At 41.5% G+C, this 117,360-nt stretch overlaps 1 protein-coding gene across 5 annotated transcripts; it reads left to right on the plus strand.

Annotated features, from left to right (window-relative positions):
* The first annotated feature begins 21,457 nt into the window (after nucleotides 1-21,457).
* Nucleotides 21,458-106,350, plus strand: esrrga (estrogen-related receptor gamma a). 5 transcript variants are annotated; one of them, XM_058088715.2, is made up of 9 exons: nucleotides 21,458-21,825; nucleotides 30,147-30,305; nucleotides 47,926-48,350; nucleotides 56,528-56,656; nucleotides 67,710-67,820; nucleotides 72,064-72,246; nucleotides 98,081-98,187; nucleotides 98,274-98,436; nucleotides 101,862-106,350. In XM_058088715.2, the coding sequence occupies exons 2-9, from the start codon at nucleotides 30,148-30,150 to the stop codon at nucleotides 102,104-102,106; spliced, it is 1,521 nt and encodes a 506-aa protein (XP_057944698.1). In that variant the 5' UTR covers nucleotides 21,458-21,825; nucleotide 30,147; the 3' UTR covers nucleotides 102,107-106,350. The 5 variants fall into 5 exon arrangements, with proteins under 5 accessions (XP_057944698.1, XP_057944694.1, XP_057944696.1 ...); XM_058088711.2 differs by having other exon boundaries at nucleotides 21,458-21,821; XM_058088713.2 differs by having other exon boundaries at nucleotides 21,458-21,821; nucleotides 72,085-72,246.
* Nucleotides 106,351-117,360: the final 11,010 nt, after the last annotated feature.

The raw sequence follows: 117,360 nt of genomic DNA on the forward strand, positions 1-117,360 counted from the left end.
AGCGTTTGATCTGGTGATACCACCATTAGACCACAGCTTTTTCATCTGATGGCTTCTGCTTTAACCCCATTTAGAAGCTGCCAATCAGCATCAGCAGCAAGTGGTGGCAAAGCAAGTGTTCACCATCTACACTCCACAGTCTGACAACACTAAGTGGTGATGCACTGTGCTCCCACTCCATCCCTCGCAGGGTTGTGCTGGCACCAGTATGATAAGTAAAACCAGCAGTGACGTTAATCTGCCTGACTCCCACTAGGAAAGATAGATAAACAGTGGGTGATTTGACATGCATTGGGTGGGTGAGACCATGGAGAGAGTCAAACCGAGAAGTTGTTGTTGCCATTTGGATTTGATGGATGCAGGCTGACTTGGTGTAAGAACACACGTTAGAGGAGCTATTTACATTTGCTTCATTCATTATGCCTGACATGGAAAATAAGCTTTCACTGCTGTTTGATTGCATTGGTTTCAACTAGTTCATGTCCTTATGCAACACACCATGCATACGCACACAATTGGAGCCATTCATTTCAAAGACATGCATGGTATTTTTAGATAATTTTTAGAGGGAAAATACATTTTTAGAGGAAAAAAACAGGTCTGAAAGTAGCGGTTTGTGAATCCATGGCGGGACACTGGGCTATTTCTGCATGTAAAAGCTCAAGATAATGATGTTTTTAATGATTCTCTAATGCAGTGTTTTTCAACCTTTTTTGAGTCCATTCTTGAAATTTAGTTTGAATCAAAATCAAACTTTGGTTAGTCCAGTGCCGATTGCTGGCCTCCATTTTTAAAACTGAAGAACGTCTGGATCTGCGTGTTATGTCATATCTGAGCATGCGCTGAAAGAACGCACCCGAGATAAATTTAAACAGGAAAAGATCAAATTCAATCTTGCTAATATTTTATAATTAAACCCAGGACATGTTTTATAGAGATATGTATTTTCTTTTTTAATAAAACTGCACTTGTGAATAAAGTATAGAAGGGTTTAGATTCTGTTCCACAGATGGTGGTAATGCATACGAAAGCTGCTTGCCAACCGCCAATAAACAACAGAAGAAGAAAAACACCACGAAGAAGAACGCACCCTGACAACTTTCTGTTTGAGCGGATACAAGATACCTCAATCGGATTGGTTAAAAGAATATTCCATCCCTGTTCAATTCTTTCCGTTTGAGCAAATAAACCAAATGCAATTGGAATATTTGGGTCCATGTATACTATTGACATAATATTTGCAAATGATGATTAATATAAATGTTAATTATAAAAAGTGATATTGGATAATTCCTCACGGCACACCTGACGGTTTCTCAAGGTACACTAGTGTGCCGCGGCACAGTGGTTGAAAATCACTGCTCTAATGACGACAGTAGGACAAAAAAAAATTGTCCTTTAATGTAATATGCATAATATTGTTATCATTCAACAGGCCTCATAGGCATTGTATGCGCTTTGTATTCTGATTCCTTGCCCTACCAATATCTCGATGACGGTGTTCATACTGGCATAGATGCATAAGCTGCATGCTGCTTTGCCATTTTTCTGTCACGTTTCTTGGAAAATGTAAATTTTTTAAAAAAATTAAAATTAGCTTTGACTGTGTTAAAGTATGAGAAACAAGAAGCCCTTCTTGCTAGCAAGGCTAGTTTTGTGCCAAGTATGTGTGTTTGCGTGTTCACATGTGCATGTATACACATGTGTTTCCCTATAAATAGCACTAATGGTAACATAAGCAGGGGCTGAGGCTTAGTGGTTTTTCCCCATTGATTGGCTAATGCACACTTATTTCCACTTCTTATGCATACATATAACTTCTGTACTGCTGATTCACAAGATGATGGACAACAACATATTATGACAGATGCCAAGAAGTTGATTTTTAGTATGAAGTGTGGTAGGAGTGTGTACATTAAATGGTGGTGCTCCTGTTGCATACATGCCATTATATATGTGTGTGTAGTGTGTTCTACAATTACCCAGAATGCTTTAGTCATTGACTGCTTGGCTAATGGTGGGCTCTGTTTTCCTCTGATGGACATTGACTATAGGTCTTCTTGTCAATAATTGTTTTTTACAGCTATTCTAGAGTTGCATGTGTGTGTGTTGACGCAAATTGACCCCCCCCCCCCCCCCCATGATATTTACATCCCACCCAAGCCTTATTCAGTTCATTTTTTAGGTGTCTCTCTTCACTCTTCTCTTATCGCTGTCATTTTGGTCTCCCATACCCCCAGCAAGACTATCACCACTCCACCCAGGAGACCACTCATCTCTTCCTTCAACCCCCCCATTCTATCCATATCCATCCAATCGATTGCAACTATTCCTGGACTCCTGTTATCCCACTCTGGTCCTGCTCAGGTTTCCCTTCCCTTTCCTTCTCACCACAGTCAGTCTGCGTGGGCTGGGGCTGTTTGGAATACATCCATGCATCTCTTGCATGGTAATTCATTGAGATAATAACACATTTACACTCAATGTGACTGGACTTGTTAGTAGTATTAATGATCAATAAGAAACTGTCAATCCTATGAGATACTGTAGATCATACTGTTTATAATTTATATAATCTGCAATAGCCATACTCTAGTCACTTCATTGCAATACTGTACATATTACTGTTATTATATATTGTCACATCTATACTGTGCATACTGTTTATAATCTGTATAATCTGCAATTGCCATATTATAGTCATTTATATCCCTGTATATATCCTCACTGTATTATAGTCATAGCCTGTTATAGTTTGTACATAGATCTGTCCATTTTTCTACATTTACTTACTACTAAGGTACTTATAAAATTGCACTTCTGGTTGGATGCTAACTGCACTTTGTTGCCCTGTACCAGTGACATGAGCAATAACAATAAAGTTGAATCTAATCTAATCTAAAAGATGAGGCCTGACTTCTAGAATGGAGCTCTTGACCGGTTATTCTTTGCTTCTCACTAAATTATGACTAACAAGAACCGAGTAGAATTCCGAAACATAATATGGTGTTTCAATTAGTTGTAAGAATTTCCCAAATTCTTCAATGATGCTTTGGTTGTGGAAAGTAGAAAATCCGAATTGTATTGTCAACTGTGGTGACCATACAGTACATTATCACATACTACAGTATTAATTGGCCCTGTACCCTAGAAACCGCCCATGAATGATACGGGAAAAGGCCGAAATGATACTGTGTCAAAGCCCAGGGCAGTGATACTGATAAAATATAGAGTTTAACCATGTCCAGTATCAGCCCCCGTAGCTGTCCACTCAGAGCGCGCTGCTCTGGTATCGTGCCCGTGAAACAACCAATCAGAGAACAGCGCACAAGCGTGAACACACAGTTTACACTGTTTAGATATAATACATGTAATAAACTGAAAATTTTCTGGAAACAAAATGGTCTTTTGATTAAATAGTACGTGATAATAAGCTCATGATTAAATAGTATGTGATAATAAGACCATCACATGGTTTGTCTGGTATCAGGCCCAGTATCATACCATGTGATAACCTATAAGTATCAGACTGACCAGACTGGACCTTCGTGTAATTTGAAGCAAAGTACCAACACATCGGTCGTTTCCCATTGCAGTAGGCCGTGTTTCATTTCCCGAGTTGTGTGTTCATCCTAGCTCGCAGCAGAATGTAGGACAAAGTAGATCATTGAGACCTCGAGATGCCTTTCTGGGGCCAGCAAGGGCGTTAATGTTGTGAATATTCTGTGTCATTGGACTAAGTCCTCTGTGCCTGTATTAGTGTCCATGTCTTTACCCGAGCACTAGATTGAATGCACTTCCACACACCTCTATGATAATGAAGTGACACACACACACACACATATATACACACACACACACACACACGGTGGGACAATCAGGTCATTCCAAGGTAAAAGGACTTAGATATAGTGAAATATTCATACTTTAGAGGTGCTGCCAGTGGGTGTGTGTCTTTAATTGAGGTCCTGATGCCTCAAGCAAAATGCTTCAGCGAAAGCCAGTCACCACACACACACACACACACACACACACACACAAGTACGGCAAGCTGGCTGTACTATATAACTACATGGATAAAAGTTGTCTCTATTTACAGTAGTGAGCTATAGTAGAATTAATGTAATTATCAGACGACTGTTTTGTGTTGTGTTATCATTGAGCAGCTCTTTTCGGTCTTTGCTACCTTATCTACTTCTCTGACCCGGTAAAGAGTCAGCAAATATGTTTTCTCTTAATTGCCCGATCGTTTCCCATCGCTTCTCTTCTTTCCATTTCAATCTGCGGCTAATTTCCAGCCTCCCCCTTCCCCGTTCTCCATTCTCCTCCCACTCGTATTTGGAAGTCCGACAATAATTTGAGGAGCCAAGGATGGGAGGGAGAGAGGTGCGCTCTACCCTCCATGCCTCCTCCCTGCCCCTCTTTTCCTCCACCTTCTAATCCCTTAAAAGCACTTATGAGATTGGCGCTGCCCGCATGCCTCTGCCTGCTTGTCTGCCCGTTGGTTGCCACGGCAGCTGATTGGAGGGAGGGAAGCTCCTAATTGGATCATGAGGGTGTGATGCAGGCGACAGCAGCCACATTATGGGGAGCTGACTTTGTGCAGAGTAACCCTGCCAGGATGACCCTATCCTTATGTGTGTGTGTGTGTGTGTGTGTGTGTGTGTGGGTAGACTGACCTCAATGTGACTAAGAGCCTCCACTTACTAAGGCCTGCTGGCTGAGGCTGTAGTGAGTGAGAGGATAGGTTGATGAAGAGATGATAAGAAAGTGGAAGCAAAAGAAAATATAAAAGACATTTAATTGCTTACATATACTTTCTACATGCTTATTTTTTTTCTGACAGTCAATGACGAGGTAGTTGTAAGGACATAATGCGGTGTACCACTCCCCCTGAACTTACTGTGTGTATATTGGTGTCTTTCACTTTGGTGCAAAGTGACTGTGATGACCGTTAATTGACTTGCCACGTTATAGTCAGCACCGGGCTGCGCCTTCATTTTTCCCACAGGATTTCATATCTGCTCTTAAATGAATCCTTTACAAACAAACACACATTGACAATATGTTACTAATATTTGCTATGTAGTTATGAATAAAGAATAAATAAAATAATACATAATATAAAATAATCAAAAAGTAGGTGCTATAATATGCATAATAAAATAATATTTTGTATAGTTTAATAATATATTTTTGTATTGTTAAAATTTATTTTGTTTCAATAATTTGTATACTACATTATTTTATGAATAATTTAAACTTTCATTAAATTAAAAATAGAACTATATATGCCATATCAAGCATGGCAAATTTTTTCGTATGGCTTATATGACCAACCATCCACCCCAACACACACACACACACACACACAATTATTATGTACTTAAATCTAAAACCATAATTTATTTCATTTTATTTATTCCACAATTTATACGTTTATTTTTAAGTTGATGGTTGTCTGTCATCCTGCCATTACTATGACTTCAGTGCTCAGTAGACGTCTGTGTAAATGTGTGTGTGTGTGTGTGTGTTTGACCATGAAATAAAAGTGTGAATTTGTGACTGGCTCAAAACCATGTTCACAGTAAGTGTGCACAAGTGCAATTTGCCTTTGTGAGTTGGTTTGTCTAAGTGTGTCAGTGTGCGCACGTGAATGTGTGTGTGTGCGTGTGTGTGTGTGTGTGTGTGTCGGTGAAATGCAGTGGTACAACCGGGGCGTCTGATCCCTCCACCTTTTAAGAACATCAGAGGGTGTGAAAAGCACTGATTGCCCTAACCACTCTCATTGGGACTCAAACCCCTGGCTTAGTTGTGCTTGAGCGACTTTGGAGAGACAAGGCAAGGGAAGATGGAGAGGCGTGTGTGTGTGTGAGTGTGTGACACAGTGAGAGAGAAGAGAGAGGAAGGATGAAGAAGCAACAAGGGGAGCGCGCAATGGTTGCAGGAAGAGAGTTAGAGGAGATGAAGGTTAGCGAGGGGTAGGGTGAGTAAACGTTGGTTACCAGAGGGCTGTGATACGGGAATGATGGAGGCAAGAAGACAGACAAACAAACATACTGAGTGTGGACCAGTTACAGAAAAGAAAGGGAGAGAGGGAAAGTCGAGTGGGGAATTCACTTGTTTGGTTCTGTGGTGCGATTGCTCTGCTTGCGTTGTTCCTTTGAGCAAGTGCAAATGCACATCATCTGAACCCAGGTGCACTTCAATCAGTTGAACTCGTTCTATATGTTATTTTAAACCACTACAGTAATCCATTTAATTGGTTCCAGACCCAACCGTAACATGGGAATTTCCGCGAGGTCGGATTCAATATTAATAAACGGAATACTTTCCTACTTAGAGCATGGAAAACTTGTTTACGACTTTCTAAATATATATTATTAGACATAAAATAACCATATAGTCACCTTTACAGTCCAACTATTTTTTAAAGATGGCTTCATAGCAAGCTACTGAGCTAACACGTTCATTCATTCATTCATTTTCTACCGCTTTTCCTCACGAGGGTCGCGGGGGTGCTGGAGACTATCCCAGCTGTCTTCGGGCGAGAGGCGGGGTACACCCTGGACTGGGTGTACAGGGCACATATAGACAAACAACCATTCACACTCACATTCATACCTATGGACAATTTGGAGTCGCCAATTAACGCCAATTAACCTAGCATGTTTTTTGGGAGGAAACCGGAGTACCCAAAGAAAACTCACTCATGCACGGGGAGAACATGCAAACTCCACTGAGGTCTGCACGCTAACCACTCGACCGCCGTGCCGCCCGAGCTAACACGTTGACTTCTCCAATTTAATTAATCTAAACTTAAGAAAGTGTTTCAAACAGAGTGGTGAAGAAGGACAAACAAGTCAAAAAAGTTACCACTTCCACAAAGAATGAGAGGAGAGCCTTTTTTCACTCAATCTCAGCCATGGCATGCGCGGCTCTCTTGGCAAAATGTGATAAATGCAGACCAATCAGGTTGTTTCTGGTTTTATTTTGTTGTCTTGATTCGGCCAACTTATGGGCCGATCCTAAAAAAAAAAAAAAGACAATGCGAGCACTAAACAAACTGTATCAAATTTGAACACCATGAATGATCTTTTAATACGAATTAGATTACTGAATTGCAAGTGTGAACACAGCCTAACCCCACAATGTAGATCAGGTGCAGGCATTTCCTTTATCAACAAATGCGTGTTTTGACCAAAAAAACTTTGTGGTCATGGTCTTGCTCAATTACACATACTCAGAGAGAGAGCAAGAGAACAGTGAGATGGACTCATGTTGCTAGGACACACACCCACACACATACGTACCCACAACCACACACAGCATGGCCCAATAAATTTATAAGAGCCAACAGGGTCATAAGGTCAGACATCACGGGTAACCCGAGTCCTGACCCCCCTGGTTTGAGTATTGGGGCTCCAAGAAACACATGTAAACACACACACAATGAATGGAAGAGTCTAAGTAAAAGTGGATGATTCATGAATTCATGTTGTAATAGATGTAACAAGTTCATATAGTTGTTCATTGATTAAATGTATATAAAATACTTCCATGACATTAGATCACCCAGTACAAAAATCACATACACACACAGGCCCATCAAGGTGGAGGTCAGGTGTGGGGGTATAACTGCGAGGGTCTCTAATAGGTTCCCTTGACACATGATGTGTCAACACTGGGGACAGAGATGTCATCTAACACACACACACACACAGGTACACACAAAACAGACATAATCCAATCCTAGGGAACAAACCAAGTTAATTTATACAGCCCCTAATCACAAAGGGCTTTTAGCAAACACATTTTAGCAAAGTATACAATGATATAAATACCATAAACATATAAACTGCAATGAATGAGTATCTTATATGCACAGAGTTACTTTCATGTTTCATCGTCACTTTTCTAAGTTGCTGACAGAAGTTTGTTTTAACTCTGTTTAGTATACCGTATGAGCAAGGCTATGGAAGATAATATGCATCCACTTGTGTGTGTGTGTGTGTGTGTAAATGTGTGTGGTGTGTCGTTATGGATTGCCACGTTGTGGACTTGACAGGATCATAATTACGAGCAGTGATGAAATCTACCAAGTGGTCTGTCCCTGCATGGCTGCTTTGTGCGTACGTGTGTGTGAGTGTGTGTGTGTGTGTGTGTGTGTGTGGATGCGCCCGCCATATTTGTCATCCATGGCAGCACGCTCCCTGTTAGCACACAGGAACCATGATCACACCTCCATCTTCCACTAATAGGATCACGGCAGACAAGCAGAGAGAAAACGATGAAGAAAGATGAGATAAATGGAGAGATAGATAGATAGAAGGATGGATAGAAAGAAGTGTTGTTGGAGTGAACATGTTGGAAAGATGAGAAGTCAACAGAGAGGCCTCAGTGAGAGAGAGAGAGAGAGAGACCAGAGAGGCGCTCAATTTGCCATCACGGGTGCAACGGGGCAGAAAGTATCCAAGAAAGAGTGCGTCCAGTGTGTGTGAGAGACATGGCAAGTGAGTGTTGATGTGTGTGTGTGTGTGTGTGTGTGTCTAAAGAGGGAGAAAAGACAACTAATTTGAATGTCAGATAGAGGGAATCGTGGCATGAAGGGAGGGGAGGGATGAGAAGAATGAATATGGATTACTGGGATGAAGATTCTATTATTTTCTGCCCGTTTCTCTGATCCCTTTGTCGCATTGCTATAGGCCTTTGTATATGTGTGTGTCAAAGTGTGATACAAGTCCAGAAATGTGACGGAAAGAACACATTTGTTTTCTTAAGATTCGATGAAAGTAAAGGGGCAAATTAAAGTGTTATTATATTAAATAGCTCTAAGTCACTACACACCGGCAGCAGGAAAACAAATATTGATTTTCCAATTCTTGGGATGTCATAATGCTGATGCGTTAGTGTTTGTTTTTTTTTTACCCCCCTCCTTGAGCTTTTAGCATTGGAAGCACAATATACAGTACATCATGATACAACACTGTGCTTCCTTCAACATAGTGAAATAAGATCGGCTGAGAATTTCCTCTTCATTCTATTTCCCCCTCAAGCCCCTTCCTTCCTTCCTTCCTTCCTTCCTTAACATCCTGGTGTCTCCTCTGATGCGTATTGTTCCTCCTTCCCCCCACTGTACACACATTATCAATCTTTTTTCCCCTCCTTTGACTCTCTCGCTCTCTGCGCTTGAGTGGCGAGCAGACAGAGGGAGCGAGACAGATGTGAGTCTCAGCTAATTTGTCCTGACACATTGAGATGCTCAGGTGGGAGAGAGGTGTCAAACAACTTCAGGAGAGAGAGAGAGTCTTTTGTAGGCAGGGAGCGGGCTAAAAAGAGAGAGGGGGGGGGGGGGGGGGTGACAGTACAGACAACCTTATTACATTATTAGAATAGTAAATAAAATATATATGTAGACTTCTATTATTTTCAGTATGGAGAAAAACATTTAGTTTGTGTGAGGTGAGCAAGAGGGAGGCCAGGATCGGGGGGGTGGTGGACCCCCATGATTGCACCCTATTCCCCCTGTGTGGCGACAGAGAGCGAGAGAGGGAGAGTGGCATGGACAGAGAGAGATGTCTAATCTTAGAGGGTAAGGGAGCGTGGACTCCCGAGGGCTTGTCGTGCTCAGCACCTTGTTAACCAGACGTCTCTTCTTCCATCTCTATTTCCATCTCTCTTTTTCAGCTTTCTTGCTCTCTTCCTCTGTCACTGTCTTGCTCGTTCACTCGTTCCCTACATCTCTTTTTTTTTTTTTTTTTACCTCGCTGTCCCTTTTGTTTCTTATACACTCATCTTCCCCTTTGTTCCTATACCACTGTTTTCAATTGTTCTTATTAAACTACCGTATTCCCTCATCTAGTAGTGGCCTCTGTTCCAAAAGACACCATGACCCAATTCATCACCATCCAATTGAAGATATAAACATCTCATTTCCATAGGCATTCATTTCCCCCCTTTGGGAAAAACAACAATGGCATTAAGTGACTATTAATTACCTACTGTAACTGACCTCACGGTAGACATAATTACCACAACACGCATTGCCTACACAGCAGGCATGCCATCTGTAAAGCTGAAGTTTACAAGTTTATGCAAGGAAAGCTTTTTGAGTGGATGTACAGTTATCCCTCACTCTATAAAACTGAATGAATGAAGAAATATGGCTGTTTTGATTTTGACTACGGCCTATTATTAGTCCAAACTATTGAAAGTTGCATGGAATCTGCAGTGACATGTATGACATGACATGAAAAAAATCATCTCCTCCCATTCTGTGTGGAAGTGGTACGTTTTTGGCTTAATACTTTGTACTTCTTCCCTACTCCATTTGAAAAACTTTATTTATAACTAATGAATTGGAGGCGGCTGCACGGCGGTCGTGTGGTTAGCGCACAGACCTCACAGCTAGGAGACCCGGGTTCAATTCCACCCTCGGCCATCTCTGTGTGGAGTTTGCATGTTCTCCCCGTGCATGCGTGGGTTTTCTCCTGGTACTCCGGTTTCCTCCCACATTCCAAAAACATGCTAGGTTAATTGGCGACTCCAAAATGTCCATAGGTATGAATGTGAGTGTGAATGGTTGTTTGTCTATATGTGCCCTGTGATTGGCTGGCGACCAGTCCAGGGTGTACCCCGCCTCTCGCCCGAAGACAGCTGGCATAGGCTCCAGCACCCCCTGCGACCCTTGTGAGGATAAGCGGTAGAGAATGAATGAATGAATGAACGAATTGTAGGCTTAGTAAGCTCAGTAGCTTGCTATATGCTAGCAGCGTCCGTCTCTTACAATAAGCACCTGCACTAATCTCGTACCCTGTGCATTTGTGGGTGTAAACAACCAATAATAAGAGTGTAAAAGTGGATATAGGGGTGTTATTTCATACCTGCAGGGCTCTAATAATGATAAACAGGTTTTCTATGCCTTTACCATGGTTGGGTCCGGAACCAATTATAACGGCGATAAACGAGGAATGGCCAACGTGCTAACCACGTAGCCACTGTGTGGCATTGTGCCTATCTAATCAGTCTTAAAGCATGTCTTTGCTGCGTGTTTACCTTGCTACCCTATATGCACAGTAAGTGGTACTAATTAAGAGCATTTTCCTGAATGACACTGGGTTGTGTTTTAGCTCATGAACACCCGGGCCTCTGATTGGGCCTGCTGGGCATTAGACCGTTTGGTGCTGAGCTTTGAGCTTCCAGGATGCTGTAAAACAATGTGAGAAGCACTTTCCTCACATTCAGACACTGGCGTAATGAGAAAATACTCTTAATCTGCCTCACAGAGACACACGCACACACCGACCCAGGCACAGAGAGGCACATTTCTGCTGGCCAAAGGTTTCTGGGTGAAAGCATATTGCGGAAGAAGCAGTTTAAGGAGTGGCAATTATAGTTTTGGACAACGTCATTGATTTGAACTCCTGATTAGAGGCAAGGTGACAGAGGTATATACACGTATGTGTGTGTAGGGGGAGATACCGCAGTACAAACACACAGACACACATCGTCTATAGTCTCCATCAGTCATGGGAAGGGAATGCCTTAGAATGGCTTGAAGTCTTCTCTTCTCTTCTTCTCTTTCCTTCTTTCTCTCGACACACATGAGTGAAATATTGATGTCTGCCAAACACTGTGGTTAGAGTCTGTGGTGGTTGTTTATGTTTCTAGGAGCGAGTTGTTCTCTAACAGACAGTCAGTTGAAATGGGCATTTACACTGTATACATTTTTACATTATATTGTTTATTACTTGTAATGTAATATAAGTTGATAATATTATGGTAGCTGCAACAGAGAGGGAGTGGTTAGCGTGCAGGCCTCACAGCTAGGAGACCCGAGTTCAATTCCACACTCTGCCATCTCTGTGTGGAGTTTGCATGTTCTCCCCGTGCATGCGTGGGTTTTCTCCGGGTACTCCGGTTTCCTCCCACATGAGGAGTTACCGGAGTTATGAATGACTTTTTCATTCATTCATTCATTTTCCGCTTTTCCTCACAATTTGGAGTCGCCAATTAACCTAGCATGTTTTTGGAATGTGGGAGGAAACCGGAGTACCCGGAGAAAACCCACACATGCAAACTCCACACAGAGATGGCTGACGGTGGAATTGAACCCTGGTCTCCTAGCTGTGAGGTCTGTGCGTTAACCACGCAACCGCCGTGCAGCCCTTATGGATGACTTGTTACCAGCAATGCGGTCCAAGCTCACAAGGAGTCATTAAAGGTCACATAATGGGTAAATATGAACACGGTACAGTATCTACAGTATGTAATACCGTATTTTTGTATTGTGATGTAGCAGTAATGGGCTGGTGAGTGGTTAGCACACAGGCCTAGGAGACACGGGTTCAATTCCACCCTCGGCTATCCTTGTGTGGAGTTTGCATGTTCTCCCAGGTTTCCTCCCACATTCCAAAAACATGCTAGGTTAATTGGCGACTCCAAATTGTCCATAGGTATGAATGTGAGTGTGAATGGTTGTTTGTCTATATGTGCCCTGTGATTGGCTGGCGACCAGTGCAGGGTGTACCCCGCCTGTTGCCCGAAGACAGCTGGGATAGGCTCCAGCACCCTCGCGACCCTCATGAGGATTAGCCGTAGAATATGAATGAATGAATTTTATAGTAGTAGCAAATTGTCATATCAGCATGCCTGTGCATTTGTCAGGCTCCAATATAACATGCACACATATTGTTCAAGAATATTAAACAGCGGACTTCGATGTTTTGAATTAATGCTGGTCCCCATGGAATTCATTTCCAGCTACAGAAATCTAATACATGCACACGTGTACACATTCATAAGCACTTCCACAGTGTTAGCCTTTTGCATTTCATATTAATATTAAATGAGCATTGTTTGTATTTACTGTACATACTCACCTGCAATAGATTTTCTAAGAGAGGTCCTACAATCAAGACACTAACACCAATAAAAGAAGTCAGACACTAAAAGAAACACAATTATTAATAATTGATCGTGCCTCCAAAAAGTTAAGGATGACATTCACCTTGAAAAATATGAATAAAGACGATAACCCAAATAATACAAAAAGGGAAGTGTTCTGCTGTGTTATTAAGTGATGACAAGTAAACACACACAGTCCATCTGCGGTTCATTCATCTGAGATGACATTTATTTGAGAGTCGTCAACAGACTGCACAGTCCAGACCAAATTGTCTCCATTCAAACGGACTCAAGAACTCCTTTTCTTTTATGTTGGCCAAAAGGTTGTTTTCCAATCAATTTGCAGCCACACTTTCCTGCTGGCCACACTCGATAAAAATGTCAGCTAAATGCTTCTTAGTAAATAGAATTACCAGGGAACACTCAAACACTTTGTCTCCGATACCTCTTTCATTGAGAGCCTGATGAAGTCTGCGATATCTGCCGTGTTACACCATTCATTTAGGGATGTGTGTGTGTGTGTGTGTGTGTGTAGTCAGGCAAAGCTGGGCTCTACAAGCTTGTTGTCAGATTGTAATTGAGTAAGCCCAGTTCGAATGCATCTCCATCAGTGCTTTCTATCAGCCTGAGCATGCACAGTGGATAGCAGCCTCTAATCCACCAGCCGTTACTAACGCGCCAGGGGGGACGCCAAAGTTGACTTCCAGGTATATCTTTCCCAAGGATTCACTTCTGTTTGTCATTTTCATATGGGGCTTATTAAATGGTGACAATACAGTACTACAGTTTTTATTTGACTTATTTCCTTAAATAGTGGAAGTGTACATTTGGACTAATGCTTTGTTAAGACTTGTGCTTCAAGGCTCAGGCAACAGTATATGCAGCTCACTCTGCCCCCTTCCAAACCCTGGTGTGTAGATGGTAAATGGGATAGCGCTTTTCCACCTCCATGGCACACAAAGTGCTTTGAAACTGTTCGTTTTGGGGGTTTGGTACCCCCAAAAGAGGGAAATATATTGTAAAATGGCTACTTTCTTGCACATTGCACATGACTTTTCTTTTTGGTAAACTCTAGTTGAACTTAAGAGGGCTACGTGACTTGGGGAGGCCAACGTGACCTGAGTGTTACACAAGATGTTTTCGAATGTGTTTGGAGTCCAAGATGGTCTGCCAAAATACTTATGTCCAGTCAGGAGGAATGACCAGATGAGGACTGGATTCTGGAAATCCACGTCATTGCTATTGTTCATGAGGTCTATATACGTATGTAAGTGCTGTGTTAAATAAACACGGGGACCCTTTTCCTACAACTGCAGAGGTGGTTCATGTTGCATTATTTGCCAACATTAGCACATTTACCGACTGATGATGCAGCATCAGGACCAACTAGGGGTTCAGTATCTTGCCCAACAATACTTTAGCAGGACGGAGGATCGAATCCATAACCTTCAGGTTGGGAGACAACCACCTGAGCCACACCGCCCCCCAAGCATGACGCACACCTAACAAAAAAGCAACTCAGACCATAAAACCTGTGATTGATTCGCTCGATCAGGCCACTAATTATTATCAGCTGATTTTTACATGGCGGCACAGCGGTCTCGTGGTTAGCGTGCGGACCTCACAGCTAGGAGGACCGGGGTTCGATTCCACCCTCTGCCATCTCTGTGTGGAGTTTGCATGTTCTCCCCGTGCATGCGTGGGTTTTCTCCAGGTACTCCAGTTTCCTCCCACATTCCAAAAACATGCTAGGTTAATTGGCGACTCCAAAATGTCCATAGGTATGAATGTGAGTGTGAATGGTTGTTTGTCTATATGTGCCCTGGGTGTGCCCCGGCTCTCGCCCGAAGACGGCTGAGATGGGCTCCGGCACCCCCCACGACCCTCGTGAGGAAAAAGCGGTAGAAAATGAATGAATGATTTTTACATGGTCTACACATGTGCAGAAGGTGTTGGCAGGCTTTAATTAACTACCTCTTTTTAGCTGTTTTTATATCTATAGAATGCCAGTGGCAGAGTCAGAAACGTTTCATTGAGGTAGCCAAGGTGAGACCAATTGCAGTAAGTTAATACCTGAAATGGTGCCCGCAGACATCTGGCACTAAAAACAAAGCTTTTCAAAACCTCCAGTCAAAATGTGGATTTGGAGAAAATCCGGTTTGTAATTGTTAGTAGTTACATCAGGAAGGGATTGTGTAACTATCTTGCATTAGAAATTGGTATTCCTGCGTCCTTTCGTTCTTGGGTCCTATCAATAATGGAATACATTTGGAAGAAAGACAACTTATTCCTTGATTATTTCTTCGCCAAAAGAACTTCCTGATCATCGCCACTTAAACTGTGCGGCCAAAGTAATTAATGATTGTGTAAAATTTCTGAGCGACTGTGTGTGTGTGTGTGTGTGTTGCAAACATGTCCTCAATGTCCCTGTGTTTTTCCCCACACTTTGTTTTTCCTCTCAAAAAGTCACAGCTTGATAAGGTGCTGTGCACTGTAAAAATTACGCCTTGTTTATACTTATTTATTTCCTCTTGACAGTTTAATTATTTCTGGGCCCCATTGGAGGAAACCATATAAAAACTTGCCTTGTTCTTACAGATTCTAATTAGGAATGCAGCGAAATTAAAACATAGTTGTTTCAAAATGCTGTCATTTTTTTTTCCATGGCCTCATCTTGGAATTATGTCTCAATCAGCACAAGCGGAAATAATTACTTGTATACCTTCTAACTGCCAGCATTTACCAAATGGCAAAGCAATTTACAGCCATCATGGCCCAAGAAGCAATCATTGGGCCAACGATAAATTCACAGGCTGACGGTCTGGAGCGCAACATTGAAAGGAGAGGTTATTGTGGAGAATTAGAGATGGGGATAAAGGAGAAAGGTCTGCCTTTCTGCTTCTTTTCCTCTCCTTTTCTCCTTGATAATCTCAATGGGTTTTATTTTGCCCCCCCCCCCCCCTTCATCCCCACTTCTAACAAGTAAAATCATCGCACCAAGAAACACACACACACATTAAATAGAAGCAGTGTGACGATTAAGTGATTATTTCCACACACACCATTAAACCCAGTCATTGGCGGCAAAAAAAACACATAGACCAAAGCCCACACAGAGACATGAGCATTTGCACCGCATGCACTTAAAACACCCACATTCATACTGGCTCATAAGTAATTAATCACACACGTCATTAGACACTAAAACAGATGAAGTGGAGTGTGTTTATGTTCTGTCTGTCTCGCAAACTGCTCTTTACGCTCACACATCTAGAATAACAAATTAACTGCATTTGACCATTTGTGGGATTAATGTTGGATAAAACATTGGACCGTACTTTAGTGTATCTTAACTGGCCGTAAGTCCACTTTGCCACAGTTTGGACACTTTGAATGTTATTTTCTGAGTCAATAATGCAATTTTGAACTGACTTTAGAAGAGTTTTCATGTTCTAAAGCAGGGGTCTCAAACTCAATTTACCTGAGGGCCACCGGAGCTAGGTTGTGGGTGAAGCCGGGCCGCATCAGGTTTTCCAAAAACGCATTTATTAAAAACTGGGAAAAAAATAAATTAAAAAAAAATATCTTCAATGCTTTTGCTTCTGCTATACCCTACACTTTTTCAGTACTTTGGTTCCGGTTTTCCACACCAAAATATCTGATAAAACATTCCACTGTTCTCAAATATCTTAATTTTTATTTTTCTATACACAAAATAAGATAAAAAAAATAAACAAATTAAGAATAAAGACAATAAATCAATCAATCAGTAATAAATAAGTAAAATAATAATAAAACAGCAAATAAGAAAAACGTAAGAAACCACATACAGTTGGTAGAGAAATTATTTTTTTCAGATTCAAATGTACAGTATTAACAGTTATTTAACCTTTAACATGAACATTAATGAAACTTAATAATTTTACCCAATTAGCAAGTTAGCATCGTACTCAGTTCCACCTGGGAGCAGCGTCGTAACTTTAACATGTTTGATGAGATGCTTTATCTTGACGTGTATTTTACGTTTTATTCCTAATCATTTCCTGCATTTATTTGTACCCAGCGTCATAAGCCTTTAGCTTCATTGCTAATCCAAAGCAAAACAGGGCGGGGTAACAGGGTAGGGTAACAGTATGGGCGGGGCAAAATCATGTTAATTGTGTCCGGTGTGCACACAGCTTTAAGCTGTCATTTCAACATTAAACTTTGGTATCAAGGTGGGGGCCTCAAACTAGCGTCTTGCGGGCCAAATGCGGCCCACGGGCCACGAGTTTGAGACCCCTGTTCTAAAGTCATTAGAGGTGGTCCTCGGTTTATGGCATTCCAAGTTTCACCTTAGTGTGGTTCTGTATGTACTGTTATTAATTATTCATTTTACATTTAGTTAGTGCGATACATACCCCGCCTCTCGCCCGAAGACAGCTGGGATAGGCTCCAGCACCCCCCGCGACCCTCGTGAGGAAAAAGCGGTAGAAAAATGAATGAATGAATAGTGTGATACATAGTAATCGTAGGCGGTTGAAGACACTAGCAGACTGGTGGAGCAATGTTGCAAACCTGGCAACTTTCTCACTAAATCTGGCAACGTATTTCTCAAAAGCGACTAGCGACAAATATTGTGACTTTTTCTGTTTTTCTGGGTTGCTGCTGAGGGCCGCCCCGCCCTGCCCTTCACAGAGCGGGAACTAAAATGTGAATGTTTCTTAAACATCATTAAATATATTCCTTAATACTACACTTAAGCCTCATTTGGACTCAGTCTCGTATCTGTCAGTGTGTCAGAAGCTGGGATGGAAGAACTTTGGCAGGCCTAACTGTAAGGTGGTAGGCACTGGCTGCGATAAAAAGTTAAAACTGTGATGATCAATTTGGAATTAATCAACCAACAATCAAGTTTATTTGTAGTTCTAAATGTAATTAAGGTGTTTTTATTCACATTTTTTCCTACAGCATCTCTTACAACATCATATGCAAGGTAGCCGATGACATCATCCAGCAACTTTTAGAACAGCCAATGGCTACTTTTCTTACTGAGGAGTTGTAAACAGTGAACATCATTTTTTTTCTTTTTAGTTACCTATTTAACTTGAATCTCCATTATGTGTTCCATGGTAGTGAACGTAGAGGCAGATTCATCTGGTGGAAGCGTGCAAAAGTTCAAGTCCAATTAGACATTTGTGAGATGCTGAATGGAGAAATCAACATTGGCTACATGCCCAGTCCAAGCTGCCGAAATGCGGCGACCATTGCGAAGGATGAAGATGCTAATCTTGAACATGTGAAAGGAATTGCTAATGTGAAATTGACAGTGATAACTTCCTTAAACCTCCCAATAAGCCTGTCTCTTCCTCCTTTTTAGCCCCCCTTGAGGTGTTCTTTTAGGTATAATCATCTAATTTCTGCATCAAAGCTCACTCCCATCAATATCATCTAGACACGCAAATGCTACTACTACCTGTAGTAATCACTTTTGCAGATTAATTTAGCAAATTTCAACCTTCTCATTCAACAGCATAATAATATATATTTGTTGTTCTCACACACACAAGTTTTTCTAAATCTCTTTCGCATGTCTGACTTTGCAATTGCAATTGGGCAGCATTGAGATTTAAAAGAAGTGGTGTTTTTCATCTATCACAGGATGGTGATAAAGTCAACTCCATTTCTAACCAGGCTAGAGAGCTTAAAGATTGTTTTGAAACTGAAAATATATCAGTCATGTCATTCAAATGATGTGATTTTTATTAGCAATTCTTTCTGCAGTCACCATGCACATACATATAGTAGTACATACAGCTGGTATGTTGCAGATGCTGGGCTCTTAAGTGGCCATAATCCATAGCGCCCTCTGTTGGCTATTAGTGAATTACAGCCTCACTGGTCTCCTTCCCCCTCTTTTTTCGCTTTCCTTTAATTTTGTGTTGTGTTCTACAGCAAGGCCACAGGACAGGACTTGTCGATGTAATGTTGTTTATATGACGGCCAGACATTTATCAGTGTGTGTCACTGTGGTCAGGTGCTTAAGTGACCGGCTCTTTGAATTTGTAGAATACTGTTTTGACCCAATGGCACCCCTGCGTGAACTTTCTGTGGCCTATTGAGTGGTGTGATTGATGACACTATGAGTTGCAATGGATAATTCTCCTGCAGTTCACACACACACACACACACACACACACACACACACACACACACGCACTCACACATGCAATAACAGAAGAAAAGTGAGAGGTCTGTTTCAACAGTAGACGTCATATTTCATTCACTGCTGCCTATTATTACATATAATACAGAATTTTATCATGTGGGCTTTTTCATGTTGATGTCTTATGCGATATAGCGACTGAACACATGTATACGCGCACACGCGCCATCACGCTTTTATAGTGATAGGCTTGTGTTTTATGAGCTTTACCAGTGAAAGAGCAAGAGAAGTGGCCTAAAGGGGTCACTGTCAACATGCACACTGATTGAGACAATCAATAGTCAGGGGAACGGGTGGGGGGAGGTGAGGATGAGGGTCACAGAGGGGATAGAGAAACCATAGAATGGGTTTCGGTTGTGACCATTCCAGGGTGTACCCCGCGTCTTGCCCAAAGTCAGCTGGGATAGTCTCCAGCATAAACCCCCATGGATGGATGGATGAATGGATGGATGGGTCTGAAACAAACCATTTAATTGGTGGATGCAGTGAAAAGAATGAAACGGAATGTATTACATTCTGCTTCTCATTTGTTTACATATGCAGTGATGCATAAAAAAAAAAACGATAAAAAAAATGATGCCTACTTTGAGCAGTTTGCATTCATTCTTAATGTCTTTTTCTTGCAGCCTGTCGTTAGTTTTGCATCGTTCAAATTGCATCACTTATTATTTTCCAACTAATGTCATATCCATATACTATATTTTCCCTTTTGGAAAAGGATGAAATCATATGATTTCAACACATATTGTCTTTGCGTGTTTATCTGAGTGAGTATGTGTGTTTGGGAGGTTTTGGTAAAGCATTTGTTTGCTCGGTAGTGACGGCAGCATTGATTCACACTCATCTTTGTCGATGCTTATAAGTCCCTGGATACATCATAACTCTGTGTGTGTGAGTGCGCTTGCTTGTGTGCATGAACCTCACAGCACTTTGGTTTGACTCAACACGTTTGATTATTTGTATGCAAAGGGGAGATTATCCTAATATTCCTTATCATGTGTTCAATGTTGACAGGATAGGTTTTTCTTATGTAAAAAGATGACCATGATAGTTAACATAACACAAAATAACTAATTAATTCCACTCAAGTTATAGCGAAACCTGGACATTCAGCTTTCAACATGACAAGAATCCAAATCACCACAAGAAAATCTAAGATGATGGTATTGTACAACCAGAACCCAGACCTAAATCCAATTAAACACTCAATTGGCGTCCTAAAGGCGCCTCTGCATGAGAGACGTCCTCACAATCTAACAGATATAGTTATGTATTGTTATTTGTTGCGTTACATCATTTCCCTTTTACAACAAACATGCTAATTTAGTTGCATCATTTGCACCGCATGCAATATGCATGAATGCATCGACTATACGTCACTGGAAGAACTTTGACCAGTAAAGACCTTCTCTGTTCCCCCTTAAAGATTCTTCATTTCATCTCAGTATCAACACATGCAACGCCACATTCAGATGTGATCCTGGTTTCGTTTTTAAAACAATGCTAATATGCTAAATGTGTGACTCCGTATGTCAGTTTTCCAGGCTAAACACGCATACACACACACACGCACGTGCACGCATTTACATCAAAGCGACTGGTTTGAGGAAATGTTTTATTATCTGCTCTCCTCCAAAGCTGCTAATCACAACCACTTTCTTTCATCTTTGCACCCCCCCCCCCTGTTCCTTCCCGGTTCTTTCTTGGAATCTTGAGTTAAAGATCCAGTCAATTTTTGCCCTCATATGTAGTAATTTTCATACGTTCTCCTCAGATGCTCTTTTTCTCTCATCCCAATTCTGTCGGAAAGTCCCCATTTGCAAAAAAAAAAAAATTTATGGAATTATGGAATACCGCCACTCACAATGTAGGCTGCAAGGGCAAGGTGGCAAGCTAGGAGATAAAACTCAAAAAGCATACACATGCATATCATTCTGTAACAACGGGCCTCGGAATTGCCTTAATCCTGTTTTTTACAGCCTACTCCTTTTTGATTGTGTCCTTCCTTCACTTCAGTTCATCTCTAAATAAGATGTTTGTTCCAAATACTTCACACCTCTTCCTGAAATCTTTCCCTCACCTGTCTCTTCCTCCTCTCTCTTCCCTTGCATCTCTCTTTGTCTGGTCCCTCCCTCTCCACCTGCTCTCCTTCCTCGCTCCGCTCGCCGCCCTCCCCTCCTGTCCCCGCCCCTGTCCCCACCCCTCCCCGCAACCATTGGCCGAGGGTCCACCAATGGCGGCCGCTCCGGCAGCCATGAGGGACTACATATGCAAAAAAAAAAAAACCTCTCCTGCTTAATATTCATGAGTTGCATTTGAGTCTTTAAGTCGTTGATTAGGACAGCGGCACAGCTTTCTGTCCCAACTGCCTGCCTGACTGGCTGACTTTGTGTGTGTCTGTCGCACCCCCCTCTCTCTCACTGGCCATACACACACACACACACTTTCTCACATCCACGCTGAGCAGATCAGTGCAGGCAGGCAGTGCTCAAGCCCGCTAAATTGTATTGCTCCCTCCAAGTGGAAGCAAGGACCAAGAGACCGGAGAAAGAAGAGGACACATATTGAAACTTTTCAAGATTTTTTTTTTCCACAAAACTGTCTGTTTTTTTTTCTCTGGAGGAGGTTGACATGACAATGAGCCGTTATCGCCGATGGATTTGGTAGGACACCCGCTCTCCGAGTGTTTTTTAATGCACTCTGAACAAGAGTAGGTAAATTTTACCTTTTATTCTAATTGCTCATTGTGTTCCATCGGGTGTGGGAGTGTGCATGGTGTGCAGGTCAAGGTTGTTTCCGCTGTCATGTAGCGTATGTGTGTCTGTGTTTGTGTTGGGAGCAGCAGTGTCAGGACAATGTGGACATCACACCTGAGACATTTCCACGCATACAAGTTTTTTCACTCGGTCTGCTCGTTCATCCAAGCAGAGCATCAACAAGGTAGAAGGGGCGCCGAGGTTACACGCCTCACACTTACACACAAGTGGGGGGGGTACGAGGGCCCGTAAGTGAGGGGGGACAAGGGCCCATAAGTGAGAGGATGAAAAGAGGGGAAGTGCGCTCTTAAATGCCAGAGGAGGTAGAATTTCAGACGGCCGACTCAGCGTGTGGCCCTGCACAGGAATTAGACACACACACACACACTTTGACACCAACAAGCTAAATGACTTACTGCTCATTTTAAGTCAATGTAATGGAGACCGAGAAGTTAAAGAAACATAGATTTTCATGCAGATGCGGTCTAAGGTTGTTACTGGCAGATTTGGAGTGATGGGTGTGATGCATGAGGTGTGTCTGCATGCAATCACTATGACCATCGGAAAGAAAATATCTCCCAATGCTGTGCACACAACAAGTGTTTTTTTTTTGTTTTTTTTAGTATAAAGCTAAAATCCAGAATCACACCCTCTATTTAAATGTCTTTACAACAGGAAGTTCACTGCTTAGAAGTGCTGAGAAGAAAAAAAAAAAAAAAACGGAGGCCAATGTTGCATTTACTGACCTGCATCTGAGGATGTGTTTAAATGAAAACAGAAAGACTGAGAAAGTTGATGAACATACACTTTATTGATCATTCCCTTTTTATAACCCTTTTTCTGGATTGTTAGAAAATATTCTTTATAGATTGAATGTCATTAATTGATTTGTGTGTGTGTGTGTGTAAAGATTTGAAGAATAATTTCAATGTCATAAATTAACGCAAGAACATTTATATTAAAAAAAAACTAAACAAAAAAAAGGCAGTGTGAGTCCGTGTGCTGATGTTTTAGATGCAAACCAGTGTGACTAGTTTGGAAAGCGGCCACAGTAAAATTGAACTTTCAGCACTTTCCTTCAGCTTTCACTCAATAGATGGGTGAAGAATGGTGCAAATAAGTTGCATTTTGTTGTTGTACATTTTACAACAGATGCATTGTGTAAAACAGGACAACTTTGGAGCTTTTTAGTAATTTCAACACTGTTTGTCTTATCATCCATCCATCCATCCATCCATCCATCCATGCTCTTCCCCCGCTTCGGTGGATTCCCCTGCGATGCTCTCAGGCACTCCTTTCTAACACTAATTAAAGTTACCAATCATAATGATGATGATACTGATATTAATAAAAATAATAATAACATCAACAAGTCCCGCTTAAGCTATTAACATAATTACACTCCCCTTTTGCCATCGTATACATACTATTAGCATATCATTAAAGTATATTGTCCTAGGTGACTTTGAGGAATTTGTTGTTGTTTTACGTTGTCGGTATGCGTTTATACTCAAAGACTCACGGCGGCCGTGCATGCAAAACGTGAATTCCATGTTCACATAGTACAAGATAACAGGAAGACTAAATTATTTTCTCTTAGGATTTGCAATGGATGCTTCACTCAACGAAGATTTCTTTAGTGAATTCATCCCACCGATTAAGGATCACGCCATCAAACGGTGAGACGCTACAGATAGCACTGTAGTTGTCATCTTTTAGCACTATTTCTGAATTATTATGAATGAACATGACGGAAATAATGAGAATTTTTGTCACCAAGAGTTCCATTTAAAATCATATCAGTGTAGAATCTTTGAAATATAAAATATTTGCTTGTGATAAAAAAGTGTGATGTATTGATTTTTTAACTTAAATACACAGACATACATTCTATTTCTATGGCTTGTTTTACCTTTTTTTCTTTTTTATTTCCGATCAATTCCTAATTCCACAAGGAAAAGCCAGTACTAGGGAGAGAGACAGAGAGATGAAGCTGAGTGGTAGGAGGGGAAGGAGGGGAGAAGAGGAGGTGGGGGTCGACCAAAGAGAGATTGCGTAAATTAAAATCCTTTTAATCTCCTTATAAAATCATTTACTTAATTCATCTGTCAGGGCATGTCAATATGTGCCATGCTGATTTGTAGCTTGTGTGCTTCTGTTTGTGTACGTGCATGTGTGTTTGTGTGTGTGTGTGTTTCTGTGTGTGACCTGCACGGCTGGCCTCTGAGGTGTCCCTCTTTTTGTGTGTCCGTTTGCCTGTCCCTGTGTCCCGATGGCATTTGTTATCTGTCAGGTTTGTCCTCGCCTAAACTCACTCACACACACACAAACACACATATACAGACACACACATACATACAAGCGACGGGCCTGGCTCCTGTGTGAAGGGTCCGAGCATTCCGGCAGTAATTTAGTCCTGTAAAAAGGGAGGGAGGGCGGGAGGGAGGGCGGGTGAGAGGGATGCAAAAGAGTGAGACAGAGAGGAATAGGTGGGAAGGAGGAAGACAAGGGTGGGGGTGGCTGCTTTTGTCTGACACCCCTGCTCTTAGTGGTCTGCGGGACGCATGAGCGCACACACACACATACACACATACACACACTCGAACATGCTCTGCAGCTTTTTTCATCTTATAAAAGTCACACATTGTCTTCAGTGACATGTTATGTGAATTTGACTGATTTCCAGTCAATCAATCAGTCTGCGTGTGTGTGTGTGTGTGTGTGTGTGTGTCATGGGTCAATGGCGGCCTTGATGTGTTGAAAGAGCAGTACGAGGGGACCATACCAGCTGTGACACATACTCACCGCATTTGGCCGCCACACCGCAGCCAAGCCAAATGTGTGTGTGTGTGTGTGTGTGTGTGTGATTGAATGCCAAAGAGATGATTGAAAGAACACAGAGAGAGAGAGAGAGAGATAGTAAAGAGAGGGGCAATCCTGCTCATCCCACCCCCTTCTTGTATCCCACTCCCCTTCTTTTCTGTTTCACATCTGCCCCATTCTGCAGCCACCACTCATGTAGGGGATCCATACATCAGAGTGCATTCATTATTATCACATGCTATCAAATCATTTATGGTTCCGCTGCTTACCAACACGTATTGACCCCATTTCAGATGTGGCGCATTCAAGTCATGTGGGAGAAAAGAGGTTTTTCGCCGTGAGAGTGGTCAATTTCAAAATGGAATCCTATGTATTTATAGTTATATATATTGTATTTATAGTTATATATATTTCCAGCAGATAGGACGACGCTAAAACTAAAACAACGTTAGCCAGGATTGCGTCACTATTCTGCAAGAAACAGCGCTGAGATTTCTGAGGCATGACAAGTACTGTACATGTCACAGCAGACATAGGCGCTGACATCCTAATTCATTGGAAATAGTTACGGGAATATCCCGCTTTAGCGGAGAGTCCATGGAAGAGGAGTAAATGCTTGTTACGGATTTCGACGAGAAACTTTCCCTTTTCGATTTTGTTGATATAACACAAATATATTCCTTTTTTCTTTGGCAGCTACGCACAAAAATTTGTCGGAAGGACATGCAAGACCGAGGCCCGCTGCCCCGAAACCCCACACTCAGCAATGTGTCGTTGGTGTTTTAGCGCCCCATCATTGGTTCATTCTTAGTAGACACTTCTTCACTTTATAGTTCAAATTTGACGCCGTATTTAAAAAAAAATCAAGCCATCAGTGTGTGTGTGTGTGTGTGTGTGTGTATCATGTAGTGCTCAAGGCTTCTAACAGTGGCCCTAATGGGAGGAGACAGCATAGACTGGCCCACAATAGAACAAATTTAGATGGAGAAGTGGCGTGCATGTGTGTGTGTGTGTGATTGTGTGTGTGACAGCAGAAAAGAAAAGGAAGGTCCCGCTTTTTTGGCCCCACCTCATATGATTCAGTTGTTAGGCTTTGTGCGTAAAAAGAAAGGTGTAGTGCAAAGGGGCGGAGAGCCAAAGAAATGGATGACCATGCCACCTGCAGACTGACAGTGAAATATTCCTCCACTCATCCTCCCATCATGCTTCATGTGGCAGACCACGCCACATATGCAGGTCTCTTTCTTCTCTCGCTCACGTTGCATCTTATATTAGACCTTTCCTCACTTCTATGGAAAACGCATGGGACGTGACGCGCTGGGCAGCAGCACACATTTTTTTTAACAAAATATATATTTTTTTCAATTTAGGCTGCATTTTCATGTGCTGGATTAAAAGGTTTTGGGCACATTATTTTACACAAATTTGCTTGAAATAAGTTGAAAAGTGCATTTTAGGTGTGATTATAAATGATGCAGATTAAACATCACAGATTAATTAAGTGTAATTTTGCCGCTTGCCACAAAGTCATCTTTTTTTTGCATCAGATGTCCGAGGCATGCTTGCGAAAATATATTGCAGTATATTTAAAAGAAGTGCGGCCTTCATAGACGATGAACTGGGTTTTAAATATTACTATATAATGAGAAACTGAAATATCAGAACGACGGAACAAGGTTTTTCTAGCAACAGAAAATAAAAAGAAAATGTCACTTCTTTTTGCATATCCTATGGATGAATTATCAGCTCCCTTTTAGGTCTATTTGCTTAAATCTCTGTCAAAATAATAATGATAAGACGATAGTTAACACTTTGTGCCCTCAGGAGGTCTGCGCCTCAGCGTAGGCAATCCTCACTTTTGTTTTTCTTCTTCACAGAGGACAATTTATCTCCGCTTTATCCCGTTCTTCCCCCACCATTTACCTCCCAACACGCTCTCCCCTTATCCCTACCTCCCTCCGTCCTCACGCTGCAGGCCCCTCCCGTGCGGAGCTGTCACCTTTCTGCACCCGCTCAGTCCCTATTAAGAACGACAGCCCATCTGCCGCCTGCCCCGCTAACAGCTCCCGTTGCTAACGCTAACGTGTACACACACCCGCTCACACACACACACACACATACACACACATACACACATGCCTACAGCATACTGCATCTAGACCCATCTGCCCTGATGCAGACATGAGACCAACACACACATCTGTATAGGAATATGTTCTTTATCACCACATTTCAGCATCGTACATAAGGATTTGTTTAGAGCTGGCGCGATAACAGCGGATGGATTATTTTGCAGGTTGGAGCGTATACGTAAAACACTGCAGTGACGCACTTTCAGAAAACACCGCCTCAACACACACCGCTCAAAGTCAGGGCATTAGGGTTAGCGCTTGTTTAATTACAGGCCTCAGCGGGAAAAGAAACTCAGAAAAGTTATTAGCGATGTGATTTTTGGGGGGGGGCGGGGGGATTGAACTCCCTAAAATACACATTCCCCCGAACATGCAACATTTTAGTTTTGCACTAATTACAGTTTTGTATCAACTCCCTACACTCCTGTAACATGCAAGACGATTGTTATCCTCCAACATTTTTATGAACCCCCCCCAAAAATCAATTTTCTTGTCATTACAGTGTATTCTGTATGAATGCATCAAACCCTCCCTCTTTTTATGGCACATTACATTTAAAAAAGTCAACATTTAGAAGAGACACCCCCACAACCTCCCCACGTATTACAATGCATTGCTTTGTGCATTAGCTCACTAAACTACTCTAGCGATGTAGAACTTTTGCTATTATATACAATATACCGTTATTATTTCCCATATAACATGTCAGTTTTGATGGAAGTGTATTGTTTCTTTTCTTGTATGAACTTCCTAAACTCCGCCAACATGCACAGGTAGCGTATTAGACTCTTTTATCTTACGTTCATATTATTTTCAGCTAAAAACACCCAACTTTTAACTTTTTAACCCCCACTAATTGCAGTTAATTATTTTTTTTAGTATGTACTCCCTAAATCCTCCCTACAAGCACATGCAGAGCTAAGGCTATTAGGCTCCTTTATCTTTTTATGGCACATTATTTTCCCATAAATTATGTAAACATCCAAATTTTAAAGTAATTAAAATTAAAATATATTCTATGCCTTTTTTTATTGGGTACATTGGTAGGAAATATTGATACAGGATGGACATTTTCCTGAATGAAATGTTTAAACCTTAAATAAGTTTGACTGGTTTCCAATAAATAGCATTTAGGGATTGACATTGAAAGATTTACTATGTTCAATATCAGGGTTTAATGTTGTAATGGGGTTTTTTTTTGGATTGTCTTGATGACATCACGCTGTCTAGCATGTGTGTGTGTGTGTGTGTGTGTGTGTGTCCATGTGCTGTGCATGGTGGCATTTGTTTCCTTCAGGGGTAGGTGCCTTTTGCATTAGTAAGAATGGCAACTGTCTCATCAATCACTACATCCCCATGTCTCTCTCTCTCGCACACACACACACACACACACTGCCATGGTCACTCTAGTCACAGATGGGCCAGCAACACATGAGCAAGTCACCACGCAACACACACACACACACACACACACACACATGCATACAGTCTAGGCTGGAATAGCTGTGTACAATTACTGTTCACGTTCACAATGTGGGAGATGATCATCTTTATATTAATAATTTATTAGACTACATCTGAAATTAAATACATTTGATATTAATAAGCCACAGTTTACAACAAAAAGTACAAATGATTGGTCAACCATCCGCATAATGCCGGATGTCCCTTCATCAGCGATGACGCCATGACGGGAAAAATGTACTATGAAGTGTTCTCTGTCTATATCGTATCGTGACACGGCAAGCAAAGCCAATAAGAGTGTGTGCGGCTAGCTAGATATCGATTGGTCCGATTCAACAGAGTGGAACTAAAACCAACAAATTACACAGCCCGACCCCTCCACCTCCCCTCACATGGAAAGAGAAAGAGGAGGGTAGTGTTAGCAGTCACAACATACTGGAATGCTATTATAATATTTATTTATTTGCGTGTACAAACCACTGTATGAGTTGCTGGCACTAGCATTATGCAATCATCTGATTCTCAAAAAAAAAAAAAAAACAGCTCCTCATTCCCTACCGTATGCATGGCAATCTTCACCATATTTCCTGCTCTGTTTGTTTGTTTTCCTTTTCTTTTCTGTCAGAAACTTTGGTAATGCTAATCCGCCGGCGTCCCTGTGTACTTCTTCTCCTTGGTTGTCCATGCATGAATAACATGCATGCAGGCCATGCACGAAGACACTGATACAGAAAGCCCCTCTACCCCACTATTTGACATGCACAGAGCTAATTAGACACATTAGAATGTAAAATAAATATGTTTACTACTGTGATGCATCATATTGACAGCTGTCGGCAGTTTGACATCACTGCAAACCAAAATAATACACATCAGTATTACACAACTACTGTACTCTTTGTATTGTATTAAATTGTGCATGTGTGTGTAAAAAACGTTTTCCACCAAGGGCCGCATACTGAAAATCAAACGATGTGGGGGACCACTTTTTATATTTTTAATGTATTTTTTTTATTTTCTTTGTTGTATTATTGGTAATTTTGTATTTCTTTTTTTTCTTTCAACAATGTGCTATATGTCTAAAAAAAAAAAAACAAGTTGTGGACACCCCTGGTATAAACTGTTGTACATAAGTTGGTGACACCTCCTGCTGCTTACTTCACACCGTCTTCACACTAAATGTACAATTAATATTAGCATATACAATATTTATACATGCATTTATTCATTCCATTTCTACGCCACCTCATCCTCATTAGTGTCCTCATTTGTGTGCAATTGAACACATTATTAGTGAAGTAACAAGTTTCACTTTGAAGTTTGTATTTTCACTATTGTCAACCATAACCATTTTCATAACCTGTCACTTTTGATCAATTAATGTTGTTGTTTTTTTTTTTTTTTTGCAATAGAGAATTTAGGTTGCATTGACTGCAGTGACCTTATCAATCCAGTGACAACCTCTCTCTCCCGACACCATGGTGCCTTTGATTTGACACACAGTGTGCCCTCCAGGGCTTTCTGCTTTTTGTCCCCCCCATCCGATGGCCTTATTCACTGGAATGGGTGTGTGCATGCACATCTTAAAATGTTATAGGACCTAAGCGTCCTGTTAATGTTGATTCCTGTTAGTGCCGACAAATAAAACAACAGTCACATACATGACTTTTAAGTTATATGGTGTATGTGTGTGTGTGAATATGGATCAGGGTCTATCATTAATAACATTTGTTCATGTATTGTTTACTCAGTTTTGCCATGCTCTTTTTCTTCTATCTTTTGAGTCATAATTACCAAGTTAAATGTTTTTATCTTCTTCCCCTTGTTGGACTTGCTAATCAGTATTTTCACTCCTTCCAGAATGAACTTATCGAAGGGTCCACTGGTGAACAGCAGCACTGACGACAGCTCCAAGTCAACGTACGGTAAATGCGGCGCTGGCGCCTGGAGGATGCACCAGAGCTACGAGCCGCTGGAGGCCAACCACATGAGAGACCCCCATGCCCTCTACAACCCAAGGTAAAAACACCAAAATACTTTAGGTTTCATTTAGATTTCAGCAAAAGTCTTTTTCAATTGAATGGGCTTTTTTTTGATGGCAGTCATTTTCAATACATTTCAATAAAAAGGTGATGCATGAGCCATAGAGGAGCCCATTTGTTTTTGTTAAGGATCTGCATATACAGTCAGGAAAAAAAAGCTTCTGCAGCCAAACGTGTGACATTTACTAGCTTTCTCACACAGCTCAACTATAAAAATTGCAGGGGATTGACAAGCACATGTCTATACAATTTGAGCAAGATCGGTTGAAAAACATGGCTGCCATCAAGCAAAACATTACAGGTACACAGTAGAAACACAGGCTATGTCCCTACAACTAATTGTCCGTAAGTGATTGAGCATTTCTCTATTGATTATAAAGCTTTGATATTCTGTATTACTAGTTATTTTTGGGAGATCCACACATGCTATTTAAATAGTTATAATAATGAGTACAGTAATCCCTCATTTATCATAGTTAATAGTTCCAGACCCGACCGTAATAAATGAATTTCCACCAAGTAGGATCCCTTATTTATCAATCGAGTATTTTTGTAGTTAGACCATTTACTCAGGTGTTACCTGATTACCTGAAAATTAGGCATTGTGCTGGTGTGTGTTACTGTAAATGTGTTCTCGTGATGAGATCAGGGAGTCCAGGAATGGCCGTCAGGGGTTCAGAGTTGAGTGTTAATTTGGTGTGGATTTCAGCCACAACAGTAGCCGCTGTCAGGGATTATTGTGCCTGTTGTGAGATCATTCAAAGCTGCAATAAGAAGCCTGTTCCGGCCAGCAAATGTGGTGACGTTTTCACCCAGCAGTACAGTAACGTTACTGACACCTAGTGACCTGTGTAGGGTACTACATGTCTTCACAATGTCTTTGAATGCCACTTATGATTGCCTTATATTATTTATACTTGTAAATGTTTAATTAAGGCAAAATTTTGCTTCAACATAATAATGATTTATTAATTCATATATTTTTGAAAAAACATGAAAATTTGAAGTGGCGAGAGATTATTGTAGAGAGCAGTGGTCAGCAACCCGCCGCTCCTCAGCCTCTTTGTTGCAGCTCCCATCGCTGAGCAAAGTGATTTTTTTAACACCACGTAGAAAAAATGTGCAGTTTCAAAAAGAATATAAAATATCCAACTCACCGCAAGTCTGTGAATGCATCTGGACTGTTCTGACTGCTGATTGGATGAGCGAGATAAGATGAGATAAGATGTGTCTTTATTAGTCCCACTAATTCCAGGTTTACGGAAGCAAAAGTACAAGAGCACACACCATAGCAGAGTATAAAGGTAAACAAGAGCATAGAAAGTACAAAATAAAGGTCACAGCAAGGGGAGGGGGGGGGGGGGGGTAGGCTGGTGTGTGGAGTGAATCTCACTGGAGAGAAAAAGTATAAAGTATGTTACTGTGCAGTAAAATAAAACTATGTCATTAACGAGAGCATAACAACAAGTTCTATAACTTGTTGTTATGTGTTTGGAGAACATGACCCGCTAATTGGCGAGGTGTTGACTGGCCATTGACTGCTTGTGAGGCAGGGCGGACCTCTCGGCAGCAACCGTAGAAATATACGTGCTTCCACTATACGTCCACAGTCCCTACATTTGTAGCTAGTTGCTTTTGGGAAAATAAGTCACCAAGTACCATATTTTCCGCAATTGCCTCAAAAATTGACAAGGTGCCTGATAATCTGGTGCACCATATGCGTGTGCACATTGTGTGTGCTACTTTGGTACGCACTCCGCCTGAGTGTTGGAACATCTCCCACTGACACAGGGACGTGAAAACGTACGCTGGGAGCAATAAACCAATCAGAGAACACGATGCAATACGTACAGTATGTAGCCTAACGTCCGCTACGTCTCCATGGCTGCAAAACAACATTGCGCCTATCTTTCAATAGGACTATCCATCTTTTTTCTATGCCACTTATCTTCGGGCAAGAGGCGGGGTACACTTTGGGGTACACCCTGGGGTACACCTTGGACTGGTTGCCAGCCAATTGCAGCAATAGAACTGTCAGGCGTAACGCTACTGAGCAAACAACACTGATATGGAGAAATGTGAAATCTGATTAGCTTTTTTATGGAAAAGTTGGCTACGTTTTCTTTTCATTTTGGGTTATTTTTTTTATTTTTTTTACTGGAAGAGAAGGCAAAATGTCTGGTTACCAACCCTTGGTATATAGACGAAGAGGTAGCTAAATCAACATCAACCACGTGAAAAATGTCCCCCGTCTGAGTGTAGTTCCAAACATGTCAAACTGGGGGCTTCCATATTTAGAATGACAACTGTAAATACGCTGTGTGTTTCATGTCTAAACAAACAGCCAGCACATTCCTCTTCCGCCCTGGCGTCTTTTAATCATTTTCAGTTTGTCTGGAGAAGGCACACAGTTGTCATTGTGAGTATGCCATTTGTTCCTAATTAGCAGTATATGGTGTTGTATGCAAACGCAGGAGGCAAGACAAGGCAAGTTTATTTATAGAGCACAATTTGTAGACAAGGTCATTGGAAGAGGTTTTTGCAGTGTTTTGGGTAAAATCACATAATAAAATGTAAAAAATTTTTTACATCATTATAGAAAATTCCATAAATCATTGCATAAAACATTTAAATTGCCAAGTACAGATCCAGGCGTTTTCAACCTGGGTTTGAACATTTCCAAATTTGAGGTTTGTCACACACCTTTTGGAAAACTGAAACAGCACCATGTATTTATGCTTACATTTCTTGTGTTTGATTTCATCTTGTTGTTGCATTCTAAAAAAAAGTATCAGTGGCTACCATAATAGCTAACCTGTTAGTTATTATGTTACAACCCGTCGCCACGCTATCGATGGGTGTGTTGTTGTTGTTGGGCTTTCTGCAAAGCCTTTTTTTATTTTGTGTGATTGTGTGTGTGTGTATGTGTGTTTGTGTGTAGACTAGGAAGTCTTAGTCATAGGATTGTCGGGTTAGTCTGGGTCAAGCCAATTAGAAGTCTGGCAAACCTTTCTCACGCAGACCCTCAGCCAATCACTAAAGGGTGCGTTACCAGCACTGTGTGTGTGTGTGTGTGTGTGTGTGTGTGATGGCAGACAGTGAAGTCTAGTGATGAGAGGAGTAACGTTTGTCACCCTGTTCAATTCATTAGGTACACAATAAGGTAGACAATAATGCTCATGTTTGATTGACACCCTCAGAAAGGTACAGTATTCACACAATAATATTTTTGTTGGCTGCACGGCGGTTGAGTGGTTAGCACGCACGGCTCACAGCTAAGAGACCCGAGTTCAATTCCACATTCGGTTTGCATGTTCTCCCCATGCATGCATGGGTTTTCTCCCGGTACTCCGGTTTCTTCCCACATTCCAAAAACATGCTAGGTTAATTGGCGACTCCAAATTGTCCATAGGTATGAATGTGAGTGTGAATGGTTGTTTGTCTATATGTGTCCTGTGATTGGCTGGCGCCTATTCCAGAGTGTACCCCGCCTCTCGCCCGAAGACAGCTAGGATAGGCTCCAGCACCGCCGTGACCCTTGTGACGATAAGCGGTAGAAAATGAATGAATATTTTTGTTATTGCGGTTGTAGTTTGCAGCGGTGTAGAACTGCACTGTACAGTAAAGTGCAGTTCTAAACTTCAAGTATAAATATGAAATTGATGAGAAAAAAACAACATTTCTATGTCCAAGCATCCTAACATGAACGTCACAATTAATGTGACCGTTTTCCACATTCACACCCCAGCAGCAGAAGGCGAGCATCGCATCACATGAGCGCTCCTGCCAGTGTGAGCGACCTCCGACTGTGTTGATGAGATTTGTTTACAGTTTACTTCACACACTCACATGCATATACTTGTACTTGCGGCGTCTCGGGGTCCATGCAAAATAATAATACATCATAACATTAAGCATTTCTAAATCCTTAATTATTATTATTATTAAAGCTACATTAAGCTATATTATCCAGCTATATTAACATGTTTCCACTGTGTGCTATAAAGTTTGAAGGTAATTCCAGGGATATGTTTAATTTGTGTTTGGAGTTGTGTGGGTTTTCATTGGACGGCAACAATATTATTCCCCATTTTATTTAGGCCATCAAACCATGGGAATGTGATTAATGTCAGCCAGCCACGCACCCCTGGCACACACACACACACACACACACACACTTTGCTGTAAACTGAGCCCAATGTAATCATAATGATAAAGCAGATTGCCTTAACACACAGATGGGCCTCACAACAGCTCTGTGTGTGTGTGTGTGTGTGTGTGTGTGTGGACAACGCTGATTGGATTGCAGATTTATAGAAGAGGATTACTGGCGGAGCAGAGAGAGAGCGAGAGGGAGAAAGAGAGAGACAGACTTTCAGACACTCACCTCTCATTAACTTCCACCCCCCGCCCCCCGTCACCGCTGCCCGCCTTACACACACCTACACACAAACATGGCCACACATAAACATACACAACGGAGGTCACATGTCAATGCATACCACCCCCCCCCCCCCCTCCACATAAAAATTGTAGACCACAGACAACAGACATGGCGGCAGCGCTATAGTGGACACTCCAAAGCAATGTGATTATGACCGGATGTGAATTAGATTCCTTAACAGATGGTACAGACACCAAGCTCTAAGGTGCATCAGATGAGGGAGGGGGGTCGGGGGGGTGGGTGAAAGCGGCAAGATGAGGAGGAATGTCAGCAGCATATGACCATCATCATAGAATATGCAGCAGCCTAATTCATTCATTCATTCATTCATTTTCTACCGCTTTTTCTCACAAGGGTCCTCACAGGGGGTGCTGGAGCCTATCCCAGCTGTCTTTGGGCGAGAGGCGGGGGTACACCCTGGACTGGTCGCCAGCCAATCACTGGGCACATATAGACAAACAACCATTCACACTCACATTCATACCTATGGACAATTTGGAGTCCACACAGAGATGGCCGATTGTGGAAGCAGCCTAATTATTTATCTTAATTTTTTCTTCATACAAATGTGACCCTAATCCCATGCTCTTAATCTCCATTCACAATTATTACGTCTTTACTCATCGGGTGGACCCCACCTCTCACCCAAAGTTATCTGGGATAGGCTTAAGCTCAACCTTAACCCTGAACAGAATAAGTGGTAGAAAATAGAGTAATGATTTCCGTGCAGGACAGTTTGTTGAATGTAAAATGTAAACAGGCTAAAAAAAGGGAGGCTATTTAGGTCAGATTGTGAAGTTTAGTGATGTGTGCATTGTTGTGCATCCTCCTCCGGCCGTCGCTCACAGTGATGGATAGGTGTAAATCATGGCAATCCTGACATGACAGCCCAATTTCCTCAAATCTGATCTGCTTAAAGAATTCACCTCACTTGTGTCTCCTCACTTCCATTTCTACTTATCCTCTTTTTGCACTCTTCCCCCCTCGTCATTCCTTCAATGTACTCCCATTTTACTGCACACACTCCTTTTTTTTTTTTTTTTTTTTTACAGCTTCTCTCTCACACATTCCCTCCTTGTCGCTTCTTCACATCCTTCCCTTCTCACATTTGAACGCCCTGTCATATTTACTCGAGTGGAAATCCTCTTTCACCATCTGCTTAATAAAAAAAAAGTGTTTTTAATCCGATTCGGGATAGTTTTTTTTTATGTACTTATTTTTATTATACCCGTGCGTAATAGCATCTGTTTGCAGCAACTTAACCGGGTTTCTAGTGTGAGGTAGCGGGGAGGATGCCACCACAAATACTTGATGATAATATATATATATATATATATATATATATATATATATATATATATATATACATATTAGGGGTATATTGTGTCTCCACAACACAAAATAGTTTGCTGAGTGAGTGATTGAAACCGCTGCACCCATTTCATCGTTGTTTGTGCGAATCAAACATTTGTTTTTAAACAATTCTATCGTCCGATTGTGCAGCCTGGCGTTCAAGAGCATATCAAGCTAACTGCTGATTTAGCAGAGCGACAAACACGGTCGGCGTGACCCGTTTAATGGCTGTATTTTTAAAATGGTTCTATCATAGAAGTTTATATTACAGCCAAACATGTTGCGGAAAGACATAGAGTTAAGAGAACCTTTTTTTGTTTCTTTTTTCCTCTTTTATGGTGCTTTTATGTTACTTTTTTGATATCCACCCAAGTGGAAATGCAGTTTTGAATTGGGTTTGTAATCCCATTGAGTTGAATTGAAACATTGATAATTATGCCTCAATGTTTATTGGATTCTATTGATACTTCAAGTACTCTTATGAACTGGAACTTTGGATATTCCTCCTCCTCTTCTTGAGGTTGTCAGCACTGTTCTGTTACAGTCGAGAATCACTACTGTGAAAACAGCTGATAAAGAAGACAGAAGGAAAAGGGTTTCGAACGTGTGTGTGTGTTGTAGTGACGAAGATAGCAGCAGACGGCAACACATTTATCAGCAAGTGCTCACCAGAAAAATGACCAAATCATTAAGATTCTCATCTGACAGTGTTTGCCGTGCACTCGCCTTACCGCTTGAACCCCGGACATGCTCGTGTCTTGTCCACGTAGTACTGTCACTTCTATCACCTTTTACTACACCCTGATATCTGAATCTGGCTTCACAGTAGGGGGGGGAGGAGTTTTGACATCTGCACCGTGTGACGACAAATACGACAAAAACACTCGACATTCTGCAGTCGCCGAGCTGCTGTTTGGAAAAGCTCATAATTCCTAATCAATAACGTTTGGCTGAGCTTGCCCTGCATGTGTACGCACAACAACCCACCCACCCACCCACAGCAGCTCATCCATTCACTGGAGGAGAGAGAATGTTGGTGTGTAAACTTGACAAACCCCAGGATCCATCCTAATAGTCCCACTAGTGGGGCCTTGGAAGTCTTAGCTCTCATTACGTCACACTGTGGGCGACCTCGCATAGTGTATACCTATCGTGTTGTTTGTAACCATTGGGGTGTCTCTTTTGTCTCACCTATGGCCAAAAACTCATTTTATCCAAGTATTTTTTATCTCTTTTTTTGGATAATCTTTCCCTTTATCAGCGCCAGTGCTATGTTTTGTGTTTTTGATTGTGTTGTACCTAGCTTTATATTCACTATATGATATAAAAGATTAACCTCTCTTTGAGGGCAAAGAACGATATATAATTCATATTGGAGAATCACTGTCTAAATGTTCTGAACTCCTGCTTCGAAATAATGCCGAGCATGATGTATTCAATGTAGCTCATGTCATGTTGTACTTCTTGAGACTGAATAAACAGCGCCCCTGCTGTTTATAGCCCAGTAGTGCACTCCATTTTGAGTCAATGGATTCAAGACAACAATGAATCATCATCAATCCATTATTATGAAAGATTTTTAATTACATATTTTAATTGTGTTTTTGATCGGTTAAAACAGGAAACTTTCTTGCGTAGCAACACATGTAGGGATGCTGACAACTTTATGTTCATGTTTAACAGTGAAAAACAACTTGGGTTTTTGCTCTTTTTGTCAATTGTCTTCTGAAACAATGTCTGGAAATTTTCCTCTCATAATATTATGAGTGGATTCCCATAATATTAGAACTTTTCCAAACTGAAAATGTTATTTTGTTTCTCATATTATAACTTCAAAAAACTTTTTTATTTAATATTTCAATGCTATGCTACTTATAACGTTACAAGTTTAGTCTTGTAATATTGCAACATTTTTTGTTAGTAAATTACTTTTTTCCCTCCTAATATTTCTGCTGTCGTTTTTGTAATATTGATTTTTTATCTTAAATTTTCTTATTATAACTTTGACTTGATTGCCATAATATTTTGACTTTATTCTTGTTACATCATAATTATAATTTTTTCCCAACCTAACGTTCTAAAAATAAAAATTTTCTACATCGTTTTGTATGTTTTCTATAATATTGTTAATAATATAATATAATAATATAAAATAATATGCTCCTAAAATGACATTATTTTTCCACATAATGTTACTCGTGATTTTTTTTTTGATATTGCAACTTTTTTTGTTTTAATATTTTGACTTCATTCTCGTAAAAATGTCTGCTCTTTTAGTTCCTTTTTTATTTTTAGACTATGCTGCAGGCCAATTCAAAAGTGGCCCCCGGGCCACACTTTGGACACACCTAATATCGCTTATATCACCGTTCTCTTACTAGCCTGCAAAGGTTTGCTTTAAATTTGGAATAAAACTATCAATGCATTTTCGACTGCGAAGATTCTTATTTAGCACTGAGCCATTTCGGTGTCTGTACAAGTCAACAGCCCATTGGATAGAACATGTTGGCCATTATGACATCGATTGTATCTAATCAGGGGTTTACTCAGCAGCCAATGAAGAGAATTACAGGGTTCCTGCCCGTCTAACACTGTAACAATTGATCTGCTCCCTGGTGTGTGTGTGTTTTTTGTGTGAGATGTAGAAATGGTGACAAAAGAGCCAAAAGATGTTAGAAAGGGAGCTCAGTGGGAGGGAAAGTGCTTTGACTCAACTCTCGCTGTTGGATTTTGATTTTGCTCGGTTCACTTTTGTGTCAGGTAACAACTATAATCATCTACACACTGTGCGTTTCTCCATCTAAACAAAAGCTTCCACAGCACATTTTGTTTTTCTTTCAGACTAATGTCGCATTCAACACTGCTGACAAGTAAGAACTATCACACTTAAGCATTACCCCTGAAGATAAACAATCTTATTTGTCAGCATCAATCATTCATTCATTCATTTCCTAACGCTTACCTTCACTATTTAGCTTGACTGTGTCATTTAAAGGGACAGCTGTATTAGGAATGTTGCCTTAATAATGCTCCATTTGTTAATATCAATTTGTCCAATTTTTGGAATCTTGAAAATCAATGTGTTTTATAAAAAGTCATTTATTTATGGGATTTTGCAAAACATGTAATGTCTATTGTTCAAAATTATTTTTATTAAATGTTAGTTGGTAGCCCAAATTTGCTTTGTCTTTTTCATTCATTCATTAATTTTCTGCCGCTTTTCCTCACAAGGGTCGCGGGGGTGCTGGAGCCTATCCCAGCTGAGAGGCGGGGTACACCCTGGACTGGTCGCCAGCCAATCACAGGGCACATATAGACAAACAACCATTCACACTCACATTCATACCTATGGGCAATTTGGAGTCGCCAATTAACCTAGCATGTTTTTGGAATGTGGGAGGAAACCGGAGTACCCGGAGAAAACCCACGCATGCGCGGGAAGAACATGCAAACTCCACACAGAGATGGCCGAGGGTGAAGGGTGGAATTGAACCCTGGTCTCCTAGCTGTGAGGTCTGCGCGCTAACCACTCGACCGCTTTGTCTTTTTGATAATTAATAATTAAGCAGGATTTGTTTGTTCCAAAATCCCAACAAAAGGGTGTGTGTGGGGGGGGTTACGGTGATCTGTCAAAGGGGCATGAGAAGGAGGGAGTACATTCAATGCTAGTCCAGACCTGCCAACATGTACACATTTATTGTACTCAGCATACACAACTGGACTCAACTGTCACTCACTGCTCTCCATTTTGTTGTATTTGCCTGGTTTCTGTTTCGAGTTCCAATCAGTCTATCCCAGCTGTCTTCGGGCGAGAGGCGGGGTACACCCTGGACTGGTCGCCAGCCAATCACAGGGCACATATAGACAAACAACCATTCACACTCACATTCATACCTATGGACAATTTGGAGTCGCCAATTAACCTAGCATGTTTTTTAGAATGTGGGAGGAAGCCGGAGTACCGGGAGAAATAACCGAGGGTGGAATTGAGCTCAGGTTTCCTAGCTGAGAGGTCTGCGCGCTAGTCAGCATCAATCATTTTACCAAATACCTTCATGCTGAGAATATAGCAATTCAGCGGTTTCCATTCAGAACGTGACATTTGTAGTGGTTTATGTTGTCGTTCCATTGTGCCCAGGGAATGGGGTGACTCAATTTATCCAGGAATTTCGGATTTGAGTATCATTTTATTGTACTTGTCAGAAAATTGTCAGACAATTCCCAAATTATTGGGTGGCTGTGTGAGAAATTTCAAGTCAAATCCACTTATGAGGTCAAACATCATTTGCGGTGAATGTTTTGACACATTTTGAACCTTTTGTGTGAGGCGGGTCGGGAGTTAGAAGAGTTAGCTTACTGTCATTATTGTATTAACAATGTACGATCAAGACGGCTACCTCGCTAGCACAGAGAAAGGAGTGTGTTGTGTTGTGTTTATGCATGCAGCCCTGCAGACTTCAAGTATTGAACATGTCACAGCAACAACAAGGCCCAACAAAAAAGAAAGCAATTCAGTCTATTGATGACATGGTTGTATTCATTGGACTATGGAAATATAAAAGAACTTTCTCGGCTGCTCTCTCTTAGCCCGTTCTTTAATTCAATATATTTCCCATCCTTTTCCATTCCAAAGCATTGCCAGTATCATACAGATAGAATTGTGTAAGGTTTTTCTGCTTATTGGACTGTGTGTTCTTATCAGCATGGCGAGCACAATGCTGGGTGTGATGGAAAGGTATTAGCCAGCCACGCAGGCTACATTGTCAGCACTTCTAGCGTCTCTTCCTCTAATGCTTTCTTCAGCCTCTTTGGCTTTCTCCGCCTCCTCCTCCTTCTCCTCCTCCTCCTTCTCCTCTTCTTCGTATAGATTGGATTTTCTACTTATGTTTGTCAAATGCATTTGCTACAAGCGGCTTTCATCGACTTACCATTATGTTTAAACAAAAGGCTCACATGGAGAAATTTAAGAGGAAATTTATTGTTCTGACTTTGGTGTGAATGCTGAGTGACAAAGACCCCCCCCTCTCCCCCCCAATAGTATTGTATATCAACTTTTTGTTGTGATGTGATTATAACATCAGCATCTCACTCAAACAATTACAGGCTCCAAACTAAAAAAAAAAACATTCTCAGACATTTTTATTTCTAAGGTGTGAATGCCGAGTCCACCCTGGACTGGTTGCCAGTAATGAATGGTATCGGGGACATTTTTTTTCCGAGTATGTCCTCTTCATGGGCGGCACGGCGGTCGAGTGGTTAGCGCGCAGACCTCACAGCTAGGAGAACAGGGTTCAATTCCACCCTCGGCCATCTCTGTGTGGAGTTTGCATGTTCTCCCCGTGTATGCGTGGGTTTTCTCCGGGTACTCCGTTTTCCTCCCACATTCCAAAAACATGCTAGGTTAATTGGCGACTCGCCAGGTATGAATGTGAGTGTGAATGGTTGTTTGTCTACATGTGCCCTGTGATTGGCTGGCGACCAGTCCAGGGTGTACCCCGCCTCTCGCCCGAAGACAGCTGGGATAGGCTCCAGCACCCCCGCGACCCTCGTGAGCAAAAAGCGGTAGAAAATGAATGAATGAATGAATGAATGATTTCCTCTGTATGTTTCCATGCCTCAGAATTCAAGTTCAGTTGCTGAGGCAATTGCAAGTGTTGCTCTCAAGCCGGTTATTTAGTAACGTCTAAAACCTTTGATTTGGTCCAGGGACTTCCCTCCACTTCTGGGAGTGGATAAAAAACAGTTTGGAGTTGTTTTCGATCTCACTTTGTGTTTATGTCTCGCCATCTAGCAAAAAGCTGCAGTCCAAAGACTTCATATAATCAAAGAGTGCGCAGGGAAAAATAGAGCATGAGCGGCGCGGCGACAGAGTGAGCAGACTGAGCTCTAATACGATGATTGTACGTTTGTCCCTGCCAGTTGTCAGGCCGCTACATCAGGTTGGCCGCTCTAATGACAGCTTGTCACGGCACTGTGGACCACCTTCCCTAACAACACAAAGACCAAAACACGCCTCTCTGCTTGGATGCTTTCTTTTTTTTTCTGTCTCCAACATAATTCCACCTATTGCAGTCCCTTAAAGAAGCGAAGGATCCTGGCGAGACAAAAGAGGAAAACACAAAACGCAAAATACGATGGATTGCAAACAAGATAAGAAAGATGTCCGTGGGATCTTGGACACGGTCGCATACCGAAAAAATATACAAGCTGTCAGTCATCATTGAGAATCAGGTTACATTTGGTTGAAGAAGAAACACCAGGATAGACAAACGTCATTGTCACAGAGGTATTCATTTAGTGGTTGCAGTTTGTGGTTCACCATTCTCTCTTTTCTCTGCTTTAAAGAGTTTTTTTATGGTAACTGAAATAGAAAGTGGTTTGATGGCGCGCTCTGCAGGGGGAAAAAAATGTGCTGCGGCTTTGACTCCAACAGGGGGCACTGTCTCGGGAATTGATTCCCTCAACATTTTTCACCAGGAAGATTATTTGGGAAGACACGATGTTGTAAAACTGCACGTTTTCTTATGAGTGTGTCCATTATTTGCAGTATTTCACCGTTGGTCTTGAAATGTAGCCCCCACAAATAGCAGGGATCTGAAAGTGGGTTGTGGGGCCTTTTTTAGTGGGTTGCAGGTCTTTGCATTGGGGACAAAATATATATATATTATGAAAAGACATTATTCGCTTATTATTCACTTGTTACACTGCAGAGTGAGTGTATGCCATATTTGTGGGCGGTTATCAAACCTGAGTGGGAGAGGAAAGACATCAAGTGATGTTGTAGATATCTGCTGGAGAAGACACAGGGTCTCAGTGGTGCAGCTCACATTGTGTTGAAAACAGTTCCTCACGACATAAGACGTATGAGAAGTCTCAGTTGGAAACATTTCCGCAATTTGATTGGATGATGGTGGGTCTCGCATCAGATTTACAATAATAAATACAATAAGGCTGCCACACAACTAGGAGACCCGAGTTCGATTCCACCCTCGGACATCTCTGTGTGGAGTTTGCACCCGGTTTTCTCCGGGTACTCCGGTTTCCTCCCACATTCCAAAATTGTCCATAGGTATGAATGTGAGTGTGAATGGTTGTTTGTCTATATGTGCCCTGTGATTGGCTGGCGACCAGTCCAGGGTGTACCCCACCTCTCGTCCGAAGACAGCTGGGATAGGCTGATTGGAACTTGAAATAGAAACCAGGCAGATACAACAAAATGGAGAGCAGTGAGTACAGTTGAGTCCAGTTGTGTATGCTGAGTACAATAAATGTGTACATATTGGCAGGTCTAGACTAGCATTGAATGTACTCCCTCCTTCTCATGCCCACTTTGACAGATCACCGTAAACCCCCCCCCCCAACCCTTTTGTTGGGATTTTGGAGAACAAACAAATCTTACTTAATTATCATAAAGACAAAGCAAATTTGGGTTCCCAACTAACATTAAATAACAACAATTTTAAACAATAATACGTGTTTTGCAAAATCCCAGAAATAAATGACTTTTTATAAAACACATTGATTTTCAAGATTCCACAAATTGATATTAACAAATGGAGCATTATTAAGGCAACACTCCTAATACAGCCGTCCCTTTAAATGACACAGTCAAGCTAAATACTGAAATCATCCCGTAAAGCACGATTGCGTTCACTTCTCCTCTTTATATAAATCTTTTTCAACACTTAAAAACATAAAGGAGAGACGAGACACGAGCCTTTCCTGCTCTTTCAACACTCATCTGGGGAGCGCACGGGCACAATAAGATTGCTCTTTCAGCAGCAAGCCGCCGCTACATAGCGACATAATTATACTGATAACATACATACATAAATGCATTCAACCTCTCGGTCGGCACACTGCACTGACTGATTTCTTAATCTTCTTTCCTCCTCCTCGCATGTTCTCCCATTCTTTTTTTTTTTTATTCCTCCCCCTTCCAGGGCCATTATTTTTCATTTATAAGCAGAGAGAAAAGGTGTGAGCGAGGGAGAAAGGAGAAGAAGAAGGAAAAAATGGCACTTAAACTCTTTCACTTAATGGCACTTGGAGGGATTGACGTCAGAAAGGGAGGGACACAAAAGTGCATAAAGAGCGAAAAAAAGATTAAATCATGGCCATCACGTCATCTGCTTAAATGGCTCCGCTGAATTTTTTTTTTTTTTCCTGTCATCGCTGTGTTTTCTCTGCCTTCAGTGGGCAAATCTGAGTGATCTCCTTCTATGCCATCACTCATTCCTGCCACCTTCCTCTTAACACCCTGTGTGTGGATATGTCCTCCTTTTCACGTGTCTTGATTTGCATCCGGAAACTTTCTCCCTTCATCCTCAACTAAAGGCCTGCCTGAGCATCAGATAAATGGATTTATAGGCATTGCTGGATAGCACAAAGCTTCCGTTAATGGACTGGCTTGAATTAGAGTGACTTTGAGGCGGAATAGTGGAGGCTAAAAATCATCAAAGTCTTTCTTTTAAGGCAAGTCTCACCACTCTGTCGCTATCTTGGTAATCTGCTAGATTAGCTTCACGTCTATACCTTGAATTTATCACCTCTCGGTCTATGTCAGCCACTTCCATGCCGTCACATTTTGTTCCTTCAAAGCTAAAGCAAACAATTGACATCAAATATCAAGCACCGATAAAGCCCCCAGTATATAACGGAACACATTACAACTTCATAATATTACAAAAATCATCATTTGGCATCAAATGGTTCTATGGTTATCATCACAATTTTTTTTTATGTGATGATACAGCTAGGAGACCAGGGTTCAATTCCACCCTCGGCCATCTCTGTGTGGAGTTTGCATGTTCTCCCCGTGCATGCGTGAGTTTTCTCCGGGTACTCCGGTTTCCTCCCACATTCCAAAAACATGCTAGGTTAATTGGCGACTCCAAATTGTCCATAGGTATGAATGTGAGTGTGAATGGTTGTTTGTCTATATGTGCCCTGTGATTGGCTGGCGACCAGTCCAGGGTGTACCCCGCCTCTCGTCCCAACACAGCTGGGATAGGCTCCAGCAACCCTGAGGAATGTGAGGGAATAAGCGGTAGAAAATGAATGAATGAATAAATGTGATGATAACCATAGAAATTGAAATACAACTTTTTGCAATATAAGAAAGCTGCTCAGTACAATTTGAACAATAAAAAGTAGTAAATATCAATTATATCCGCTGTAACGTGAGTATTTTTTACTTTACTAGCACTTGTGTTTCGTTGTATGGTTCAATGCTGAACACAAATTCCCTATTCAGGAGGCCCTTTCAAAGCGAAGAAAGCATAATAAGAAAGGCAGCCATTCTTTCCTTACATTCCGTCTGCCTACCTGTTTCCCTGTCCATATCCATTCCCCGTCCCGCCCCCAACCCCCACCCTCAGCCTCCCTTCTCCCATTCTTCGTCAAGACGCTGCCTCTGTTTTATGGGTCCCAGTAGAACAGGGATCTTTTACAGCCCAACTGGACTTTAGAAGCCCCTCGTTTAGCAGCATCCTGCCTTAATTAAAAACCCCTTTTGTGCTTTCTGCCTTTAACAATGAAGAGAGGGAGAGGAAGGGTTTTAGTGGGAGAGGGAGAAAAAGAGAGTGGAAATGCAAAGAGCAGGAGAAAGAGATAGATGGCAGTGAATGGGAGGTGATAGGGAGACAGGCAGAAAGATAGTAAAGTGGACAAAGGATGGGAAGAGGAGATATAGACAGCAAGAAGATAGTTGTTAATTACCAGTGCCATTAACAGGACTCTCCTTACGGGGGAGCGGAATAAGGAAACGCACGGTTGTGGGCCAGGCAACATAGCAGAAACAATTTCATTACCAGAGGAAATTGTTGTGCAGGTTCATTTTTAAATTCCATAAGCCACCACTGTGTGTTTACGTGTGTGTGTCTGTGTGTGTGAGTAGCTGTCTTTGCGATGATGGAGCAGCAAAGAGGCTGCCTACTGATTACCTTCATGTTGAACAAGCGGCTATTGACTGGTGAGTGACGGATGAGCGCCCGGCCCCTGCAAGCATGCTCATGTTGTGTGAGTGTGTGTGATACTGCTCATGCCTCCCTGCTGCTCTCTCCTACATGACCTGCCCCTAGTGGAACATTTTTTTTTTTGTATTTTCCCAACAATTTTCCCGGTTTTCCGAAAATGTACAACGACTTAGGAAAAGACAAGATGATGGATGGATTTCTCAGAGCTTGGCTGCCTGTTAGAAAATGTAAAGTATAAAGACACACCCCTTCATCAATTCTTGAATCAATTAGTGGTTTGTCCCCTCTGAATGTTAAGTCTTTTTTAGAGAACCCGTGCCTCCAATTTAGTTTGAACATTTTGGGAAACACCCTTTTATCCCATGCATCAACAAGCTCCATGAAAGCATGCTTAGATAACTTTGATGTCAACGTGAAAGTCCGAACCTGACCTCATCCCAATCAAACACCTTTGACTTGAACCAGAATATCCACTTTATGTTTCACTTGCACGTCCTATTTGTATAAAGTTCAGGTATATATGCACTTTCCCTGCACAAAAACCAGGCTGCATCAAAAAGCAGTTAAACAGGGACACACTTACAAACAACAACAATGGAGGAGGTCATGTGTCTACTGTATTTGCATATTTTCTTCAAGAAGAGGTTGCAGACAGCAATAAAGTAGAGTATAGTGGAATCCTGAACTACAGGGACCAATGAGCAACCAGGAGTGGCTCAGGTCAGCCATATGGTATCACTATAGCAGTGTTTTTCAACCTTTTTTGAGCCACGGCACATTTTTTACATTGGAAAAATCTTGTGGCACACCACTAACCATAAATGTTACAAAATGTCACCACAACCTCACATGTGCATCAGTAAGTCTATCGGAGGAACAAGGTAGGTGTTGCCACACGGACCAATATCACATTGCTATGCCGGTCTTTACACCACAGACACTCGACAGTAGCCACGTTTTTACATGACCAGTTTTTCTCTTTCCGAATGACCTTTCGGGAAACAATGGTATCCATAGAAAGGAATATGGATACTGTCCAGTCTTGAAATTTTTGAATCAAAAACAAACTTTGGTTAGTCCAGTGTCAATTGCTGGCCTTCATTTTTAAAACTGAAGAACGTCTGGATCTGCGTCTTACGTCATATCTGAGCATGCGCTGAAAGAACACACCTAAATTTAAACAGGAAAACATCAAATTCAATCTTGCTAATATTTTATCATTAAACTCAGGACGTGTTTTATATAAATATATATTTTCTTTTTTAATAAAACTGCACTTGTCAATAATGTATGGAAGGGTTTAGATTCTGTTTCACAGATGGCGGTAATGCATACGAAAGCTGCTTGCCAACCGCCAATAAACAACAGAAGAAGAAAAACACCACGAAGAAGAACACACCCTGACAACTTTCCGTTTGAGCGGGTACAAGATACCTCAATCGGATTGGTTAAAATAATATTCCATCCCTGTTCAATTCTTTCCGTTTGAGCAAATAAACCAAATGCAATTGGAATATTTGGGTCCATGTATACTATTGACATAATGGCTATTGACATAATGGCTATTGACATAATATTTGCAAATGATGATTAATAAATGTTAATTATAATGATATTGGATAATTCATCACGGCACACCTGACGGTTTCTCAAGGTACACTAGTGTGCCGCGGCACAGTGGTTGAAAATCACTGCACTATAGTACCTGGTTTGGCCAATGGAAAAGCATTGGTGGAGAGCCCAATAGGTACCATATGCAGGAAAAATGCTGGCATTCATCGTGATTCATCAATATTAATATGCTCTTCCTCGTATTCCCTCAGGCTTCTCTGCAGAATGTCCAGTAAGGAGCGCCACCTTGAGTCCAACTGTCCGTCCTCGTATATAAAGACAGAGCCATCAAGTCCCGCCTCCCTGACCGACAGTCTAAACCACCACTCTCCCGGGGGCTCCAGCGACGCCTCAGGCTCCTATTCGTCCACCATGAACGGCCACCCCAACGGTTTAGACTCCCCGAGTCTCTACGGATCCAACGCCGGGCCCTTGGGTCCCGCCGGTGGCCCCGGATCCAAGCGCTACGAGGACTGTTCATCAACGATCGGGGAAGATTCACAGATAAAGTGCGAGTACATGTTAAATTCCATGCCCAAGAGGCTGTGTCTGGTGTGTGGGGACATTGCTTCCGGGTACCACTACGGTGTGGCGTCATGTGAGGCCTGCAAGGCCTTCTTCAAACGCACCATCCAAGGTTGGTTTTCACTTTTACTCTGTCTATTAGAATGCTGGATAGATAATGTGTTTCTATGTTTTTATTTCTGACAGTAGAACATATGTTAACAAATTCATGGAGGAGTCCATGCCATTGTACCTGCATACTTTTCGCTACAGTAACTACGGTTGTGCGCCGTGCATTGCAAGTTTGCACCTGCCTTTCCAACGTACTAAAAAAAGAGGCAAAAACACAGGCCACAAACAGGTTTCAGATTTTGTTCAATTGCATTGTGGGTATGTGTGTGAATGTCTACATACAGTAAGAGTCTCTCTTGTGAGTTTCTATCTACATGCATGGGTTCAATTCCTTCCTCCCAATATAACCCTGATCAAAATTGTGACAATTAAAAAGTTAGAGAAGTTAAGAAGGAGGTTGGTTCAAAGCAGAGCTTCAAAATGCAAAAAGAATAACTTTTGAGTAAGCAGTTCAGCAGCTGATGAAAAGTTTAACACCATACGTAACTCAAAATAGATGAATTCCCCGTAAAATAGAAACACAATTCTAAAAAAAGGACTTTGTAATGAGTAGGCCCGCCATTCTTCTTGTGTTGCCGTTTGACGCCCCTGCACAAGTAAAAAAGCACAATGGCACCCCCAAGTGGAAAACACCACAGGTGGGATCTCCTTGTCATACAGTAACATTGGAAGCCATCTGGACCGTCAAGGTTACTTTAAGGTGTCATTGGAGAATAAAACCTTCTTCCACCCTTCAATGTCCCACCTTTGGTGCTCTTGTGCAAATTCCCAATCTGCAATTTTGTGGCGTTGAAGGAGACGTGGCCTCTCAAGACATTTTTTTGCCGTCTGATGGTTGGACTCCATTCAATAACAACCTTCATTTAGACTGAGGATCGACTCGTGTCTTGACGGACAGCCAATCACACCCTCCGACTCAGCACCGGTGAAAGTGTGTTGGGTCAGCCGCTTGACCTTTTTGTTCCATAACCCTCAGGATCTTTTAAGAAGTTTAAAATGAGTGTCTTAATACGTCCGACCTCAGCAGCAGAGATCTTGCTTATGCAGCTGAACACACCGCATTCAAAGAGAGAAAGCTTTTTTTTCCTTTGCCGTCAAGAGATCATGACACTGTCAATACCCGACAGACACATTTTGGCCAGGATTTGGATTTTTAAAGGCCGGAATGTTCAACTTTTCATCGGGCTGATGGACAGCCTATTTCAGTTTAATGCTTATTTGCAATAAATTGCTTAGTCCAAACCTGGTTTCAAATCCCCAATTATAGAACCTTAGATATTCCACATTGTACTGTATATGCTGTTACTTTTGCTGTGGTCATTACAGTATAATAATATCAGGGTTTACATTTTTGTCTTGTTGTTTTGGACAAAAACAGATAAGTGTGATATTTTTTTAATTTAGTTCACTTGTAGCTCTAGTATTCTAATCTCTCTCCATCATGCATACACACTCTAATAAGTATCAGTTCATCTCCAAGCATGACCCTAGCTAGACATGACCCTATGCCACTAACTTTCAACCTTGACCTCTGGTGTTAAGAGCAAAAAGCAATTTGCAGTATTTGTATTTGCATTTCTACATCACGCCTCCTCTAACATTGTTGGTGACAATAAGGTCACAGGTCATGTCTGAGGGAGGGGGTCAGGGGTTCAGGTTAGGAGTAGAGAGGAGAGAGAGGATAGAGCAGTAATCCACATGATGAGAGGAGTAGCAGGAATTAGGCCGGCTAATCCTTCGCTCGACTCTTGTCATAGGGCTTCAGGTAGAGTTCACAGGTATTTGGAGCACGCGATTGTAATTTCATTTCATCCCAAACTCTTGGACATTATATCCTGGATGGGAAGGGCACAAAATGACATGATTAGACACCCGCTTGCTTCCTTCATTTAACATTTTATGACTTAGTGATCAAATGTGCATGATATATTATAGACAGATGTAAATGAAGCCGCAAGAGTAGTTATGATATAAACATGTAAAGCATATACTGTGTTATATAATATAATAAAACTGTTTTCTCGCCGCTGTAGAACAACCAGGTTTAGAGACAGCTACTTCCCCCTGGCCATCAGACTGCTCAATGCCAAATAAGCCTCTCTAGCTGCCCACACGCACAACCAAAACTTTAAATTATTGTTATTTATTCTAAATTATTTAAATTATTTGTACAATTACTGTTTACACTGTACATTGTTGTTCATATTTGATGTAATCAATTTATTCTCCACATTATTATTTATTATTTATTATTTAGTATTTATTTATTATTTATTATTTATTATTTATTATTTATTATTTATTATTTATTATTTATTATTTATTATTTATTATTTATTATTTATTATTTATTATTTATTATTTATTATTTATTATTTATTATTTCACGGGAGCCAGGCAACGACATTTCGTTTGACTGGTGGGCCGCATTGAGTTAACAAAATTGTCCGGGGGGGCCATAACATATATTTAACATACACACTATTTTATACTTATAATTTTTCTAGATTTTTTTGGTCTAATTTTATCTGTAAAACTTTTTCAGGAGCACTTTAAACATCAGTCATTTAATATATCCTACATTTATTTATATATATATATTGTTAATATATATATTTTTTCTTGTTATTTATTTTCATTTAATTTGTAATTTTTTTGTTTTTTTTTTACTAAATAAGACGTCCGACTTGCAAGTTATGTTTCCAGATTGTATGTTAAAATTTGAAATACTTAAAAAGCAACAGGCGGGCCGGATTCAATCGCTTAGTGGGCCGCATGTGGCCCCCGGGCCGTAGTTTGCCCACCCCTGATCTATACGAATGATATCCAATACAATATAATAATATTAATAAAAATATCGATGCATTTCTATTTTATGCATTGTATCTGTGCATAGTTCTGTTGAACTTTGCATGTTTGTTTTAATGCTTAGTGCAAGAATAGGTCAAATTTGTGAGGACTAATAGACCCATGAGTGAGTTGTCAGTCATCTCGCTCAAGGAAAACTCAGCTTCCAGCCAGCCAGCCAGCCAGTCAGTCATTGATCTATGGAGTCAGTCGGTCAATCATATCAGACAGGATTCATCTATCCACCTTTCCATCCAACCACCTATCTGTCGCTGCTTTCTTTTGCTTCTGATAAGCTGCTTTCCCAGCAAAACCCTAGAGAAAACAAAAGAGACAAGAGGGAGGGCGGTGGTGGTGGGGGTGGTGGTGGTGGTCTTATATCCACTAGATGCTCACCACTGCCCAGAGATGACCTGTATGTGTTTATGATGTGATGAGATCAGGCCACGGTACACGCCTGGCAAAGAGATTGGAGCCCACGCATGTAGAGATAAACTCACACGAGACACACTTAAATAGACTGTCACACACATACAGACGACCTTGTAATCACTCTGTGTGTTGCTTTGACCTCTAATTCATCCGCTATTGCGACACTGTCTAAAGTGGCCTGTTTCATTTAGAGAGGTTTGTTAAAAGTTCAATAGGTGAGGACTGGTGGAACAGATGAAAAACAAGAGAGCCGTGACTGTATAGATATGATGCACAGCTTATTTGAGTGTGACCTTCCACTGTTTGGCCACCCTGCTCTTCTTCTATCATTTTCACTCCGCTTGTAATCCTGGCTTTCCTTGGCTGGAGATGGACCGTATGTTGCAGGTCATGGAGGTCTGCATGTTGGGATTGCAGGGCCGCTGGCAGGAAATGGAGGGATTCTAACTTTTGGACAGTTAATTAGATACACCTGCACATATTAAACACTGAAAATTTAGCATGAGTATAAAAAAGGCAGAATTTTTCATACAGCTATTGTATTGAATGTGTTCCTAATATTGCGTTCAGTGAGTGTTTTTTTCTTTTTCTTGTCTTAAAATAACTTTTAATGCGTCCAGTCCCCATTTGATGATGATAATAATAATCTTTGATTTTATTGTTCCAACCTTTTTATTCACTATGCTGTTAAATAACTCCCCATATGATAATAATATGACACCTTTCCAAAAAAAACAAGGACACTTTACAAGCAATGGAAAAAAAATATATATATATTAACAAGTGCCACTGAAGGCAAAATAATAATGAAGAAACAAAGACTAAATAATACCAAGTCAATATTTATGTGAGTCTGATATTTCATTTGAGCATGAATATGAATCATTTTAATTCATACTTGATGATGATGGATCATTCCAGTTGGTATTCCTTACTTATGTGCTAGCTTCTATCTTCTGGAGCAAATGGGTCATAACATTATCTTTGGCCGCCATGCAAGCCAAACTCCTCCATGGAGTGTATGTGTGTGTGTGTGCGTGTGTTGGCCTACATGCGTGTGGGCTTGCATCCATGTCAATAACATGTGAATGTGTTTGTGTTGTTTACCTTGGCTAGAAAGCCATGCCAGCCTCAGATGGGCAATGGCAGCCATATTGGTATGTTTCAAGCCATTAGCCAATAAAACCGCAGGTAATCACCAAAAAAACCCTTCCAGCTGGACAGGGAGGAGGAGGAGGATAGAGTTTGGAGTGGAAAAAAGAAAGTGAGAAGAAGATAGGAACGTTGAGAGTCGGCATTTGAATGGACAATGTCTTTAGACGAGAAATGTTGGAAAGTTGGGGGGGGCGTGTGGATGGAGAGTGTGTGTGTGTTTGTGTGTGTGAGTGTCACAGCATGGAGGAAGTGGCTGTGGCAGCTGCTGTTTCTGTGGCGTCAGTCCAGCAACACCTGACAACGTGCATCTATCACCCCCTTATTGAGAGAGGGGGATACATAAAGGAGCGTATGGGGGAGTGGCATGGAATGAGATCAGAGACATGCAAAGACGCATAAAATTGTGGAGAAATTAAAAGAAGTCAACTATATTGTAATCATTTAAGGAACGTTTTCATGCCAGGAAATGTATTTCCATCACAAAAGACAACAAGGAAATGTTACTGCAGTTTATCAGGATAGGGACCAGTTTGAGTACTTGGATGAGTTTTTATCCCAAAAACTCTAAACTAAAAGAATAAAGACAGAGGCTCCACCTAATGATTATTTTCTTTAGTCAATTAATCTTGATTAATCAAGTAATCCATTAGTCTCTCAATGGACCAATATGAACCAAACACAAACAGTTAGTTGTTTGGTCTGCAACATATCAGAATAGAATCAAAAAACTATAATCTGTGTGTGAATATCTTTTTATTTTGCCTAAAACACAAAAATAATAAGTCTTCTTTTATGGATGGCGAAGGAAATGTAAAAATATTCACATCTGAGGCTGAAATCTGTGGATTTCATTTTAAAGTCATACCAGGATTAATCACCAAAATTAATTATCGTCAATTAATCATGGATTTATTGATGATTTCTTCCAGAGGTAGATGAATTTGTGATCAGATTTTTCTTAGCCATCTAAGGTTTTTCCCATCATGGTTTGGAATAAAGGAAATGGAAATAATCTGTTCCAGGGTCAAACTAATTATAAAACCATTATAAATAGTTTTTAAATGATTATTCTATGGCAATCTAATAATGTATCATAAAATATCAATACAGTTTTTATGATTATGTACGGTAAAAGGTTTACAATATGTCACCTTGTCGTCCAACAGTCTCCATCACAATGCTTTGTTTATGTAGCACAAAAAAGGAATGTTCCATTGTGTCCACAGTGGTGGTCAATTGACTTGCAGCAGGTGAACACACGCACACACCTCAAAGGAGATTGCAGGGGATTTGAGGCCCTCATATATCCCCCCCTCACAGCCACCAACAGTGCACATATTATACAAAGAAGCCTCCAAGAGGAATCATTGGGCTTTATAAGCCGGACCCGGTGTCCAAGAAGAGGCGTGAAGGCAGAAATAAAGATGGTCACATGAAGGAATGACATTCTGCTATTAACCCCTCTCTGTGCAGCTCTCTGTGTGTTTGTGTGGTAGCATACAAAGATTGCCAAGCACGGACTTGAGAGTCCTTCTACTAATGGAAGTCAATATAATATGTTTACTATGTAGCATCCTTCATGCAAACTATACTATACTCACATAGCCCGAGCTTTGAGGTGCCGCAAATCACCTGCTTATAAGTGTCTCTTCAGCACACTTATTCATTTAGCTACTCTAACGAGATCCATTACTACGGTTTGGTGTCATTAGCACATCTAGCCTTAGCGCTTATAAGTAATTGCTGAATTAATCTGCTGCACCACCAGTATCTTCTAGCATGTCCCATTAGAGGCGTCCATTAGGTTTTCCCCCAGCATTTAGCATGTTTAGCCAGTTACTTTAACTAACATGGTCCAATTAACGAGCATCTTGTTACCCATTAAGACGAGTTTGTGCGTTTAGTCTTTTTTTTTTTTTTCCAGGCTAACTAGCCCCCTTAATCAGCGGAGTAATGAGAAAACATCCTCTCCTCAGCAGCAGTCAATAGTAATCACTGTTTATTCTCTTTCACAGGGAGACACTTGAGCTTGCTGGGATGCTGGTTGTACTCTCGCTGTTTGCAGGAACTATAGGAATAAGAATGAAATTGTTATTTGGTGCTTTAAATGTACATCTCATTATTGCTTACGTTCCCTAAACAAGACAATCCTGTTAGGTGCATTTGGAGAAGGCGTAACTGTCTCTAAAATGAAGAAAAAAAAGCTTTCCAGGGAAGCTGTAAAGCAGGATACAAGATAAGACAGCAAGTGGAGACAGAAGAAAGCATAGAAATGCTTTACACAACAAATAACAGATAAATACAAATATACAAATATCAGAGGGGAGATGGATAAAGTATCTATCTATCCACCTAGCTGTCAGGTAAATATAAATATGCGTATGAATTATGTCAGCTACCTACAGTTCATCAACAAAGCAGTATGACACCACAGTCCTGCATTTTTTAAATCACTGTCCAATTAAAAACAATACAGTACTTCAGTACTACAGAATTTCCGCAAAGTCGGATTCCTTATTTAGAAATGAAATATTTATTTAGCTGGAGCATGTAAAACCTGATTATTATTATTATTGTAGCCTTCTAGACATGAACTGACACACCTTTATTGCTATATTATGCTATATAATAGACATAAATAAGACTAGTTGCCAAGGGGAACTGAGTGGTGGGTGCAGAGGAAGTGACATCAGGGGTTCAGAGTTGAGTTTCAGCTTGGTATGAGTTATGGCCGAGACAGGAGCCTATGTTTTTATTATTGTCTCAACCTGCAATAAAAGCTTGTTGTTCCAGCTATCAGGTCAGCAAAGTTGGATTCCTTATTTAGAAATGAAATATTTATTTGGCTGTAGCATGTAAAACCTGATTATTATTATTATTATTATTATTGTAGCCTTCTAGACATGAACTGACACACCTTTATTGCTATATTATGCTATATAATAGACATAAATAAGACTAGTTGCCAAGGGGAACTGAGTGGTGGGTGCAGAGGAAGTGACATCAGGGGTTCAGAGTTGAGTTTCAGCTTGGTATGAGTTACGGCCGAGACAGGAGCCTATGTTTTTATTATTGTCTCAACCTGCAATAAAAGCCTGTTGTTCCAGCTATCAGGTCAAATGCTGTATGTCTCATTGAACATTACACTACTGACATATGGTGACCCGTGTAGAATACTAAATATCATCCACGTCATCTACGTATGCGCCCTCTCAGTGTGTTTTAGTTTATTTACCCATTTTTTATTCTTAACACATTCAATGGCAGCCATTTTCCTTCCCGGTATCGGCCATTTTTGATGATTGTGACTGATTTTTCAATAATATTGAATATTGTGTCCTAGGGCTATATAAACATGGTATATACTAGGCCTGTCACAACATCAAATTTTGCAAGTCAATAATTGTGTTACAAAATATGGCAATGTTTTCATTTATTTTAGTCATAAGGGGTGTCATTCACATTTGAACCACTAGTGTACCTGCCGTCCGTCTGTTGACCGTCCGTACGACAATGCCACTTCCCAAGCACCTCTAGTAGTACTTTTTATTTAATTCCAGTTGGGAAAACTGTCCATGTTAGTCGCTTGTGTTAATGCTCTCATTGTGTTCATTCTATTTAAAACTGAAATATTTGTATGGTGATTTATATCAACGTATGCTGGCTCCGTGATCACGGATAATTGTCTTTTTTCCCCAATGTGTTTACCTATTGATCTCACGTTCTCCTCTATGGTGTCCACAGGCAACATAGAATACAGCTGTCCAGCCACCAATGAGTGTGAAATCACCAAGAGGAGACGCAAGTCCTGCCAGGCCTGCCGCTTCATGAAGTGTCTGACAGTGGGCATGCTGAGGGAGGGTAAGGGAAAAGGTCTCTTCCTAATCTTTCTCTGTTAGCTGTGTTGCATGTAGCATTAACATAGCAATGCATGTGTACTATCATATTCTATTAAGAAAATACACTGCAATGCATAAAAACAACAGATGCAGGACAGGGATCAATATTGTGCCACAATAATTTATCTGGAACCAGTATAAAATATATGTTATTAGTCATATTTTTGCTGCTCATATTACTCTTTTTCCTTGACATTTTAAACAATAAATACAATTTTTAATTGTTTTTAATAAAATTTTACACAACTAGCATCAGAACATAACAGGGGTTGACTCGGGCTCTCCTGAAAAACATAAACACAACAAAAAAAGCTGGATAGAAACAGTTTAAATGTGGAATATTACTATTGATATCTCACTAATGCCCAATGCCCAATTTTTGTCATTCACCTAATCCAAAGGGGCAGATGAAAACCAAAACATACTAAAAGGTAAAGCATACAAAATAATGTAAATTCAATGAATCCGTGCCGGACACCTAAAAGTTTTTGGCCCCATGGCAGGTTATTTGGCTGTCCCACTGTAATAGTATGCACGGACAGTGAGAGTCAGCAATGTGGAAGGTGATATACTCGTTTTTGCGCAATGATACATTATAGGGCAAGCAGACTAGTTAATGTTGTACAAAAACCGGGGCAACATTTTGGCAGAAATGTTGACCAAAACCGAATCATGCAAAAACTACGGCATACGAAAATCTGGGTTTGAATGTATGGGCTGTGACACAAAACTAAAACATACACATTTAGCATTATCAGCAGGTTTCTGTAGCTGTTTTTTAGCATCCTTTTTTTCCTGCTAATTCCTAACTCCAATGATTTACGTATAAAAATGCTACATGCAACACAATTTAATGTATTCTTGTTTCATTGGTTTGGTTCTATCGGGTCCGCTTTCCACAGCCACAGCCATTATCTATGTCTTAATGATGAACGTGTAAATTATTGGATCATTTCTTCTCCAACATGAACCAGCAATGCCTGAAAGGAAAAACTGTTATGACTGCCATGGCACCACTTTGATTAAACACACTCCATTTCTCATGTCCTCACCCCCCTGGTACCGCTACCTCCCTCTCTGCCTGCCTTTGGTCTTGTCACCTCTGACCTTTCCACTCCCACCGCACTTTCGGCCATGGAAAGAAAACGATGGAGAAAGAAACAGAAATAACGGTATCGAGGAGGCTTGGGAGAGGAGATTGATTTATAGGAGCGGAGCAGAGGGGCCGGGGGGAGGATGAGAAAGGCCAGGTGGGGGAGGAGGGCGGGGGCAGGGTGTCCGAATGAAGTAGAAAGTGTGTGTGAGAGAAAGCAGAGGAGGGAGAAGGAGGTTCAAGGTTGTAATTGATGAGAGACCTGGTCCACGCCCTCCCTTCGCACACACACTTTTACTCGCTGTGGTCAGGGAATGTGGCTCCTCACCATCCATTCTTGTCTTCTTCTTCTTCCCACTCACTGTTATTGGACCACTTCATCCATCCACTCACCTCCACATCCCACTGCTGGGCAGTGTCACACTCACTGGACACTTTATTAGGTACACCTGCACAATTTCTCACCTTCCAGTACACGGATGTAATGTCAGTGTAATGCATTAATAATGATATTACATTGGAAAAAGCTTGCTATTTCCAAAATGGTGTAATAATCTGTAGTGCATGAGAAAGTGCACATGAACACTTGATGACCCATGATACTTCAAATGCAGCAAACCTGACTGACTTTTTAAAAACTATATTAGGAGGTTGCCTACAGCCGCAGCTGGTAATGCCAATGCTTTCTGGCAGAGACCTTGGCGGTTATTTGCTTTTGTAGACCACACACCCAGCAGCTATAGTAGATGTAGTTCTTTCACTTTCACTTTTACACAAATGTAGCCATATGGTATATATTTAGAGGAAATGTTTAAACGTCGAGGCCACAACATAAACAACTCAACAACAGTTGCAGAGCAGGGATTTCAATTGGAGAGATGCATGCCGAGCTCTTATAAAATGCACTTTTTTTTAGCTTAAAACTGCACCAAACATGATGTCTTCCATTGTGGAGTTGCATCAACACCTCTTTGTGCCTCCTGTGCAAAAAAATGTAAAAGACATATATATATATATATATATATATATATATATATATAAAACACATGAATACATCTTTGGCAGGAAAATGAGTTAACATGAAGTTGAAGAAAAGTGCAATAAAAAAAATACAAATAATATATGATTATATTGGAATCTACTTATTTAATTAATAATACGAATTTCCCCACTGAGGGACGAATAAAGGCATATGTTATGTTACACTCTTTTGCACTCTGTGTGTATGCCAGCAGCCCCGCCTCCACCCAAAAAGCAAAGAGCTCACTCCATTCATGCTGTTGTTCTATGAAACAAACATGACAAGGTGCAGAAACTCTTTTCCTGCCTATTCCATATTCCATATCTCAAACGGGTTGCTTTGCAAAAAAAACAGCAGAATCATTTTCCTGAGTGTGTAACAAAATCTTTCTCCCCACTGCAATTGCGAAGTCATCCTTTCTGTAGTTCCTCCACACTTTTTTCAAGCTGCTGCTGTAGCGTTTGTTCTCCCGGTCCATCCCACTTCTGCAGAAGCTATGTCCCCCACGTCTGCTTGTATGCGCCATACACATGTAAGTGTGTGTATTACTGGCAGCCCCCACTTGTCTCACCATTGGCTTGATGTGTGTTATTACTATTATTTGTTCAATTCAACTACTAGAGGCTTTTGCAATAAGGAAGAATCACAGCTATTGTCTTGCAGTGGAAGGATGTGATCCCGAAGCGCAGAACAAATAGCTACCTTTAGTTGCCGCACATGCATCATAGGCCTACATACATATAGTATATATCAACCTGACAAACCGCAGCCGTGCCATTTGTATTGGAGGCTGTGAATTTAATACACATTATACATATGAATAAGGGTCATTTGGAGAGGCAGCTTTTTATATGTTTTAATTCAAATAAGAATGAGAAAAGATGAATGGCTCTTTCAAGAAGCTTAACGTATCCGTTTATCTTTTTATTTTTTGTACCCTGGAAGCTTAGTTCTTGCTATTAATCTGAAAGCATCAACAGCCAGCATTAGGTACAGCTGCAATATGTAATAAGAACTATATAATGCATGTAATAATGCAGCATATTGAGTATCATTTAAGTCCAAGCATCCAGCCCTTGAGTGTCTCCTGCTTCCAACGAGTGAGGAAAGGAAGGAAGGAAAGAGGAGTAAACAAGCAGGGGGGAGGGAGGAAGGCAAGGAGGGACGGAACATGGGGGCGCCCACCCACCAATATGTAGCAGCTAATTTCTGGAGCGAGGCAATTAAAAAGCCTGACTTTATTATGAGAACTTCCCCTCTGGCAATGACTGTCTGTCCATTTTTAATGAGGTCATAACGATGCGTCAGCTTGAGCCCAAAAGGTCACAGGGGCGGGGCTTTGACAGAAGTGTGTGTATGTGCAAGGGTGTGATAGGTAAAAGGCTGAAAATAATAAAGAAAAAAAGACCGTCATCACACATAAGAAGTAATAATTAGAATACAACCCGCACATCACAGAATTGAACATAACCATTTTGGCAGCAGACAGTGCATGTGTGCCGTGCATATGCTCCTACTGACAACAGTGCAGCCGCGTCTCACAAACGGGCGTCCTGCTTTAAAGCCACACAACATGTCCAAGCTTCCATCTCTATCAAGTCGTAAACGGCCAGCTGGATTCAGATGGTACACTAGCAGGGACACAAGACCACGCACCGCTAATATAAACCCTGGCATGCGGCTTCGCTTGCACACTCGCATATAGCCGCAGCTCGTGCCAACTTGGGCCATGCTCCCTAAGACCTAATGAGGTAGATTGGTTGGAATGCCACAGTCTGTGTCACTGGGTGTGTGTTGTCGTCCATATGCAGCTGCTGCTGTGTTGGTTCTGAATAGATTTAGGTTTCATTCATTCATTCATTCATTCATTCATTCATTTTCTACCGCTTTTCCTCACGAGGGTCACGTGGGGGTGCTGGAGCCTATCCCAGCTGTCTTCGGGCGAGAGAGGCGGGGTACACCCTGGACTGGTCGCCAGCCAATCACAGGGCACATATAGACAAACAACCATTCACACTCACATTCATACCTATGGACAATTTGGAGTCGCCAATTAACCTAGCATGTTTTTGGAATGAGAAAACTCACGCATGCACACATCCACACAGAGATGGCCGAGGGTGGAATTGAACCCTGGTCCCCTAGCTGTGAGGTCTGCGCGCTAACCACTCGACTACCATGCTGCCCTAGATTTAGGTTTAAAATGTAGAATTTGTCATTTAATGGGCTAAAATAAATATTCCTCACTTATTTTAGTGGACTATTTGGAATAATGTAATTTTCTGGAAAGGTAAGAATGGTGAAAATATAAGATAAGTCAAGGAAAGAGGAGTGCAGAGTGATGTGGAGAAATGAAAGAGGATGGTGATGGTGCCAGACAACCAGTGGCGTCTGGTCCTTCCTCATGGGAAGCATGCGGCTAAATCTGGCCCTGTAGTGTCTCTCCTCACTAAGTGTACGTGTGTGTATGTATGTATGTGTGTGTGTGTGTGTATGGGTGGCATCTGGTTGCAGCTCCATCCAGAAAGGAGCGATAGCACTGTGACTAGAGCTCAGTCTAAGTGGTCTGCTCTATCCCACCTATTTTATTTTAGCAGGGAGTCTACAGAGTGGAAACCACATACAGGCAGGGTCTAGTCCTGGGCTTTTCAAAGTGAGAGGTGGAAGAAGACTTCAGGGGAGAAAAATAAAGTAAAACATATGATTCAAAGTTAACATGAGATATATGGGATTTTTTTTTAGTTCCAAAGGTGACACTCTAGCATGTTGAACGTGTCTGATATAGGATAGGCTGCACAGCAACCGTTAGCACGCAGGAGTTCAATTCCAACCTCGTCCATCTCTGTGTGGAGTTTGCATGTTCTCCCTGTGAATGTGTGGGTTTTCTCCGGGTACTCCGGTTTCCTCCCACATTCCAAAAACATTCTAGGTTAATTGGCGACTCCAAATTGTCCATAGGTATGAATGTGAGTGTGAATGGTTGTTTGTCTATATGTGCCCTGTGATTGGCTGGCGACCAGTCCAGGGTGTACCCCGCCTCTCGCCCGAAGACAGCTGGGACGCAACCCTCGTGAGGATAAGCGGTAGAAAATGAATGAATGAATGAATACTCTAAGATAGCTAATTTGTCCCACTAATGTAGCCATAGTACAGTGGAACTGACATTTGAAATGACACCATCACGAACTTTCATCAGAACAACATTTTACTTTAAACAAGGAACAATGGAAATTTTCTCTGCAATAACTTTTTTAATTTTTTTTTAATAATTAAATATGTGATTATGCATTTTTTTAAACGGTATATACTGTATATACATTATATACAGCAATATTAGAAAACCCACTTTTTTACTATCAAGTGTTTTTTTTTTTTTACTTTGATAGACGATCCTCGAACGCACCACATACATATGTGTACCCCATCCATCCATTTTCTGCACATGGGCAAGAGGCGGGGTCCACCCTGGTGCACCACATATAGACAAACAACCATTCACACTCACATTCATACCTATGGACAATTGTGCCATCAGTGAACAATGGCAATTGAAGAGAGAAGGGGAGTGTTCTGGAGTTGATTGTAATGTAATAATAAAAAAAAAAAAGTCACCCTATTGATCTGAAATGGGAATAGAATGTCAACAAGAAGCTAGCAAGAAGGTTTAGAAGAGTGTACTTCATGAATGTGGTTCTTAGAAATACACATGGCCATCGTCTTCCACACACACATTCACACATGATCACACAAGCGTAACCACGGCCACCTGCCCACCGCCTCAGGCACTGCTGCTTAAGATTTGTTCCGTTTTTTAGGAGGGAAAAAACAATAAATAAATGAAAAAGTCCCTGCATGACACTACACACACACACACACACACACACACACACACCTCTTTCCTCTCCTTAGTATCAGCTCTTTATTTTTATCTTTCAATTCAAGCGGCCCTTTACCTAAGTCAGACTACAGCAGCAATAAAGGAAATGCAAATGGTGTCCTCTTCAATGCCCTCAGCAGAAACAACTGGCACTTTTATATAACTTGGTTGCAGGGTGGGCATATCTTTTTTTATCTTTTTTTTTTTTCCAAAAGTCAAAAGCTTCCCTTTTTTTCTGTGTTGGCTTTAGCTGTCACGCTCACACATTCTCACTTTGGCTTTTTGTCACCCCTCAGTCCCGCTCCTTCTTTTAGGGGCTATCAACAAAGAGATGTTTTCAGGTAAAAAAAAAAAATTGTATTTTATCATTTCAGCCTTTTAGACACATTTTTTTTTATAAACGGTTTCAAATTTGAAAACGACTCCTTGTCGTTTCCGTGTAGACAAGCAACCCGCTTCTTTCAGAAAATGATGACGTCATATGACCAGTTTTCACCCAGTGATTGATTCCCATCTGGATGCAACTATTTACAAAATCGGAATAAAAATCCTTGGAACAATTTCATGCGGACAGGGCCTTCTAGCTTCTGCTTGCAGCTACTTGCAAAGTAGTTGCAAACATTATATCATCCCTCCCTCTTCCTGGTCCAACCCTGTAAGCTATAGACCAGGGGTGGGCAAACTACGGCCCGGGGGCCACATGCGGCCCACCAAGCGTTTGAATCCGGCCCGCCAGTTCCTTTCCAAGTCTTTCAACTTTCATTCATTTTCTACCGCTTATCCTCACAAATGCCAAGGGGGTGCTGGAGCCTATCCCAGCTGTCTTCGAGCAAGAGGCGGGGTACACCCTGAACTGGTTGCCAGGCAATCACAGGGCACATATAGACAAACAACCATTCACACTCACATTCATACCTATGGACAATTTGGAGTCGCCAATTAACCTAGCATGTTTTTAGAATGTGGGAGGAAAACCCACGCATGCATGGGGAGAACATGCAAACTCCACACAGAGATGGTCGAGGGTGGAATTGAACCCTGGTCTCCTAGCTGTGAGGTCTGCGTGCTAACTACTCGACCGTATTTAAATTTTTAATATATTCATACAAACTAGCAACATGACTTGCTAGTCGGATGTCTTATTTAGTAAAAAAAAACCCAACAAAACTGTTAAATTAAATGACATAGTTTGATGTGGTCTGATGATTAAAGTGCTCCGGAAAAAAAGAACATGAGAACATACAGCTGATAGTATAACACTTTTACAGATAAAATTAGATTAATAATTAAAGGAAAATTATAAGCATAAAATAGTGTGTGTGTGTTAATACATTTTTATTTAAATATGTAATGATATATTTAAATATTTAATATATATACAGTGAAGAAAATAAGTATTTGAACACCCTGCTATTTTGCTATTTCTCCCACTTAGAAATCATGGAGGGGTCTGAAATTTTCATCGTAGGTGCATGTCCACTGTGAGAGAGATAAACTAAAAAGAAAAATCCAGAAATCACAATGCATGATTTTTTAACAATTTATTTGTGTGATACAGCTGCAAATAAGTATTTGAACACCTGTGTATCATCTAGAATTCTGACCCTGAAAGACCTGTTAGTCTGCCCATTAGAAGTCCACCTGCACTCCATGTATCATCCTGAATCAGATGCACCTGTTTGAGGTCGTTAGCTGCATAAAGACACCTGTCCACCCCATACAATCAGTAAGACTTTAACTTGTAACATGGCGAAGACCAAAGAGCTGTCCAAAGACACCAGAGACAAAATTGTACACCTCCACAAGGCTGGAAAGGGCTACGGAGCAATTACCAAGCAGCTTGGTGAAAAAAGGTCCACTGTTGGAGCTATCATTAGAAAATGGAAGAAGCTAAACATGACGGTCAATCTCAATCGGAGTGGAGCCCCATGCAAGATATCACCTCGTGGGGTCTCAATGATTCTAAGAAAGGTGAGGAATCAGCCCAGAACTACACGACAGGACTTGGTCAATGACCTGAAAAGAGCTGGGACCACCGTTTCCAAGGTTACTGTAGGTAATACACTAAGACGTCATGATGTGAAATCATGCATGGCACGAAAGGTTCCCCTGCTTAAACCAGCACATGTCAAGGCCCGTCTTAAGTTTGCATATGACCATTTGGATGATACAGAGGAGTCATGGGAGAAAGTTTTATGGTCAGATGCGACCAAAATAGAACTTTTTGGTCATAATTCCAATAAGCGTGTTTGGAGGAAGAAGAATGAAGAGTACAATCCGAAGAACACCATCCCTACTGTGAAGCATGGGGGTGGTAGCATCATGCTTTGGGGGTGTTTTTCTGCACATGGGACAGGACGAGTGCACTGCATTAAAGAGAGGATGACTGGGGCCGTGTATTGTGAGATTTTGGGGAACAACCTCCTTCCCTCTGTCAGAGCATTGAAGATGGGTCGTGGCTGGGTCTTCCAACACGACAACGACCCGAAGCACACAGCCAGGAAAACCAAGGAGTGGCTCCGTAAGAAGCATATCAAGGTTCTAGCATGGCCCAGCCAGTCTCCAGACCTGAACCCAATCGAAAATCTTTGGAGGGAGCTCAAACTCCGTGTTTCTCAGCGACAGCCCAGAAACCTGACTGATCTAGAGAAGATCTGTGTGGAGGAGTGGGCCAAGATCCCTCCTGCAGTGTGTGCAAACCTGGTGAAAAACTACAGGAAACGTTTGACCTCTGTAATAGCAAACAAAGGCTACTGTACCAAATATTAACATTCATTTTCTCAGGTGTTCAAATACTTATTAGCAGCTGTATCACACAAATAAATTGTTAAAAAATCATGCATTGTGATTTCTGGATTTTTCTTTTTAGTTTATCTCTCTCACAGTGGACATGCACCTACGATGAAAATTTCAGACCCCTCCATGATTTCTAAGTGGGAGAAATAGCAAAATAGCAGGGTGTTCAAATACTTATTTTCTTCACTGTATATATATATATATTTTATTTACATAAAATAAATATATAAAAAATATATATTATATTATATATATATTTAAATATATAAATATTTATTTATATAAATATATATGTTAAATATATGTTCTGGCCCCCCGGAGAATTTTGTTAACTCAGTGCGGCCCACAAGTCAAAATATTTGCCCACCCCTGCTATAGACAAACTATGTCTATGTTTGTCTATATTGCCCTATATTGCCCTGTGATTGGCTGGTGACCAGTCCAGGGTGTACCCCGCTTCTCGCCCGAAGACAGCTGGGATAGGCTCCAGCATAACTGGCGACCCTAGTGAGGATAAGCGGCATAGAAAATGGATGGATGTTCTCTTAAACCGCTTTAGGTCATCATCCCATTCAACTTGTTCTACCGACTCTCTTTTTACTTTCTACCTTTACCTTATTATTCTTTATCATTTGTATCAACATTTTATTAAAATATCATTCCCCTTTCTAGTCTTCTCTCCTCCATCTTTACATATCTTAGCTTATATTTTCACTCCTCTTCCCTTTATGCAATTATTTATGATTTTAAGGCTCATTTATTAATATGAGGTAGAAGCACTTCCCCTTGCCTCACCTCCTTACGGCTTTTTTTTTTGGTGGGCTTTGCAAATATAATTTTCAGTTTTTAATTTGATTCATTTAGATTTGATCGTTAATCAGCGGCAAGGGAGAGTTAATTTGGTGTAAAATAGATGAGGTAGTCGGAGAGGGCTCTTTATGAAGTGACTGTCGGCTCATTTTAAGTTATAAAGGAGAGAAGCGGGGAAATTGGACATTTCTCCGTGTCCCATGGGTTGGCCGGGAGCATCAACACAGTCATGTGCTTGTGTGTTGTCTGTCCGAGAGTTTCTTGACCATTAGACCATTTCTTCATCACTGACAAACAAACACCATTTTTTTTTTGTGAGTGTTTGCAAGCGTGCAGGCCACACAGCTAGTAGACCTGAGTTCAATTCCACCCTCGGCCATCTCTGTGTGGAGTTTGCATATTCTCCCCGTGCATGCGTGGGTTTTCTCCGGTTTCCTCCCACATTCCAAAAACATGCTAGGTTCATTGGCGACTCCAAATTGCCCATAGGTATGAATGTGAGTGTGAATGGTTGTTTGTCTATATGTGCCCTGTGATTGGCTGGCGACCAGTCCAGGGTGTACCCCGCCTCTCGCTCGAAAATAGCTGGGATAGGCTCCAGCACCGCCGCGACCCTCTTGAGGACAAGCGGTAGAAAATGAATGAATGAATGTTTGCAAGTGACCCAGTGTGGCTCTTTCAGATTAGTCCTGTTTGTTAGGCTAAGGAAGTAATCTTCACTGGATTATCCTTAAAATGCCTTTTCTCCTCACACTGCAGGTTCTTGACTTTTTAACACACACACACACACACAAAGAATCATGTCTTAATTAAACAATTGCGTGCGTGAATGCTTTTTAAAAGATTACATCTTATTTTGTCATGCTGGTGAAACTCATTCTGCGGGGCCCGGTGCCTCCTCAGCATCATCGTCGAATGAAGTCCAACAAGACCTCCAACATCCCTCATCTGGGCCTACCAAATACTCGTACTAATCCTATTTTATTATCTTAAATGAACTTACTCCTCAGGTTCCGCTTATTCTCCAGGGTACATGACACCTATGTCTTCCTTATCCATCTTTAAGTGGTAACCACGGTAACATCCAATACCCTGAGAGACAAGCCTAATTAAATTAAGGCTCCTTTGTGTCAATTAATTAAGGTGACACAGAGAGAGGGAGAGAGGAAGTAAGGAGTCCAAAGCAATTGGTACGGGGAACAGAAAAGGGGAACGAGTAAGACCTTAATAATATTTTTTGTTGTTTTTTTTTGTTTACAAAGCTGACCTCAGTGAAGTGATGAGCATACAGTATGTATATACGGGTGGTACGTGTCATGAAGAAGTCACTTTTGAATAACATGGCACCTTTTAAACCAAGTTCTTTGGACAAAAGGAAGGTCCAATTTTGACTTTAAAGCTTGAAAAATTTGTATCTGCATTGTTTCCAGGTGTTCGTCTGGACAGGGTTCGCGGTGGAAGACAGAAGTATAAACGCCGGATAGATGCAGACAACAGTCCGTACCTGAACCCTCAGCTGGCTCTGCCTCCCAAGAAGCCATGTAAGACCACACACACACACACACACACACTTATTCAATCATGAAGTGTAAAAATGTGAATTATTATAATTGTATCAGTGTGTGCAGGCAGGGTTCATGTAGGTAACAAACAGTTGGACCCTAAAAACAGGAACACACATAAATGGAACCAGGCTGGTGGGGAGCCCATCTGTTGGGGACCTAGTTTATTTCCCTGTTTCTACTGCTACCAGTTTAGGGTCATAACATTTTATGCGTGTCATATTTTACTCTAAAGATGTTCATTTAGCTCAACTGTCAAGTCCGGTCATCGCCAAAAGCGGATGATTGGAAAGTGAACACGGGTGAAAGAATGGAGGTGAACGCAAATGTTCTCAGAGAGATGGAGAAGAGGAGGAGTAGGTAGGGTGGGAGAGACCAGCCAGAAATTTAATCCGGATTAAATCCAATCTGGCAAACACATCAAACTAGCTTTAGCTCTCTAGCTAACCGTCTGGTGTCTCTCACACACACACAGATTGAGCAGTATTTACCAGCTTGCTCCCTACAGCCCATTTTGCTTAAAGCTGGAGCATATTCTGATTTAGTCCAATATGCTGAATGGCTGCACGACAGTTTAAGACCACTTCTGCTACTACTAATCAGGGAAATGATGGGATAATGCAATTGTAGCCGTGCTGCTGTTTGCGCGCACACACACACACACACACACACACACTTAGAGAAAGCTTCCACTAAGCGAATGACCAATTTTACTATTTTACCTCCATCGCTCACAAAAAAAGAACAGTAAAATACAATAAAATCATTAAAAAATCATGTTATATTACCATATTATATTCATTCATTCATTTTCTACCGCTTATCCTCACAAGGGTCGCGGGGAGTGCTGGAGCCTATCCCAGCTGTCTTTCGGGTGAGAGGCGGGGCACACCCTGGACTGGTTGCCAGCCAATCACAGGGCACGTATAGACAAACAACCATTCACACTCACATTCATACTAATATTGAAATATTTCTTTGTGAAAACACCTTTCAAAAACTCACTTTATTTAACTTAACACATCAAAAAAGGGCCAAACGTGAACAGGAAGAAGGCGTTTTGTTCTGTTTATGATGACTTCCAGAGGTCATACTTCAAGGGATGATCTTTGGAGATTTATACAATGACTCCAAAAATGGATGCACCTTTAATAAATGGACAACTGGCGTTCAAATGTGAAGTTTTGATGTTTTTTTCTTACATTTTGTAGGCGGAGCATGGTGGCAAAGTTCAGTAATTCGTGAGGAAAATACAAACTTGATCTTCTCTTTAATAAGAAGGCCTTAAGACAAACCTATATCCAGTCAAATAAAAATATAATAACTAAATAATAATGTGAGTGTGAATGGTTGTTTGTCTATATGTGCCCTGTGATTGGCTGGCCACCAGTCCAGGGTGTACCCCGCCTCTCGCCCAAAGACAGCTGGGATAGGCTCCAGCACCCCCGCGACCCTCGTGAGGAAAAAATTAATGAATAACTAAATAATAAAGAATATCCATAAATAAAGATGGATGTATATATATATATATATATATACAGTGAAGAAAATAAGTATTTGAACACCCTGCTATTTTGCTATTTCTCCCACTTAGAAATCATGGAGGGGTCTGAAATTTTCATCGTAGGTGCATGTCCACTGTGAGAGAGATAAACTAAAAAGAAAAATCCAGAAATCACAATGCATGATTTTTTAACAATTTATTTGTGTGATACAGCTGCAAATAAGTATTTGAACACCTGAGAAAATGAATGTTAATATTTGGTACAGTAGCCTTTGTTTGCTATTACAGAGGTCAAACGTTTCCTGTAGTTTTTCACCAGGTTTGCACACACTGCAGGAGGGATCTTGGCCCACTCCTCCACACAGATCTTCTCTAGATCAGTCAGGTTTCTGGGCTGTCGCTGAGAAACACGGAGTTTGAGCTCCCTCCAAAGATTTTCGATTGGGTTCAGGTCTGGAGACTGGCTGGGCCATGCTAGAACCTTGCTATGCTTCTTACGGAGCCACTCCTTGGTTTTCCTGGCTGTGTGCTTCGGGTCGTTGTCGTGTTGGAAGACCCAGCCACGACCCATCTTCAATCCTCTGACAGAGGGAAGGAGGTTGTTCCCCAAAATCTCACAATACACGGCCCCAGTCATCCTCTCTTTAATGCAGTGCACTCGTCCTGTCCCATGTGCAGAAAAACACCCCCAAAGCATGATGCTACCACCCCCATGCTTCACAGTAGGGATGGTGTTCTTCGGATTGTACTCTTCATTCTTCTTCCTCCAAACACGCTTATTGGAATTATGACCAAAAAGTTCTATTTTGGTCTCATCTGACCATAAAACTTTCTCCCATGACTCCTCTGTATCATCCAAATGGTCATATGCAAACTTAAGACGGGCCTTGACATGTGCTGGTTTAAGCAGGGGAACCTTTCGTGCCATGCATGATTTCACATCATGACGTCTTAGTGTATTACCTACAGTAACCTTGGAAACGGTGGTCCCAGCTCTTTTCAGGTCATTGACCAAGTCCTGTCGTGTAGTTCTGGGCTGATTCCTCACCTTTCTTAGAATCATTGAGACCCCACGAGGTGATATCTTGCATGGGGCTCCACTCCGATTGAGATTGACCGTCATGTTTAGCTTCTTCCATTTTCTAATGATAGCTCCAACAGTGGACCTTTTTTCACCAAGCTGCTTGGTAATTGCTCCGTAGCCCTTTCCAGCCTTGTGGAGGTGTACAATTTTGTCTCTGGTGTCTTTGGACAGCTCTTTGGTCTTCGCCATGTTACAAGTTAAAGTCTTACTGATTGTATGGGGTGGACAGGTGTCTTTATGCAGCTAACGACCTCAAACAGGTGCATCTGATTCAGGATGATACATGGAGTGCAGGTGGACTTCTAATGGGCAGACTAACAGGTCTTTCAGGGTCAGAATTCTAGATGATACACAGGTGTTCAAATACTTATTTGCAGCTGTATCACACAAATAAATTGTTAAAAAATCATGCATTGTGATTTCTGGATTTTTCTTTTTAGTTTATCTCTCTCACAGTGGACATGCACCTACGATGAAAATTTCAGACCCCTCCATGATTTGTAAGTGGGAGAAATAGCAAAATAGCAGGGTGTTCAAATACTTATTTTCTTCACTGTATATGATTCCCATTGGACAGTGATGCTGTGTACTGTATTGAAACGTTCTTTATATAAATTACATAAAAACCGATAACCTCCCATATAAATGGCATCATTTTCCCTCCTGCACAATTCAATAGAATCAGAGCGTAGCTGCGTGTGTATAATCCGTGTGGCCCATGTGTGGAGCCTCAGCATCCACATTGATCGTGTGGGAATAGAACAATAGCTCAGGGTTTGGAAATGGGCTTTCATTGATTCTAATTAAGGAAACATTAAATAAGATTTACCTGCAGATACAGCTGCGGCCGCTTTTGTGACTCGGATCCTGAGCTGGATAAAAAGGAAATATAAAATGATATTCCTGTAAGATATCTTGTGTTCCTTTCTTATTTTTTGGTCTTAGCTCATCTTGTGTTGTTATTCCTGTGCTTGATTAATCAGTGGATTAATTTGGGAGCAGAGTATCAGTGTGTTCCTCATGGGCCATAGAGATCTCATCACCACATGTCACTATTACCAGATCAGCTGTTTGGATTTTAGTATTATCTCCTCCTCCCATTGGTATGGAAACGTGTGGATCACACACGCTTTGGAACGTCTCTACGCACACATCCTTATTGATGGGAATGGGTATTTTTCCACCTGTTCCCTTTAAAACACAATACAATTAACCAAATGATCTCTGACTTTATTGTTCCACAGGACATAAATGTTATCGTATCTTCCTTTCTTATTTGCTCCATTCATATAATTTTATTTGCTGTTAACTCATTAGTCTATTTTATACAGTCTATAAAAATGAGTGTGTTTTGCTTGAACATTTCATGGCTAATCAGACACTTTTGCTACCATTTTGCTGTGTTATTATTATTATTCTGATTATACAGTGTGATTTGCATGTGAAATAGTGTTGAATTGAGTTGCCCCCACCTTTGATAACATCTTTACATACAGTATGGTGGGGGACCATTTCATGTAAGAAGTATTACAGTATTATTATATGGTATATTTGTGGCCAACGCGGATGTGAGACAACAATATATTCACCCTCTCTCTGTCTCTGTCTTTCTCCTTGTCTGGTGGTCATGTCAGTTGCCTTTGGCTGCCTTGCAGATAACAAAATCGTATCTCACCTGCTGGTGGCCGAACCAGAGAAGATTTACGCCATGCCTGACCCGACCGTACCAGACAGCGACATCAAGGCCTTGACTACGCTGTGCGACCTGGCCGACAGAGAGCTGGTGGTGAACATCGGCTGGGCCAAGCACATCCCAGGTAGGAGAAGTCTACCGTGGCTCACTTCATGCCGCGATAGGGCACATACATACTGGTTGGTAAACCCTCATAGTAGACATGCATGCTGCTTGTACTCAGGCCATGACCTGACCTTTTACCCTAATCCCTGCACCCAGACAGTTTGAACTCTTGACACGTCCAACTGGCCGACCAAATGTCCTCACATACTGTACATGCACACGCAACACGCAAGGAAATTGTGACCTTATGAAGCAGCCTTTGTGCATTTCTTCATGCACACTCACTGCTTTAAGTACCGGTAAGTGTATATATGAATTTTGAAGCAAAGGTAGCAAAATTTTCCGATTTTGTTTGCACCAGACTTGATCGCCAGAACAACAGGCTTTTATTCCATGTTTAATTTAACAATCATAATCATAGCGCGCAGACCTCATAGCTAGGAGACCTGGGTTCAATTCCACCCTCGGCCATCTCTGTGTGGAGTTTGCATGTTCTCCCCGTGCATGCGTGGGTTTTCTCCGGGTACTCCGGTTTCCTCCCACATTCCAAAAACATGCTAGGTTAATTGGCGACTCCAAATTGTCCATAGGTATGAATGTGAGTGTGAATGGTTGTTTGTCTATATGTGCCTTGTGATTGGCTGGCCACCAGTCCAGGGTGTACCCCGCCTCTCGCCCGAAGACAACTGGGATAGGCTCCAGCACCCCGCGACCCTCGTGAGGAAAAGCGGCAGAAAATGAATGAATGAATCATAATCATCATCATCATAATTACAGAGGTTACTGTGTGGCTGTATAGCACACGACAAGCCAAAAGACTGAACCCCAAACGTCACTTCCTGTCCTCCACACGGAACGCATTTACTGCCTGCCATTGACTTCACCAGTTCAGGGTCTACGCCACTTCTCAGCTGGGATAGGCTCCAGCGTATCCCCGCCACCATGGATGGATGTAGTACACACAAAAAGTTTCAGATAAATTTCAGAATGAACCTAAAATGTAGAAACTTTTTTTTATTTGGGCAAATATATGAAACATTACAGTGCATTTCTTACATCAATCAAAATATAACTTTCCATTATTTACATTTGTATTCAGCTTTCTGATCACACTTTACAGGTGACCTTGATTTGAGGTGCACATGTCCAACATGGTGCCCTGCGATTGGCTGGCGACCAGGTCAGGGTGTGCCCAAAATCAGTTGGGATTAGCCCCAGAATATGGTATGGAGGCGTTGACGTCGTAGAGAGGTTTTCTATGCTAAAAATGTTCCATTTATAAAGTAGGACTCCTACTTTGCGGACTGGGTGTGGAACCAATTAACAGTGATGAACGACTGATTACTGTAATTCCTAAAACCACCAGACAGAATGTTCTTTAAGAGGGAACAGAAGAAGAGAAGACACCCGTGTTGAGGTTTAGTTTATGGTGATTTCAATAACTAGAAATGCACAAATATGCAACAGTAGGTGGAGATAAACCAAGTCAGTTATGGAAATTGGGGGCGTGTTTGAGTTGAGAGGGACTAATGAAAGAAATGATTGGTTTTGTGAGGAGGGAATAGATATGCCACAGATTTGCACTACAATAGAATAAGAAATACAATATGACTCCTGTTACTGTTTAAACAGCGCAGTCGATGGTATCAGTGCACATATTACTGTGTAATCTTTCATCATATACCATCAATGGCATTCATCATGGGCATTATTTCATCAATGCAAGTGAAATATGGAAATAATACAAGACATGATACTTACTATACATGGCTTGCATTGATCTATGTGCTGACATGCACTTGCTTATTGATCCTAATGCTATTGTATGTTTAGCCCAGTGACAAGTTATTTTTACTTCAGTGGAAGCACCTTTACGTTTTCTTTTACCCTCTCCTTTTAAGAGAAGCCAGGCTGAGTTAACCTGGTTACCCGCAGGCCACAGTGTGTGTGTATGTGTGTATGTGTGTGTGTGTGTGTGTGCACAGACAGAGCGAAGAGCAACGATTGCTTGGCGGTGGAAAGAAGATGGTGTGATTAGATGAGCGAGAAAGGCAATCCGCAGCTCTGTTTACAACACTGAACACTGATCTAATACACACAACACACACACTTCCAAAGTGATCTAGTGTGGAGTGGAAAGGATTGTCAGAGTGAAATGCAGGAGCTCAACATTTGTTATCCTCTCACACGTAAGATAAAAAGGTTAACAGGTCTATTCTTGTCAATACATGGCACATATATGCCGCTGTATTGTAGGACACACACACACACACACACACATCTTTTTTGCTATGCTACAGTAATTTTTTAATCAAATTGATGGAGAGAGACAAAGAGAAAAAAGACAGAGGCAGAGTGAGGAGAGGTGAAGCCAATTTATGCTTCATGATATGGTTGCGCTGCGCTGCTCACATGCACACACACACACACACACACACCGTCACACACAGTGGTAACAACGTGTCAAAGCGAGCGCCAGGCAGCTAATTTGAAGTCATTAGATGTCTGCCGTACTGGCAACAATTTGTTACGCTCACACATGCACAAAGGCACGCACACAACAACACGACACGGGCGTGCACACTGAGTTAAGAGCCGTCTGCAGATAGCGAGGAGGCTAAATTGTAAACTAATTTAAACATCACTCAGCGTTAGAGAGGCTGCCTGCAAGACAGGCCCCCGGATAACAAGGCTGTGCTGTGTGTGTGTCGCTGTGTGTGTATGTGTTTATGTGTGCTGCGATTCATGTTTGACACACAGACCGGGCCAACCTTAGAGGCTGGTGACACGCTCACACACGCATGGCTTTGATTGCTTCTTTTATTCCAAGGCTTGGCTTGTATGCATGCGCACATTTCCATACTGATATGGTCTATATGCAAACATTTGATATGTCATTAGGGGAGGAAAATGAGGTTTCAGTGAGTGTGTGTCTCTTGATATCCCACAAAGAATATTAAAGCACACACAAGTGCATGAAAGGGCGTGTATGAAGAGGAGAGAAGCGTGTTGAAAAGATACTGTCTTGTTGCTGTTGAGGATTTACACACATAGACAATCATGCAGTGTCATGTTACTCAGGCAAGTCAGGGTTTTATGTACAGTGTATATGTCGAAACCTGTCTTCCTAATTCAGGTTTTACCTTACTAGAGCTTTGCTGGAACAGCGAGGGGACATAATAATATATTTCAGCAAATATAGGACATAATTATAGTATTAATTAGAGTCAAACCTTGGTTTTGACACACTCCAGTGTTCCCAAATTTTGATTTTCATACAAAATAGCACATAACAAACTGTCCGGTTTGCACTGTACTGTGTCGTTTTCAAAATGGAGTGTCCCAACAATGCTGTTTCATGCATTTCTCATTGAGTGCGACAGAAATAACTCGCCATGGGCCCCCAAAAAGTTTGAAGGTGCGACACGTGATCAATAAGTTGAGAAAAACAAGGGAATTTGAACTCACCAGAATGTATGGAAAGTCTACATGAACATTAAGTTGTCATTTTTTTTATTATTTCACACTGTTTTCTACATGTCAACTCCATTTATTCTCTATAAAAATGTATTTTTATTCATATTTTGGATAGCCTCAAACAGATTATTTGGATTTACATTATAATTTACTGTATGTGTATATTATTATTATTATTATTATTATTATTATGCATTTGATTATGTCTATACCACTCAATGGATATGCATGTTCTGCAGGTGATGTGTGCTATGTTCAAGAAGTCAATTGTTGCAACCATTCATAGTAATGTTAACCAGAGAGGCAAATATTAAATATTAGGTACCTGAAATTTATTGTAATGGACATCCGCAGCCAAAGATAATTTAGGCATGGCATCAAAACTGAGTGGAGGTCACTATTTGAGGAAATTTGCTATATTATCAGAGGTCTTATTACCAGGACGTGACAGGCCTGGGCATCCCATCATATGGATTAGCGAAGACATGTCATGTTAATAACAGACAACCAGAGCTAGCATGTCACCATTAAGTGTGGATGAGGAGCAGTCAGGTGAGAGAGGAGACGGCCTGGCAAATATTTAAACAAGAGCCAACGAGAGTGTGAACGGAAAGAAAAGACCATTTGTATGCCTGAAGAATGAGTCTTTTTATCCTCTCTCTCTCACTCGTTCTCTTCATAATAGCTAAATGACTAGCAGCCAGTCATGCTAGCAGCTCTTATCTGGACATGGCCATACAAAAGGCCAAGACAGGCAGGCAAGGCGAGCACTTGACTTGAAGGGAGTGAACAAATGAACCAATCAGCGGACAAGAAGCTCTAGCGCAGTATTTTACCAAAACCTGAGGCCTCGTCATAAGAGCTTTTTTTTTTCTTTATTCAAGAAAAGAAATTACTCTTACGCCCACCCCCATTCTCTTGCATCGCTATCTACTGATACTTCCTTTCCCCTCATCCTCAGCTTTCTTTCATTCCATTTCAATTTTGACACTCGAAGGGATAAGCGGACTGTAGCGTGTTGGCCGTGAGTCATTTTGATTGAGCTGTTAAAACGCCAGAAGTGAACATTCTTTTAATCGGCCTCCATGAAGATTTTGGAACCTTGACGTTTAAGCGGTGGAAATGGGGAAAGTTGCGTGTCTCTTCTGTCTTTCATTCGGCCTTAACCCATTCCTGATCATTGTTTATTACAAAGTTTTATTAAAGACCATATTAAGGTGAAAAATGTTGATTGTAAATATAATAATAATGTGACAGATTGCTGGCAATTCAGTGGAATGAGGTTCCCCGGGTTAGAGTTGTTAGCATGGCAATATTTCCCCATTCTGAAAATCTAAAAAAGTTGTTTTTAACTATGACAACAACGTATCTACCAACCATACAGGCTGTTAGCTAATGAATAGAGAGAGGTTCCCCGTGCAGGAAAAGTTAGCACATATCTCTGCATTCTGCAACTGTACCTTCAGTCATATTTATGACTGCTTTCAATGATCACATTTTGTTACAGCTCGCATCTGTATTTCAATTGGACGAGGTTTAGCTCTGAGCCACAGACACTGTGCTTTTTAGTCATTTTGTTGTAACTAGTTTGATGCCGAAAACTTATAATTGAACATAATGAGCAAGGCAAATTTAGCAGAGGGACCATTATGAACTTGAAAAAAATAACATTGATGATAAATGCCATAAGAATACAGCATAGCGACCAAACACATAACGGTGGCTGGTAAATGGAGTTATGTTCCCCAGGCAGGAGAAATCTTGCGGAAGCATTCTGGTTCTGCAAGCTGCCTTTACACATATTGTATCTTGTTTCACATAGCTTGTGTATTACAGTGAGAGGAGGTTTACCTCTGAGCCTCAGACACTGTGCTTTTTAGTCAGTGTGCAACAACCGGTTGATTATAAGTATTATAATAATGTATCGACATACCACACAGACAGGTGGTTAGTAAATGGAGTGAGGTTCCCCTGACTGGACAAGTTAGCATGTCAGTAATTGTCATTTGTAACATTCATTTTAGGTTTAATTTTACCTTCACATGTTCACGTTTTGTTACAGCTAGCTTGTAAATTTGTAAGAGAAGGGATATAGCTTTGAGCCTCAGGCACAGTGCTTTCTATTCTTTTTGTTGTAATTACGAGTTGATTCACCAGATAGTTGTTTTTTTCTCTATGTGTCCTGTGGTTGGCTGCCGACCAGTCCGGGGTGTACCCCACTTCTCGCCCAAAGTCAGCTGGGATAGGCTCCAGCATACCCCTGTGATCCTAGTGAGGATAATTGTCACAGAAAATGAATGGAATATATACAGTATGTTGCTGTGGTTATACACTAACACAGTAACCATTCCCAGCCAAAAAAAAGGATGCAGAAGAAGAAGAGCAAATTGAAGTAGAGTAGAGTTGAATGGAGGGAATGGTGCTGCATGAGAGGTGAATGAAAAGTGTGTAGGGTCACACACATTAGCTCCGATACCCCCAAAGAGCCTTTAACACAATACCATTCTGACCTGTTTGGCTAAGTACCCCCACCTCACCCCTTCAACCTCTCATGCGACCTTCCTCGCTCTCGTTCCGCTCGCTCTCACATGACCTTTGACCCTCTTCCTCCAGTGTATCTTTAACCCCTTCATTATACAGTCAACCTCATCGCTCACCTATTGCCATTCACCGCTTCCTTGGTGGTGTGTGCATATCGCCATCGGTCCACATATATAGTACGTCTATGCAGATTGTAGGCTTCTCTGGTTGTTGCTAGCCAATCAGTCGATCAGACACTCAGCAAATATTGATTTATAGAAGTGTCCTGCCCCTTTTAGCAAATCAAATGTTGAATCTCAGCACACACACACGCACACGCACACGTTCATAGATATTCACATCTTTGACTGTGACACTGTAATATCACTAAATTAACTCTGATGCTCATTATGACACTTCATTGTGTCTATGTGTTTGGGGGCAAAGACACCTACCACTATTCATTCATTCATTTTCTACCGCTTTTCCTCACGAGGGTTGCGGGGGTGCTGGAGCCTATCCCAGCTGTCTTTGGGCGAGAGGCGGGGTACACCCTGGACTGGTCGCCAGCCAATCACAGAGCACATATAGACAAACAACCATTCACACTCACATTCATACCTATGGACAATTTGGAGCCAATTAGCCTAGCATGTTTTTGGAATGTGGGAGGAAACCGGAGTACCCGGAGAAAACCCACGCATGCACGGGGAGAACATGCTGTGAGGTCTGCGCGCTAACCACTAGACCGCAGTGCCGCCCCACCTTCCACTAAACATGGACAAATTGGAGGACACTCAGTTAAGATGAAATGTCTTATTATTTTGAATGTTTTCCTCTGTGGTCCACACATGCGTTTGATCTCTCTTTGCCATTACCTCCTGTGCAATAACTAAAATGTCAGGTGTGTACACACACACAACATGCGCATTCTATAAAGTCGGTGGCAGCTTTGGCCCCATTCTGTCTGCTAACACTAGTTCACCTTGACAATCACAGCATGCTCGCTGCCTTCTCACACACGCAAACGCTCACCTTGACACACACCAGGCACACTACTGTACTCTATGTAAAGCCACACGTTGCACCAATGCAATATTTGGGTATTCCTGTTAGGAGAAAATTTGAGTTATGATTTGCAAGTAATAACATTTACAATACCTCTCGTATTCTAATGGCATTTCTCTTCAATGTATCCTATTTGGATTTACAATTGTATTTAGTCCATAGTGTTTGTCAGTTTGTTTCCTTGTGTGCTCTGTAATGCTTATCTTCATGAATGTGTTTCCACTTGCTGTTGATTTTCTCACAGCTCTGTTGGGCATCTTTGATTTCCATTCTTGTTCCTCCCCTCCGCAGCATAACACATTTAGACGCCAATGCTTCACTTCTGAATGTGTGTGTGTGTGTGTGTGTGTGTTGTGTCCTGTGCTCCATCTTCTTATCTTTGCATTAGAGACATCCTATCTTCCAGTGGCGGTCGCTTATTGCAGCCCACACAAACAAACACATCCCTGTTTGCAGATGAAAACAAATATTGGTGAAATCAAATTAGCGCAGGAATATTTGATATCTGATCTTTATGTTTGGATTAAGTGGGGCTTGCTATATTGGGTTAAAGGCTGCAGCAGGTATTGAAGGCTTGTTGTCAATACGAGAAAACAAAGGGGAGAACTTTTTACCTTTTCACTTGATTTTTATGTTTTGTATTTTCACATTTGGTACACTCGCACAATTTTGAGATGCGATACGCAGGCTCATAATAACACACAGTTTTCATGTGCCAAAAGCAATACTATTTGACAATTTCTTATCCTGACATTTTGAGATTAAGATGGGCTTTTTAAATTTTTTTTGTCATGCCACTATTGAAGGGTACCTATTGACAGCATGGTAGAAAAGTGCAATGATAACCATAGACTTGCAAATTTTGGAACAATGAATGATGAATTAAATATCCCGAATCTTCATTAACGCTACTCTGCGACGGTAACATTTTCTACTAGTTTCACTTTCATTTTATTTTTGGCTTGTTAACTCCTCTTCACTCCTGAATAAAATATTACTCAAACATTTTGACCCCAGAATGGACAATTGAATTTTACATGACTTCCTATGGGATCGTACATTAATTCATTCATTTTCTACCACTTATCCTCACTAGGGTCGCGGGCGTGCTGGAGCCTATCCCAGCTGTGAGGCGGGGTACATATCCAATCACAGGGCACATATGGACAAACAACCATTCACACTCCATGCAAAAGAAGAGCAAATTGAAGAAGAGTAGAGTAGAGTTGAATTTTACATGACTTCCTATGGGATCATTCATTCATTCATTTTCTACCACTTATCCTCACTAGGGTCAGGGGCATGCTGGAGCCTATCCCAGCTGTGAGGCGGGGTACACAGCCAATCACAGGGCACATATAGACAAACTACCATTCACACTCCAGCCAAAAAAGGATGCAGAAGAAGAGCAAATTCATTCTCACATTCATACCTATGGACAATTTGGAGTTACCAATTAACCTAGCATGCATGCTTATTTAGTTTTGCAATTAAAGCAACATGGAGCTTCCACTGTAATTGATTGAACTTAACTTTATGTGTATACTGTACTGTTGTCATGAAAAAGCTGCATAGTTATGTTATGTTAAATTGCTTGAATGGGTTTCCAATGGCTCCGCTGTTGTGCACAAGCAAACAAAGAAACCCACAGCACCCTCATAAAGCATCACAGTGACACGTACCTTCATCAGGTCACACATCGGTGGTGACACAACCTAATGTCATTGCAGCAGATGGAGCTGACACATCATGCAGACACGCATCTGCACACATGACTCTTATTTTCACACATGCTACCAGCTGCCACAATGACTGTATTCACCTGTGTCACACCGTGTTAGGACCACACCTTTTTAACACTCAAGTCACCTGAACGGTTACAATGTTGATCTAAAGGAAGGAAACACTGTCAGTGGATGTTTTTATATTAAAAACTAAACACTGTGTTAAGATTTGCACTCAGCAGCCCATTGCTGTTTTATCCTGATTACATTAGCAAATCAAATCCATTTATCTGTCAGCCTGCGATGTGAGCACAACGTCTCATCTGCATCAAATACTGTCTGTCACACACCCATTGTGTAGACGTGTACATTGCATCAACATAGACACACACACACACACACACACACACCAAGGCATGTCAAGACTTAACAATTTAATACAATGAGTAGTGACAAATAAATCAGCATCTGAGGCCATCATCCTCATAGAAGTTGTCACGAGCAAACAGTCAGCTTTTACTACTTTCAATTTGTGTGTGTGTGTGTGTGTGTGTGTGTGTGTGTGTTAGAGTGAGAAAGCTATGGGAAGAGAGAGAAGATGTGATGTGATATGATATGATGGCGGGGCATAAAGATAGATGATCATAATTACACACAGGCCAAACTCCATTTCAAATCATCATCATCCCATTCTGTCTGCTGCTACCCTGCACACACACACACACACACACACACACACACACATACTAAAAGCCATATGAAAAGTTCACGCATACAAAGGCATTGGCATACATGTAATGCTCACCTATGCATGCGGAAAATCTAGCGGAAGAAGCGACATCATTTTTGTCGGTTCATGCAAAGTTCACAGACAGCCATGAAATAGTTATTCCCTCCCTCCTTCGCTTTCCTATTTATCGGTTTACTTTTGCCCTCCTTCTCCTCCTCTCCCATTTACCTCCTTCTCTCCCTCCTGCATCGCATCCACCCTCGCCCATTTTCCCTTCATTGTTCTTAAATAAGAGTGTGGAGGATTCATCCATTCCATCAGGGGATAAGCAGGTGGTAAAATGGGATTAGGGAGCGCCTGTCAGCAGCTGAGGAGGACGTATGGCCTATGCACAGACGCCATACAAACACATATATAGGGAAATAATGTAAATATCATGAAGACACACTCTTCGCAGCTGCTCTCTTCATTAGTGTGTGTGTTTCAAATGGTGTTAGTGTCATAGTTGACCAGTTATTGTCACCCCATTGTATGTATTGTAGCTGTCTAATGAAACCAATGGAGCAAATCTGCTGCAAAAACGCTAGTTAGAGATATGAAACAGGAGCACTGTGCTGTCCCATCCGTCAAAAAATGCATCATGAAAAGGGACCTGACCCGACCACGATAGATTTCTAAGAATTATTTTTATCATAATTAGAGCACTGTAGATATAGAATAACACCCCCATAGCTGCCTTTAAACTCCTGTTATTCTTTGTTTACAATATTTTGCTCAACTGTATTGAGCAGTAAGTAAGACAAAGACGGTAATGATAAAGTAAGAAACCAAAACCTTACCACTTCCACATGGAATGGCAGGAGCACTGTGTCGTGTCATGTAATATTACTGATACAGAGTGGCCAGAATACTATATATAACTTGTTTTTGAATATTATTTGACTAATAATAATCCATAGAAGGGTGCATGGCGGGCGAGTGGTTAGCACGCAGGCCACACAGCTAGGTGACCCAAGTTCAATTCCACCCATCTCTGTGTGGAGTTTGCATGTTCTCCCAGTGCATGCGTGGGTTTTCTCCGGGTACTCCGGTTTCCTCCCACATTCCAAAAACATGCTAGGTTAATTGGCAACCCCAAATTGTCCATAGGTATGAATGTGAGTGTGAATGGTTGTTTGTCTATATGTGCTCTGTGATTGGCTGGCCACCAGTCCAGGGTGTACCCCGCCTCTCGCCCGAAGACAGCTGGGATAGGTTTGAGCACCCCTCACAATGAATGAATAATCCACATCAACGACAAAAACAGCGGTCATTTATTAGTTAATTAATCTTTTTTTAAAAACACAATAGAGTGAGGGAATGATGTTCAACCGTGATATGGCAAGGGATGACTATATTCTAAAGAAGAAGATGAATATGCTAAATTAACATAACAAGCCAACGAGTCCAGTTAACATAAAGCAGGTTCACCAAGCTCCTGATCTAAATCCACATCATTGAATTCTTCATCCTCGCGAGCATCACTAGCATCCTCTTACGGCTGTTGTCAGTAATGCTCACTCTTTGGTGCATGACAGTCAGTATTTTGATATATATATATATATAAGTCCCACATGGCTATTAGTCATGAACAGTCTGGAAAATACAATATGTACTGGACAAATACTAGAAAAGATCCTCAATATGAAACTCACGGGTCAGTCAGGTATCACTCATGTGTCGTATTTAGCCCGCAAGCCTCCAGTTGAATAGCGTTGGTCTAAAAAGTAAAACTTTCACTTTCTAAATCACCGTCAACGCCTGTCTTTGGTGAGGCCTGGTCGGGTCAGAAGCACCATGTCCTCACATCGCGGTGCACGCACATTGCTAGCAGTGCTCCAGCTTGCGTCCATAAAAGCCCCGGACACACTCCGGCGCTCTAATTTATGACAATAACGCACCATAAACCTTCTACATTTTCTTTGTGTTCGATCTGAGCGCGCCTTATAAGCATGCTGATGGGATGTTTCATCTGCAGGCTGCTATCACAGCTGTCTGCCTCATTGTCTGTCCCAGATGTATGGCGGCACCGTGTGTGTGTGTGTGTGTGTGTGTGTGTGTGTTTGCATGGACGTACATTGGTCAGATTGTTCAAATAAATACACACATTTGTCCTCACATGCATTTTGTATATCTAAACACAACATGCCAAGATGAAGAATGCATACGTACATATGTGTGTGTGTGTGTGTGTGTGTGTGTGTGCTGTCCATCAAGCCACACACTCAGCCGAAGCAAACCACTGGCTTGCTTGCTGATGATGACATATGAGTTCCTGGCCGTGGTAATGGCTGTTAAATCTCATAATTACACGCTTCTTTATTGCAATGCATAATGACCCTGCAGCACTATTGGACAATTAATTAAGATTTTCAGCCCCAGCCTTTTTTTTTTTTCCAGGCCCCAGATGACGACGTGGAATGAGGTCTAAATGTTCTTGTCTCCAAGCTAGGACATTACAGCGCCAGTGAGAAAGCTCTGTGCGCATCACTATTCATCTCTTCCCCCCATTTTGTCCATCTTCAAGCTTTTCTCTCTCCATGCTCGTCATCCTCAATGATGATGATATTGGAGAGAGTATCTCTAATCTGTCAATGCTAAATTAATCCCTGTGGAGTTTGTGTGCTTGTGGTTCCATGGGAAGCTAGCGGGGATTAGGGAGATAGGATCAACATGGCCTCATAAGCTCATATTTGGACAACAGGCCAGGAAACAGGAAGTGATTAGAGTGCTTGTTTTAAAGCAACAATCGGCCTGAATCTTAATTCATTTTATGAAGACCGGTGCTTTAACAAGTTCAATAGAATTGAACACGTTTTCTAAGAATGTTGAACTGAATGCAAAGTATAACGTTCAGATTATGTGAGAATCATCTCCACCGTTTAGGTACAGTTACAATCTGATCAAACACTTTTGGGCTGACATAAAACAGAGGACATTTTCCATAAAGCAGCGATAGTTCTTATAGCTGTTTTCTTCTTCTAGCTGTAATGGCTAAATAAGTAGACATTTTTCCAATGCTTGCTCTCCTCTGCAGGAAAACATGTTATTGCGGGGAAATTGTTCCAAGAAAGTAATCCAGCAAAGGATCAATAGACAGCCACAACACAGTTAATTGAACAAACTGGGAAAATGAATTCATTACAGATCAGATTGATACATAGATAGCTGACTGGCCTTAAACCCCACTGCTTGAGCTTAAGTCCTCGCACAAGCCTCATCTACGGTTTTAAATGGATCTACGTGGAATTCCTGCAATAATTGCATTGTGGTGCACAATTAGTTATTAGCCAATATTTTGCTGTTTTTCATGACTGTAAATTATGCTCATGCTTATATACATGTAATACAGATATACTCAAAGTTTCATATTACTTAGAAATGCTCAATGACGTACAGCGAATGAGTTGCTAAGTCCTGCTTGTGCTCCTGCAAAGATGCTTTGCTGGATGGCCGCCATGTTTTAAGTCAAATGTGTTTTGTGAAGAGTTTTATCAGTCAGTTTGACTTTTGGGGTCTTTAGGGTGTAATTACAACACCCAAGTGCATGTTTTCACAAATTCACCTTTTTATGTGCAGCGGTTAACGCAGGGGTGTCCAAAGTATGGGCTGAGGGCCATTTCTGCACTTTTTTTTTTAGCAAAATGGCCCCCTTTAACTCTAACTTTCTCAAATGTTGCACCTACCATTCTCACACTTGTATTTGAGAATGTTTTAGAACGTTGCATATGCATCATATGTGCCAAGAAAGAATATACATCATTTTGAACAGGGATCAAAAACGTAAACAAGACAATAATCCATCCATCTGTCCGTTTTCTGTGCCGCTCATCCTCACAAGGGTCGCGTAGGGTGCTGGAGCCTATCCCAGCTGTCTTCGAGCGAGAGGTGGGGTACACCCTGGACTCGTCGGCAGCCAATCACAGGGCACATGTAGACAAACAACCATTCACACTCACATTCATACCTATGGACAATTTGGAGTCGCCATTTAACCTAACATGCATTACTTTTGGAGAACATGCAAACTCCACACACAGATGCCCAAGCAGGGGATCGAACCCGGATCTCCTAGCATGCTAACCACTCAGCTACCATGCAGCCTATCAGAAAATAATGAATAGAGCAAATGTGTTAGATTTATCAGCACAACTTCTTCTTCATTTGGCACTTTTTGTTTCATTTCCAACTAAAAGACACAGATTTTCAACTAAAGCTTGACTTTAAATCAAATAAATGTAATAATTTTGGTCCATATAGTTTCGGTACCAACAGACCCCTACAGTACACTATACTTGCATTATTCTTGCTAATTGCAGTTTTCTTCTCTTTCTCCTGCAAAAATGTCTGTCAGCAGTGTCAATGTGTGTGAGACCCATAGAGATTTAACACGTCTAAGCTAACACACACACACACACACACACACCATGGTCATTCCTGCCTGCATCAGCAGTGAATCATGAAAGGAAGAGCAGGGTGCAGGAGATATACACAAAGAAAAGAACCATGTCTTCAGTGTGTCCATTGCAGAATGATGATTGTCAGTTAGACAGAACTGTCCACGTAGAGTTAAGAAGACCCAATTGGGTCTTCACATTCCTACACACACACACACACAAATCACACTGGTGAAGCTGGAAGTGGGTAATTAAAATGTAAATATTGATATTTTATTATTTGAAATGGCTCCACTGCAGTGCTCTTAATGTCACTCCATCTGGCGTCTCCACAGAGACCCAGGCTCACCCCCAACCATCCACAATGCCCCCTCCGAGGCGACCCGGGCCCACCGGCACCCCACAGCCACCTCAGTGTGGTCACACTTTCCAATGTGTCTCTAATTAAGTCTAAATATTAGCAGCAGCAACCACAGAGGCAGCACACTTGACACATACACACAGACACTGCACAAAGCTACTCTCTATTTCACACACACACACACACACACACACACTCATATCCACTAAAGCAATGGGAAGATTTTAAGTGTTAATCTGGCAGTGGTGCTGATGGTGTCTAATGTATGCAATTAACAGTCAGCCAAGGCTGAGGTTTGGTAATTAGCTGGCTGTTCACACTGATTAGAGGCGAGCAGCCCTGTGACTACTGCACTCTCCCCGAGGCCGCTCACACTGGAAGGGTGGAGGTGGAGGGGCGCTATGTGGTCCAAGGAGAGGTGGAGAGGGGGTTGGTAGGGTAAGGAAAAGGAGAAAAGATATTTTCACCAACAATGGGAGAGGTGGTGAAGGTGATTATGTACATAATTAATGTGTTTCTAAGCAATGAAAGTGACTGATGTGGTGTCACTTTCCACCCAATGTTCCTACGGAAGTCATTATTTCATCACAGTAGACCTCCGGCCATCGTCAGGGACAGGTTTTTATCTTTTAATATACAGTGAATATAGCAAGTTCAGTGCAACATGTTTAGTTGCAGGTTGATTATTCATTCATTCATTTTCTACCGCTTTTCCTCACGAGGGTCGCCGAAGGTGCTGGAGCCTATCCCAGCTGTCTTTGGGCAAGAGGCGGGGTACACCCTGGACTGGTCGCCAGCCAATCACAGGGCACATATAGACAAACAACCATTCACACTCACATTCAAACCTATGGACAATTTGGAGTCGCCAATTACTTTTGGAGAACATGCAAACTCCACACAGAGATGCCCAAGCAGGGGATCGAACCTGGGTCTCCTAGCATGCTAGCCACTTTTTTCCACCGTGCAGCCTACCAGAAAATAATCAATAGAGCAAATATGTTAGATTTATCTGCAGCACAATTTCTTCATTTGACACTTTTTGTTTCATTTCCAACTAAAAGACACCAATTTTCAACTAAAGCTTGACTTTTAATCAAATAAATCTAATAATTTTGGGTCGCCAATTAACCTAACATTCATTACTTTTGGAGAACATGCAAACTCCACACAAAGATGCCCAAGCAGGGGGTCGAACCCGGGTCTCTTAGCATGCTAACCACTCATCCAGCCAGTGCAGCCTATCAGAAAATAATGAATAGAGCAAATATGTTCTTCTTCTTCTTCATTTGCCACTTTTTGTTTCATTTCCAACTAAAAGACACAGATTTTCAACTAAAGCTTGACTTTTAATCAAATAAATGTAATAATTTTGGTCCATATAGTTTCGGTACCAACAGACACTTACAGTACACTATACTTGCATTATTCTTGCTAATGGCCAATTAACCTAGCATGTTTTTGGAATGTGGGAGGAAACCGGAGTACCCGGAGAAAGCAGGTTGATGAATAAAACGATAATACTCTTTGAAATGAAAGTAAATTTTGATTAGAGATTCACCTTCACAACAGAATGACGCTAACCAAGGCACCCCTGTAAATGTCTGCTCTTGGTCTTCCAAATAAATGACTTCCACTCCAAAATGAACCCAGTGAAATGACTTTCACTCCACGCAGAATCCTGCAGTGAAATAATGCGTTACAACGCAACACAATCCAGCATTTGAGAGTACCCCTTACACTCTGGTATCATCCCATCTCTATTGCGGATCTGATTTGTATCGTATGGGTCGCTCAATTCCCACCATTCTGTATTGGCGCCATTGACAAAGAACGAGAAAAAGTGAGAAATAGCAAGAGATGACAATGCTGTAGCAAAACGGGCACAAAAAAGCCGAAGAAATATGACACACAACCACAGAGTTAATCCTTAGATGCTCACTAAATGAGGTCTGAGCCAATGACAATAGTTTGAACTTATTAACTGGCTTTTGAAGCTTAGTTTGTACTCAGAAGCTTTGGGTTGTCGACATTTGTACACCTAAAAACACTGTTTTCATTGGGTTTTTTGTGAGTGATTGATGTCATTTCTAAAGTGAAGTGCCTATTAGGCAATCCCCCGACAATACAGTACACATGGATATGTGTGTGTGTGTCTTTAAAGCTTTCCAAATTAACTGGTTCTCTGAGTAGATTTGTTTCCATCTCGTTGCGCATCTCTGTATAATTGGGTCAGCTGGTGAGTGTGTGCATGTGAATGTGTGTGTGTGTGTGTGTGTTCGTTTGAGAGAAAGATGACATTTGCCACTATGCTTTCCTGAATGTGTGTGTGTGTATCTTGTTTATTTGAGCTTGGCCAAAGCCATCACAGGGGGTTCATGTTCATTTGGGCTGGCGTCTGGCCGTATGGTACCAAACAGTTTGAGGTACACACACACACACACACACACACAGAGAGAGAGAGACACAAGCTGAAATAACTGAGCACTAAGGGATCTTTCTTGACACAGCATGCAACAATGAGCTTCTAAAGCAAAATTTAAACACAAACGCATATAGCGAGTCAAATGAGAGCGCAACAGTGTGTGTGTGCATGCAGACACACACATGCAGCGCTGACTGTTGGGAACTTCACAAGTCCGAATGCAATCTCTCTCGCAGTGGGCAAACTGGGCCTCTTGAAATATGTCCCCTGCAGAAGACAAGACTACAAAAGAAACATACTGTACACTTCAACTGTATTTGCTAGATAGATGCATATACTATATTAAAAGCCTCAACCAATTATTTACTATCATGTTTTTCCCATAGAAAATATTGGAAATAAAAAAAAGATATATCCAGTGTTAAACTGTCAACATAAAACCTGTATCAACCGTACAGGAAATGTTTGAAGTTGTATTTTACCATAAGATAACCGCATATCAGTGAGTGCTGACTGTGGGAATGAAGGTTCAGCACCTCCATGTGTTCAAATTCGGCATACTAGCTAGAATATTGCCCAAGGGCTGTGGCATTTTGCTTTTTCCCTCTTAATTTTTTTTATTACGTATGTTACCTTGCATTGCTCCTCACGATGCTACACTTTTCTGCTGTGTGTATGCTCGCGGCCCCGCCTCCCCCCACAGAAATTAAAGCGACTGTATGACTGACAAGAGGACACTCCATTCATGCCGTTGTTTTATGGGATATGATTGTTCTTATGGGGGATACACATGGCAGTATGGAAAAATCATTTTAATTCATCATGTGATTAATTAATTTCATGAGACACATCACTTTTTACGGACTGCACGGCAGCCTTGTGGTTAGCGCGCAGACCTCACTGCTAGGAGACCTGGGTTCAATTCCACCCTCGGTCATCTCTGTGTGGAGTTTGCATGTTTTCCCCGTGCATGCGTGGGTTTTCTCCGGGTACTCCGGTTTCCTCCCACATTCCAAAAACATGCTAGGTTAATTGGCGACTCCAAATTGTCCATAGGTATGAATGTGAGTGTGAATGGTTGTTTGTCTATATGTGCCCTGTGATTGGCTGGCCCCTGCCTCTCGCCCGAAGACAGCTGGGATAGGCTCCAGCACCCCCACGACCCTTGTGAGGATAAGCGGTTGAAAAGGAATGAATGAATGAACATCACTTTTTACATTTCTTGTACTTCTTTTGCATTTTCTAACTAAATTATTGTGATATATTAAGCCTTCAAATGTTTGCCCTAAAAGTGTTTAGTGTGCATTCCAATTGCTTTGATTGTGTTACATTTGTATGACAATGTGTGAAACTTATTCCTACTCTGCTGGTGTCTCAGCTGCGACATGGTTGAGACAGCATGATGGAGTTTTGTGTTATTGTATCCCGAGGCTGTGATCTAATAGGACAGAGCTCAGTGTCGTTGTTAGCACAGAGAAGGTGCTTGAAGGCACCATCACTTTATATATGTATTCATATTGCTAACCTATTTTTCTTCACATGGAACGGCGATGTATCTTTTAATAGAATGAACATTCATTTTATCTCGCCGCTGCAATGCTGCAAGACACTCTGCTTAAAATAGAAGAAGTGGAAGGTTTCAGAGGAAATGTTTCAATCTGTGAAAGTGCAAAGGTGGAAGGTATTGCTATGATAGCTGGCTAACACAAAAACGGCATAAATAATTGTCATTAGACATTTTAGAGGGATGATATGGTTAGCACGCAGGCCACACAGCTAGGAGACCCAAGTTCAATTCCACCCTCGGCCATCTCTGTGTGGAGTTTGCATGTTCTCCCCATGCATGCGTGGGTTTTCTCCGGGTACTCCGGTTTCCTCCCACATTCCAAAAACATGCTAGGTTAATTGGCGACTCCAAATTGTCCATAGGTATGAATGTGAGTGTGAATGGTTGTTTGTCTATATGTGCCCTGTGATTGGCTGGCGACCAGTCCAGTGTGTACCCCACCTCTCACCTGAAGACAGCTGGGATAGGCTCCAGCATACCCCCATGTAAACAGCTGGATGGATGGTTAGAATTGTTCCCCCAGCACCAGAAATCAAATGGTAGAGTCCATCCATCCATTCTACACTTTTTCTCTTCAATAGGGTCATTGGGATATGCTGGAGCCTATCCCAACTGACTTTGGGCGAGAGGCAGGATACACCCTGGACTGCGCAGTCAATCGCAGGGTATCAAACAAACATAAATGTAGTAATTACTCATTGAGTTACATTAAAACTGTTCCCCCACTCCAGAATTTTACAAATCTGAATTGACTTATGAACCAGGAAGTACCCTGCTAACTTACGGATAAACAAGTAACCAGGAAGTGGCCTGCCAACCAACAAACTTTGGACCTTTATTTTCACTTTCTGAGTTTGTGGATAATGGTACAGTCTTGTGACTTATGTCATCATCCATGATTTAATAGTTACTTTTGTACACACCAACAGTTTTCCAGTTGGATGACAGACATTTATCTTTTTGACATTTGAATTAGGATTAAACCGTTTCCCCATTCCAGAATAAAAAATGGTAAGGTCATTGTCTTTCACCATCCGCTGTGATCCAGGAAGTGGATCCACCTCGGTAGAGGTCTGCACTGCCCCGAGTGATATCCTCTCGATATCTCTTCTTGGTTTTCTAAACATTCAAATGTCCTTCAAATGTCCACATTCAGTTGACAATGTGCGACAATAAGTCATGTGTTAATAACGAGGGCCAGATCACCACTGCAGCCTGTTTTCACACCTGTCATATTATTCCACACTCACACCATCACCTTCTTGGATGCGTCACTTGTAGCCCATGCAATGCCAATGCACACACACACACACACACAAACACACAAACACACAGGTACTTAGAATCATCACACAGTCCTCAGTGGTTCTCATTTGCCCTGAAACCACCAGAAAACAAATATTGGTGAATTTGTGTGTATCTGTGTGCAGTAACTGGGGCATGAGAGAGGGCTATCCTATGTGTGTGTGTGGGGGTGCGAGAGTGTGTGTACCAGGCTGTTGTGTGGTCTCGGGTGTAAACGTGCAGTCAGGACTCATTTGGCAGACAAACAGGCCGCAGGCTGGCTAGGGAATCTATGCGTGTTTGTGTGTGTTTTTTCTTTCTTTTTTTATGTGTGTTTGTATTTGATAGACGAGGGGAGAGGGGGGAAGAAAGAGCCCGTCAGAGCAAGCAGTGGAGGTTAAGTCTGCCTGACTGCGCTTCAGCCTCTTTCTGTCACACCATCACACACACACAGACACACACACTGCTTTTTACTCTCATAGCTGACACACCTTCACAAAGTCCTAACAAAGTCGCTACCCCCTACTAATATGAATAGTTTAACAATGTGTATTTTTGTGTTGAGGTTATTGTAAATTGAATAATTTTTTGTATGATGTCAATGTATAACTTCAATCAATTTGTGTTTGTATCAGTCTGTGAGTATAGAGCCTGCTGTGGTGTAGTGGTTAGCGTTCTGGACTTTGTAGTGGCTGTCTCAGGTTTGAATCCCCACTAGTAAGCACCATCGGTATTCATCCGGAAGGGCATCCGGAATATAAAACGCTCAAGCCAAAAATCAGGATGCGGAACAATAAAAAAGAAAGAAACGAATCAGTCTGTGAGCATAGTGGACTGAAAAAGTTCAATTTCTTATGTTCAGACCAACTATTTAAGGTACTATATTTGATGGAAATGTTACCTTCATTTTATAAAAAGACATAATCAACCGAATCGAGCTGCTATAGTTGACTGGCCAACACAATTACACTCCGTTAGGGGGAGTAGAGTGGAGTGGAGGGGAGTGTACATCCATCCATCCATTTTCTATACCATCTATATCTATATACCATCTTTATATCACTTATGGTCACATGGAACCTGGACCCTATCACAATTACATTGTATTATTTTGAAGTATAATAACAGTACTGGTGATAATGATATATTGCATGTATATAGATGGCCGCATGGTGTTTGAGTGGTTAGCATAATGGCCACACAGTCAGGAGATGGGAAGACCCAGGTTTGAATCTGAGTTTGTATATTCTCCCCATGCATGGGTTTTCTCCAATTTCCTTCTACATTCCAGATGAAGTTAATTGGTGACTCCCAATTGTCCATAGGTATGAATGTGAGTGTGAATGGTTGTTTGTCTATATGTGCCCTGTGATTGGCTGGCAACCGTTCCAGGATGTACCTTCGTCTGAAGTTAGCTGGTATAGGCTCCAGCATAAACCGCGATTCTCGTGAGAATAATAGAGAATAATAGAGAATGGATGGATGGGTGTATATACACATTTTCTAGGTACTCAAAACTAGTTAATTGGATTATTTTACATTAATTATAACTTTAACATCTGAAAAATAATAATGACATAACTAAAGCAGGGTATAGTAGCTGATTGGAAAGGGTTAATTAAAAGAAAGATTATATGCCATTACTGTACCCAGCACGTACACAAACACAGCATGAGATGTCTTATCAACGATGAGCAGAAAGCACATGTAATTAGAGCCCAATAAGGAAGTCAAGTGAAGTCACAGGTATGAAAGAAAGGTCTCCAACACCCCCCCCCCCCCTCGGTTTTACTTTCTTCCCCTCCTTCCATCTCACTCATCCCGATGCTCTCTCACCATCAATACCTCCCCCCCTCCCCATCATCAGCACTAAATTCCCATTGATGTTTCTTTTCTTCTGCCATATCGATCGCTTCATGAGAAGGAAGGGGGAGGGGGAGAGAAACGACGGAGGATGGGGGGGGGGTGAGATGGCGTTATCTGTTAATTAATTTGTCCTGAAGCTGGCCGCCTATTAATCAGACAGATAAGAAGCATTGGATGGCTGAACGGCGCAGACAGGCTAGCGAGGAAAGGACGGGTGGGGGTGGCGGTGGCGGGTGGGGGGTGGTCAATGGTTTCGTATTGGGCCTCACATTTGCACAACAGAATACACACACACACACACGGTGCATGGTGCTCAGTGTGTATGATTACACACGTGTTGATGAAACAACACATGCATGCATGCACAGGAACAAGCGCAGGAAGTGCTTGTACACCGCAAGCTGATAAAATCATTGAAAGGTTGCACTTGGCCTCAATAAATTAATCATGAGGCTTTTAATTATTGCTGTTTGCCTTTATACCTCGGTAAGTGTGTGTTTGTGCATATCAGTTGTAATTAGGCGAGAAATTTGTCCACAGCAAAGTGGGTATGTTTCTGGCTGCTGGTAAGCATCCATAACAAACCATTGACTTTTCATTGCATAAGGAACCATATATGGGAACTTCAATGGATCTTAATGGGGCTGCCTTTTTTTGAGAGAGAAGGCCTTTACTGCCTGAACTTAACACATGCAACTTTTCTGTCTCATCTTGTGCCAGATTAAATCTAAAAGTCTTTATTTCCAATTAGTTCATTCATGACAGCTGGAATAGGCTCCAGCACTCCCCTCGACCCTTGTGAGGATAAGCGGTAGAAAATGAATGAATGAATTAATAATTAGTTCATTTTCTACCGCTTATCCTCACGAGCATCGGGGCGTATGCTGGAGCCTATCCCAGCATAGGCTCCAGCTACGCTGGAGAAAATGCATATGAAAATGAATTAATGAATTAATAATTCGTTCATTTTCTACCACTTATCCACACAAGGATCATGGGCGTATGCTGGAGCCTATCCCAGCATAGGCTCCAGCATACGCTGGAGAAATTGCGTATGAAAATGAATGAATGAATTAATAATGCGTTCATTTTCTACCGCTTATCCTCACGGGGATCGCGGGCGTATGCTGGAGCCTATCCCAGCTGTCTTCGGCCGAGAGGCGGGGTACACCCTGGACTGGTGGCCAGCCAATCACAGGGCACATATAGACAAACAACCATTCACACTCACATTCATACCTATGGACAATTTGGAGTCGCCAATTAACCTAGCATGTTTTTGGAATGTGGGAGGAAACCGGAGTACCCGGAGAAAACCCACGCATGCACGGCGAGAACGTGCAAACTCCACACAGAGATGGAGAACATATCATCCCTCTAAAACGTCCAATGACAACTAACCACTTGTCCACCGTGCAGCCCTTTTTCCAATTAATTGTTGTAAAATAGTATAGAAAATTAGCCATTCTAGATAACAATAGCTTCTTCATGCTGGTGTACTAGCAACAAAAGCGGAACTTATATGGCTGATTAATCACCAATGCTATTAATTTAGGGCACAAACCAACCTTATATTGGGCTAATAAATTTGTTGAGCACCATATGTTTATATGTTTATAATAATAATAGAGAGCTGAAAAGATGCGTCAAATGTCCCTTGAAAGTTCTTGACTTTGAGCTTGGAAGAAGTGTATGAACCCTGTTAACAGATTCATCAAGTGTGTGCGTGTGTGTGTGTGTGTGATGTTGTGTTAATTTTAGTAATGCCATCACTTATTTCCCCCGTCCGCCATGAGTGCTGAAGTCCTAAAGGACGCCCTCAAGACGTCTGCTTCCCTTCTGTGTTTGTGCTCCGATGAACACCTACAGTATATAATCTCCTCTGATGATGTCATTAGGTAGATGACACTTGGCAATGGTACGACCCGCCTTTCACCGTTTACCATTGTGTCATTAGACGTCTTGTGCAACTTTGCGTGTGTCTGTGTCAGTAGCCGGAGATGGACTGAATTAGAGCACAATTCAAACAATAGCCTGCAACCTGGACATAATGAGACGCCTGCCATTAGCCATCAACACACGGGGAGATAAGAACACACACACACACACTGGCACTCAGTCCTCCATCTCAAGAGGAGGTGCATGGCAGCAGATGTTGTTGAGGAAATATCTTGCTTCTCATCTGTGCGCTCCTACTGGCAGGATGTGAATCACATACACACACACACACACACATTGTGAGTGCGGTGGTGCAGTCTGACAGGTGCGTTCACATGGGCCACCTCTCTTATGAAGACACACACTCAAGCGCAAGTGTGAATAGATAGGTGTGTGTGTGTGTGTGGAGAGGACAGCTGTGAGTGGGCATGTGTTCCATTAAAGAGGACCAAGTGGAATGCTTTCATTGGGCCAACCAATTTTGATATTTTGGACAGTGCTTCCAAATTAGCGTTTGGGCATTTTGCTGTTGCTTGTGCAGAAAGTTAAAGTTTTTGTAAGAAAAAAACTTTGGGATGAACTAGAACAGTAATAACACTCCAAAATCAGGGCTGTACATTAAAAACAAAAATGACTTGCCTATGGGGAATCCTTAACGTGAGAAGTACTTGCCCGAACTTGCCCCATGTAAAATGAAAAGACTACCATAATGATATAATGTAATTTTTGTGGCATCACATGAGAATCTCAAATAAAATTTCAATGATTATCATTTCTTGTGATTGTTTTCCTACATAGATCATGACGTTGCATGGAAAAATCTGGATTGTCAAGAGACTTCTAGGCACTTTGCCTTTTATAAGTTGTGCACCACAATGAAACATTATTGAATAGACACATTTGTGTACTAGTAAAGTGTTTTTAATCCAGAAAAAAAAATGCTCAATGGTCAAAGAATAATTTGTGAAGCAAAGTTGAGGAAAAATACACAGAGAAATGGAAGCGCTAGATTTTGTAGCGTGTGCAAAATCAGCACTTGGTATTGGATCTAATCGCTGGTGTTTCATTGTGACCACTTCAAATTGTCACAGCAATGTGATTCACTCACCTGTGCCATCATTTGATTTGCTGCCGCTAATAAAATACTTGTTTAGGAGGCACTGTTTCATCACTTTTTGCTGTTTTCCTTCAGAAGTTGTTGAAGAATTAGACGATGTTGGCAGGGACGCCATGATAGATGTTTTGTAGTCAAACGATCGCTGATTGGTTGATCGTGAACAAGAACGGGTGTGGGTAAAACACGGACTGTGGACTGCGGACTGCAGTCTAAATAAACGATTCTGATTGGTCCATTTCAAGATTTGCAAGGATTGGTTTGCAAATTACCACCGGAATTACGCAGTCCGTGTTTTACCAACACCCAACAAGAACCGCTTTTAATAAAAACTCTTCACAGTATGGCATGCCAAAGTGCACTTGCCTGACGGGAATATCACTGATTGGATTTACTTGCCCCAATTTTGTTTTAACTTGCCCCGGGACATCAGTACATCATTATTGTTGAGCCCTGAAAATCTTCATGTTTCCTACCATTTTTACTTCCTGTATGTGTCATGACCTTGTGTCCCAATACTTGTGTCCATATAGCATACAGGCACGTAGAAAGCAATGCATTGTGAGTGAAGTAAAGAGGAAATTTGGAGCCATAGCTGCAATTAGAGAGCATGTTTGAGTGGTGCAGCAACGTTGGCCAACATTGATCCATGCAGGTTGTGTCAGGGGGAGATAAGGCTTACCTGTCCCCAGAGAACAGCCCTCAGCACTGGGCGAGGGAGGGAAGGAGGGAGGGAGGAAGGACAGGAGGAATCTACAGGAGAGGCCATTTTTGATCCTGTCGACCCAACCATTTGTCGTTTTTTTTTTACTTCTCAATTGCAATGATATATTTTATTTTTACCGTCATAGCTGCCCATAGCGCATTTGCTGTGGATAAGGATGATGACGTGATTCCCTTGTGCAAAAAGCATGCAAAAATCTAATTAATAAAATAATTGAAAACAAACAACACATTTCTCTTTAAAAAAAAATCATAAAAATACATTCAGAGTGGAAGAAAATGTCAGGAATGTCGTCATTCATATATATTGCATTACAGTATGGAGCTGAAGAAGGCAAACCTTTATTATTATGATGATTTTATCATGATATTATGAATATAATTTGAACTGTTCTGTCATTAGTGAGCAATATCAATATCAATGCATGGCGCTTATGCATTATTGATATGTTGGTGGCGTTTCCAAAGGTTTCATAAAAAAAAAGATGATACCATAATCTACTGGGGGTTCAATATCTCGCCCAAGTATCAACGACCACGCTCACCTGAGCCATGCCCCCCCCCCCCCGACAGTAGTGTTTCTAATCATGCCATTTCCTTTCCTCTTTCTTTCTTCTCAGGTTTCTCCACGCTGTCTCTAGCAGACCAGATGAGTCTACTGCAGAGTGCATGGATGGAGATCTTGATCTTGCGTGTGGTCTACCGCTCGCTTTCTTTTGAAGACAAGGTTAGTGGCTTTTGGATTTGGATGTTCTTGTTTTCCTTAAATATTAGAAAGAGTTCCTAATTCTTGAATGTGTGTGTGTTGACTAGTTGGTGTACGCTGAGGACTACATCATGGACGAGGACCAGTCCAAGCTGGCTGGACTGTTGGACCTGAACAACGCCATCCTCCAGCTGGTCAAGAAGTACAAAGCCATGAAACTGGAGAAGGAGGAATTTGTCACTCTCAAGGCCATCGCGTTGGCTAACTCAGGTTGGTTGCAAGGTTGTGTGTGTGTATGTGTGTGTGTGTGTGTGTGTGTGTGTATGTGTGTGTGTGTTAATCCCAGGGATCTCCACTCCTGTGGGACTCATCAAAGAGCTTGTTTCAATCTCCAATCCTTTTCATGCAAACACATACTTGACTTATTCACTCACTGTACAGAACATGCATGCATTGTGCAACCCACCTTCTACAAAGTGGCCATCCTTTTTTTTTTTTTTTTTTTTACAATTAGCATAGTCGTCTCTTCAGATGCCTGTTAAATAAGGTGAAATCATTACAACCCAAAGTCTGTCGATAAAGGGCCCTCTCTGATGTGTCCGGCCCGCATCGGCAGCTGACTGACACTCACACACATACACACCATACACACACCGGGACGCACACACATACACACACTTTCCCCCTCCCATGACCCGTCTTTTGAACTTTGTCTTGGATGGCGGCCAGCTCTTCAGTACTCTTTAATTACAAGGGGGAACTGTCAATACCATGTGTTTAAAAGAGAGATGCAATGGAAGGGAGCTTTAAATGGGGAGGGAGGAGCCTTTTGTTGTCATACTGTGACACGAGCAACACATTGACACGCCAAAATCTCACACACATGCTCTTTAACATACCAGTTTAACCACAATGCTGGGATGAGCATGCGACAATATGGAGAGGCTTCCTGACTGGTACACTAGTATTTTAAGTAATATTATACATATAATATTATTATTATTATAAAGCACTAATATACAATACATGCTACATAGTAATGCAAATACGTATAAATATGGCATTTGTCTTATTGTTAGTCAAATGTCAATATTTTGCTTCTATAAGCAAATAGGAAGTAGTATAACAAACATTTAATTTAGCTGATAATTTCTTCTTGCTTTTTTTTGGGCATGAGTCATTGCTTTTCCTCACAAGGGTCACGGGGGTGCTGGAGCCTATCCCAGCTGTCTTCTGGCGTGAGGCGGGGTACACCCTGGACTGGTCGCCAGCCAATCACAGGGCACATATAGACAAACAACCATTCACACTCACATTCATACCTATGGACAATTTGGAGTCGCCAATGAACCTAGCATGTTTTTGGAATGTGGGAGGAAACACAGAGATGGCCGATGGTGGAATTGAACAGTGGTCTCCTAGCTGTGAGGTCTGCGCGCTAACCACTAGACCACCGTCTAGTCGTTCATATACAAAATCTCCCCCAGGCACGTTATAATCGTTATATAAAATCCAGATATAAATATCACTGTCAGGCCTGAAGTTACGTACACTCAGTGAGATGTTCTGCAATATTGTCTCATTATTCTTGACGCTGAAGATGTCCGTCACATTTGAAACGGTAAATGACAATAACGTGGCATCGTGTTCCGCTCATCAAGACAACAGAATGCTAGCATTAGCATTTTGAAGGGCACTGACACTAATTAATGCACAGGATGCTAATCATCTGCATTAATGAAGCCGAGCCTTAAGAAATGTTAGCAAACGTGCACCACATGTAAAGACACTTCAACTAGCCATGGAAAACAGGAGGCACGTGTGTGTGTGTGTGTGTGTGTGTGTGTGTGTGTGTGCATGCATTGTTGCATGTTTGAACATGTCACGCTCATTAAGTTGTGCTGTTTAGCTGCTGAGCGTACTGCAGGTCACATGCAGGCAGTGGCTATGTCTAGCAGGCAAAACACTAAACACACAACATTAATTACACCATGCATTTATTTACATTTGGGGCTCCAATTTCCATAAATCCTCCCGTAAAGATAAGAGGGAACAGTATGTGTGTTGAAGTTACATGTACTTTTACTACCGGACATTGTAATACTCTCAGCGAAATATGATCTAGTGTATAAAATATGAGACACTGAGCCAAGTGGACCACCCAGTCTTTTATAAACTGATACACGCTGAGTCTGCTATTGATCCTTATAGGACAAAGCCAACTGGTCTGCTCCTGCATACTGATACATGCATTACACTGTATAGATCCAGGTTTGTATATACAGTATGTGTGTGTTTGAGAGAATGCATGCATGTGTGCTATTTCATGTGTGTTAGACAGTATATACGGTATGTATACCTAATCATACTGCTCTCTGGCAGTGTCAATCAAAACTGATCATTCATTCTCTACCGCTCATACTCACGAGGGTCGCAGGGCATATGCTGGAGCCTATCCCAGCTGTCTTCGGGCAAGAGGCAGGGTACACCCTGGATCGCCAATCACAGGGACAATTTGGAGTCGCCAATTAACCTAGTATGTTTTTGGAATGTGGGAGGAAACCGGAGTACCCGGAGAAAACCCACGCATGCACGGAGAGAACATGCAAACTCCACACAGAGATGGCAGAGGGTGGAATTGAACCCTTGTTTTCTAGCTGTGAGGTCTGGGCGCTAACCACACGACCGCCGTGCAGCCAAACTGCTCATTTTTATCCTAAAATTGGATTACTGGATGTCATTATGTACAGATGTACCTAATATTTTGACCTGTGTCACATGTGTGTGTCTGTAGCATGCATCAGTAGTTGCCTTGTGATTATTATTTAACATGCATGTAGCCATTGATCGTAGCCATTGATCAGAGGTTGGGGAGCTAAAGGCCAGCTGGCATTAAGACCGGGCTTCCCCAAGGGCCAGGATGGAGCATTATTATTGAGGGACACTCTGACACTCTGCCACATATGCGGAAACACACCTTACATGCCAACAGTAAGAGGGATTAGACACACACACACACACACACACACACACACACACACAAGAGCTTTAGGTGTTCCCGAATCTCTCCATCATCCCACAATTCCCATTTTTTTAAAACTCCGCCCACATGTCTGTGTGTCTCTTCATTCATCACACCCACTGCTCCACGCTTTAACCACAGATACCGTCGGACAAGCTCTGAATCTAAAGGGACACTGCTGTTATTTGTATTTTATTTTAGTATTTTAGACAACATAGTCATGTATAGGAATGCATTGGTGCCTTATTTACATATATTCTTTTTTATATTCTATTTCATTTGTCTCATTTGTAACATTCATTCATTCATTCATTTTCTACCGCTTTTTCCTCACGAGGGTCGCGGGGGTGCTGGAGCCTATCCTAGCTGTCTTCGGGCAAGAGGCGGGGTACACCCTGGACTGGTCGGCAGCCAATCACAGGGCACATATAGACAAACAACCATTCACACTCACATTCATACCTTTGAATAATTTGGAGTCGCCAATTAACCTAGCATGTTTTTGGAATGTGGGAGGAAACCGGAGTACCCGGAGAAAACCCACGCATGCACGGGGAGAACATGCAAACTCCACGAGGGTGAGGGTGGAATTGAACCCTGGTCTCCTAGCTGTGAGGTCTGCGCGCCATGCCGCCCTCATTTGTAACAATGATATTTAATATTCCCTCCCCAGACTCCATGCATATTGAGGACGTGGATGCCGTTCAGAAGCTCCAGGATGTGCTCCATGAGGCCCTGCAGGACTATGAGGCTTCCCAGCACCAGGAGGATCCCCGCCGGGCAGGCAAGCTGCTCATGACCCTGCCCCTGCTCCGCCAGACCTCCACCAAGGCCGTGCAGCACTTTTACAGTATCAAGCAGGACGGCAAAGTCCCCATGCACAAACTCTTCCTGGAGCTGCTGGAGGCCAAAGTGTGAGGGGCAGAGTCTCAAAACTACTTCCTGTGACCTTTCCAGCTTTTACACACACACACACACACACACACATACACATACAGGAATAAGCCCCTTAACTACGCCCCTTATGACTAAACAAGTAAGCTCCTCCTCTTTCCTTAACTGTCTAAGATTTGAAAAAACAAAGGCTCACTTGACCTTTTGCTTTTGGGGGGTGTGAAAGCCGATGGACTGATATGACCCCGCCCCCTTTAATGGGGCATAGAAGAAGACGCTTCCTGCTGTTATTGTGCTGAGCAACAACACTGACAGTAACACTCACATATGCATTTAATGATGACCTAATTCATATGAGGACAGAAGAAAATGAACAGCGTTCATCTGATGACCGATGAGACTCTCCCCCTTCTCCTCCTATATCATTTTTTTAAGTGTTTAAGAAGATAACTTAAAGGGAAAAAACACTACAGAAGTATTAATGACATTTGTAATCACATGATCTGTACTTTGACATTTGGATGGACAGAGAAGAAGAAGAGATTTGCCTGCCAAAAGATGGAACACTTCCATTCAGCGGATGCCAGCAAACACGATTATCCCAAATTACTGAACAATTACTTTGCTTTTATTTTGAAATCCCCAGGCTGTGGATGGGTTTTTCTCTTTCATGAATTATTTCAAAGCAGCAGGGGCTGATTTATCCTAAGAATCACAGTTGGAAATGTTGTAAACACCTTGTGCTTCTTCTCAAATGAAGCATCCGGTTCCCCGCAATGCCCCTGCTTGTGACACCCGAAGCTGAAAATATCTGTAGACTTTTTTTTTTTCCACTGTGCGCTACCAACTCATCTGGTTTTCCGCAAGAAACTGCGATAACCAGGCTGTAGTGAATGCATCACTCATACAAAGACATACAAACATATGACAACTGTGAGGGAGAACTTCTTTATTTACACATTTTATCCAACGGGAGACTGAGGGCAGCAATGTGGAGACTATGGAGCATAATATTGCATTGTCTACAGCAACAGGCCAAACTAATATTAGCTTATTATTGTCATTGGACAAAATGTTACAATACTTATACCGTATGGAGTCCAGGGACTAGAAGTAGTACCTCATGGTCCCTGGATTTGTCGGTGAAAAAACCTCTATCGAGCCGAGTAGGTACCATGCAGTGGTTTTCCTCCCGTGTGTGTCTGCAGTATTTTCAGCTTCTCTGCTTTAGCCTGGTGGTACAGCCCACCACCTCGTTGAACTCCTCCAATGTGCCAACTGTCACGTGTCACCCTCAGTGCTTCCCGGCGTACTCACTTCCCTTCCCGCAAGACCCACAAGATCATCTGTGTAAAAATGGGCTCAGTGCCACCGGGACGGAGGGTACTTTGTCAAACCCGACGGAAGCTTTGCTTTATGTTTTATTTCATGGGGTTCTATCTGGTAATAATCCTAGCTAAGGTACCAATAACAGGCTTGTAAATAACGGTCATCTTGTATATGACAAATAACAGCAGCTTTTGTTTTGGACCCTCAAACCCAGAACTTACTTCTCTCTATTAGCTTGACCACAACGCTGCTGTCATGTATGTACAAAATGAGTAATAGCATATTAACAAATCAAAAAAAGGATGGGATTTGTTGATGGGGGGGGTCAAGGCAAGCAGCTAGTACACAGCAGCATTTTCTCCAAAGCCATGTAGACAACATATGACATCATAGCAGCATGGCGGCATAACCCCAATGACTTCTGCTTGTGTTTTGTGTTAGCTCCGCCCCTTAGGTACCAACCCAGGTGACGATTATCAAAAGCCCCTTTCACACAGCCGGTTAAAGCCTGGATTTTCACACCTTTTTTTTTTCCCAAGTTTCTGTTCTGTATATAGAGAATGGATATGAATTGGGGGGGTGAGACAATATTTCTGCTTTAGAGCTGTAACAGAGGTGAGAATTGGCCTGTGTGAAATGGAACCCGGCGCTCATGTCTCCCTCCTGCTGTGTTGAAAGCAGATGTCGCTACCAGGCAAAACTAAGTACAGTATCTAATTATCCAAAATGACAACAATTATGGCAATATCACACTTTGCTGTGTAAAAGGCACAGGCCAATGAATGCGGATGGATGTTCTGTTACGGCTCTGATGCTGCTGTGTTGGATATCTGTGTGAAAGTGGCGACAAATTACTACAGTTCAACAGGCATGAATAAAGATGACATGCAGATATGTGTGCTGCGGGAAATGATGCAAAAACAAATCATTATCTTTTATCAATATCACACAAATGTGACTTTACTATCCCACTTCCTGTTTTAAAAATACAATCAAGTAAGTAAAATACTAAAGCTAGAGCATGTTAAGGCCAATCTATCATACATTTAGTTCCCAAATATATCCTGCAAACAGGAAGTAGGACACAGATCTGCAAAGAAGCATTTTATTGATCAGTCGTGATAGCTTTAACACTTTAAACATCATATATCATCATGTAAGTTATTGATAAAGCTGGATAACAACGCCAAATGTTTGTCCAACCTACTAGAAGCTGGCAGCTGAGGATTCAAGTGTAGGCCACCTCTATTGTCATCAAGAAGCATCTTTACAGGCTATTTTCTCAGCCTTCTTTAACATTGTATATTGTAAATAGAAAACGCAGATTACACTTCTAACTTAAGACATTTTATGGGAGGGGAAAAAGAGCAAAAAAAAAAAAAATTGTAGCTCAAACCTCGATGTATGTTTCATGTTTTTTCTATGAAGGAAAAACCTTTGCTTTTTAATCCTCAAGTCTTCCTTCCTTTTTTTTTTTTTGAGCACTCGGAGGCGTGGCCGTGTAACTTTTCTCGTGGTGATTCCTGTCCTTGTGCCGTGCGCTCCCCCCCCTCTCTTCTTTAGCCAGCACCGCATAGACTTTTAGAGGCCGTGAGGTCTGGCTGCCGGATCAGTCGGCGGTTCCGGATTCTTCTAGAACCGCCGACCTGGGGGGGGGGGTTAAAACACAGTTCTCATCTCTTCCCGGCTATACATACTTAATGAATTATTTAGTATCTAAATGATAAAGACAAGTATTTAAATGGGGGAGGGTGATTTGTGTAACTTCCCTGTAGAAGAAACAATATTCTGTATACGTATCTTTTTAAGTTGAAATAACCGACAATGGACTGAGAGGCATTTGAGTAACTCTTAGCGGACTTTTTTTGATATGCTCGCTGTACATACAGTACGTAACTACCGTCCACGCAGCTTGGCAGCAGCTCAGTCGTTTTCTTAAAAATTGTTTTATCATTTCTAAATCATTTTTAGGAAATTATTTTCTCTTCAATGCCATAAAAGTGTAGCATTATGTCAAATCTTTTAAGGCTGAGAAGCGTCCTATACTTTAACGTAAAATGTATCACGAGGGCAAAAGTCGTTGTTACAGAATTATCACAGCTTTTCAACATCTTCTGCATTTTAATGTTAAATTGTCCAAACCTGTGGCAGATGCTGCGAGTTTTCCCAAATGTGCACTTGATTTGACAATGACGTTGAAACTGAATAGGGGGACATACTTGTACATTTATCATAGGCCATCTAAGTCAATAAGAAATCACACTTATGGTCCAGCAATATTTTTGTTGACTGTTGCACTTGTGATAGATGACTTTAAATGTTAATTAAAGTGTTGTTTTCCATGAGGTGCAATGGGAAAATGAGTCGACCTGGTTGCACTTTAAGCACCGTGTTGTTTTCTTTCATCTGTTACTAAAACCCATTAGCTGCAAATATTCTATGTAACCATCTCTCAAGCTCAACTATGACTATGAAGGATTGTCCATCATTTCGTTGGATTTAAATGTGGGCTGCATTTATGAGGTGATTGAGCAAAAAAATTTTGGGGATTAAAAAAAAAAGACCCTTTTGAACATAGGGACGAAGCCCCCCCACCACCACCACCACCCTAACCCCCCACCCCAACCCTTGTTATTAAAAATATGTTCGTAGATTTTAGATGTGCTTCACATCAGAAAACAGAGGAAAAAAAAGAAAAAAAAAACAACTACCTGTATATTTTTGTGATGTGTATCATACAATTGTGCTCCAATGATAATGTCCATTTGTGTAAATGTATTTATTTCACACTGTATATATTGTTCAATGCAAAAAGAGAGAGCTATGATTCTGTAAGTTAAACAACTATTTGTTTGAAACATTACATGTGTTACTCCAGACTATGCCTTTCAGGATTATTACAGTAGAGCAATATCAATTAAAACCAGGCTTCCACTTTTGAGACTTGTCGTCAAATTACTCTTTCAGTCACCGCTCCATATTTTTCTCACATTAAATTCTGACTATAACATCCATCCTTTTCCTTTTTTTATGCCCCTTGTCCTCAGTTGGGTCTCAGATGAGCTGGAGCCTATCCCAGCTGACTTTGGACTGGGTAGCAGCCAATCACAGAGCACATACTGTATATCCAAACTAAAAGAACTAACATACAGTGCAGTGCAGTGCAACATAGTGCAGTGATCTTTGTGCAATGTGGCGTCTTGACATAACTAATAACATCTTTGGCAGTGGCGTCCTCCCACTTTCCCACGATGACAGACATGTACGCCGTATGAAACGTAATTGCCAACACATGCCACAGAAGCTATCTTGCGTGGGGTAGCGTGTTAAAAGCGTTAATACGGCTTTTAAAGAACAAACAATTGACAGAGTATGTAGTCATGTGACTAATACTATGCGTGACAGTCAGAAGGCTAAGCTAATTACCTGAAAAATCATTGAATTAATCCAACAAGCACCTGTGATTGGCTGGCGACCAGTCCAAGGTGTACCCCACCTCTCTCCCGAAGACAGCTGGGATAGGCTCCAGCACCCACGCAACCCTCGTGAGGATAAGCGGTAGAAAATGAATAAATGAATAATCCAACAATCAGTGGAAGATACAGAATTGGCTGAGTGCTTTATCACCTACCTGGAATTTCCACTAATGTCCTCTCACATCCAAAGTCTCCTTAAAGAAGACGTGTCATCCTTGGGAGTTTCACCTGTGATATGTTTTCTTCAAAAAGTAAGTCCAATATGTTTTTTCTCTAAAGTAAGGCATTTTTTGGTTCTTTCTTTCATATCATGTAGCCAGGAATTCTGGGCCCCATGAAGAAATCACATTCCCCTCAAAGGGACTTTGGATTTGTCCAGGCTTTTCCACTTTATATGGCACCCCTGGCCAATAGCATTATTAATAAAAGCATGATTAGCATTATGTTATTAGCCAATGTCATTATAAATACTTTGAAAAATGCATAATTAATCCATGTGATTGGTATCAGTGTTGGATGATTTCAGTCCTGGATGATCGGTATTGGAGTCCTGGATGATCGGTATTGGAATCAGTAGCATAAAACCCAATCAGAACATCCACGTGTACGGTTAAAAAGTTTTGTTATTTTCTAAACTTAGTGAACGTGACGTGAATACTGACTGCATGAGTTTGGGTGCAGGCTGATGATGACAGCTGCGTGCAGAGTACAACTGAGTTTGCTGATGTTGTTTGGTTGTGGTTGTGTTTTGAGATTGCCGGCCATCATCCTTACAGCATCCATGTAGACGTTACAATATGATGTTATTCCTTAACTAGATGATGCAATGTCAGCAGACATTGGGTGTCAATTTTGAAAAGCTGAAGTGAAACGGAAACACTTTGGAAAGGAACAAAAATCAAAATTTTGAATGAACACTGGCACCTGAAGCTGAAGCTTGACTGAAATGCTGTGGAAATATGCTAAAATGTATGATGAAAGTAAGAGTAAATTGGTAGTTTGAGCCCAAATCGGGAATGGATCTCACCTTAAGTCTGAATAGCAAAGTTCTGAGTGAGCTGAACATTTTCATGTTGGATATAAATGAGGGGGAATAAGAAGAAATAAGAAGAAGAGGAGGTATACATAGATGAAAATGGCCGACTACAATAACATATACATGTGAATGTTGAAATTTGAAATTTATACAATCATCGCAACAGTCGAGCGTTTGACACAAGTATGGCCACATAGTGTTCACAAAGTGATTTCCTCCACCGCTGCCAAAATTACCTCCAAAAATGATGGGTGTTGTCTCTGTTAAACACCACTCTGTAGGTTGTCATCTCTGTTGATATTTCTCCATTAAGATTGTTTTATCCCTTCAAAAAAAGCACCAAGTTACACATTTTCTCCCAATAGGGTTCCCCCAAATGTCCAATAATGACTCACCCATGGAGATCCATCCCTCACCAACCACAGCATTAGCACATTAAGTGGCTTTGATGTATGAGAACATATTTACAGAAGCAGTAGAAGAGCGGAGTTTGAGAGAAAAGTTAATTTTCCCTCACCGACTGCCCACCAGGACGGACTGGTTGAGAAGGCATGAAGAGGTGAGAGGAAGTGTGAACAGCTTGCTCCAGTGGGTGGCTAACTACTGTCCATTTGGAAAAAAAAGCCCCATCTCCTCCTCTTGCCAAGGGCACCACACACACATGCGCGTGTGCAAGACATGCTGTGTGTAGCACTAAACAGACGATAACATTCAGCCATGTCTGTTGTTCCCTCCCCTTTTTTATTCTCTTCCTGTTTTGTGCCTCTAATAGCCAGCAGCAGTAAATGGGATGCAGAGGCCAAAGATTTAATGTAGCAGAGAGCCATGAAGCCTTTTAAGACGAGGAAGGGGGGGGGGGGGGGTTGACCTGCAGGCAAATACTTTTCAAACAGATGACATAAGAAGATTTCAGCACAACATGAACAACATTTTATTCCTTTTTTTTTTTTTTTTTTAGCCCAGATTACTCTTGCGCTTTTTTTTTTTTATTTCAATGTAGGCGTCTGCCTCGTGGTCACATATGTTTCCTTTTAGTTGCTGGCCTTTTTGGAGTTCATTTATTTTATTTTATCTTTGATTCATTATTATGATACGATAAAAGCTACTTGAGCATTTCAGCTGCCGAGGGGCTCTTATCGTTAACCTTGTGGAACGCCTGTAAGAGTGGGCGCCGCACGCCGCATCGCTAATGGCCGACTTAGCTCCTTGCTTCCTCCTCCTCCTCCTCCTCCTCCATGTTCTGGCTTCATCTACAGCTCTCCTTCAATCTCCATCGCTCCCTGAGCATCTCTCAGTCAGCCATCATCTTTCATGGCCTCCTCTGTCAATGCATGTTAGCTTGGTATGTTTCAGGTACAATCAGATACCAATCAGATACGATCCTTTTTGTTGTTTTTTGCACATTTTTACATTGAACTCATTTGCTACCAAAGACATATTTATATATTTGATATTTGCTTGCCCCAAAATTGTTATTTATACATATTTTACATTGTTTTTTTTTTGTTTTTTTGCCATATCGAGGGGATGATGCAACTCCACAATAGAAGAGATCATGTATGATCCAGTTTTAAGACAAAAAAACTGAGACGTGCATTTTATAAGAGTTCGGAATGTATCGCTCCCATTGAAATCCACGCTCCGCATCAACCAGGAAGTGAAAATGTAGCGCATTAAAGGGAAGTTTTAATGCATGCACGCGCACCCATGTATCAAATGTATGTTCATTTAGCTGATATTTTGCTGCAACTTACCTATGTTCTACTGCTGATTACCAAAGAACGGAAAAAGGTAGAAACAAACTTTTTTTAAAACTCTGATGGAAGATGAGAGTCTAACCTTTCTTTCAGTGTAGACCATGTCTATATAGCCCAATAATACAATATTCTGTGCGACTTGAAAAATCTATCAAAATCATCAAAAATGTCCGATCCCGAGCGGGACTGTCGATCAATTGCAAAAATGCAACCTTTGCTATAACCTTTCCTCCGACAGCTGATCCTCTGGTTCACCAACCCCTTGATCACAAATCACTAATCGATCTTTCGGACTTTGCCAGTTGATAGCGAGAATATTAGAAAAAAAATTATTATTACTAAGGATGTTTCAATCAGGATTTTATGCTGCCGATTCTGATCCTGATAATCCATTCGTGAAATGGGCCAATACCAATACCAATACCAATACCAATACCAATACCAATACCAATACCGGTCATAATGACCTCTAATGGGTTGATGAGGTATTTCATAGCTCATAATTGGCTCTTGTCAATGAAAGAACTACATGATCCTCACGTGTCTTTTAATGACGTGAGCAGCTTATTTACGTATGTACAAATCTGTTTTTCTCTCTAAAGTAGCGGGTGCAGCTTAAATACCACCCTGGAAGATACGGTACCATACATGGCCCTACTTGATGTTGACGCTTCTTACTTATCGAAAGCAGGCACTAGCAAGTATTTCTAATACAGTATATGCACTGTGGACAGATATCCCATTATTTGTGTTTCTCTTTGTGTTTGTGTCTGTGTGCGTGCACGCTTGTGTGTGTGTGTGTTTATATGTCAGGGGAGGCTAAGTGATGTGAAAGGCCATTACCACCAGGAGGCCATGTCACACGGCCTGTGAAACCCTGGGGAACCACCCTTCTGATACAAGCACACACACACACACACACATTAACACTTTCAAGTGCCTCAAACAAAGCTGGCTACCCAATGAGATTGTCTATCACAACACAGATTGGACAATAGAGGAGGGAAATCTTGGACCAACAGTTTCTTTTGTTCATGCATTACACAAAAAGGGTGAAAAAATGAAGCCCAATATATGTATTTATTATTTTCCTGTGTTGTCTATGCTGTTATTTTTCTGACACCACATTCTAGCATTCTAGTCATTAAACCCCAAAGACGACATGTCAAGATTGACTTAAAATTCATTCATTCATTTTCTACCGCTTATCCTCAAGAGGGTCGCGGGGGTGCTGGAGCCTATCCCAGCTGTCTTCGGGCAAAAGATAGCAAAACAAATGTCAGGTTACCCGTATTACATGTATGTTAGCATAGCTTCAAAGGTATTTACTGCACAACCAGTTGGGGGCGCCACTAATCTCATTTACAGTTATCACTGTCAAAAGTTGAAATGGCTTATCCTTACTGACATTTCACTGACATGAGGGTCGGGGGTATGCTGGAGCCTATCCCAGCTGTCTTTGGGCCAGAGGCGGGGTACAACCTGAACTGGTTGCCAGCCAATCACAGGGCACTTGACATGCTCTGAAACCCAGCTGATCAGGTAATGTATGAACACAGAGACAGGTGAGTGTTTACAAGTCAGTTGAAATGATGCATGAGAATGTCTACGTCTTTATATGCTCCTCCCTTAAGGATGACACAGCTCCCATTACTGCCAACTACAGGGCAGGAGTGTAACTGCAACATTCAGTGAGTGGCTTCATGTTTCTCATTGGGAATTGACTCTAAATGTCCCTCATGACGGCCATGTCAGCCCCACCCTTCCTCCATTAGCTTCCTTGCTATCTAGCAATTAATGTCCAGTCGCTGGTGCAAACCTTCAGTGATTTATATGCTCTATGCTCTCTTCCTTTATCTGCCTTTTTTGACACTTCCTGTCCACTCTTTTCAATCCTATTCATCATCTCTATAAATTATCTTTGCCCGCTTCCATTTTCTGTCACTACCATTCTCTATATCCCTTTTCTAAAGCACGCCGTCCCCCCCGCCAAGCGTCCCCCCCGTCCCTCCATCTCTCAGGGTGTAAAGTGGCATGGGTGGCTGTGCGTATGTGAACTGCATTTGCAAGCTATAAGAGGGTCAGCTGTCTATTTGCACTTTTAACGTCTTAACTCTATACGATGGGCCATTTATTCTCGCTCTCTCCTCCCTCCTTAGCCACCTCCCTCCCACCTTGTGTGTCTATCTCTCTCGAAGGACACTAAATGTTTTAACTCTCCATTCTATGGGCCATTCATTAAGTTAGTGTACTTTAATAAATAGTCTGATGTGTCAGTGGCCAGTGAATTAGTGGCACTTTAAATCCCCCGCTAGTGGCCCATAGATAGGCACAGCGTTTGATATGTAGCAACCACTTTTACTCAGTCAACCAATTAGAGCTCACCGGAGATGGCACAGACTGTATGTTAATAACACCATGCAAGCATAAAACATACTCGCATATTTCAGCATGGTGTGATGCAGATGAATAGCCAAGTACTTTTAGGCTGCATTCACAGCACCGGGGGTGCATGCTGCCTCTTCCCCAAAGTCAGTTGGGATAGGCTCCAGCTTACCTGTAACCCAAATGAGGTCAAACTGTATAGAAAATGGATGGTTGAAACAAAACTGTATAGTTTTAAAATCATTATGATTTTACACGGGCGGCACGGTGTTCCAGTGGTTAGCATGCAGACCTCACAGCTAGGAGACCAGGGTTCAATTCAACTCTGTGTGGAGTTGGCATGTTCTCCCCGTGCATGCGTGGGTTTTCTCCGGGTACTCCAGTTTCCTCCCACATTCCAAAAACATGCTAGGTTAATTAGCGACTCCAAATTGTCCATAGGTATGAATGTAAGTGTGAATGGTTGTTTGTCTATATGTGCCCTGTGATTGGCTGGCCACCAGTCCAGGGTGTACCCCGCCTCTCGCCCAAAGACAGCTGGGATAGGCTCCAGGAAAAAGCAGTAGAAAATGAATGAATGAATGATTTTACACTGCCTTATGATAAAGACGGTCCACCACTTTTTCCTCCCTTTAAGGAAAAACAGTCTTGTGCATCATTTGACGGGATTCTGGTAAGGTTTAGCATAATCACGAGAGAGCATTCTAACTGCCATTACATTCAAAACATTGGCTATGCCTGTATTGAGAAAGTTTTCCAGTCATCTTGGACATGGAGCATGTTCCATCCATCCGTTTTTTGTACCACTTGTCCTTCACTGGAGTCACAGTATGCTGGAGCCTACTCCAGCTGCACGGAACATGTAAAAATACATCATTAAATACCTCTTCCTTCTGACATTTCCAGCCAAAATGTATCCTTTAATTAAATACACATCCACATTTTAAACTCCACATCTGGCTTGGGGATGAATAATTTTGAGGATCACTGTCATTAATCTTCATTGGAAACACTGACAGTCTCTGTTTATCGGCAAAACGCTTTTACTGAATACAAATATAGCAGCAGAAAACAAAATACTGCATAAAAATACAATACTGTACAGTAACTGTAATTTGCAATGCTAGGTGGAAAAATAACAACAAATGAAATACAGTCTTGTCATGGAAAAAGGTAAGTGTCATGATAAAGTGCATATGTATGTGTGTCTGTGTATGTGAGAGAAGGGATGATTATGCGTATGTGTCGTCAAGAGAGGCAGGAGGTTAATTCAATCCTATAGACACGCAGCATGGAGGGGATTGGACAGCACAGCCCTGAGGGTGCCACTGGCCCCAACCCCAATAGGGGGCACACACACACACACACACACACATACACACACACAATATGGACAGTGTGACTTGAGGGTATGAAAGCCTAGGAAAAGACAAATTGTTTTTATATCTAGTTTCTGGTGCATTTCATTTTGGAGTTGAGGTGTATATATGATAAACATGGATTAGAATATATTTATTTATGTTGAGAAAATGATGCATAAAATGGGGACAAGAAACGGAGCACATTTAGAAAATAGTGAAGGATTGAGGCCATGGTGAGGGGACGGTAGGACTGTGGAGGATGAAGGGTGTTCATGGATGACAATAAAAGAAAAGAAAGGGTCGGTAAACGGCAAAGCACACCTCATTCATTGCTGTATGTTTTCCTTCATGGTTTTAATAAAGTCTATGAATTATGTTAATTAATTATGTCATCTTAAACAGTGGATCCCAACACATTTATAATTCAGTATTAACTGCTCTGCAAATCTGTGGATTGTTGTTTTTAAGGCAGAAAACATAATTTAAAATGTGTATGAGTGGTTAGAGTGCAGGCCACACAGCTAGCAGACCAGAGTTCAATTCCGGGCATCTCTGTGTGGAGTTTGCATGTTCTCCATGTTCGTGCGTGCGTTTTCTCCGGGTACTCCGGTTTCCTCCCACATTCCAAAAACATGCTAGGTTAATTGGCGACTCCAAATTGTCCATAGGTATGAATGTGAGTGTGAATGGTTGTTTGTCTGTATGTGCCCTGTGATTGGCTGACGACCAGTCTCTCTCGTCCGAAGACAGCTGGGGTAGGCTACAGCGCAACCGCGACCCTCGTGAGGATAAGCGGTATAAAATGAATGAATGAATGTACATGTACCATTGTTAGAAAGCCCACAACATTTACATGTTTGTGTCTTTATGCTTCACTGACTGTCAAATGCCCTTTGGCGGTCCTTGAACACAGCATAATATTATAAACACACCTGTGCTGTGGAACATATACGTTTGTTTGGCTATGTAAGCATTAGCTTCGGCACTCAATCCAGTGTTGGAACGGCAAGTTGAACACAAATTAATATATTATCATATATTAGCAGTATGTATTAATACGTCCATGAGAAAAGCCTTCCCTAACCTGCTAGCCTCTTGCATTCGCCACCCGGCTGAAGGCTGCACCCTGAATTCCATGTGTTCATAAATCATCAGTAGTGGTGAGTAGTTATATGACATTTTTATGGGTGTACCAATTACTCAGATTTTGTTTTTCGCTGGTGGTCCCGGCGATAACCCCTGCAAAAGGAAGGCTCTACTGTATCGAGTTTTAGGTTTATATTGTACTGCATTTAGTATAATTACACCTTGTGACTTATTGCTTAATGTTTATTTTCTGAGGTAGTTGGTAGTACCTTTGCACTACAGAGGAGTATGATCAATAACAGAGAAGAATAACCAATCCTTGTGAATCCCTCGGAAGTGGAAAAATCCCCTTCGTTTATGTACAATATATGCAGAAAATATGGCTTCCAAGCGAGCAACCCATGACATCCAGCCTGGACATGAAATGTATTCCATGTGTCCAAATCAGCTGCGAGGCCAAGCAATACATATTCATGTTGCTGTGGTGATTGAGAGAAACAATATATTTACAGCAGACATTACCATATTAGGCTTAATATCATTAGACCAGCAAACACAATTTAGTCAAATATAAGTCATACATAAGTCATTTAGAAAATGAGACAATATTAATTGTGTGATTAATTGCATGTTCCCGTTTTTAATCCGTTTTGTGTGATAGCACTTCTCTGGAATTGAATGCATCTGGCTGAATAAATTAGTGCATATGATGAGAGGATGAGAGGTCTTAGAAGGAGACACTCTTGAAGCTCTAAGTGTCATCCATGCATCCAGCCATCCATCCAAAAGTCCATCTTTGTATATCCTCAATAAAAATATTCATTTCGCCATTCATCTATTCATTCATCCAGCCAACAACAATTTTATCTCCTATAGGAGGAGCATCTCAGCAACGAAAGAGCGAAGAAGCTCCAACAACAATCTTGATGTCGCAGTCATGACATCAATGTGATCCAGACTTCCTTATATGGGCTGCAGATTGCCTGCGTTCAGTAAATGCGGACGTATGTATCCGGAAGTGCTTGGGAGCGCTTGGGAGGGTGACCGATCACAGCGGTGTGGGCGTAACTCGAGGAGGGCCGTGGTTGGAGTAAATTAAGCAGACCATTTGGGTTGGAAGCAGGAAGTCTACAGAAACACTGAGGAAAGAGGTGCAGAATCTGGAAGATCTAGAAAGCTTTTTGGGTTCTGGTCTGGTCTGCGGAGATACTCTACTTGGCCACACCATCGCCTTTTTCCATATTTAGCTTTCCCATCAAGGCACTTGTCATCATGGAGGTGTGTTTGGGATTGTTAAGGTTGGAACGTGTTGGAAAACTAACATGCAGCCCTGTTTCCCAATGTAGGGGGAATCATGCTCTTCTTCGGAATGTCAGAGTACATTATGGGAATCATGCTCTTCTTCGGAATGTCAGAGTACATTATGGGAATCATGCTCTTCTTCGGAATGTCAGAGTACATGATGGAATTCATGATTTTCTCAGGGAACTGCAGTTTCCCACTGCTGACAGCACTTGTCCATTACACTACCACCACCACATTTGACTGCAGGCAGGACACAATTATCTTGATACTCACTTTTTGTTGCCAGCGGAGAAAAAGCCATGCTTCCATCCATCCAGCCTTTCATTCATCCATCCATCCAACCCTGCTACCATTCTTCATATCTAGGATATTGATTTCTCTAATTATACTTCTCATAATTGCTTTTGGCTAATAATTCAGATCAAGTGTGGAGTCTCGTTCCGCCTATCTCACATGCACCTTCCACTTTTCCCATCCACCATCAATCACTCACTCCAACTTTGTCTCCTCTCCTCCCCCATCTGCCTGCTTCCTCCCTTATTTACTCCACCTCTCTCCTCACCATTAGATCTATCCTAGCCCCTAGTCTCCTCCCTTCTTTGCTGCTCCCCTCCCTTTGCTCCTCTCTGCCTGCTATTGATTAGAAGGAGAACCTCTAATCTCCTTAAGGTCATTAGGAACACTTAATTAAAACCTAGTTAGAATGCCTTTGTTCAAGCAAAGCAAATTGCAGCTGTTCAAATGTGATTAGTATGATAACATAAAAACTTGTTAGCGGGGCAAAATATAAGAGAAAATGTTTCTTTTTTTAATAGAAATGTTTACATAATTCACATGCATACTGTACATCGGAAGCTTGAGGTTTACTGTTTATTTTGGGATTGTTTATGGTTTCCTGTTGGATGTTCAGCTTTATCATATAATGTTTATGTTTTTTTTACAATGTGAATTAAATGGGACACAATTGCTGGGGCTTGAAAGGTTGAAGATGGTGTTTCAAAACGCCATCCATACATCCATCTTCTAAGCTGTTTATCCTCATTAGGGTTGCTGGTATGCTGAAGCCTATCCCAGTCGTCTTTGGGCGAGAGGTGGGGTACACCCTGGACTGGTCGCCAGCAAATCGCACGGCACTTATAGACAAACAATCATTCACACTCACATTCATACCTATGGACGCTTCACATGTACTATGTTCTTGTCTTTTACATCAATGACATTGAAGTAGTGCCTGTAGATCCTGAAATTGGTAGTTTTAACTCAGTAGGCTGCTTCGGACGAGCCATTGTTGCATCAAGTGTGGCTATGGTATTTTGAGATTTATAACAGCAACAACAACCTACCTCAACTCTGGCACTGATTGGCTTACAATGAAATTGTACTCTAACCTTAGCCAATCAACATTACATGTATCATTAATCAGATTACCAGTAAAGTAGTAAGTATCCACGTCCACCACTGAGGACACTGGATAAAATGTGTTTTCTGTATCCTAAAAGTGACTGCAGCCCAAAAACACAATTACTGGATTCGTTTTTACAAA

Source organism: Doryrhamphus excisus, linkage group LG13, assembly GCF_037039965.1.
Source record: "Doryrhamphus excisus strain RoL-2023G ecotype Guam linkage group LG13, RoL_Dexc_Guam_v1.1, whole genome shotgun sequence".
Classification (NCBI taxonomy): domain Eukaryota; kingdom Metazoa; phylum Chordata; class Actinopteri; order Syngnathiformes; family Syngnathidae; genus Doryrhamphus; species Doryrhamphus excisus.

Bases quoted from the DNA above. Each gene is read 5' to 3' on its own strand.
- esrrga (XM_058088711.2), top strand. From the start codon at position 21,766: ATGGATTTGGTAGGACACCCGCTCTCCGAGTGTTTTTTAATGCACTCT. The intron at 30,306-47,925 runs GTAAAAACACCA...GTATTCCCTCAG, and splicing joins CATGCCCTCTACAACCCAAG to GCTTCTCTGCAGAATGTCCA. The intron at 48,351-56,527 runs GTTGGTTTTCAC...TGGTGTCCACAG, and splicing joins CTTCAAACGCACCATCCAAG to GCAACATAGAATACAGCTGT.